The sequence below is a fragment of the Danio rerio genome, chromosome 21 (assembly GCF_052040795.2).
Source record: "Danio rerio strain M-AB ecotype USA chromosome 21, GRCz13ab, whole genome shotgun sequence".
In the NCBI taxonomy this organism is placed as follows: Eukaryota; Metazoa; Chordata; class Actinopteri; order Cypriniformes; family Danionidae; genus Danio; species Danio rerio.
Window position 1 is genome coordinate 11637277 of NC_141041.1, and position 144179 is coordinate 11781455.

The 144179-nt window shown below is 37.1% G+C and overlaps 1 protein-coding gene and 4 long non-coding RNA genes across 16 annotated transcripts in view; 4 read left to right on the forward strand and 1 right to left on the reverse strand.

Annotated features, from left to right (window-relative positions):
* The window catches only part of LOC141379990 (uncharacterized), a 225950-nt gene extending 224611 nt beyond the window's left edge, over window positions 1-1339 (forward strand). Inside the window, exon 4 of one of the 2 annotated variants that reach the window (XR_015520054.1) lies at window positions 285-1339. This is a non-coding gene — a long non-coding RNA (uncharacterized LOC141379990). The remainder of the gene's footprint in view (window positions 1-284) is intronic. The other variant, XR_015520053.1, reaches the window with a different exon arrangement.
* Window positions 1340-16925: 15586 nt separating this feature from the next.
* LOC147838786 (uncharacterized) lies at window positions 16926-77550 on the forward strand. 4 transcript variants are annotated; one of them, XR_015520090.1, is made up of 6 exons: window positions 16971-17114; window positions 17174-17199; window positions 24307-24410; window positions 28883-29066; window positions 55367-55438; window positions 75201-77550. It is a non-coding gene; the product is annotated as an uncharacterized LOC147838786 (long non-coding RNA). The 4 variants fall into 4 exon arrangements; XR_015520092.1 differs by lacking the exon at window positions 24307-24410 and having other exon boundaries at window positions 16945-17114; XR_015520091.1 differs by lacking the exons at window positions 24307-24410; window positions 28883-29066 and having other exon boundaries at window positions 16926-17108; window positions 17181-17255.
* Window positions 32481-110770, reverse strand: LOC141379989 (uncharacterized). Of its 3 annotated transcripts, XR_015520071.1 has the most exons (4): window positions 110540-110770; window positions 106722-106853; window positions 46866-48223; window positions 38190-40452 (listed from the first exon to the last, which is right to left on the reverse strand). It is a non-coding gene; the product is annotated as an uncharacterized LOC141379989 (long non-coding RNA). The 3 variants fall into 3 exon arrangements; XR_015520073.1 differs by lacking the exons at window positions 38190-40452; window positions 46866-48223 and adding an exon at window positions 32481-35483; XR_015520072.1 differs by lacking the exons at window positions 38190-40452; window positions 46866-48223 and adding an exon at window positions 81596-84104.
* On the forward strand, window positions 40695-46428 carry LOC147838787 (uncharacterized). Of its 5 annotated transcripts, none has more exons than XR_015520041.1 (8): window positions 40695-40743; window positions 41221-41418; window positions 42014-42047; window positions 43411-43466; window positions 43560-43705; window positions 43815-43891; window positions 45213-45568; window positions 45906-46428. It is a non-coding gene; the product is annotated as an uncharacterized LOC147838787 (long non-coding RNA). The 5 variants fall into 5 exon arrangements; XR_015520042.1 differs by having other exon boundaries at window positions 41221-41384; XR_015520043.1 differs by having other exon boundaries at window positions 41221-41384; window positions 45919-46428.
* Window positions 110771-120604: 9834 nt separating the features above from the next.
* Window positions 120605-144179, forward strand: part of ccbe1 (collagen and calcium binding EGF domains 1) — a 98221-nt gene continuing 74646 nt past the window's right edge. Inside the window, 2 exon segments of one of the 2 annotated variants that reach the window (NM_001163923.1) lie at window positions 120605-120840; window positions 120972-121052. In NM_001163923.1, the coding sequence (NP_001157395.1) occupies window positions 120734-120840; window positions 120972-121052 (188 nt within the window). In that variant the 5' untranslated portion in view covers window positions 120605-120733. 2 annotated transcript variants of the gene reach the window in all.

Genomic DNA, 144179 nt, shown 5'->3' on the forward strand with positions numbered 1-144179 from the left:
ACAGGAAAATGATCACATCTTCTTGGTCAGTTTTGAGTGAGATGCTAATAGTCTAATCTGATTCAATAAGCTAAGCTAAGCTAAGGTAAAAGTGCTCCAGCCAGACCCGGAAATTGGCTGAATGGATTTAAAGATGGTAAAACTCATCTAGGGGAGCTGTAAAATGAGCTTATTTACCATAAAAGTGGAGTGTTCCTTTAACATCTTTCATCTCACCTTTTAATTTTTCCCGACTTCCTTTCCTCCCATCCTCATTTCCTTTCACCTTTCTCTCTATCTTGCAGGACCCCTGGGGCCAAACCTTGCTGTCTCAGCAGAGAAGGAGGCTGAATATGTGTGAAAATCAGGATGTTCCCTGTCGCGTCTCTCATTAGCACATACTGTGGCCGCTTAGATATAACGTCTTAGACGCACAAGTCTGAGCTCACGAACACAACCGAGAGGATCAGCCTTGATTATACATTTAATGTAAAAATAGCAGAAAGCGCTGAGGGGCAGAACAACCTGGACGTCCTTGTGGAGCAGAATAAATATGGAAATATTAATAGTAACCAACAGCTTCATCATGTGAATCTGCTTTTTTTTTTGTTGTTCGGTTACAAACACAACACAAATTCACCTGAACTATAGGGGGACAAAAACTCATTAGGGTCTTATTTTATTTGCTGTGGTTATTATTTGCTGCTTTCCATCTGCTCTAACTGTGAAATAAGGCTCTGAAGAAAACAATTTCTGCTCAAAACTGATTTTAATATTTTACCATTGTCAGAGCTGGAGGCGCTAATTTAAATTTTAATAGATCTCAGTGGACCTTGAACAACAGTGAAATAAACCAGTTTTGTTCAGAGACAGCTGTGCAAATATGAGTGACTGAGGATAGGATGGATAGGATAGAATGAAATAGATGCACTATAACGGTATGTTTACATAGCATTTTCATATGAAAACAGAAAACTTTTATGCATTTTGGATGTTTTGGATCAAAGGTCTATAGACAGTGTTTCCCAACCCTGTTCATGGAGGCACAACAGTACATTTTTCAACATTGGCTCATTCTGAAAATGTAGCCCTGTGTACATTTCTGGAGAGCGCAAATTATGTAGCCAGAGGTACGTAAGGCTGCATTTCATTTTTCAAACGAAGGCTAAGGTGCCATTCCTTTTCGCGCTTGCCAGCTGACCACTTACCTTCGTATGGACAGCTTTCCCGCTGTAAAAAGTTTTATCCTATTAGCTCACCATGTACATCGGCTGACTTGAGACGCAGAGAGGAGATGACCATGACGATGGGGTTCGAGTCTGGTGAAGAACGATTCCAGAAAGCGGTCAAAAACAGAATCCAAAAAAAAAAAAAACAAGTAAATAACAGGGTGAAAATGTGGTAAAATCTGAAAACGTGGTAAAAATCAGACGAGGGCTTGTCTTTTTCTGGTTTGCTTTTGAAAATTGTTGGTTGGTTGTTGGTTGGTCTCCCTTATCTGACCTATTAATTTCAGCTTTTAAAGTGAGGTGTGTTTGATTAAGAAGAGATTGAAAATGTATATTGCTGGTGTGCCTTCAGGAACAAGGTTGGGAAACATGGATCTAGGCAACATTCTTAAAAAACCCTAGCCCTATTTACGTTTTTGGAGATCGCAAATTATGTAGCCAGAGCTATGTATGGCTGCATTTTATCTTTAAAATGAACGCCTTGAGGTAGTATGATGCCGCTCATTTTTGCGCTAACCAATTGACCACTTACCTGGACATGGGCAGCTTTTCCACTGTTACCAGTTTGTCTGGTAACTCGACACATACGTTGGTGGATTTGTGATGCAGAGTGGAGTTGATAGCAACTATGGGGTTCGAGTCCGGTGAAGAACAGTTACAGAAAGCGGGTAAGTCAAAAACAAAAAATAAATAAATAAATAAACAGTTAATTAACAGGGTGAGAATGTGGTAAAATCTGAAAACTTTGTTTTTTCCAGATTGCTTTTCAAAACTTTGCGGTTGGGTTTGGTGCTATTTAAAATACTATTTGTCGGGTTTAGGGAAGGGGGAGGGCGGGGTCGTTTGGCCAGTCAGTTAGTCAACAGTGGTCTCTGATGAATTTGCATGAGAACAACAGACACGAATGGCACTCTTGAGAAAAATCTGAGATCTGAAAAAGGGTACACAGCAGCTTCTGACGAATTTGCAAAAACTGCAAAAAAAAAAAATGTAGCTCATGGGACATATTTTGCTGTCTTCAGAAATGTATATAGATCTAGGGTTCTATTTTTAATTTATCAAAATAAACAGGTCCCTGGACCACAAAACTAGTTGCGTTGTGGATGTGCATATATTTGTGGATAGAAAAAAACAAAAATACATTGTATAAGTCAAAACTAATGATTTATATTTTATGCCAGAAATCACTAGAGTAAAGATCATCTTCCATGAACACATTTGATAAATTTCTTTCTGTAAATATAACAAAACTTCATTTGGACAACTTTAACAGTGATTTTCTCAGCATTTTGATATTTTAAAACCCTCAGATTCTAGATTTAACAATAATTATCCTATCACAACAAACCATATACCAATGGAAAGCTTTCAGAAGATGTACAGCGGGGAAAATAAGTATTGAACACATTACCATTTTTCTCAGAAAACATATTTTAAAAGGTGCTGTTGACTTGAAATTTCTCTCAGATGTTGGTAACAACCAAAGAAATCCATAGATGAAAACAAATCTAATTAATTTGCAAATCAAGTTATGGTAATAAAATAAAATGATGCAGGGAAAAAGTATTGAACACATGAAGATAGTGAGGTGTGGAAAGGCAGTGAAAGTCCAGACAGCAGCTAAAATTTCTCAGTAGCTCTTCAGCAATCTTCTATCCTTCGTCATTGTAAAATAATATTAGCTGATTCAGTCCAACTTCTTCATTAGCAGGAGAATGAAGATGAAACCAGAGTGGACATTTCAGCAAGAAAATGATTCAAAACACAGCCAAGAAAACTCTCAAATGCTTTCAGAGAAAGAAAATCTGAAATTACCTGACCTGAACCCAATATGAAATACAAATTAAACATCAGATTCGATAGACGAGACCCACAGAACCGTAAAGATTTTTACACTTTGTTGAAGTCACACCTGAGCAACTGATGTGACTTTATTCTCCATAATAAAAAGCGTCTTTAAGCTGCCATCACCAGAAAAGTCTTAAATCATTAAAGTATTAAATCATTTTATTGTTATTACACATCACTTATTTTTCAGAATTTTTTGTTTTATTTTTGTGCTTGTATTGTTTTGGATTTTACCAAAATCTGTTTCAATTCCATGTCAATAGCTCCTGTAGAAATATTTTTCCCAGGAAAAAAACATGATTTGTTCAATACTCATTTTCCCTGCTGTATAAATCTCAATTTCCAATAACTCACTCTCATGACTGGATTTGTGGTCCAGGGACACAAAAAAAAAATGTTTGTAAGAAACCTTGAGACATATTTCAGAAGCTCCTGGGATATTAGCTTGCAGTTTCTATTGAGAAAGAAAAAAAATGAACCAGAGAAAATATTGATTACTGATACTGATGAGTATAATTTATCTCAAGCGTACATTAGTAATTGTTTTTTGCACGGTTCACTTCTCCAAACTGTCTTCAATCAACTCTCAGCTCTTCCAGTGTGCGGTTATAATGCTGAACACTAAACTGATTTTTCAGTATAAACTCTGAACTATTTCTGAGTCGTGGAGATCTCTGAACAGCAGATGAAAAGGAATGGCTGATGGGAAGGGAGACACAGCCGGGCTGGAGGGAGGAGGGGAGAGTGGGGTTATCCAGGTGTGGAGGCCGATCCATCATCTCCACCCACCATTAGCAGCGAGGATGAAAAGAGAGCGATACCAACTGAACCAGAAAAGGACAGTGAGAATGTTTTTTGGTGTCCTATCATGAGCGTTTCCATGCGATACATGGGATATATACTGTGTGGCACTAAATACACCTTTCATAAATGTTACTATATTTATTCTTTCTGTATCATGTAAGAAAATATGAGACAGATGTTTTCTATGTTTGACGTGCCCCTATTATGCTTTTTCTGTTTGGGAATGTAAAAGGTCTGTGAAGTCTGGATGGATTTGCAATGTCCTGGATGAAAAGAAATGGATCTAAACAGCCTGAAATAAGTTGTTAGTGTTTCCCAGTACTAGGTTGCGGCTAACCAGCAGAGTTTCATAAGTTAGGGACAGACATTTTAAGATTTATACACTGTTTATTGGGTAGCCAGCGCAATGTTGCCAGAACCTGACTTATATGATCATACTTCTGTAATGTGGTGGTTTTGGTGAGGATTGAACCTAGGTGTCTTGGACTCAAACCTGGAACTTTTCCTAGCTGAGCTAACACCTCAACAGATAAACCCAAGAGCTAAAGATTATTAAGGAAACTTGAGGCTTTAGGTTCAGAAAAAATAAACAAAAGATCTTTACTTGAAAAATAGATTACAACGTTCAACAAAATAACTGAAGAGAGCTTCCAGAGAACAGGCAAAACAAACAGACACAAGGGTCAAATACACAACAATAAAGGGTCACTTAGCTTCTCAAAAGAATCAGGAGATCACCGGACAATAATTGCTCATGACTGAACACGCTAGCAAGTTACAGACAAAGGCTGCGTCCAAAACCGCCTACTACTCAGTAAATGTAAGACCTACTACTCGGTTGTTAGAAAAGTAAGTTCTATACTGTTTGAATGTGAGCAGTATGAATGGAACCCAGACTTACTACATCGGCCATTTTGTCGTTATCATATGACCTACCCACATTTGTTGTGCCGCTTCACTCCCATTAAATTCTCTCATGGGGCATCATGGGATAGCACAGTGTGCATCGGCACACTCCAGAATCTCATCAGAAGTAGTCGGTCATCCGGGTACTTCTCGCATACTCATTCATTCATTCATTTTCTGCCGCTTTTTCTGGGCTGGGTTGCGGGGGCAGCAGTTTTAGGAGAAAACCCCTGACTTCCCTCTCTCCAGACACTTCTTCCAGCTTCTCCGGGGGATCCAGAGAAGTTGCCATGCCAGCTGAGAGACATAGTCCCTCCAGCGTGTCCTGGGTCTTCCCCGGGGCCTCCTCCCAATGGGACATGTCTGGAACACCTCCCTTGGTAGGCGTCCAGGAGGCATCTGAAACAGATGCCCAAGCCACCTCAGCTGACTTCTCTCGATGTGGAGGAGCAGAGGTTCTACTCCGAGCTACTCCCGGGTGTCAAAGCTCCTCACCCTATCCATAAAAGTGCACCCTGCCACCCTTCGAAGAAAACTCATTTAGGTCGCTTGTATCCGAGATCTTGTCCTTTCGGTCATGAACCAAAGCTCATGACCATAGGTGAGAGTATGAACGTAGATTGACCGGTAAATCAAGAGCTTTGCCTTTAGGCTCAGCTCCTTCTTTACCACAACGGACCAGTACATCTACCACATTACTGCTGCCGCTGCACCAATCCGCCTGTCAATCTCACAATCCATCCTTTCCTCACTCGTGAACAAAACCCCGAGGTACTTAAACCTGGGGTAAGGACTTTTCTCCAACTTGGAGATGGCAAACCACCTTTTCCCAGTGGAGCACCATGGCCTCGCACTTGGAGGTGCTGATTCTCATCCCAGCCGTGCCACACTTGGCAGCAAACCGCCCCATTGTAATACGAGTACAACTACATCAAGGACTGTGACGTCGCCTGGTATGGTGCAGCCGGGGCCCCACCCTGGAGCCAGGCTTGGGGTTGGGGCTCATATGAGAGCCCCTGGTGGCTGGGTTTTTCCCACGGAACCCGGCCGGGCTTAGCCCGAAGGAACGATGTGGGACCATCCTCCTACAGGCCCACCACCTGCAGGTGGAGCTGAAGGGGCCGGTGCATTGTGGAACGGGTGGTGGTCGAAGATTAGGATCATTAGGCACAGAAACTGGCTCTTGGGACATGGAATGTCACCTCACTTCTCGCATACTGATTTTCGAATTCTATGAATTCAGACATACTACTCAGTGCACATACTGTGTTTATCGTACTATATAGTATGAAAATATTCAATTTCGGACACAGCCATACCAACATTAGCTGTTGCTAATCTGGCTTGAGTGGTGGCTCAAAGAAGATGACAGGAAAAAGGCGCTCTATACTGTTCTGGAGGACGCATAGAAATTGGACTGTGTTGTGTGAAGTCAGAGGAGCACCTCCTTCTGGTTAGGAGGAGAAATGCACCTTATTAATTAATATAATGTGTATTTATATAGCGCATTTAGACCCAATCCCAAATTTATTTTTGTACCCCTACCCCCTCCCCTTCCATTTCCCCTTGGCCATTGAAACATTCACTTGGATGATGTGATGGCAGCCACAGGACAACAGCGCCAGTGCACTCACCACAGTTATTGGTGGAAAAGAGAGACAGTGATAGAGTCAATTCAGTGGATGGTGATGGCCATGACCTTATACTTCCAACTTCTATCTTCAACATATTTATTTGCTTACAAACCACCTAGTGAATTGTGTTGTTTCAACTTATTTTATATAAGTAGTTTGAACAAGCAGCAAAAGTCTTTTTTGATATTTCAGATTCACAATAGACATCGTCCTCTAGTGGATTTGACATCTAAAGCATGCGACGAAACCTACCTGGAGCAATGTATATTACATTGTTTCCAGTGATTCTGACCATTTCAAACATTTTTTAGTAGTAATGTGCAAAGTTATGCATCGAGCTACACCAACCTTTATTTCTAAACACAGGCAATGTTAATAGTAATGCATGTCACTGCTTACGCACATGTACACGCACATGCATAGGCAGTGTCTCAATGCTTTGTGCATCGTATGGTAACAGATGAGGTGTGCAGGATTGCAAAATCAGGGTTTTCTTGACCTAGTTTTCTTTCTCCTCCTCCTCTCCTTTGTTCCTCTGCCAAGCTGTCATCTCTAAGCAAAAGGCAGCATGTGTAGCACAGAGGAGCGTTTGCCAAGCGTAATGAGGAGAACAGTTTACCCACGTGCACTTTGGGTGCTGAATCACGAGTGTACACTTGGGGTTTTTCAACGTGAGTGCATACTACTGAGTCAGGTTTGTACAGTGATGTTCATGAACAGCATTTTTCTCAAGGGTTAAAGCAAAGCAAAAGCCTAAATGTGCTTTTGTATTGTTTACACACTCTAAAGGTGCAGTTTTTATTGTTTTCATTTTTTTTTTAATCCTGGATGCTGAATCAGGATTTCAGCTCAGGTCTGCTGAATGCTGTGATGTGATATATTATAGACAATTCATGAACTAGAAGACTAGAATTCTTTGAATTATCAATTAAAAACAAATACAAAATATATGTATTACAAATAAAAAATATTACATTTAATTAATTATTACATACTAAATAAATTTGAATAAATACTGTAGTGGAGGGAGGAATTGTGACAGATAAAGTAAATTGTGAGGCAACTTGCTGCAGAGCTTTTTGAGTTGACTGAACTTAAATTGAGTCAAGTGCATGCAGCACTTGGGTTAAAATTTGAATAAACTCATAAAAGTTCTGCAGCAAGTTGCCTTACAATTTTGAGTGGAGTTAACTTTTTTTTTTACAGTGTGCATAGTATACATGGCTACAGCATTTATTAACTTGTTGTCCTATTAGTTAATAAAATACAATTGTTCACTGTAAGTTTACATTTACTTGAGTTTATGAAATGATAACATTTTAACACTGTTAACATTTTAATCGATAAGCTGAAAAATATGAAAATGAAGTGCTTGAGAGTTATTTTAAATTGTTTGTTTTAACTGGAAACCTTTTTTTTTTTACGTTTTCAGTTATTTTTTTATTAGTTTAAATTCTTGGTTTATATGTTTGCTTGCCCTATTTATTTATTTATTTTAATATGTATGTATTTGTTTTTTATTTTATTAATTTTAACATTTATTTATTTATTTATTTTAATATGTATGTGTTTGTTTTTTTTATTTTAATGTTTTTTATGTTTTTTATTTATTTATTTTAATATGTATTTGTTTTTATTTTAATATTTATATTAGTGTTTATGTATTTGTTTATTTATTTATTTATTTATTTTAACATGTATGTATTTGATATTTATTTATTAATTTTATTAAATTATTTGAATATGCATGTATTTTTATTTAATTATTACGTTTATTTATTTATTTATTTGAATGTGTATGTATTTGTTTTAATTTTAGTATTTATAGTAATGCTTATTTGTTCTTTTTTATTTTTTTTCTTAATATGTATGTATTTGTCATTTATTTATTTGTTTTAATGTTTATTATTTTTATATGTATGTATTTGATTTTTATTTATTTATTTTAATGTTTTTTTATTTTTTATTTTAATATGTATGTATCTGATTTTTATTGTAATATTTATTTTAATGATTATTGTTTATTTATTTGTTTATTTATTTTGATATGTATGTATTTGTTTTTTTTTCATTTTAATATTTGTTTACTTTATTTTTTTCTGTTTTTTATTTAAATTTGTATATATTTGTATTCATTCATTTATTTATTTGTTTATTTATTTAATATCCTATTTTCTCTCCACTTTCTTTTTTTCTACTTCTGTATTTTCTTTTCCTCCTATGTTTATGATTTTCTCTCAGTAATTCATTCATTAATTCAGTCATTTCTTTTATTTTTTTTATAATACATTATAGCTCATTTTACTCAAGCTTCACAAAATACATTTTCCCATGTGACGTTGTAACAAAATTTAATGCTTGTAATGTTTTTTCCAAGCTTCTAACATAAAATTCTTAACATGTTTAAAATAGAATGCATTTGAAAATATTTCAGCCAGAAGTTTTATTTATTTATTTACAATATAAATGCATGTCTCGTATCATACCTAGTAAACATGCGACCAGCTAGCAAAGCACATACATAATTTTTTTTCCACACAGTATCCAAAGAAAACTAGGCTCTTAAAACATAATGATTATTATCTAAAAAGTCTCTCAAGGAGAAACATATGACCACCGTTATATTGATTACTTTGTCCCCAGGCTGTTTTATAACAGCAATCGAGGCAGTCAATTGTGAATATAATCATAGCTGAAGGGCTTTCCTGGAGTCCAGTCCATCTATTGCTGAGCTGAATGCGTAATTCTGTTGGAATTGACTCAAGGAGAGTTTTACATGCTCTCAGATGTCATGACCATGTTTTGGTATAGTTTCTCACATTGGTCGCACTTGAGCTTAAAGTGGAACGCTGAGAATTCACGCCTTATTTTCCCATTCATTCTGTGCTAAATCAAATGTTTTATAATCCTCTGTTTAATTTCCCTCAAGTCTTGTTTAATATTTTCTATCTATTTATGCATTGTTTGTTTGGTTATGTCTAACAAAATGAGATAGTAAATTGTTACATAGACAACATGGCAGCGAAGTAATTAGCATTGTCGCCTCACAGCAAGAAGATCACTGGTTCAAGGCTCAGCTGGGTCAGTTGGCGTTTCTGTGTGGAGTTTGCATGTTCCCCCTGTGTTTGTGTGGGTTTCCTCCAGGTGCCCTGGTTTCCCCCACAAGTCCAAAGACATGAGCTACTGTATATGTGAATTGGGTAAGCTAAATTTTCCGCAATGTATGTGTGTGAATGAGAGTGTATGGGTGTTTCTCAGTACTGGGTTGCAGCTGGAAGGGAATCCGCTGCATGAAACATATGCTGGATAAGTTGGCAGTTCATTTGGCTGTGTCGACCCCTGATTAATACAGAACTAAGCCAAAGGAAAATGAATGAATGAATGAATGTTTCACCTATGAATTTTCTCTATTTATCTAGTCCTTCTTAATTGTATTATTTATTCCTCACCTACATGTTAATTTTCTCTTTTTTTGTTTGCTTGTTTTTCCGACTCATTTTTTCTGATTCTGCATTAGTTTACACAAATGCTTTAGGAAATAATTTTCCTAAAATGTTTTGTGTAATTTGTTCTTATCAGGTTTTGCATTGTTTACAACAGTTGAAGACATATCTATTAGGCCAATTATTAGGCAGTTTTATTCTTTTCAAATATTTTCCCTAGAGCGGAAGTTTGTCTTTAACAAATGTTTGAACATATAGTTTTAAAAACTAATTTCTAATAACCTTTTTTTTTTTTTTGCTGCAATGGCAGTACACACTGTAATGTTGTTCTATTTATTTTGCAATGTATTAATATTCAGCTTAAAGTGTCATTTAAAGACTTGGTTAACTGGGTAAACAATAAGCAGGTAAGGCTAATTAGGCAAGTCATTGGACCACAGTGGTTTCTGTAGCCAATCGGGGAAAAACTATTTATTATGATTACCCATAACAACATTTTAGGCCTTAAATAGTCTTACATTCATCGAAATATTGTGTTGTAAGTTATAAATCATTTTAAACATGTCTTGATTTTTTCTTTGTTAATGTAAACCTAATCCCAATCTGGCCAAAACCTACCAACTGACCAACATTCCAGCTCAATAAAAAGTTTAACAAAAGACTTATTTATTAACTCTGTTTTCCAACATGGTTTGGTTGTCTTCCTTATAATAATGTTTACAAGGTCTCTATGTATTTAGAGTGAGGACACTGACCTGAATAGACTGTTGTGCTTACATCTGTTCATTTTTGTATTATTTTAAATGAAAAGTGTATGTATGTAGAGTTTGCTTGTTTTGATACATCATGTGAAATGTGTTGCTAATAAATAACTAAATTAGAGTTTTTATTTATTTATTTTTTATGATAGGCAAGTAAAAAAAATCATTCGGGCCCATTTTTTGTTTTTTGTTAATCTGAAATTTAATTCATAATAGTCTTTAAAGTTTCTTCAGTTTGACTTAGTGAAACCTGTTTATTTAATTTAATTAAATTTTCATTCATTCATTCATTTTGGCTTAGTCCCTTTATTAATCCGGTGTCACCACAGCGGAATGAACCTCCAACTTATCCAGCAGTTTTTATGCAGCGTATGCCCTTCCAGCCGCAACCCATCACACTCCAATCAGCAACCTTCTTGCTGGGAGGCGAAATTGCTACCCACTGCGCCACCCCGATGCCTGTTTATTTAATTTAATGAAATTTTTTATTTATTTTTATATTTTATTTTATTTTAAATGTATTTTTATATTTTATTTATTTTTGTTTTGTTTTTTTATTTTAGTTTAAGTTTAGTTTACTTTAATCATTTTAATTTTATTTTTAATTGAATTGATTGTTTAATTTAATTTTATATTATATTATTTTTAATTTAATTTTTAATTTAATTTATTTTTATTTTTAATTTAATTTTATTTATTTGTTAAATTTTATTTAATTGTATTTAACTTTTTATTTTATTTTATTTCCAGCCAATCTAAAAAAAATAGGACTTTATCTAGAAGAAAAATGTGATAGAAAATACTGTGAAAAAGTGTCTTTGCTTAGCTAAAATGACTTTAAAAATATTTTTAAAACAACAAAAATTTCTCAGGAGGACAAATAATTTTGTCTACAACTGTTTTTTTTTAATACTCCCCATTCATTTTTTTCTAATTTGTTCCCTTTATCCCCACCTTTTCATCTATTTATATATACATGTCTCTTATTTTTCTGTTGAAATTGGCTCTAGGAGAGTGTTTCTTGCTCTCAGATGTCCAGGTTTTGCTGGTAAAACTTGAGCTTTTGGTGGAAATCTGAGAAAAGATGACACTACATGAGGACTAAAGCTCAAAATGACCACTCGGCTGTTACCTTTATGTCATGCCTTGCTTGCCCATTCACTCAATGCCAAATAAAATATTCATTGAAAGCCTTACTTGCCGGTATAAAGGTGAAAAGATACGAATCTTTAGGTCACAGACATACCGGCTGGACTGAATATTTCAGAGGCCGATGGGAATCAAGTTTTGGGTTGAAACGTATCGCAGAAAATGATCCGTGTGACGACTGTAGTGGCCCAGCAGCCCACGTTCCGTCTGATTGTGATGGATTAACTTATTCTGCACTCGTCTAATCAGATCATGCAGTGTTACTGTCGAATCCAGATGAACCAGTTTATGCTGAAATGTGATAAGAAGCCCTTAAACGGTATTATGTTGGATATAGTGATTCTCTGTGCACTGCTAAACCAGATTATAGCTCATTTTACTCAAGCTTTACAAAGAGTATTATTGCTGATTAGGTCTGCAGTTTGGATTAATATTGATAATAATAATACAGGAGATGCATTTTTCTTTGTAAGAAAATATTTCTATTTCTGTCAAACTCACTGATTCTGGGTGATTGCTATGGTGTTGCTAAAGAGTTCTATTCGTTTGGTATGTCATTGCTAAATGGATCTCAGTGTTCTGGGTGCTTGTTTGCTAGTTGATTGTAATTATTTGCAAATAAGATCATTAATTTCTTTCTTTCTTTTTTTCTTTCTTTCTTTTGTATTTTTATTTATTTATTTATTTATTTGGTTAGTTACTTAGAAAGTTAGTTCGTTTGTTAGAAAGTTGGCTTATTCGTTTGTTAGTTACTTTGTTTGTAAGTTATTTATCTTAAAAGTTATTTAGAAAGTTAGTTTATTAGTTTGTTAGTTACTTTGTAATTTATTTACTTTAAAAGTTTGTTAGTTCATTAGTTCGTTAGTTCGTTAGTTAGTTAGTTAGTTAGTTAGTTAGTTAGTTAGTTAGTTAGTTAGTTAGTTAGTTAGTTAGTTAGTTAGTTGGATGGTTGGTTGGTTGGTTGGTTTATTAGTTTGTTTGTTACTTAGTTTGTTAGTAAATTTGTTAGTTAGTTAGTTTATTTGTTTGTTATTTAGTTTCTTAGTACATTTGTTAGTGAGTGAGTGAGTGAGTGAGTGAGTGAGTGAGTAGGTGGGTGGGTGGGTTGGTTGGTTGGTTAGTTAGTTAGTTGGTTTATTGTTTTTTTATTTAGTTTGTTAGTTAGTTAGTTAGTTAGTTAGTTAGTTAGTTAGTTAGTTAGTTAGTTAGTTAGTTAGTTGGTTAGTTAGTTAGTTAGTTGTTAGTTAGTTTATTAGTATATTTGTTATTTAGTTTGTTAGTACATTTGTTAGTTGAGTGAGTGAGTGAGTGAGTGAGTGAGTTAGTTAGTTAGTTAGTTAGTTAGTTGGAAGGTTAATTAGTTAGTTAGTTAGTTAGTTAGTAAGTTAGTTTGTTAGTAAGTTGCTTATTTAGTTACACACACACAGCTTGAGCATCATTATGAGGTGATTAAATGGACTATACATACACCACACGTGCACACACACAGGGCTGAGTCTTGTTTATATGTGAGCATTATGATGTGTTTCTTCCTTGTTTAGCCTAGCTGTGTTTTAACTCTTTGCTTGATCTGTTTGTTTGACCCATTGCTGCCTGTTCTTTGACCACGACTTTGCATTGCTTTGCATGTACCTGTATGCCCCATTGACCATTGCCTGCCTGACTACTCTTAATAATAAATCCTGCAGTTGGATCCGCAACTCCGTTGTCAGTGTCTCTCACATAACAGTTAGTTAGTTAGTTAGTTAGTTAGTTATTTCTCTAATTTACTTGTTTCCTGGTTTATTTTTCTCCTTGTTAAGTTTTGATAGTTTCTTTTGTTTTTACATTTATTTATTTATTTATTTAATGTACATCTATTTATTATTTTTTTCTCCTGACAAATTTTCCTTTTATTTTTTGAATGTATTATGTATATTGTGTTTATTTTTGTTTCTTATGTATTTATGTTTTTTTGTTAATGTTTTAGTTTTCTCTTATTTTTTTCTTATACTATTCTCTAATTTTCTTATTTTCTCAAGCTTGTTTATTTATTTATTTCCCAGAAAAAAAGGCCAATAGGCAGCACATGCATTTTTTTTAAACTGTTATAATCTAGCAATATTTAATATAATGTTACAAAATGTCACAATATTTTATTTGATATCACATTAAAATTCATTAATTTTCCTTCGACTTAGTCCCTTTATTCATTTGTGCTCGCCACAGCGGAATGAACTGCCAACTTATCCAGTGGATGTTTTACACAGCGGATGTCCTTCCAGCTGCAACCCAGTACTGGAAAATATCCATACACACTCATTTGCCAATTTAGTTTATTCAATTCACCTATAGTGCATGTTTTTGGACTGTAGGGGAAACCGGAGCACCTGGAGGAAACCCACATGAACACAGGGAGAACATGCAAACAGAATCCACACAGAAATGCCAGCTAACCCAGCCGGTACTCGAACCAGTGACCTTCTTGCTGTGAGGTGACAGTGCTAACCACTGAGCCACCATGGCACGCTTAATATAATAATATAATTTATCAGATTTAATATACTTTCACATTAGTAATTAATACTGTAAAAGTCACATTTTCCTGAGTGTGAGGGGAATTTTGAAGTTAAAAGCTTCTGACTACGAATTTGAGCAAAAAACAAATGCAACAAAATACTCTTTTTGAGGATTATGCTATTTTATGTTGCCATGCTAATGTTTCCTTTCTGTCCAGCCTCAAGAATAATTTTACAGTCATGCATGATGTCCATCTTGTCCTGCCATCATTTATTTATTCAATAGCACTGTTTGCTTTTTATCAGATCTGTGTCAAGATATAACACCCGTCTCTTTGGTCATCCGTCCGAGCGTTACAGTATGCCTGAATGGAATGTTTAAACATACCTGTAACGGCCTTCAACGTAACATGAGGTTGTGTGACAGAGTAACAAAATCTCCAGCCTATTATTCATTAATAGTCTGTGTAAAGTTACGCTTCTTAACTCCAGCTAATAGCACAGAAGTGGACGTGCCATGCCCTCTGTACCCGCCACATGTGAAACGGACAGGAGACGTGGCACAGTGCCAGAGGTCATTATCCTGTTCCCTTGTGTCACTTAACGATGTCATCAATGATGTCATCGTGCGGTGGAGAGATACTATAACATTTGCTATAAATGGATGTGAGGATGGATCTGATAACCGTTGGATTTTACACAGGGCAAGCACTTTTGGACCTGCTTCGTCAAAGTGTTTTGTAAATATTAATCAGATTATTTTGGGCCACCAAACACAAGTTTGCTGCTAATTTTGTGTGTGATGTCATAAAATGAGATCATAGATTGGCTGAGCGTTGCTGGATTGACCATATCAGCTGTTTGGACTATTGTTCCACTTAACCAAATACAGTTAGTTAATAATAATAGTAGTAATAATATTAATAATAATAATAATAATAATAATAATAATAATAATAAGTACATAATATAGATAAAAACATACTAGATATTATCTAAAAATTTATAAAATAAAATAATAATTAAATAAAGCAATTAATAATAATAATAATAATAATAATAATAATAATACTTTAATAATAATAAATAAGTAAATAATAATAGTAATAATAATAATAGTAATAAATAAACAAGTAATAATAATACTAATAAAAATAAATAAAAAACTCAAGGAAAACAAACTGCAAAAACAAAAATAATCATTAAATAAATAGATAAATGAATAAAATAAAATAAAAAAATAAATAAATAAAAATACCTTCATTGTTTAACCTTTAGATCTTTATCTAAAAAATGAATAAAATAAAACAATAATTGAATAAAGCAATTAATAATAATAATAATATTAATTAGAAATAAATAATAATAATAGTAATAAATAAACATAAAGAAATAATAATAATAATATTAATATAAATTAATAATATTTCTTTATTCTTTAAACTAGATATTTATCTCAAATAGCAAAGAAATAAAATAAAATAATAAATAAATGAATTAATAATAATAAAAACAAATAACAAATAATAAATAAATAAATAAATAAATAAATAAATAAATAAATAAATAAATAAATAAATAAATAAATAAATAAAAACTACAAAAATAGCCCAGGTGTGTAAACAAAATATATATTTTTCTTCGATGTATTTGTGCCAAATGTTTTGGCACTTCATTGAATTCATGTAAGCAAAGTATTTGTGAAGAATATTCCCAGACTATCCCCACAATATGTTACTTTTTTTAGTACAACTGGATGACTGTAATTGTTCAACCAATAAAAGCTCTTTCACAGCATTATAAATATGTGGAAACGCAAAGACCAAACACATTTAGTCATTTATCACGAATTTGGGAAAACCAAAGAGAAGAGCTGTGATTTGCATTAAACAGGAAGAAGCTATAAGAAAACAACAAAAAAACATTAAGTCTCCAAAACTATAATCCTACATCACCAACAGCACAAACCATTTGAAGGGGTTTTTTATTTAAAAATAAAAAGGCTCTCAAAAACAAACTCAAGCATCTTCGGTTTTTCTTAACAGAGCAAACGTTTAAATAAAAGGTTAACCAATAAAGACAGCCTTTTTAAAAGACTTTTTACCAAGGGTGCCAATAATAGTAAAGTGCACTGTATAACCCGAAATAAAACAACAATGTTTCAGTCCTCTTTTTAGCTTGTTACCGAATAGAACAAACAAGCAACTCCAGAGGGATTCACAGCGCATGTGGATTCAAAATGCCAATTGAAAACTATAACATGCTTTGAAAAATAGAGTTGTTTTCCTACTGGTGCACGAGGGTCAAGATTCAGCTTGTTACCACCGTCTGCTGCTGACAGATGTAGTAACTACACCATCGGGAGCAAAGAGTATCATTCATCATAGTCAGTGATTCAAAAAATATATTTGTATTCTGGCAAAATTATATCTGTTACTTTGATTTTATTAAATATGTTATTATTATAATTATTATTAATACATTTTATGTGCCATTAGAATGGATAAGAATGCTAACAGAGACCTTTCTCAAGGTGCTATTGTCCTCATTGAGTGGTCTCTTTACAGGTAATCATGAATGATGGAAGCAGCCAAGTCTGAACTCTAAATCCAGGTTAAGGCCATTGGGCTAAACCACCTCATTAAACATTAACTGTCCCTGAACCACGGTGCTCAAGATCGGGCTAATCAATCACTCAGGCCCCTGTTTATTCAGGTCCATTTACTGAGAGGTGATGCTGATGAGAGTCCGCTAATAGAAAGGCCAGGAAGAAGTAACCCAGCACTAACGCAAGAAACTTCCTACTGGGAACTGCTGGGAAGATTTTAACTGTAGTCGTGTGAGCCGGCATTTGCTCGTAACGGTTTAGTTAGGTTTCCATTTATTTTGCAGTTATATTTTGCCACTCAGTTTTTTATGAAGTGACCAGAATTTTGGCAGAATTGTTGGTAAGTTGGATGGATTAATGGATGGACAGATGGATGAATAGATGGATGAGCAGAGAGTCAAATGATAGATAGAAGGCGATGGATGGATGGATGGATGGATGGATGGATGGATGGATGGATGGATGGATGGATGGATGGATGGATGGATGGATGGATGGATGGATAGATAGATGGATTGGCAAACAGACAGAGGCACAAGTGGTCAGTTAGTTCACTAGTTGAATAGATGGATGGATGGATGGATGGATGGATGGATGGATGGATGGATGGATGGATGGATGGATGGATGGATAGATAGATGATCGGATGAACAGACAGAGGGACAGTCAGTTAGTTAATTAATTCATTAGTTGGATGAATGGAAGAACAGATGGAATACCAGACGGAGGTATAGTCAGTAAGTTAGATGGATGGATGGATGGATGGATGGATGAACAGACAGAGGGACAGTCAGTTAATAAGTTGCATAAATGATGGATGGATGGATGGATGGATGGATGAACAGACAGACAGACAGACAGACAGTCACTCAGTCAGTTGGTAAGTTGCATAAAGGATGGATGGATGGATGGATGGATGGATGGATGGATGGATGGATGGATGAACGGACGGATGGATGACCAGACAGAGGTATAGTTAGTAAGTCATTTAGTTTACTAGTTGAATAGATGGATGGAGGAACAGAGAGTCGGTCAGTTAGTTTAATGGATGGATGGATGGATGGATGGATGGATGGATGGATGGATGGATGGATGGATGGATGGATGGATGGATGGATGGATGGATGGATGGATAGATGGATGGATGACCAGACAAAGGTATAGTCAGTAAGTTAGTTCATTAGATAGACGGATGGATGGATGAATGGGCAAACAGACAGAGGCACAGTTGGTCAGTTAGTTCACTAGTTGGAATTGATGGACGGATGAACAGAGTCAGTCAGTTAGTTGCATAAATGGATGGATGGATGGATGGATGGATGGATGGATGGATGGACAGATGGATGACCAGACAGTGGTATAGTCAGTAAATTGGTTCTTTAGATGGATTGATGGATGGATAAGCAGACAGAGAGACAGTCAGTTAGTTTGTTAGCTTATTAGTTGGATGGATGGACAAACAGACAGTCAGTCAGTTAGATAGTTAGATGGATGGATGGATGGATGGATGGATGGATGGATGGATGGATGGATGGATGGATGGATGGATATATGAATGGATGGATGGATGGATGGATCAATGGATGGATCAATGGATGGATGGATCAATGGATGGAGGTATGACTAGACAGTCAGTCACTCTGTCAGTCAGTTCACACTTATGAATAGAAAGATGGCCAATTTCACTGTTCAGATGTCCATTGTAGATTCCCATTAACTACGTAAAAGTACTGATTGCTTTTGATTGAAAAGATATGTAAAATGCATGCTTCCTCTCAACGCTGATTGCAAAGAGCTGACTCTTAGCTGCTAATGTTTCAACTATCCCAGATGTCCCATGTTTGCCCAATCAAGTCAGTGAATTTAATCATCGCATCCATTTGTCAGGCCCCAAGTTTGTGTTGAGAATTTGCGTCTGCATGTGAGACATATTCATTACAGTTGCTGCACTTCGGTAATTTCCTAACAGATGCTTAATTCGACTGTTTTAGCATATGCTCGTCATTAATACACGCATTGGGGACCTGGCTATCCAGAATCCCCACACGTGTTGAGTGTGTTACCGAAGGTGTTGATGGGACTGTCACAGGCTAATGAAACCGTCACCAAAATAGCATCACTGTGTATATTTGACCACCACATCTGTGTCAATAATGGCTTTTCAGTCAGAGGGACACTCTCTCAAATGCCAGTCAAGTTTGAAACCGCCTCCCCATTAGTCTTGCTGGTAATTTTACTGCGGCACAGATGTAAGTGGGTTTATGGACTGTCTTTTGATGGAGAAAAGGAAAAATGTCTGTTTTTAAGAGATAAAGAGGCATATCTGGTGGAAAATGTTTTTTTTTTATAGCATCAGTGGGGATTAATGTGGCGCACAGACCCATTAGGACCCATGAAGAGAAATGAGGGGTAGTAAATAGCGATTTTCGTTTTTTTTATGTGTGTCCAGACAAATTTGTAAAGAGGAACCAGTAGCTTTTAGTCGATCTCTCGACAGTTCTCTGATTTTATATTCCTTGGTGTTTTATATTTAAATATAGCCTTAATAAGTACTGCATCTATGTATATGAGTTTGTGATATCAAGCAAGATTTTGGTCTCACACGGTCATTTTAAAGTACAGTTGTCGCCATTAAACCATTAACTAAGACATTTAGCCTAATAAACTGATAATTTTCTGCTTATTAAAGTAGCTGCAGGTTTAGTTTACTGTTGGTATTATGTAGAATTAGGGTTGTAGAATAAGATCATGCAGAATATGTAATTCATAAGTACAACAGCCAGTTAATGATGAAGTTTGATACTCAAACTAAACTATTACCAAGAAATCTAATTGTATGTGAGTGTGCAGTGATTGATATCATATAGGCATTGCATATAGTAGACAGAATAAATCGAGCATTGTTTTATATATATTAATAAAGAATACACATGGGGCAGTATTTGGATTCTAAAGAACATGAGGTCATGAATAGTTTTACACTTACCTGCCACTTTATTAGGTACACCTTATTAGTACTTGGTTGGAGCCACCACCACCAGCTTGAAGTGTTGATACAAGGCAGGTCCATGCTTTCATGATGTTGATGCCAAATTCTGACCCTACCATCCGAATGTCGCAGCAGAAATCAAGACTCATCAGACCAGGCAATGTTTTTTGATCTGCTATTGTCCAATTTTGGTGAGCCTGTGCTAATTGTAGCCTCAGTTTCCTGTTCTTAGCTAACAGAAGTGGCATCTGGTGTGGTTTTCTGCTGCTGTAGCCCATCTACCTCCAGGTTGGACATGTTTTGCATTTAGAGATGCTCTTCTGCATAGCTGGGTTGTAACGAGTGGTTATTTGAGTTACTGTTCCCTTTCTATCAGCTCAAACCAGTCTGGCCATTCTCCTTTGGCATCAACAAAGCATTTGCACCCCCACAGAACTGCCACTCACTGGATATTTTCTCTTTTTTTGACCATTCTCTGCAAACCCTAGAGAGGGCTGTACGTGAAAATCCCAGTAGATCAGCAGTTTCAGAAATACTTCACCTTTAATCACCTTTCTTTCCCATTCTGAAGCTCGATTTGAACTGCAGCAGATCACCTTGACCATGCCTACATGCCTAAATGCATTGATGCTGCCATATGATTGGCTGATTAGAAATTTACAATAACGAGCAGTCGGACAGGTGTACCTAATAAAGTGGCCGGTGAGTGTATATAATAGATCTTTACTTGGTGCATCCACAAGGTATCAAACCGATTATTCCTCAGAATTTCTTTGATGAGCCACAAACCATTTCATTATCTGCACTCAAAAATCAATCTAAATATGCATGTACTGTTGAAGTTTCCATCCCTTGACCTGGCTGCCATGATATTGACCTCATGTTCAGAGTCACTTTCATATCAATGATGATAAAGCTGTTTCATTCTCAAGTGTCAGAAGTTGATTTGAAAGTGCTCCATCACTGATAGACATGAACATATTTCAGTATGACTCAGTCCTTGGGTTAAAAAAAAAACAATACCAATTCCCTTATGTATGATAGCATGTACTGTATATATTGCATTCAAAAATGTTTTGCCCCATACAGAATTAAGGAATTTTAAACAAACAAATTAAGATGAACAATACTAAGTTTTAATTGTTTCAATTCAGCCCATATACATTGTTTGCAACAGCTTACCTTTAAAAAAAATGTAGTAAATCAATAAAAAAATTAGTGTACTTTAGAAAATCTATACTTTCCCTTAAATAAATTTTCTGCGCTGTATTATTACTTTTTTCTGTTTTGTTCCTTTAACCTGCAGTTACTATACTTAATATTTATAATATGTAGTTTATCAGTCCCGTTCTGTCAATTCAAATTGTGCATAGAAAAATAGCATTTAAAACATATTTACAACTTTAAAACATTAGCACTTTATAAATGCAGAACAAATATATTGCATTAAAAGTGTCCAAGAAATGCTAAATTGTTACGTGCAATGACTAACAGACTGTTTAGTCTGCTTATCGGTGATGAGCAGATGAAGAATAGGATGACTGAAATTGTCAAATGGCTTTAAACAATCACTAAAATGCACTACAAAATGTTACATATTTAAATAATGCACAAATTGCACATATTCTTTCATTGCTGCAGTGTTAACATATCGTCACAGTAAGATGTTGGCTCCTTAGGTTAGACAGTATTTACTCTGTATGTGATCTGCTTTCTTAGGGCTTATTATAAATGTATACGACAATGTAATGTCACAATCACCAGCGATCTAATCCTGGGAGATCACTGGTAGACACACAGATAGCATAAAACTACAAACCGTCTTACAGGTGGCACTTAAGACTTGGGCCAGATATTAAATGTAGTATTTGGCCCAGATGTTAAAAATGTATATGCGGGCCTCGTATGTAATCTTGATCCACTTTTAAAATGAATTGAAATCATTTTTGAGTACAGAAAAAATTCTATTAAACAGGTCGCTTTAAGAAAATGCACAGCCATAAAGCGAAATACTTCAAGGGTTTATAAAAAACATTGCAGTCATGACACACCAACATATCTGGTCCAGTTCAGGCCCAGTTATGGGTTATTAACTTGGCTGAGATCTGGCCCAGATATGGTCCATATTTGCTTCTTGTATGGAAGCCAGACTTGTTCCAGACATGTATTGTAATTCACTGCGGCATGTGGGCCAAACAAATGCTGATGGTGTGGACCAGATCTGGGCCAGAGAAATTTTGCTATGGGGGATTAAGAGCAGATCATTTTACTCTTATTTTTTGGCAAGTAATTGTACTTTTGCTTGAGTAGGATTTTCCAGTAGCTACTCTTTCCACCACTGTATTTCCAACATAATTTAGTTAACACTGTATACACACTCTCTTGGAAGTAGGTCAGTTTAGGTCCAGAAACTTTATGCAAACTCTTTTATGTGAATTTATACATACATACAAACTACTACTACTGTTGCATACTTTTTAATGGAAATATGAGATTTGAGATGCAGCCAGACCTGAGGGTGTGTTTTCAAGCCAAAAGTACAGACTGGGAGCTTCCAAGTACAAATGAAATGCCTTTAGTCATGCTTTGCTGTTTGTCGTAACAGTTCTGCATGATTATATGAGAAAGTAAGAGACGTGACAGCCAAGTACGGTAACCCGTGCTCCCTAGAGAATACAAGCCCCAAAGTTAGTGTTGTGCGTTTCACCCTTCAAAGTGCACACACACATCAGTGAGGTACCCAGGGAGCAATTAGGGGTGACGTGGCTTTTTCAAGGGCGCCTCAGTTGTGGGTTATAAACTTCTCCTGCAAGTACTCAAAACGGCATCTTCTGACTCTCTGAAACAGGGTTTCCCAACCCTGTTCCTGGAGGCACATCAACAGTACATATTTTGCATGTCTCCCTTATCTGTTACCCTTACCCATTCATTTCAGATTTTGCAGTCTCTTCTAATGTTTTGATGAGTTGATTCAGGTGATTAAAAAGAGGTTGAAAATATGTATTGTTGGTGTGCCTTTAGAAACAGGGTTGGGAAACAATGATCTAACGTAGGACAACAACTCTTTATCTGCATTTTCCATTTTCCTTTCCATCCGAAAGTATTTGACTTAAGATTAGGCAGTCATCTCTTGCATGCAGACGCAAGACTCTGTCCAACAAGGTGAGGAGGCATACCGGCAATTCATCAGGCTATACCTGTGTTATTGCGAAATTCTGATATCCATCAGTTCAGCCACCAAGAATGAGAGATGGATAGGCATTTTTGCGCCGCGGGCTAAAATGTAATGCTGGGTATTTTTCTTAATACCGCTTCCCCCCGCTGACACTTTCAAGCTGGCCAAGGTGTTATTGTAAACAGCACAGAGTAATGATAAGCATGAATCTATGTCAGCGGCCATCATTACGGCAGACTCTAGAGATTGCACGGTCACGGTTATAGCCGTTTCCTTACACCATACTCTTAAATTATGAGGAAATATAGCAGAGTTTCCTCTTCTTCACACACGCACAGACACCAGCAGCAATTTAAACGGTAGTTCATCAGCATTTAACTTATTAGCACCGTGCAATTATCTGCAGGGAAATGCATTATCTTCTGCGTGGGCTGGAAGAGATGTGATGTGGACCTTGGAGTGCAGCAAAAAAGACACGTGACTACAATTAGCTATGATTATCATCTGCCCTCTGTTTGGGGTGGGGGGGGTGACACCTTGTTTGGATTAAAACTCTAAAGATTCACCTTCAAGACATTCAGAAACCTGCAATTTTCCCAGCTTTGGCACTTGATAATTATAGAGGTCGCTCTAGGGCTCGCTTGTTTGAGTTGATGCAGATGATTCAAGTATTTCCTCTGTACTTTTCTAATTGTAAGACTCTGTTGAAGTCGTCTTAATCCAGTTGAGGTATTATTTGCAGTACTTAATACACTTTATTGTCCCCAATGGGGAATTTAGTCTTGGACCCTAGGCCCACATTTGCACACACTGAACAATATAGACAACACAAATCAACACAAATATTTAATCATCGACACAAATATTACATATTTAAAAGTCTAATTGATTTAGGTAGAAAAAAAGATTTCTTAAAATCTGCACAATACCAACTCATACTCAAAATAAACTATGCGAGAGGTTAGCTCATATTTTAATAGCTTCATCGAGAACTGATTGCTTATAGAAAGATTCTAAGGATCGATATTCCCTTTTTACTTTAATTCTCATGGCTGTCATGACCAGACGTCTAAGTTTGGCTTTAGATTGAACTTTATTGCTTTCATACAACACAGTAAATTCCAACATAGGCTCATTTTGGAAACATAGCCCTATATACATTTCTGGAGATTGCAAATTATGTAGACAGAGGAACATAAGGCTGCATTTTGTCTGTAAAATGAATGCTACAGAACGCTCTTTTTCGCTTACCTCTGCAAGGATGGCTTTTCATCTGTTAACAGTTTGTCTAGTGGCTCACAGTGTACATCAGAGGATTTGAGACACAGAGCGGAGTTGATCATGACGACAGGGTTCAAGCCTGGCGAAGAATGGTTCCAGAAAGCAGGTAAGACAAAAACAAAAGCCAAACAATAAAACAAACAATTAAATAACAGGGTGAGAATATGGTATAAACCTGAAAACATGGTAAAAATCAGGCTGCAGTGAGGCCTTTTCTTTTTTGGATTGCCTTTCAAAACACTATCAGTTGGGTTTAGGGAAGGGGGTGGGTGAGGATTATCAGTCAGTCAGTTGTTCGTTCAGTCAATCAACCAACAGCAACCTCCTGGTAAATCTTGGTAGATTTACACGAAAAGAGCAGACACGAATGGCACAAAATGTAGCTCCTGGGATGTATTTGGAACTCACCAGAAATGTACATAGGAGTATGTAAACAGAATGAGCCTGGATTGGTAAATCGAGCTTTTAATCAGTTTTTAAAAAAAAAAAATCATAACTTTCTGCTGTATCCCAAAATCTCTCAATAAAAAATACAATCGCTGCCGATAAAGCTTTGTGTGTTGTATGTCAAAATAATCTTAAAATTAAACTACCTGTACTCATGCAACCTATTTTGTATGGACTCCCTAGAAGAAGAGATTTTTGTTAATTTCATGGGACCTTAATGAGGTCTAAATAATGCCGTCGGCTAGCTCAATGCAACTCTCATATGGTCGCCCACTGAAGCTAAGCAGGGCTGTGCCTGGTCAGTACCTGGATGGGAGACAACATGGGAAAACTAAGTTGCTGCTGGAAGTGGTGTTAGTGAGGCCAGCAGGCGGGCGCTTAACCTGGGGTCTGTGTGGGTCCTAAGGACCCAGTATATTAATGAGGACTACTCCTCAGTGAGCGCCGTCTTTCAGTTAAGACGTTAAACTGAGGTCCTGACTCTCTGGGGTTGTTAAAAATCCTCCGTCTATCATGGCCTCCTAACCATCCCCATATCATAATTGGCTACATCACTGTCTCCTCTCCACCAATCAGCTGGTGTGTGGTTTGGCTCAATATGGCTGAAAACAAATGCCCACTCGGCACAGATGTGTTAAAAACTTCTTCAGTGATCATGTAACTTTTTAGCCAATTAAGCATGTTGAGGTTTTGTCTTTTTTAAATTTTGTTTCAATTTAGTGAATGGACTATACAGTGGCATTACTTTGAATTCAGGGCCCTTTGCAGGGATGCCTGCATAATAATATAATATAATATATAAAATATTAATATAATTATATGCATAATTTGATCATAATCATAATCTATTTTGTCATGATCACCAGCGATCTAACTCTTATAGATCGCTGGAAAACATTTATTATCACCCGAACTACAACTCCCTTCAGGTACCAAACACACACACACCTGTTCCAGTTCTCCATTGATCTATCTCTCTCTCTCTCTCTCTCTCTCTCTCACACACACACACACACAGCTGGGAGCTGCTCAAGATTACACAGACTATATAAATGGCTCACTGTGACACTCTCATGGCTGAGTCTTGTTTGGTTATACCCTGCAACATTACAAAGTGTTCTTCTTGACTAGTCTTTTCATGTCTGACCATTGTTCTGTTCTTTCATTTGCATTGTCTGCTGCCTGTGTTTGACCATTGACTGTACTCTTTAATAAAGCTGGACGTGGATCCTCAACTCCTTTGTCAGCATCCTTCCATGACAAATTCCAAGGGCTATAATCAGAATGGGACAGTACAATGGGATTTCTAATAAGTGGGAAGCTCATAACTTTACAATTTGTAAAAAATAATAATAATGATAATAAAAATAAATATAATAATAATCATACAATTTTAAAAAGTCTGTAGTTTTAATCATTTGTTTTTATTTCTTATCTTTATTGTATTAAATGTTTATTTTAATATTGTTTGTTTAAAGCATGTTAAATTATGTAAGTATGAAATGTTCTAGATAAATATTCTTGCCATACAACACCTATTGCACAAGAGAATTTAAAACATATAGGTATTGTAAAACCTGTAGCAAATGATGATAGAGTTTCCTTTTTTGTTTGGTGATCTTTCCCTTTAAGAAGCTTGTGTTAGCAAGGTTTGCATTGATCAAGGAACAGTCAACTACAAGGGTCTTAGTCTTGAACTCTGAGCTTGTTTGAGGCTATAAAACATAGTTCTAAAAAACTTCCCTTCTCATTATTGTGCTTCAGCTCTGGCCAACTTTGTAGGACGAATTTAATGATCAGATGTCATGTTTCATTACCGCAGGCTGTGAATGTAATGCACTCTAGCCAGAGGGCAACTTAGTCCATGACAGACTTTGTTTATATCAGACTTGCACCTGGTTCCAAATCACTAGCTAAACATAATTGTCAAACTTTCCTCAGGTAATCTTAATATTTTTATTGACATTTTCCATAGTGTTTCCTTGAAAAGGTCAAATCAGTTGAACAGGCATTTACAGTTGAAGTCAGAATTATTAGCTCTTCTGAACTATTAGCCCACCTATTTTTCCCCAATTTATGTTTAATGAAAATAAGATTTTTGATAAATAAGAATTTTGAAAGATGATTTCTGTTATCTTTGCCAAGATGACATTAAATAATATTTTACTAGATATTAGCATGTAAAGTTTACATACTAGAACCTAAAAAAGAACAAAGAAGCACCCTATATGACTATATTAAGAATGTTCTTGTACTTTTACTTCTGAGTGTGTTGTGTTTTATTTGAAAATAAATGTCAGATTTTGTTCTTACAGTCATAGTGAAAGTAAGATTGTTGTTTTTTTTCTTGGCTTTTATTATGAATATGTACGTTTTAAGGTTATCTGTAGCATTTTATTTGAAAGTTCGGTCCCACTTTATATTGAGTGTCCTTAACTACTATGTACTTACATCAGGAAATAAATACAATGTACTTACTTTGTTCATAAAGTATTTGAAAACACTTGTGGTGCTCTTGAGTTGGGATAGGGGTTGGGTCAGGGACAGGTTTGGTGGTATGGGTAGGTTTATGGGTGGGTTAAGGTATAGGGAATGGTCAGCAGTGTATTTACAAATGTAATTACAGAAGTTAATTACAGATGTAATTACATACAGGTATTAAATCAAGCATAAGTACACAATAAATTCATGTATTTACACAATAAGTACATTGGGACAAACTATTAATTCCTGTGTAAGTACATTTTAGTTAAGACCACAATATAAAGTGGGAGCGTCAGTTCTGTTTCACATGCATGTACAACAGTATGTGCTTATCACAATATCATAACAGTAATAACTAGTTACTATTTTTGAAGCTACCATTGAATTACCTAATACAACCTGTATCTTTTAAGTAACTATGCTGTAACCACATTAAGTACGCATACTTTAAAATAAAATGCAATCAAGTTATCTATAAGCTCGAATTCTCATAAAGACTGTTTATTTGTATTTAGATGATCTATGCATTCAGTACATACAGCCTCTTACTACCAACAGTACGAATAAGCAGATTCTCATTCATTTTTCTGTCTAATCAAGACAACAAAGCTGTGACTGTCAGTACTTACTGTAACGATCAAAATTATCTATATCCTTTTAAGTCTATAGATATTCTGGAGAAAGTCTTAATTGTTTTATTTTGGCTAGGATAAAAGCAGTTTTTAACTTTTTAAACACCATTTCAAGGACAAAACTATTAGCCCCCTTTAACCTATATTTTTGTTCGATAGTCTACAGAACAAACCATCATTATACAATAACTTACCCTAACCTGGCTAGTTAACCTAATTAACCTAGTTAAGCCTTAAAATGTCACTTTAAACTCTATAGAAGTGTCTTGAAAAATATCTAGTAGAATATTATTTACTGTTATCATGGCAAAGATAAAATAAATCAGTTATTAGAAATGAGTTATTTAAACTATTATGTTTAGAAATGTGTTGAAAAAATCTTCTCTCCGTTAAACAGAATTTGCGAAAAGAAATGAACAGGGGGACTAATAATTCAGGGGGGCAAATAATTCTTACTTCAACTGTGTATGTATATGTGTGTGTATATACATATATACATATGAAAAGTGTGTTTAAGCTGCCATCACCAAAAAAAGTCTTTTATTTAAAGCATTCAGGGCTCTATTTTGACGATACATGCGCAAAGTCCAAAGAGCAAACACATTAAGGGCATGTCAGAATCCACTTTTGCTATTTTGATGACGGAAAAATCCATGCCATGTAAACAGTGGACATGTTTACGTTTTTTAAATGAAACGTTACCTTCATCCATTGCCGCCACTATTGCCATCAGCATTCATCCAGGATAGTCAGGCTCTCTGTCATCACATTTAATTATCTCTTCTTCTCATCATCTTGCAGGCCACGCATCACTTCCTCCCCAAAACAATCCGTCCTCACGTGCCTTCTCTCCTCCACCTGTTTCACTCCATCTCCCTCCATCAGCGCTTCTCTTCATACACAATTTCCTCCTGTTTTTATTTCCCTCAGGGTATTTACACCTGACAACAACTTAATTATTGGATTGTGAAGAGTGGCTCATCGGTTGTCTTCTCTTTTTGCTCTTTCACCTCAGGTTGATGGATACACAGCTCCGTCTCCACAGGGGTCAATGGACAAATAGAAGGGTGGCTTTCATCTCAGCAATCCTGTCCGCTGCTAAATGCCTGTCAGAAGCTGTCCCGCACCGTAGGGTTGAGTAAGGTGACCTCCGGAGGTCTTTTTACTACTAGGTAGACCTCAATCAAACTGCTTACAAAGTCCCTCTTGGGACAGAAACCACCTTCGGTTTTCTAACACACACCAAGATCAATGCACTTACTGTTGAGTTGAAGGCAAAGTGATGTCAAATTTAAATTCTTTTTTAAATATTTCCCAAGTGATGATTAGCAGAGCAAAGACATTTCTGCAGTATTTCCTATATAATTTGTTTTTTTTCTGGAGAAAGTTTTCATTTGATTAGTTTGGCTGGAATAAATCAGTTTTAGATTAAAATCCAACAATTATCTATTAAGTTAATCTATAGTTTATTGGTAAACTCAGTAATATTCAATTCAAGTTTATTTGTATAGTGCTTTTTACAATAATTTTTTGTTTAAATGCAGCTTTACAAAAGGTGCACAAGTTACAATTAAATACAAGTTATATAAAGATAGCATTAAACTCCAATTTTATAGTTTATGTCTGTGTATATGTTTAATGAAAAATATTTTTGTATGTGTTGTCCTTGAAGTCCTTTGGTTGCCATCATCCTAGCTTCACATGTCTTGGATCCCATCAATGCGGCAGCACAGTCTCAAGAGGCCTCGGGATGGGCATCCCCAGGGGGAAATAGAAAACAAAGAAAATAATTAGTGTAGCTGCTGATTATAATGTATTTAAATAAGAGATATTACATGTCAATGCGAAAATGAAGCATTATCATGCTGGTCTGAGTGTGTCCAACAGTGTGCTCTCACCATTATGTGATGCATTGCTTTACTAAAAAGATAGGTGTTTAATCTAGTTTTGAACTAAGAGAGGGTGTCTGCCTCGGATATGATCAGAAAGGCTATTTCAGAGTTTAGGAGCTATAAATGAAAAGGTGCGACCTCCTTTAGTAGACTTTGCTATTCTGGGTACTACCAGAAGCCCCCCTTATATTGTAAGCCCCCTTTTTTTTGTTTGGCTACAGAACAATGACTTGTCGAATTAAGCAAACTTAATTAACCAACCTTTATTTTGCACTTTCAGTTCAATACCAATACACATTAAAAAAGTTTCTGTATTTTGTGTTTTCTATTTGTTTAAAGTTGCTGTCGACTTTTTGATGATGAAAATTCAACTCTACAGTTTAAAAAAGTGACTTTTATTGACATTTTAGCAGTTAGAAATAATATAATGTAGAAGAACTAATATAGAGAGAAAAAGTCTGTAAAATAACAGAAAATGTGCTGGCAGTTTATTGTTACTGGAAGTTTTGTGGACCGTAATACCCCCAACCCAGACAAAATGTCACTTCAAAATATTAAAAATGAAAATTTTCTAAGTTAAAAGTTGTGGGAAGAATAATCAAAGTCCCATAATCCAATTCAAATGCATAAATAATTGGGAAATAATAAAAAAATTTAAAACATGAATAAAGGTGACGCAGTGGTGCAGTAGGTAGTGCTGTTGCTTCACAGCAAGAAGGCCACTGGTTCGAGCCTCAGCTTCGTCAGTTGGTGTTTCTGTGTGGAGTTTCCATGTTCTCCCTGTGATCGCGTGGGTTTTCTCTGGGTGCTCCAGTTTCCCCCACAGTCCAAAGACATGCGGTACAGGTGAATTGGATAGACTAAATTGTCTTTAGTGTATGAATGTAATGTGGATGATTGTGTATGGATATTTCCCAGAGATGGGCTGCAGCTGGAAGAGTTTTCGCTGCGTAAAACATATGCTGGATAAGTTGGCGGTTCATTCCGCTGTGGCGACCCCAGAATAATAAAGGGTCTAAGCCCAAAAGAAAATGAATCAATGAAAACTTGAATCAAAAAAATATTGAAAACTGCTAATTTATGGATATTTTTTTACAGTGGGTCTTGCACAATGAGTAGAGAAATATTATGTTCTGTAATGATGGCAAAGACAAAATAAATTAAGGAGAAATAAACTGTTTCAAAACCTTCTCTACATTAAACAGTTCTTGACAAATGTTTAAAAAAAGAATTAAAAACATCACAAAATGGCTAATAATTCAGACTTCAACTGTGCTAACATCGGTACACGTCGTCTTTTTCTCCCAGAATCAGCACATTAGAGCTACATTATTCAGTGAATAAAGCACTGTTTTTTCTGTCCCAGCTCAATAGAGATATAAGTAGACTTCAGTTTTGCTAATGGTACAAAATTATGAGACACTTCACCTTTGGAAAGAACTTTATATATAGAATCTTTTATGACTTTTGGAACATTCTTAAAGTTCTGAAGTTCTTTTTTTAAAGTTCAGGTTCTCCTCAGGCCACCCTCTGACCCATAGTGCAAAACAGCATTTTTTAGCCTCATTACCTGGTGTAGATGGAGCTGCTGGACAACAATGATCAGGGGAGAATCCTGGATTACAGCAGGAACTTAAAGCCTTTCTGCTTCGTAAACTGTTTATCTTAAACTAACTTAAAAGTAAAAGAACAACAACCATGCTTTTGGACAGAAAACTGGAAAAATACTGTATATAACTATAACTATATATATATATATATATATATATATATATATATATATATATATATATATATATATATATATATATATATATATATATATATATATATATATATATATATATATATATTAATGCAGCATAATACTTCCAAATGAATGAAATTAGGATTTAAATTTATTAATTATTAATTAAGAGTAGAGGGGTGGCTCAGTGGTTAGCACTGTTGCCCCACAGCAAGAAGGTCACTGGTTCGAGCCCTGGCGGGGTCAGTCGTAGTGTTTGTGTAGAGTTTGCATGTACTCCTCGTGTTGGTGTGGGTTTCCTCTGGGTGCTCCGGTTTCCCCCACAGTCCAAAGACATGCGCTATAGGTGAATTGAATAAGCTTAATTGGCGGTAGTGCATGAGTGTGAATGTGAGTGTGTATGGGTGTTTTCCAATACTGGGTTGTGGCTAGAAGGGCATTCACCAAGCAAAACATTTGCTTGAGGTTCAGTCCACTGTGATGACCCTTGATAAATAAAGGAACTACGCCAAAAGGAAAATTAATGTATAGATTATTTAGTTAATTATTATTTGCTATTATTACAGACAGAATGTATACTCATGTGGACTTTTAAATTGCACTTTAAGCTGAATGCTAGACATTCTTCAAGATACAAGTATTCTACTTAAAGCTCCATTTAAAGGCTTAACTAGGTTAATTAGGCAAGTTAGGGTAATTACGCACAAATATTGCGCGCGCACACACACACACACACACACACACACACACACACACACACACACACACACACACACACACACACACAGTAAAATAAAATACAATTACTGTGATTGTATTGAATATTTTTTGTTAACTTTTTTTAACTCAATGTAACTCTAAACAAAAAATAATTACTATGCAAAAAGCTTTATATTAGATACAAGAATGTGCTTAGTCAATTCACATTAACAATAAAGTCAATTGTCTTTAAAATATAGTATTTCTTTTTTCTTGTGAAACAAAATGTCTAAAATCCACATTCCTTTGTATTGCTACAATACAAAAACTGACGATCCTCAGCTCATCTTTGCTCCTAAAGAATTAGACCAGGGGTGTCCAAACTACGGCCCGCGGGCCATCTGCGACCCGCAATCAGTTTTGTGGCGGTCCGCGAGGCTTTTTATAAATATTAATAGACTCTGGCCCGCTATACAAAAATTAATGAAATTCAATAAATAAACACCGGGTGTCGCTATGACATGCCTTCAATTAGGCAGCAGTTCCTGTTATGAAGTAAAACAAACCTAACAAACTGTAGGAAACATAATTGATAATCTTGTTTTGGCGAGCCATGGAGCAACCAAGAAAAAGGAAAATCAAGAGTGAGTGCAGGAAATTTCAGTCACGTTGGGGCAAAGAATATTTCTTCACAGAGGTCAGCGGAATATGTGTCTGTTTAATTTGCCAGGAATCAGTTGCAGTAATGAAGGAATATAATATTAAAAGACATTATGAAACAAAGCATCAGGCCTTCAGCTTTTACACTGGTGCCGAACGAGATCAAAAAGTATCTATCAGCTTAACAACAGCAGTTTTTGCATGCTAATAAAGTGCAAGAAAATTCTACGCTGGCTAGTTATGCACAGAAAACCCTTCACTGAAGGAGAATTTATATAGGAGAGTCTGATGAGTGTTGCAACTGTAATTTGCCCAGAGAAGATTCAAGATTTTAAAAACGTAAGTCTTTCTAGAAACACAGTTGAAATAATTAAAATAATTCCATAATACACACACACACACACACACACACACACACACACACACACACACACACATATATATGCGTGTCTGTGTGATGTATGTAAAATTTGGCCCGGGACAACACTTTTTTTTTGCAACTGGCCCTCAGCCCAAAAAGTTTGGACACCCCTGGATTAGACCTTTCTTCAACATAGGTTCATTCTGAAAACGTAGCCCTATGTAGATTTCTGGAGATCATGAATTATATTATGAAGTACGTATGGCTGGATTTCACTGTAAAACAAACGCTACGTGGTGGTATGACACCGCACCTTTTTGCGCTTACCAGGTGAACGCTTACCTTGGTATAAATGCTTTCCAGCTGTTTCCAGTTTGTCCAGCTTTTCTTTTTTTGGATTGCTTTTTAAAACTGTCAGTTGGTTTTACGGAAGTTGGTCGGTGGTTCAATTGAAAACACTATTGGTTGGGTTTAGAGAAGGAGAAGAGTAGGTCAGTTGATTTGTCAGTCAGGCTGTCAGTCAACAGCAACCTCTGATGGATTTGTGTGAGAACAGCAGGCACGAATGGCACTCGCGAGAGAAATAATGAGATCTGAAAAGCATACACAGCGGCCTCTGCTGGATTAGCTAAAATAAAAACTGCAAAAACGCATACCTCCTTGGACGTATTTGGTGCTCTTCAGAAATGTATATAGCAGTACATTTTCAAAATGAGTCTGGGTTTACTTTCTTGGATGCTACTTTTTGTAGTAAATACTAATTACAATCACCTGTTGACATCACCTGTTTCAAATCGCATTATTATTTAACCAATTTATCTGATTACTAGCCCTAAATTGCTCATGTCCCACCTTTTTTAAGTGTGTTGCAAGAAGCAAAATTGAAATACAGGTTTATTTGGAAAAAACAAAAAATAAAAATCATGAGGGATAAATTAAACAATGTTTGTTGTAATGTCTGCAGTATGCAAGTGAAAGTACATTTATAAATCACTACTTTTTCTTTTTTTATTTGCGTTTTCCTTACTGTCCCAACTTTTTCTGATTTGAGGTTGGAGTAAAACACTGATTCAATCTATTTTCAATAACAAAAAACAATAATTTGGCTACCGCTAGAAACCCTCTGAGTACATTCCCGCAGCTCCAGCTACAACAGCAGTCTAGTTTCCTGTATAATTGTATGTAAATTGAGCCGGTTGTTCAGTCCTTCAGTGCTGAATACCCCGATGACATTTGTTCTTGCCCCGCAGAACAACATCTGATTCCAGCTAATGAGCTGGCGTTGTAAACCAGGGAGGCAAACATGTTTGTAAAAGCAGCTGGTGTCACGCCTCGCCAGGTCAGATACCCAGAACATGCAGTGCCATGCTGAACAACTCACACAGACGTGCACAGAGAAATGTGCAGAACACATTATATAATCCTACAGCATCGGACAGAAGCTGAGTTGAGTTGTAGGCTCATGTGGTTGATGTGTGAGTCTGATAGAGATGAAAGCGGGAGATGTTTGTGGAGTCGTGTGTGTGTGTGTGTTCTCGGAAATATCTGTTTGTTTGGTGAACATCCAGAACTCCTCAGAGATGCTCCTAAAAGCCAATTGAGACTTTATTTTAACTTTCCAAGAACATATGCACTCACTTTGTGAATGTTGCAGGACTTTTTAGGTTACACTGTAAAAAATTTCTAGGGTCAACACAATCCAGTTGTGTTGGAGCAACATGAACAAATTAAGCTAACTTATTTGTTTTTACAAGAATTGTGTAGTTTTGTTGCTCATTTTAAATGTAGTTTTAAATGTAGTTAAAACAAAAACAGCAGGCTTTTTGAGTGTAGTTTGATCTAGTTTACCTTCCATTTCCTGTCTTTGTTTAATTATTAGTTATAATAATTCATCAGCTTCACTTGTGTCATAAAATCATGACATGTGGTTTATTAATAAACTAATTTCGAGAGGATCACTTGCTTATGATTGACCACAGCTGGTCCCTCATTAGCTAACACATGATTCACCAATCAGATGATTCCTAAGTCACTATAAATAACCAGAGTTTCTTACCTTAGTTATCTTTGTCTTGAAGAATCCTCCCTTCCACCCCTACCCCTCCTCCCTTTTCCTAGATAGGGTGGCACAGTGGTTGGCATTGTTGTCTATCAGTAAGAAGTCCTTACCAGACCAGTCGATGTTTCTGTGCGGACATGTTTACATGTTCTCCCTCTGCTCATGTGGGTTTCCTCCAGGTTCCCTGGTTTCCTCCCACTGTCCAAAGACTTGACATAAGTGAGCTAACCAAATTAAATTGGCATCATAGACGAGCTTTTATGCCACAGTTAGACTTGACTTTGAGCTTGCAAAATTCTGTCATATGGTGCTGCGAAAATAGGCGATTAAACAAGACGATTAGACATTTAAAAAAGCAAGCGATTGGTCCATTTTCTAAATTTCTGTACAGAGAGGTAATGATTTGATTTTCGATTGGTCTCACGCAGTCATGTGATGCAATTTCGCATCTTAGAGCTCACTGCGAAACTTGTCGCACGAGCTTGCGTTTAAGGTCTGCTGCATTTGCGAGAATTTGAGGCGTGCACTCATGTAAATTATGATGACAATTTTTATGCGTTCACTAGACAGAATCTGATTAGTTCCAAAGCTAACTATCAGGCACTTCTAGAGTTCTAGAATGCGTTCGGGAAAAATATATACAAATAAAATGGACCAGGTTTTTGTTTAAATTAATGACGGTGAATGAAAGTAAAACTGGTGAGCCATTCTGACAAAAAAGTGCCCCTCTGAACTTTTCACTTAGAAAGCACTACTGACTATGTTTACATGGACATCAGTAATCAAGTAACCTGCCATCTAAATATGACAATAATACAATTAGGGTCAAGTGCTTTTTTAAAAGTCACCACGCTATCCATGTTTCCTGCTAGATTTCATGTATTTTTGGGTGTTTCATCTTTAATTTTTCGACTTTAACTGCGTTTGGCAGTTTCACTCGTAAACATCTCTTTCATGCTCCCATGACAAACTGGGCTATTGGACGCGAGTATGGAGTAAAGACTGGTGGAAGAGTGTTGTTTTAATATGATTTAATATCACACGCCGAGCTCCGGTTTCCCCCACAGTCCAAAGAAATGCGGTACAGGTGAAATGGGTAAACTAAAAATTGTCCGTAGTGTATGAGTGTGTGTGTGTATGTGTGGATGTTTCCCAGAGATGGGTTGTGGCTGGAAGGGCATCCGCTGCGTAAAAACTAGCTGGATAAGTTGGCGGTTCATTCCGCTGTAGCAACCCCAGATTAATAAAGGGACTAAGCCGACAAGAAAATGAATGAATGAATCACATGCTGAATTGAAAGAAAAATACTAAAAAATTCCAGCATTTTGCGATGTGTGTGTCTGCGGTCTTTTACTGACGTCTGTGTGTGTGGATCTTGTCACAAAATGTGGCAAAAATTATACAAACTTAGCAGCGTCCTAAAAGATTGAAAACCCCTGATCTAGACCATGGCTGCGTCCGAAACCGCATACTTCCATACCATATAGTACGCTAAAATCAGTATGCGAGCCGAGTAGTATGTCCAAATTCATAGAATTCGAAAATCAGTAGGCGAGAAGTACCCGGATGACTTACTGCTTCCGGCGAGATTATGTAGTGCGCATCCCAGGCACGCTGCGCTATCCCATAATGCCCCGCGAGAGAATTCATGAATGGAAGTGAGGCGACGCAACTGACGCAGGTAGGTCACGTGACCATGACAAAACGGCGCATGTAGTACGTCCGAATTCCATTCATACTTTTCAAATTCATACTGTATAGAACGTACTTTTCCGACGGCCGAGTAGTACGTTTAAATTTAAATGCAGTACCTACTGAGTAGTAGGTGGTTTCGGACGCAGCCTATGAGTGAGAACAACCCATACATTTTGTTTATCAATCGGCAGTTCTAATAGATATATTTATACATTTTTATGTTATTGCATGTGGTATGTCTTATTCCTTTTTTCCACTTGTCAACAATCAGCAATCACTTACTGTAAACCAGGGGTGTCCACACTTGGCCCTGGAGGGCCGGTGTCCTGGAGAGTTTAGCTCCAACCCTAATCAAACACACCTGAGCCAGCTAATCAAACTCTAACTAGGTATACTAGAAGATCTCCAGGCAGGTGTGTTGAAGCAATTTGGAGCTAATGTCAGCAGGACACAGGCCCTCCAGGACCGACTTTGGACACCCCTGACAAACAAATGCACCACTTTTTTAAAAAAACATGTCGTCATTACAGCTCCCCTAGAGTTAAACAGTTGAGTTATATCACTTTTGAATCTATTCAGCCAATCTTCTGGTCTGACAGGAGCACTTTTAGCTTAGCTTAGCAGAGATTATTGAATTAGATTAGACCATTAGCATCTCACTGAAAAATGACTAACGAGTTTCAATAGTTTTCCTATTTCAAGCTTGACTCTTCTCTAGTTACATTGTGTACTAAGACCAACCAAAAATGATAAGTTGCTATTTTCTAGGGTGATATGGCTGAACTATACTCTCATTTCGGCGTAATAGGAACTTTGCTGCCATGTTATGGCTGAAGTAGACACAAGGTAAAAAAAAAAAAGTCGATGGCTTTTAAAACACTTTTTTGTTTTGCTTGTTTACTGTTCACTTTGTTAAATAACTGCTTTTAGATGTTGTTTTTTTATTAGTCAGAAATTACAAGGAGACAGCTTCCCTCAATAGAAAGTCAATGGAGAGGAATTGTTTCCCTCACACTCAACAATTTTTTTTTGCTGCTTGTTCAAACTCCTTATTTAAAATTGGTAATAGGTTTATTGGAGAGGCAACTTAATTGTTTTATGTTCAATCCACTTAAATTTGTAAAATCGATTACGTTAAGATTAACTCATTCAATCTGTGATGAGACAACATGAAGGAATTGTGTAGAACCCTGCATTTTTGGTGGGCGTGGATTTTGAATTATGTGTTACACTCTGTCTATCTGATCCCAAGTGCCATCTCAAAAGTGGATGATTTTCGATTCCTGATTTCAACTAAATCTCCAAGGTCATTCTCCACCCAGAGTCTCGTTATTCCAGTTTCCTCACATATGACTCATCTCAGATCATATGAATCAGCACTCAGCACTGCAGAGGCTCTTCAGAGGTAAACACACGCATCTGTGACCACTTCACACTTCTGTGCTCTCTATAAATGCCTCAACAGGGGGGCAGATTTTTTTCCTTGACATGTCCCTGTCGGATTGCCTGATTGCCTGAAATATCATATCCAGGGATCCTGACTTAACTGGTGGTCAGTTTTCCAGTTTGCATATCCACTAACCTTTTGTTACCCTCTGCAAAGCCCTGGCTATTTGATAATTAATCTCTGATGCTCTTTTTTTTTTTTTTTTTTTTTTTTGGAAATGGCAGCAGTTCTGACAGATGTATATCGCAGCACAAAATGACCTTTGCATTTAGTATTTAAGGACAGTTTTTTACAGCACCCACTACTCTCAGAAGTAGTCACAATAGCTGTCACTGAGACTGTATTATTTTAGAAGGTACACATTTGTACTTAAAAGGCACATATATTAGTGCCTAAAGGATATTTTAACGTTATATATTAGTACATAAACTGCAAAAGTTGTAGATTCTTAGATTTTGTCTTGTTTCTAGTCCAAATATATAAAAAAATTATCAAAAAGCATTTTCAAGACAAGCAGAAATACTGTCTTTTGTTTTAAGAAATAATATGCCAAAATTAACTGAGTTTTCCTTAAAACAAACAAAACAATAGCTGATTTAATTTTCAGATTACTTTGCTTGTTTTAAAGAGCCCCTATTGTGGGTTTTTGAAAATGACCTTCCATGCAGTGTGTAACACAGCTCTAAGTGAAGTGAAAAATCCAGCTATGGCCCTAAACCTGAAAGTGCTGAACGTGTTTGAAACTATTGATTCATCTATAAAAGAGTCGACTCATTGTGATTCAAATGAATCAGATTGGTAACAAGTCTTTAGATGTGCCTGCATGACATCGATACGGAATTCAAGCCCTGCCTATTTGATGCGCGCGCAGACCTGGGAAAATTTAAGCCCCCCCACAAACACTGTAGAAAGAAAAAGAAGATGACAAACACTGTAGCAGGTTCCGGTTAAATCATGTCACGAAGACGCTGTGCTCTAAAGTGTGAGGAAAAGTTAGTGTTATTTTCCCCACCCAAAGATGAGGCTGTGGTTGAAGTTTATTTTTGCAAAATTACCTCAACATTATAGCCCCTGCCTTGTGCTGTGTTCCTGTCATTTTTCTGACGAGTGCTTCAGCAATCTAAATGCTTACAATGGGGATTGAAAAGAAAAACTATTCATGCATGGGACTTTTTCAGAGCTTGACAGGAACTTTATCAGTGCACAGTTCATGTATCAGTTTCTTCATCCATTTCACAAGTGTAAGTAACTTAAGTGCGATTAAAATGGTTGCCTCGTTTTCTGTAGCTTGCAAATTATGTTTTTAATTGTGTTTTGTTACTTGTAACCGATTCACGCAGCTGGTACTGTATCTGGTTATCCCTTTATATTCTCATATTGATGCTTTGTTTACGGATTTAAATGCATTCCTCTGCCGTTTGTCATTTCTATAGCCACCGTCAGCTGTTCCAACACACATGTCAGGTTTCAAAATAGTTGAGCTTTCGCCACAGTGTGGGTTAATACTAATTGTACAATAGACAATGTAAGTGTTTTTTGACCTTGCATGCATGTCAGACTGTTGTTAGAGACCCCCAACACCAAAATATGATAATTTTTAATGCATGATAGGGGCTCTTTAAGGGGCTCCTTAATCTTGACATATTATTTCCTAAAACAAGGCAATGTGTTTTGCTTGTCTAGGAAATGCTTCTTGATTCAAGAATATTTGGATATTTGGAAAAGAGTTTTATGCAGTGTAAAGAATTCATATTGATAATTTAAAGTTTAATACCTAAAAAGTTATAATACCTAAAAAGAACAAAAAAAATTATTTTAAAAGGGAACCACCTAGTGTGTATTACAGGGGGGTTGTGAATAATTGACCTATTAATTAACACTTAAAGGACTTAAAGGACTAACACTGAAGGACATCAAAACAAGATTTTTGAATGGGTCAGCCCAACCTTTAATAGTGAGAAATAGTTTTCTTTGATCTGTATGCTAAACAACAGTGTTAATAATAAAAATAATAGATCATATACACTGTAAATGCGAATAGTATTCCTTACTATCAAAATTCTAGTGTGTTTACTTAATTTTAAGCTAATTGTTGAGTTTACTAGAAATGCATTAGTGTTGCTGACATAGTAAGGTATAAAGTTCCCATAACTAATGTAATTTGAGTAAAATTGCTTATAAGGGCTAAGCCATGCTGTTACGCATGCGTACTGGGTGATTTCCGATCCCCCATCCCGAGTCACAACCAACCGCCACCCAGCACCGCCATTGAAGGACAGGATTTCATATTGAGAAGATGTACTGCTGTAAATCAAGGTAAACTTTTCGTTTTAATTACTACTTTGATTTTATTTGTATAGTATCAGTAATCTGTTTATTTCCTGCACTTTGTGAAATTGTTTGCTGTTTTGTGAACTAATTAATAGCCCATGATGTTGTGACTAAACGTTTTGACCACTGCACGTTATTTGCAATACAGTCTACTTTACTAGATAAGCTATTTTTAGCTGCTTAGTCCTTTTTAATAACTATTAATAATTTGTAAAGTTAGTAGTAATTTGTAAAGTGGGCGTTATGCTCTAAAAGAGCGGGCCGCGCCATTTTAAATGATGCACTGAGAGAGCAGCGCGCGCAATGATCCGTTCAAATAGATGTAAAGTTAAGCTGTAGGTCTACATTTTTAAAAAAGAAAACGAAACCTATTTATCCGCATTACAAATACAGTAACGTTAGTTATCGCTGAACTTTAGTGGCGCTTGTTGTGACGAAAATATGCGTGTTTTTTTTTTTAAGATTTACTTTTATGAGATCACCTGCAGGAAGCAGGTGAGGAGATCAGCTGTGATTCGGTCCGGCGTCAGCGAGCGGCTCATGACCAGACCAGTCGTTTTTTTCTCCATGATCGCCGGGGCAGCAGCAGTTTTAACCCGCCGAGGCTTTTAGAACATTATAAAGCAGTTTCAGCTCAAAATGGACCCGTGAGTGTCGTAGGTAATTTAGGATTTCGATGCGATTACGATTCGTGTCACTGTATGAGGCAGATACATATTTACACATGATGCTAAAGTGTGCTTATGCTAACAATCCCTATGAAACTTAAAGTTAAACTTATGAAAATGCGAGAGATATTTAATTAACTCATTTATTTGTTTTATATGCTATTTGTCTTTTCTTTATGCCGTTTTGAAGGTTTATTCCAGTGTTGCCGTTACGTTATAGAGTGTTTTGTATTGCTGTAATGACAAATAAATCTGACCAGATGCGACTGAATATGTGTGATGGATAACGTTAATGATGAAGTGGTATAACTCGTACAACCAAGCACAGAAACATCCCTTTGTTTGCTCAATATCACACAAAGGCATCAACAAGCCTTTGTTATAAGCAAACTTTCTGTAAAGAAACAGGCTTTGCCAAACCTGTTAGTTTGCATTTTTAAAAAAGGTTTCACTAATTTTTAACAATTTAGGGCAAATAAATTTGAACAATTACAAGGTTGTTTAAAATGTAGCACACCATTAGAGTATTGTGAGTGGCATATTTGGTTTGTAATATCATTATACCCTTTATTTATTTTTTATTTCAGACTACCAGTTTGTGAGCTGATATGCAGTGGAAATGTAAGTTTTGCACTTACACATCAAAGAAAACTTTTTGAACAATACCGCACAAGCCATAGAACATATTCATGAATTGTTCTATTAACGTTACCTTGTCTCCATACTGAGTGTCAGGGTAATTTTAAATCGTTTAATGCATTAAAAGTACATTTAACAAAATTCTCAGCAAAGAACTGCATGATCAAGAATAGTCCGAATATTTTGTCCATTTGAATAATCATCTGAGGACTAGTTAGAAATAGGGTTGTTGTGTTGTGATACCATTAATTTATGTTACAATACTATACCAGCTGAAGTATGGTGATACCAAGTAGTATTGCAATACTGTAATTCATAACTTAAATCCATGAAATAAAGAAAAATGTCAGAAATAATATATTGTATATGTTATTATAGGCCTACTTGAATTTAAATAATTCCCTTATTGTTGAAAAAAGTATTTGCACATCTCCTCACCTAAAATGTATTCATTCCAGCAAAAAAATACATTAAAATAAAAATACATAAAGAAAAGAGCATTTTTCAAACAAACCTAGGCTATATGAAGTGGTCAAAAATTGTTTCCTGTTGCTATTTTGGGTTTTTCATCTATCATACTTTTTTCACACTTATTATCGGATAAGAATCCAAAGTAATTCAAAATTTCACTTTATGAGTCATTCTTTTTAATAGATTGTCTCGGTTGTTGTAGCTATTATATCATATTGACAGGAACAGAAATAAACGAATTCCGATTCAAAATGAACCATCACAAAATATGCAATAGGCTACTATAAAAGGCGCAAATTCTACAGTTTTACAACCTTAGAAGGCTCCATAGACTATTAAAATACAATGATCTATTGTTGCTGAATCGTTTAAGTATTTTAGTGACTTTTTCACATGCAGCATTATGTATTGTAGGCAGACTGTTAATGACAATACTACCGTTTACAAACTACAGTGGCACCGCCAGTATCTTGGAGCCATAGTATCACGATACTACCATAGTACCGGTAAACCGTGCAACCCTAGTCAGAAAGTTCAGTGTCCTTTTAAAGACATCAATTGAGACAAATATTTATTCCACTTTTAATGCGCATAAAAGTAAGGCACACCAGCAACAATGCCATGATTATATTTAATCGGGGGTTGTGTTTATTACTGTTTGGTGACAAGTATAGCTCATGCTTTTGATGACAGGCGCCGGGAGTATTTGGCAGCTTTTATTATTCAAGAACATTTAACTATGTCACGTTAAAGTGTAACATCTGTTGCTAAATGGCATTGCATTGTATCATTGCATGTGTTTCTGATTTCTGTTTTTTGTTTTAGAATTTCGCTTAGCCATGTCAATAACACTTTACGTTTTTGTGCACAACAGTGACATCCAGAAGGAAGTCATAGAGGAAACACCAGCTGATGCAAGTGCTGCAGAAGGTTTGTTTTCTTTTCAAAACTTTGTGTGATTTTGTGAATTTGTGTTTTTGAATGTTATTAATGACTAATAATGTTTTGATTGGATCTTTGCAGAATTCAATCGAATATCAGGAAGAAATGTGAGATCCAAGTTCTACGCTGCATTGGACACACACTGCTCGTTTGATTGAAATAAAAAAAAAAACAGGAGAAAATTGCAGAAGAAAACTAGAAGAAATTTTCAACATGTTAATTCAAAGGTATTTTTGTGACATCATCTTAATCATAATTTGCATTTGATTGCAATAAATTGCATTTGATGTTTTCATTGGGCTATAATGCATGTCTACCTGTCTTTACTTTTTCAAGGTCATCTGGCAGCAGTTCTCCGGGGTCTTTCAGTCCTTTAGAGGGATGAGTCTAAAGAAATTTTCAGGATGTGTTTTGTAAGTAGTATTATTGTTTCTGCTTTCTTAGACTGGAAATGAAGCAGTCATTCCAGTTTACTTCACTTATTAATAAAAATTTTCAATTTTATAAAAATAAAACAAATGCATTTAATGTAAGAATTTGAAAGTAAGAGGGATGTTATATTATGGCCTTTGGAGCAAGAGCATTGCTATGTTGCAAATACAGCAGCTTGTGCCGTCACAGGGTCAGTTAGCTTCATAGGCCAGTGAAGTAATGAATGCATTTCTTTAATTTTTAAACACACTTGTTTTGAAAAGGAGGAAGATTAGCTTGAAAAAAAAATCTTAATAAGTGTAATACCTATGTAATATGTTGAGAGAAATATAATTTCAGTTGAAAGAACCTGCTGGATTAAGATGTAAAATAATAGTATTAAAAGCCACAAAGTCAAAGATGCTCCGTATTATAACCAACCCTGTGAAGTCACCTGCTGTGGGATTGTAGATGGCTTCACCCTTGTTCTAAAAGCCATACTAAAACATCAATTTTCTTATTAAAAAATAGTTATTAATACATTTTTAAAAAGTGTGCTAAATAATGCAAACTTGACTCACTGCTTTAATCTAGCAAAACCCAATGCATTCATGAATCGGTTCCCAATTTATTAAGTTTTCCCTACAAAATATTTATATTGATTATGTAGCACCAATTGGTCTCTCACACATTTGCATTTAATTTCTTGAAAATGTTTTAAAAGTACTTTTACTGCAGTTTGTTTTATTACATTACAGTGTTTCTTTAATTAAAAAAATGTATTGTTCCTTTAGAATAGTATCATGTTCAAGATACTGGAATTTAGTACCAATCTCTGCTGCAATTTTAAGCAGCAAATTTCCTGCTAACATTTTAAGCACTTTTGAGCACATTTTTAAACAGCACTGTTTTGCCATTCTGTTCACATGCTTAACAGAAATGACACTCAACAATGCTCAAATGTTAGCAGGAAATGGATGTTTTTAAAATTACTATATGGATTGGTAATAAATTCCACTATCATGACAAGCCTAGTAGAAGCAGTACAGGCAAATCCATCGTGTTGGTCTACATTGAAGAAGGAGCACCATAGCAAGGCCTTCTTATAAGAAGCATTTGAATGTAAAATGTACTATAAACACAAATATTCATGCTAATAATCAACTAGTTAATAGGGTAATTGGTTCCTACTAAAGTGTTACTAAATTAAGCACAAGGAATTGTATTTTTTTCACCTCTGCTTTTGGTCTCCTGGCCACTACAGGCTTTATTAGTGCCATTTAGAATATCAAACTTTACTTATTTTTCTTTCTCTATTCATAGGATGTAATTGTAGAGTCGGACTTCAGTGCAGAAGATGTTGGCCTGCTGACTGTTGTGTGTGAAGATGTCTAAAGAACCTCATTATGGATGCAATGTGGGCCTTTATACTGGAAGGAAAAGTGGTTATGGACTTTGCCACATGCAGTATGTCTCTTTTTTTGCTTTGATTTACACACTGAATTCGGACTACCCAAAGACTTTGAGCAATGCATTTGAATTTGTTCAACGTGTGTTGCTTTTGCTGGGAGGGAAGCGTAATGTGTTTTATTCGGCGAGTGCCTATATACTGCTGTGCTTTATGTTTAAAGGTTCAGGTATAATGGCATGTTTAATTACAAAGTGTTGCTTTTTAACATGTTGCTGTTTGCAGTGTTACATTCCCACTAACATTGCAAGAACTGATTGGCCATTGTGTTCACATGCTCAGTAGATATGACTGATTGGCTTTGAAGGTCATTATTTTTACCACACTTCACCACTGTTCACCAGGTGCAAAGATACAAAGACACTGGATAACTTCAAAGCACTGTCGATCAGTCGATTCATCACCAGATAGCTTATATGTTAGCTTCTAAACAAATCAGCTATTGACATGGCTTTGAAACACTTCAGTGTCTGTGTAACTTTGTTTGGACTCAGTGAAAAATGGTAAACCTATGACAGTCACAGCCAATCACAGTCATTTCTGTTGAGCATGTGAACACAGTGGCCAATCAATGGTGTTTAAGAACGAGCTCAGTAGCACTCAAATTCTGGTGGAAAATGGATATTTTTAATATTTCAGTATTGATTGATACCAAACTCAATACTTTTGACCACACTAATGTGATATTTTCTGTAGGAAAATCTAAACTACACAGTCTAACAAATAAGCTTTAAAGCTTAATATCTGTTCCTCTGTGAGTGTCTATATGCTGCCATGTTTAAGGTGCTGGTGCAATGGCATGTTTAATTACACTAATTCAAGTATCTTTTTTCCAAGTGTCAAGTATTTAAAGTTTTTTTGATAGATTTTCAAACCTTTTCGAAAACTTGTGTTTTAGGGTTGAACATGTTTATTATATTTGTTGTCTGTATTGCTGTTTACAGTATATTACAGCACTTTACAACAGGTTTTTACAAAACTGTATTGTGTACAAGTGTATTGTGATACTAAAATATCACAAGTGTATTGTGAAATTCTGCTAATTTTGTCAAATAAAATGTTTACATTTAAGACCTGTATAATGTCATTACTTGTAGGTTGAACTACATATTTTATGTTCAGTTTAATTGAAGAAAATGTGGAAACCGATTGCACGTAGTTTCTTTAGTTGACATTACTTAAAATGGTGGATTAAAACAATGTTGAGACTACTAGCATTCAAGATGTTAACTGAACATGGTAGAACAGTATTAGTTAAATAGAGTTATTAAAGTAATCTTACTATAAAACCCTAAGTAAGATTACTAAATAATGACAAGTATGTTAACTAGAATTTTCTATTAAACTTACTTAATTTTTAACAGTTAGTTTACTTTATAAGTTTTAGTTTTCTTACTTCAAGGCAATAATTAAACTTAACTTAAGATTTCCTTGTAAGTTTATATTGCAAAAATAAGGCAATCGGTTTCCAAACTTTTTTTAAGTAAACTGAACATGTTAGAATTTACAGTGTAAGTATACCCTTGACCAGCCCTACAACGGATCATAGCATTATGAATACATAATCACAGCAATTATGCAAGAAAAAAATCATGCAACTGACTGAATCTGGCAGATATAGAGTATCGATATATATTGTAAGTGACCCTTTTCTTGTATAATAGGTCTTTGTATCTACATTAAGCATTTGATGCATAGAGTGTATAGTCTATCCTACAGTATAAGCTGTAGGTAAGAATACACTAAATGTAGATCAAAACACTGAAATCCTAAATGTTTTATTAATACAATGTGTTATTTAAATAACTATTGTTTACTTGGGCAAAGCAGTGGTGCAGTAGGTAGTGCTGTCATCTCACAGCAAGAAGGTCGCTGGTTCGAGCCTCGGCTCAGTTGGCGTTTCTGTGTGGAGTTTGCATGTTCTCCCTGCATTTGCATGGGTTTCTTCCGGGTGCTCCGGTTTCCCCCACAGTCCAAAGACATGCGGTACAGGTGAATTGGGTAGGCTAAATTGTCCGTAGTGTATGAGTGTGTGTGTGAATGTGTGTGTGGATGTTTCCCAGAGATGGGTTGCAGCTGAAAGGGCATCCGCTTCGTAAAAACTTTCTGTATAAGTTGGCGGTTCATTCTGCTGTGGCGACCCCGGATTAATAAAGGGAATAAGCTGACAAGAGAATGAATGAATGAATGAATGAATGAATGAATGAATGAATGAGTGAATGAATGTATTGTTTACTTCTGTAGTTACATTGTGTACTAAGACCAACCAAAAATGAAAAGTTGCTATTTTCTAGGTTGCTGAGTATACTCTCATCTTGGCGTAACAATCAAGGAACTTTGCTGCCCTACCATGGCTGAAGTAGGCACAAAGTAAAAAAAAAATAATAATAATAATAATAATTTGGAGTTGACAGCTTTTAAAACTCAGCATTTTGTTTGTTTACTGTATATTGTACTGTACAGTCATTTAAATAAATACAGTTGATTCACTAAAGCATGTATTACAAAAACATTACAGAAAAATGTCGTCAGTGATCATCGATGTATAATTCACACTCTTATATTGTAGCTTGCTATTTTTTATACTACGTTGCTGTCTATGTCCTCATTTAACGCATTTAAAGGCATATTTTAAAAAAATACAAAGGCATAGCTAGACTCTAATTAGAAGAGCTTTGGGCCTTAACTTTCATCTCAGTCCTAAAAATCTGTGATTATGTGCTCTCCCCTTACGTTTGATGAAAACAGCAGCTGTGTCAGGCTATCTGAGGATACGTCTCCTTGAATGCCTCCCAAATCGGCCATAGAAACTGTAAAGTCAGTGTGAAAGTTTTTGATGTCTTTTCTTCTCAGTTGTGATGTATATCTGAATAAAGAAAAAAACTTCTTAGACCAGAAAAACAGCACGATTCATACGACTTCATTACACTGTAAAAAATGCTGGATTCCACACAATCGATTTAAGACAAATTTAATTAATTAATTTATTATTAATTTCATTTCATTCATTATTTGCATTAAATTACAAAAAGGTGTCATGTTTTTTAGACAAGTTTATATTAATGTTTGAACAACACAATACCAATAAGTTTTCTTTAGAAGAGCTGCAATGTTTGGTGTTTCCCAACCCTGTTCCCAAAGGCACATCAACTGTATTTTCTACCTTTTCCTAATCAAACACATCTAAATGAAAAAGAGATTGTTGGGAAACATTGAAATGATCAAAGAAAATAACAACATTTAATAACAATATTTTTATTAGAAATTTTAATGAAATGTTATCAGACTTTTAAATAATAAAATAAATATCATCATTGTACTCAAACTCAAACAAATACAGTGAATCCATAAACTGACAGGCTTTTAAGGGTTCTGAAAACATTTTATATTGATGTCAAAATAAGCAACAAAAATGCTTTAAATTATAAAATGTTTATTTAAATTTTACATTTTCGGCAATTCAAAATATGTACAGTAATTAATAGCTAAGGAAAATAGGAAAATTCTTGACTATTTGACTGAGTTTCGGCTTTTTTTTTGTGATGACAGCTTAAAGACGACTCTTATATTTAGACTGAAGTCACATGCAGTGCATTGACTTCAACAGAGTGTAAAAATCTAGATGGTTCTGTGGGTTTTGTCTATTTTAAACTGATGGTTATCTTGTATTTTCTATTGGATTTGAGTCATGTGATTGGCTGGGGCTTTATGCAGCTTGATTTTCTTTCTCTGAAAGCATTTGAGAGTTTCATGGCTGTGTTTCGAATCATTGTCTTGCTAAAATGTCCACACTGGTTTCATCTTCATAATCTTGATAATGTGGATGTTGGACTGAGGCAGATAGTTTTAATTTACAATGAGGAAGGACTGAGGGTAGAAATACTAAAAGATTTCAGCTGCTGTCTGGGTTTTCACTGCCTTTCTACAGTTCTCTTTCTTCATGTGTTCAATACTTTTTCCCTGTGTCATTTCACTTTATTACACATAACCTTATTTGTAAACTAATTCGATTTGTTTTCTTTTCATATGGATTTATTTGGTTGTTACCAACATTTGGTAAAAATTTCAAGTCAACAGCACCTTTAGAAACACATTTTCTGAGAAAAATGATGATGTTTTGAATACTTATTTCTCCCATTGTATCTATTAAATAGGTTATTAAATACATTCTTTTTAAATGCTCCAACATACAATAAAATAACAATTCACTCAGGTAAAATCCACTTAATAAAATAGTGTAAAACACAAAAATAAATAGTGCAAATATGCCGGAACAGGTAATGTACAGGTAGTTTAAAAATAAAGTCAACAGACAAGCAAAATTCACAAAAGACTCAATTGCATATTAACTATATTCTTCATTTGTTCTTCTCTGATAATTGTGACTCCCAGCACTGAGAAAATGATACTGACCTTCCCAAAAGCCATGCTTTCAATGGCTATCGTAATGACCCTTCAGTTTAGTAAGCGAACATCACATTACAAATAAAGGGTGTGAATTGCCTCCGTGCATCTAATTTAGATGAAGCCAGTGTTTGCGGTTACTTCTTAAAAGCTTTCTGCAATTAGCCGTTGCTTGTGGAGCTCCAGTGTTAATTAAGGAATGATTACTGTGATCACATTTGCAGAGGTGATTGAGAAGGTTGGTTTAATTGTGGATCTCAGATTTCGGCATATTATTATTGGGATATTAAGTGGAACTGCAGAAAGATTTTAAAGTTTATGTCTTTTTCTTAAAGATAGGTGATTGATTTCAGAAACATTATTTGTTGTGCTGGTTAAGAGCCTTTCCACATTCCAGTAGTAATGATTAAAGTAAATGATCTAAATTTATTTATATTTATTTTTTTATTCTGGGTAAGGCATAAAATTAAAAAAGAAATTCATCCAATTAAATATAGTCAGACCAATAATTCCTAGAATTCGGATAAGTAGCCCAAACTGTCTGTCAGCTCCTGTTCATACAGATTCGCCGATGAGCGTTCACGCAGGCTGTGGTCATGTGGACACAGATGCCAGCAGTAAAAAAAAATGCTGAATCAAAACTTTTTAAAATCCTGAATCAATTTTAGAGTTAGTTTTGCATGCTGGAGGATGACACCATGGCTGAAATGAAGAGTTCAGATGCCAAAAATGAGATAACGACACTGAATGAATGCTTTAGACACGTAGTACATGTTCAACAAATAGATTTGCTTCAAATCATCCAAATCCCAGCGTCAGCGCATTCAGAAATAACAGTTTGTTGGCAAAAGCCGCTAAACGCCACTTGCTTTTGACGGCAAAAGCCGCTATATCTCAAGAACAAATCAAAAGGCGTGAATGGAATCATGTTTTCAATGTAGCAGCGGGCTGATACGCCAGCTTTTATAAGGAGACTGTTTGAGATTTTGATTTTAAAATATGGAGTTTGTTGAACTGGAAGAGGCTGTCTGACTGTCAGTGAATGGCAAAAGAAAATGTCCCTTACCTCAAATCTCTGTGCATTATAAGGAAAAGAAAACACCAAGTCGCAAGTGTAGCATTCATTCATGTTTTTTTTGCAGCGACACTACTTTGAATGAGTCCAATTTACTGTACATTAAACGGTAACTGTGTTTCAAGAAAGACAGAGTTAAGATGCCGTCTTTTGTCCCATGTTGATGCTATGAGGATAAACAATAAACCAAGACCTTAATTATGGTGAGAATGAATGAATAAATGAATGAATGAATGACAGATTCTAAAATTGTCTGAGAGGCATCCCCTTTTTGCCCAGTAGACCCTACCTTGTGTTTTATTAGCTAATTAAGCTTTTTTAAAAAGATATTCATGTATAAATATCTTATACATAAATGTATTATGTATAAAACTATACATTATTTTATGTAACTTCATAATACCTACACGTCTGATAAGCTTTTTGTAATTATGGACAATGCACAGATATTGATGCTTCATAATGTTTTTACACTACATTATTTTAATCTACCAAGCTTAGCTTACAATTTTTGCAATGTTTACATTGCTTTACTTACATTCAATCTAAATCCCAAATATCAGAAATGACAACAGATTGTTAAGATTTAATTAATGTCAGTTTTAATATTATTGATTAATTCACTTACTTGACAGATTTCATTCATTCATTGTCCTTCGGCTTAGTTTCTGGTTTATCAGGGTTTACCACAGTTGAATGAACCGCCACTTACTTGAGGGATTTATATATTTTTAATTTTAGGTTTTTAATGTTTGGTAAAATAATTTTGTATCGCGTCATTAGTGATTTTTCAACTAAATACACTGTCTTGTCTCAATAGGTGGATTTAGAGGTTTTTGCAAAAAATAAAAATAAAAAGCACTGGTGGATTTAGTTGGTTTTAACGCAAAAGAAAATTTACCTTGATGATTGATCTACTCTGCTTTGATTAGTCAGATGATATCTTGCATTTGCTTTGATTGGTTAGATCATGTCTCAGTTTTTTTTTGATGTCAAATAATGGATCTACTCTGCTTTGATTGGTCAGATGATGTTATAGATTAGCTTTGATTGGCTAGATGATGTCTTAGCTTTGTTCTGATTGGTCAAATAATGCCTCTGCTTCATTCTAATTGGGCAAATGATATACACTACTTTGATTGGTCAGAAGATGATTCTACTCTGATTGGTTAGATAATGTCTGAGCTTTGCTCTGATTGGTCAAACTATGTATCTACTCTGCTTTGATTGTTCAGATGATGTTTCAGCTTTGCTCTGATTGGTTAGATCAGGGGTATCCATCTCGGTCCTGGAGGGCCGGTGTCCTGCATAGTTTAGCTCCAACTTCCTCCAACACACCTGCCTGGAAGTCTAGTATACCTAGAAACAGCTTGATTAGCTGGTTCAGGTGTGTTTAATTGGGGTTGGAACTAAAATATGCAGGACACCAGCTCTCCAGGACCGAGTTTGGACACCACTGGGTTAGATGATGTCTTAGCTATGCTCTGATTGTCAAATCATGGATCTACTCTGCTTTGATAGGTTAGATGATGTTTTAGCTTTCTTTGATTGGTTAGATGATGTATTAGCTTTGCTCTAAAGTTGATTATTTTCTGCTTTGTTTAGTCAGATGATGTCTTAAGCTGCGGTCACACTGGGCTTTTCCTCCCATAGTCCTCCATTCATATGCACACGAATGCATGAGACAGGAAAAGCAGGGTCATGCGTCAAGTTTTGCAGGTTTCTGCGATGCAAAGTTCAAGCTTGGTGAACTCTGACCTGTGAAATGGCATCACTAGACTGCGTGAGACCAATCAAGGATCAAAACATGACCTCTCTGGAAAGAAATTTTAAATATGGAGCAACCGCTCGCTTTTTTAAATGTCTAATAAGCTTGTTTAATCCCGTCCCTTTTCGAAGCGCCGCACAACAGAATATTGCATGCTCAAACTCTAATGTGACCGCAGCTTTAGCTTTGGTCTGATTGGTTAGATGATGACTGTACTATGCTCTGATTAATCAGATGGCTCGGTCTGTTTTTTATGCCTATTTATCTGAATTTCATCTTCGAAGCTCATTTTTCATGTGGCAGCAGTAATGATAGGATCGGTTTACCACAATAATTTGAATTCATGGCCACAACTAAAGTGTATTTGTTATCACAGTGCAGAAAACAGCATCTTCTCAACTTGTCAAAAACACGAACTAAACTCATTCAGGCTTCAGCCACAACTGGCCTTGATTGTTTGAAGGTCAAAGTAGACATTGTTCCCGGGCAGCCAAAGAAGACTGGCATTATGCAAATGTATTACAAACCTGTGCAGAAAGTAAGACTTCAATTACTGACTTGTTTTAGGCAGATCAGAACTGGTTCATTCTTTTGAGAGACAATGCCTCCATTTATCATGCGCTTTGATCTTTGAAACTCTGCAGAGCTTTTCCATTCACAAACAGCTACTTCACACTTTACGTACAAAAAATCAAAATCCTTTCCATGATTCTTGAAGGTTTGTGGATTAATGGGTCCCTTTGGCTGCTTGACAGGTCTCCAGAAACATGTGCACAAGCGGAGCTCTGAGCGAGAAACTCTACGGTCCTCAAGGAATCATGTTCGGTTCGCTCGTTCTCTGGCATCTCCTGAAATCAAACTCGACATCCTACACACAAGAAACCCAAGACGTTTCTTTGACCTTCAACCCCAGAACAAATCCATCATGGCTGTCTGCACCTCAGATCCCATATTTCGATAGTCCTTAACATGTTAAAAATTTAAAAAGCCATTTGAGATCGACTTAAAACAACCAACAGATTCAGACAAAATAACCAACAGATTCAGATAAAATAACCAACAGATTTAGAAAAAATAACCAACAGATTCAGACAAAATAACCAACACATTCAGACAAAACAACCAACAGATTGTTATGAAAATAAGCAAAGGCTCTAGAGGAAATAACTAACAGATTCAGAGAATGTAACCAATAGATTCGAAGAAATAAATGAGGGTTGAGAAAAGAAAATCATTGTTTAAAAAGATGCCAGTTGTTAAAATGGCAGAGTAGTTTTTTTGTTTGTTTGTTTGTTTGTTTGTTTGTTTGTTTATTTTTTAAACCCATGCAACTTTTTTCTCTTTTACACACACATATATTTGTAATATATGTTATTAGTTTCTTTATGTTCACCATGGCTGCATTTTTTTGATTGAAAATACAGCAAAACAATAATATTGTGGGATATTATTGAAATGTAAAATAGCCGTTTTACATATGAATATATTATAAGTGTAGATTTTAGTACTGCGATGACAATGTTGAATTTTCAGCCTCATTATTGCGATGCCACACGTTCAAAAATCACTATATTAAGCTGATTTAAAGCTCAGTTGTTAATAAAAGTTTTAATCAATTAATTTCACATCAATTCATTTAAACTTCAAAACAGCTTTTGTCCTGCTTAATACTTGCATGGAAAAGATGAAAATTTTTCAGGACTCTTTAATTGATAGAAAGCATTTTTATGTAAAGTCTTTTGTACCATACCATACATTCATGCATCCTGTACATACAGTTGAAGTCAGAATTATTAGCCCCCCTTTGATTTTTTTTCTCTTTTAAATATTTCCTAAATGATGTTCAACAGAGCAAGGAAATTTTCCAAGTGTGTCTGATAATATTTTCTCATCTGGAAAAAGTCTTATTTGTTTTATTTCGGCTAGAATAAAAGCATTTTTTAACTTTTTATAAATGATTTAAGGTTCAAATTATTAGCCCCTTTTTTTCGATAGTCTACAGAATAAACCATCATTGTACAATAACTTGCCTAATTACCCTAACCTGCCTAGTTAAAAAAAATTAACCCAGATAAGCCTTTAATGTCACTTTAAGCTTTACAGAAGTGTCTTGAAAAATATATGGTAAAATATTATTTACTGTCATCATGGCAAAGATAAAATAAATCAGTAACTAGAAATGACAATAAAACTATTATGTTTTGTCTGACTTCATCTGTGTGTAATGGAGGCCAGCAAGTGAAGTGCTGTGCAGGTAAACCTTACTCTCCCGACCTCTAAAGGCGCTCTAACGACAAACATTAGAGGCCATTGTCTTTAGCTTCCTTGTAAGAGCAAACGACTCTCATACAAGTAATTGCCAGTTTGATCCCAGCTCATTGGGAGTTGGGTGCAGAAGGACCGTTGGGTTACATGTGGGGGCTTGTCCAGGATGGGAGTGAGGTTTAGGGAGGTGAGTGTACAGGAGGCCAGATGCGGCTAAGTGCTATGCAGCTAAACCTCAATCTTCTGACCTCTAAAGGTGCTCTAGCGACATATGCTAAAGGCCTTTGTCTTTAGCCTCCTTGTTAGAGCAACCAACTCCCATACAAAAAATTGCTGGTTCGATCGCAGCTCAGTGCATGTTGGGTGCAGAAGGACCGGTGGGTTACACATAGGGGTTCGTCCGGAATGGAAGGTTTAGGGAGATGAGTGTAAGAGAGTAACCGACTTCCATAGAAGAATCGCCAGTTCGATCCCAGCTCAGCGCATGTTGGGTGCAGAAGGACAGATGGGTTAGACATGGGGGCTCGTCCGGGATGGGAGTCAGTTTTAGGGGGGTGAGTGTAACAGAAGCCAGCTAGCGAATTGCTTTGCAAGTAAACCTTACTTCTCTGACCTCAAAAGGTGTTCTTCCGACAGACGCTAGAGGCCATGGTCTTTAGCGTCCTTGTTAGAGCAACTGACTCCAATTCAAAGAATCGCCGGTTCAATCCCAATTTAAAATAATGTTTTGTTTATTTTTAATAAAATACTAATATATAGTTAAACATGTATATATTCATTCACAAAGCAATGTTTCATCATCAAAAGTGTTAAGAAATCAATCTTGGGTGGAATAACCCTGATTTTCAATCAATCTGTCTTTCTGACCAATTGATATTTTCTGAAAAATGAGGAGAAAAAGCTCTAAATGACAATATTTTTGTTTGCAATTTGAAAGAAATGTTATCATTCTTATGCAGAATAAAATAAATATTAACATTGTACTCTAGCCCATACCTAAAATTCCAGTTAACCCACAAAAACAATATTCATTCAAGTGGTTTCTCGGTTATTTCACATAGCTATAAATTGTATAAATAAAACCCTACTTTTGGCTTGAAAAAATAGGCATATAGACAAGGTCAAGACAATCTGCTGAAGTTCAAACCATGCATATTTAAGTTAAATTTTCAATTTATGTTAAACTGTACATCAACTATATTTTCCTTATGTATTGTAATAATCATCAAACAAACGCAGCAGTGGTCAGCATGAGTGTTAGAAAAGTATTAAAACAACTGTGTAATCAAAATTAATAATCAAATGTTGTGAAATGCTAGTGTACATTTGCTATCATTACACCCAGTATTCATTAAAATATGCTTGAAATAAGTCACAATCAATCAAAGGATTAATAAAATTAAATTTCATCATTATGGTTGAGATGACATTATGCTAGTGTGTGTGTGTGTGTGTGTGTGTGTGTGTGTGTGTGTGTGTGCGTGCGTGCGTGCGTGCGTGCGTGCGTGCGTGCGTGTGTGTGTGTGTGTGTGTGTGTGTGTGTTTGCATGCATTCCCTGTGCACCTTGCCATAACTCACAAGAATAGGTACACGAGACACACAGCAGCAGCTGCTTTCAGCCCCAGAAAATGTGACGCTCAGCCATAAAGGGAATGAGGTGTATCATGATTGATCATTCTTCACAGCGTCACTATTGAAGTGAAAGAGCCATTCGCCCGTGTCAAAGAAACGTCTATCTTTCTCTTTCCCTCTGTCCATCAGCTTTCCAAAAAAACTCTTATGCAACAACAAAAAAAATCACATCACGCTAATAATGCATTTAAGACTCATCTGCACTCAAGGGAACAGCTGGTTGCGATGATCCGCTGAAATGTTTCCCACCACATTTCCCAAGGTCAGCGAAACTATTTTTGCTTCAGTCGTTACGTAATGATTCTCTTTTGATCTGTAATGTTTGCTAATAATATATTTCTTGGCAGTGCAGTCATTAGAGAGGAAGAAAAGCAATGTGGCTTACATCACATGGACATATGCGTTTGCACTGAGGTCCAGCCCTTGAGCTGCAGTGCCATTTAAAACATTGTGGGGTTACAGAATAGAGTATTAGTTCAGTGAGGGCACATGGGTGACCATACAGTGGATAAAGGTGACTCATTTGGCCATTAACAATTCACAGTTACCAAAATAATAACCTTTGGTAAACAATTTCCTGAATTCTCTACTAAACTCTAAAAACTATGCTGATTGTGTTTAAATACAGCGTTTCATTATGCAGTTCTGAGTGTGCCTCACACAGGTGAGTGGGCTTGACAAACCACCTGTAAAAAACACACTCTTTCATCTCTCTGACATTTTAACTGTCACTTGCGCATGTGCACCAGACACTTTATTAAAATCCAGCTGTATTTTAACCAGGGCTTTACATTAACACCCGCCAACCTGCCAAATGCGGGTAGGTTTTAACTGTGGCGGGTTAGACAGCCACCTCCACTAGCCACTTTGGCTGGTTGAAAATAATTTTTAAATTGTAGTTTTTTTAAAAGCAGGGTTCGACTATAAGGATGGCCCAATATTCATGCAAATGCTTAGAATTAAGAAGCAGCATGGCTGACAAATATAATTTTGTTTGTGCGGGCAAAAAAAAGCTGTTTAAATACCGAATTAAAGGATAATAACTCGCGCAAACAGGTGATGTGATGAGCCCGACTTTAAAACACACGCGCGCTCCCATTTTCTTGCATAAAACAACCGTCCCTGGAAACACAACTGGTTTGATCGGTTCTCTTTTAAATAGACTAGACAAAAAGTTCAGTTCATGCACCCACAGTCCTGCTGCTTTTAAAAGCTCCAGACTGGTCTTTTTGTGAGCATCACCAGTTGCTTTCATTTTAACCATTATTTGAACAGCATGTAGGATATTAACTTCCCATTTATGTGTAGTTAACTGGTGTTTTTTTTTTTTTTTTTTTTTAGAAATGTTTGTTAGTATAGTATCCAGCTATTTCTTTCCTGTTTTGACACATCATTCAAAATTTGTGGCTAAGAAATAATTATTTAATTTTTGTAGTCTGGTTAGAGATAAATTTGGTAAATCCTTTGAGCACTGAAAAGTGATGTGAAATAAAAACTAACTGTAATACAACACTATGAAACCATGACCCATGTGCTCATGCTCACTGAGCAAGCTCATAAACAAAATACACAAAAAGTAAAATGAATTAGTAGGAATGTGGACATTCCACAAAATCTAAATCAAGTAGTTTTAGCATGTCAAAGGCATATTTATGCATATAAAATGTATTTTCCCAACAACACAATTGTGGCTAGTGAAAATGGCTAGCGGCTAGTAATGTTGGAAAAATACAAGCCAAATTGGCTGGTGATCAAAAATGTCAAGCCCTTATTTTAACAATCTAGGCGTAAAGTCTAATGTGCAGGGCGCAAATGCATTAAGGGTGTGTCCAAATCCACTTTTATTATTTTAAGGATGGAAAAATACACTTTGCACCCTGGCGCATGGTCTAACAGGGTTGAGCTTATTCTCTTACTTAGTTATTGGTGTGCTTTGAGCATAGCGTGCATTAAACCAATCAGCGTCTCATCTCCCATTCCCTTTAAGAGTTTCAAAGTTTATGGGCTCTATTTTGAGGGTCCATGCGCAGAGCGCAAAACACAGGGCGCAAATGCTTTCAGGGCGTGTAAGAACACGTTTTTGCTAATTTAAGGACGGGAAAACCTGCTTAACGCCATGGCGCATGGTCTAAAAGGGTTGAGTTTATTTTCTTAATGAGTTATAGGTGTGTTTTGAGAATAAACCAATTAGAGTCTCATCTCCCATAGCGCATTCGCTATTTACAGGACGCAAAGTAAGTCTAAGTGGAGAAAATGAGCATTTCACAAGCAAAAAGTTAACAGTTAACATTTTTGTAACAGAAAACTGTTAAACAGAGCATCTACTGCGTGAGAATGAGAGATAATGGAACTACTTTCACATTCGCTCTTGGACAAGGAAACCTTTACGCACAGACATCAATTAGTCTATAAATAAATAATTTTGTTTGTTAAGCGCAAATATTCGTTTCAAAACTATTTCTAAATTCAGTTCTAATTTCCAGCAAACGAATAAATGAATAATAAAAGCAAAATGTGCTCAAAAACCTGAGTTATATCCTAAAACACATGCTGTGCCACATATGGTCTAAAACCTGACAGGTGGGCAAATCTAAGCTTGTTTTTAATAAAACAAATATAAATATGGATATAATAAATAATACTGCTAATAACAATAACATTATACAAAAGCAAATTGTTATGAATGAACTGAAAAAGCCCCCCAAGATGAAGAAGACATAAAAGCAGTGGTTTTTCATATTTAGGCTAGAAAATAATATGTTTTGTAATATTTTAATCCTTTATATTTATATTCTATATCTATTCTTATTATATACTATATATATCCTTAATATTTAAAATTTTTTCATATGTAAAGATATTTGCCTATTGCTCTCTTGTGCGTATTAAGCAGTGTGTAAGCGAGGCGCAACTCTGCGCCGGAGTTTAGACCGGGTTAGTTTTGGTCTAATGAAAAATCTATTATAGTATTATAGCAACGCGCCAGCGGACCGCCTCAGAACGCCTTCCTTTTCAGACCAGAACACCTTTGGGCGCACAAATGAGCGCTAATGCATTTTCTATTTAAACAGCGTAGCGCAACGCCTCAAAACAACTCTTGCGCCAAGCTGAAACTACCAAAAGACTATTGCGCCAGGTGTATGATAGGGCCCTATAAGTTAAAGATTTTTCCCTAGAAGTTTTTCCCTAAGCGGATTTATTCCAGTCACCAAAAAATGACAGAAGAAAGCATACAAAAGCATGAACTCATATTCTACATTATTATTTTATTTTTGTAAGGGGGAAAGTGCTTCACAATAATAAGGGTTGCATTTCTTTTTTGTTCTGTTGATGAACTTACCATCAACAAACATTCACTGCTGTTGCACATCTCAATGTTCAAGTTACGTTTGTTTATTCCGCCGAAACGCCAGTAAAGACATGTATTATTGCGAAACAAAATGAATATTTCATTCCAGCAATTACATGGCAGGGTACATTATTTATATTCTCCTGGATTTTGTATAAGTGTGGTGATGTTTGTATCTGATTTTTGTATAACCCATTAACTTATTTATACACCTAGCTAGGCCTGTGATCTTTATTGGTGCTGCCAAACGAATTACCGCATTTAAAAAAAAGTTTTTAATCATGGATAAATGTTTATAACATGCCGCCATTTCTTCATTTTTTTTTAGCCAGTTTCTTCAACTTTCCCCCCTTTATGAGCAAAACCTTTTGGAAGTTTATAAAAGGTGAAGAATTTATTGAAGCTTGAACTACCCCTGAGACCTTTATTCATCTTGAGAGCATAAATTAAGATATTTTAGATGAAATCTGAGCGCTCTCTAATCTCCCAGACAGCAACGATCCTGAGACGTTCTAAATGACATTGTTCTTCTTTGTCTTTTTTACTGCATCAGGTAGTCAGGTTACGCAATTACTACAAGCTTTACAGCATATTGCAATTAGAGTCAGCAGCACAACACACAAGCACCCTATTACAGAGTGAATGAACACTCTGATCTGTTGCAGAAGACACTGGCGAACAGTCATTTTTTTATTCTTGGAACTTGATAAGATTACTAAAATCCAGAAACAAACAAAAAATGCTTCAGGGGTAATTCATTGATGTGTCTGTGCTCTTTGGATGAGGGATTTGTAAAGATACAAAAAATATCATCAGTGAAAGGCACTTGAAAATTAAGTAAAAAAGCCTTGAAATGCCTTTTATTTTACAATCAGCACTCGTGCACCTACACAATTCTTTAGATTTGATTAGATTTTAATTTAATTTATTTATTTTCAAACAGAAATATCATACATAAAATATCATTAACAAAAAGTACATTTCAACATGGTAGAAAATGGAGTGGTATGAAGCACAAGCTTATTATTTTCCCACCTCATTACCACATACATCATTCGTCTATTACTTCGTCTATAACTTATTTCTGCTTTTACTTATCTCCTCTTTTTACATGAGACATATTTTATTCTTTTGGCATCTTCAACAAATTATATGTTTGATTCCATTTGTACCTTTACATTTTGTAACATAGCCCCCCAAAAATACATAGTACTGCAAACAGAGATTCATTTAAAATTTCATCATACCTTTCTCATTTTAATCCTAAGTCTTTAAGTTAATTTTGAACTGCAAGAGTGTGTCTGAGCCTCGGACATTATCAGGAAGGCTATTCCAGAGTTTAGGAGCCATAAATGAGAAGGCTTGACCTCCTTTACTCGACTTTGCTATTCTTGGTACTACTAGAAGCCCTGAGTTTTGAGATCTTAAAGAGTGGGTTGGATTGTAGTGAGACAGAAAGTTGGTTAGATAAACAGGAGCTAGATTATTTAAAGCTTTATAGGTAAGAAGCAATATTTTAAAACCAATAATAAACTTAAAAGGCAGCCAGTGTAAGGAGGATAAAATTGGGGAGATATGATCATATTTTCTAGACCCTGTAAGAACTCTGGCAGCTGCATTTTGTACTAGACGGTCTCGGAATATACAACACAATCTCACGGCAATTCGTAACTTTTTCATTTAGTGGCTAATTCGTACAAATTCGTACCATCTAATTCGTACATTTTAGTACGATTTACGTATCCCCCAAAGACGGTTGGGTTTAGGGGTGGGGTTAGGTGCCACGCCTCCTTTTTAAAATCGTACATTTTCTTACGACTGAACTCGTACGAATTCATACGAATTAGCCACTAAACTGCCAAAACGTAAAATACTTACGTTTTCTCGTGAGATCAGGCTGGAATATAAGTGACATGAGGGTGAGTAATTAACAACATTTTTTTTTTCTTTAGTGAATTAACCTTTTAAAATGTGATGGGAAAATCTAATAAAGTCGAATTGCTTAGTTCTAGCTTTGTTGATCTAAGAAAACATTCCCTTTTGCTTAAATGCTTATTGTAAGGCTTTTTTTTTATTGTCATACTTAACTGACCGCTACCAGTTTGTGAATCTTAATGGACAGCCTTCACAAATCTGCCCAGTAAAGTATGGGGTGCCTCAAGGATCAGTTTTAGGCCCTTTACTGTTTACAATTTACATGCTACCACTGGGAGACATTATTAGAAGACATGGGATCAGCTTTCACTGCTATGCAGATGATACTCAATTATATATTTCCACTAAACCTGACGAGACGTCTGAACTTTCTAAACTAACTGAGTGTATCAAAGACATCAAAGACTGGATGACCAACAATTTTCTTCTCTTAAACTCAGACAAAACAGAATTATTACTTATTGGGCCTAAATCTTGCACACAGCAGATCTCGCAACTCAATTTACAATTAGAGGGATACAAAGTTAGCTTTAGCTCTACTATAAAAGATTTGGGTGTCATATTTGACAGCAATCTAACTTTTAAAAACCATATATCCCATGTCACAAAAACTGCCTTCTTTCATCTGAGAAATATCGCTAAATTACGAAATATGCTATCCAACTCAGATGCAGAAAAGCTAGTCCATGCTTTTATGACTTCGAGACTGGACTACTGTAATGCTCTATTTGCTGGCTGCCCAGCATCCTCTATTAACAAACTTCAATTAGTACAAAATGCAGCAGCCAGAGTTCTGACCAGGTCTAGAAAATATGATCATATAACCCCAATTTTATCCTCCTTACACTGGCTTCCTGTTAAATTTCGTATTGAATTACTTCTCACCTATAAAGCTCTAAATAATCTAGCTCCTGTTTTCAGGGCTTCTGGTAGTACCTAGAATAGCAAAATCAAGTAAAGGAGGTCGAGCCTTCTCTTTCATGGCTCCTACACTCTGGAATAGCCTTCCTGGTAATGTCCGAGGCTCAGACACACTCTCCCAGTTCAAAACTAGATTAAAGACCTATCTGTTTAGTAAAGCATACACTCAATGCATCACCTAGCGGGTTCCACACAGGCTTCTGCATCTTGCTTATATACACTATGAACAGCAGCTACGCTAATTATTCTCTTTATTCTCTACTTTCACCTGGGGATACTCATCCGAGGTCCTCAGATTAGGCGGAGTCACTGATTGGATCCAAGACCAGCGACGTGATGATCCCAAGGATTCCATATCCGGGACCAGGCCATATCCTGAGCTGCTGCTGCGCTGATGGTCGTGGGGAGTGGAAAACATGTGTCTGATTCCAGCGACGCTCCAGGGACAGACGAGTCTTCATTGAGGCCATCTTCCAGCATAAACCACGGCGAATGAAGTTCTGCACAAGACTTTTGGCCAGCGGAGAAAATAAAATGGTCGTGCCCAACTGAGTCTGGTTCTCTCAAGGTTTTTTTTCTTCACTCCCATCAGTTGAAGTTTTTTTTTTTTCCCTCTCCGCTGTCGCCACTGCCTCGCATGGTTCAGGATTGGTAGAGCTGCGCATCGATGAATTTGCTCTTCAGTGTTTGAACTCTCAGTAATGATTAAATCACACTGAACTGAGCTAAACTGAACTGAACTGAACTTAAACACTAAAACCTGAACCACACTGTTCCAGTTACTATGACCATTTATGTGAAGCTGCTTTGACACAATCTACATTGTAAAAGCGCTATACAAATAAAGCTGAATTGAATTGAATTGAATTTCTGGTGTGGCTAATGAGGCTAGCAGGACAAGCAGAAACAACAAAGCAAAAAAAAATGGACATACAGAGATCTTCCCTCAGGCATGAGGATGAGAAGCTTTAGCAAACAACTCTCCTGGCCTTTCCAGTTTTGAGGGCTGAGGAAACGCATTCAACCACAAGCTCAGGGTTTTGCTTGTAAGTTGATTAGCTTCTGCTTCGATACCAGTGAACACATACTGTAACTGTAGTCAGTATCTGTTGGCATATCTGTTATGTTTTGAAGATAATCTGTTACTGTAAAGTGTGTTTAATGTCCCAGTTTAGGAGAAAAAAAGATCAACAATAAAAAAGGTGAGAAGTTAGGTGGGAAGCTACAGTAAATGAGCTATTTGGCATTTAGGAGATATTCTTCATCCAATTCATAATGTGCCAAGTGCCAAGACTGTCCCTCTTGAGATACTATACCTGAAATTAAGTGATTACTCTAGAGTAAAAAAAAGTGTGTGTGTGTGTGTGTGTGTGTGTGTGTGTGTGTGTGTGTGTGTGTGTGTGTGTGTGTGTGTGTGTGTGCGCGTGTGTGTGTGTGTGTGTGTGTGTGTGTGTGTGCGCGCGTGTGCGTGCGTGCGTGCATGCATGTGTACTTTCTATTCTTTCCTTTGTGAAACCAAATATAAACACAAATATAAAATTTTATGTCAATTTTGACTTTGTGGGGACATTTTTGGTCCCCATCAAGAAAATGGCTTATTAAGCACAGAGAATAAAGTATTTTAAAAATGATTGCTAAAATCTGTATTAAAACTGCCCAATAAAAGTTCTAATGGTTCATCCTAATACGTTTACATGCATATACAGTACAGTACGTACATACAAGCATATACATAGATTTACACAAATATGAGGTTTGTTTGAAATTAATTTATATATTTATCCTGTATTCCATTTTCTCAGTACACATTGTACATCATTTCTACATCCGCACAGAATTTCATTTTGAAATTGAAGAAATAAATAACTTGTTTATATATATATATATATATATATATATATATATATATATATATATATATATATATATATATATATATATATATAATTATATATATATATATATATATATATATATATATATATAATTATATATATATATATATATATATATATATATATATATATATATATATATATATATATATATATATATATATTGTACTGACACGCAGCTGTGGTGATGAATTACATAATTTTACTGTCTTTTCTTTATTAAAAACATGCACTATTTTAAAAATGTTTTAAACGGATAAAATTCATTCTTGAAGTCCAACTGATCACAGAGAGTTGAACAGACCTTTTAATTCCAGTTGCTTTGTGCTGTCTTAAAAAATTAAGTTCTGTCTTGTGGATATGATTATACGTATTACTATAGAGACATGTTAATAGGAGGCTGTCAATCAATCTGGTGGGCGGGGAAAATTTCACTACGTCACATTTCCGTCACATTCTCACATTGGCAATCACACTACTACGTCACATTGTCAACCTCAGAATTGCAGGAATTCAGATCCCATTTTAACGTTAGAAAATTTAAAACAAAGAGGCTTATTGTCTTTATTTCACACCAGTACGACTGTGGACACTATACCTACACACAGTTCTTTCCAAATAGCTTCCAAATGTTGATTTTCATAGGTGCCCTTTAATGGCATAAACTAAAAATATCTTCGATATTGAAACAGAGTACAAGAATTTGCTTTGAAACTCAGATTTTTTTTTCACTTAGAAATTGTCATTGCAAAGAAATGCAAGTAACACATTGAAGTGAACATGACATTTTAAGTTCAATAGTTTTATCTTATAAAATAGACTAGCAAAAAGACTAGTTTATTTGATTTACAAGTTCAAAAATAGTTTTTTTTAACCCATTAACTACCCCACCAAGAAAAAAATGTTTGGATTGCATTTCTTAACTCCTAATGTCACTATAGTTAACACACTCAATGCAGTTTTTTTCCAACACATCTCTTAATTTTCAGAAAAATCAGCCTCGACCAAAGGGTTTATATGGCGGTTTATGGTAAAAGTACCGAACCTAATACATATACTAAGAAAATTTTGAAAATATGAAGAGTAAGACTAATTTATGTCAAAATATATAAAAAAACATTTTTGAATAATAAAATCTTTTTTTTAACTATGCCATAAACAGGAACAGGATGTTTGTTAGATTTATTTATTTAAGTGCAGTTTCAATTTATTTCGCAGTATTTTCTCCTGCAGTGAGTATACAGTCAATCGTCTGTGTTTTTCACTTATCAGATCTGAAACATCATGATGGGGCAGCCGCATGATTTTACCATGGATAAAGCAGCTTTGCGTGTGTGTTTACTGAGGTGAGCGTGAGGGCAGACCCTGGCATGGGCTGGGCTGGTTGGATTACCGTGAGCCCGGTTTCATTGTTACCAAACTGGGATGTGTTTACACGCAACTGAAACACAAGCCACCTCACCTGTCTCTCACATACAACCACAGGGTTTGACTTACTGTCGTCCTGCCGCCACACAAAACAGCGCTCTGCTTCCTGTGCTGAAGTGTGATTAAGAGTTTCTCCAGATCGTCCATTATTTCATTCTTAAACGGGCTGTCAAAAACAAATGTGTTGGGGGGGGAGGGGGGGGGTTCATTCAAAGCATCAATGAGCAAAACCCAATCTACAACATAAAAAGTGGGACATTTTTGTAGTGGATGGAATATAATCAAGAATATGGCTTGTTAATTCTCTTTAATCTTTTTTTCTCCTGAAGTTTTCACTAACCAAATAAAAGTAAATAAAGTATTTTATAATAAATACTAATACCAATAACAAAACTAATTTTGATGGCTGCAAAATACATAAAAAAAGTTGGAATGTTAGCATGGTGTAACATTACAGTAACTTTCCTTTTAATTACAATGTATTAAACATTGTTTAGGAAATTGACAATCTATGAATTGTTTGAGTTTTACAAGCCCAGTTTAACATGACACTAGACTTCATCTGCCCATCTTTCTGTGATCTTTGAACAAACGCTTTACCTCAGATCAACCACGCCCCTGATTTTCTAATTTGATCGCTCGTATCTGCACTGCAATGAAGGCTCGTTAATATAAATAAAGCACTTAAATTTAAAAACACGTAATAATATACGATTTATTAAAAGCTGTGTGGTATAAGCTGTTTTTGTTTTTATAATTTAATAAACACAATATTTGCTGGACTGCAAAATAAATGATCTTTCATATACTGTAACCGGACTAACATGAGCACAAAGAGTATTTCTCTTACGACAGGTTGTTACATTTTTTATTTTTATTAGGGTAACAATAACACTTGTAAAATATGAACAGTAACATATAAACAACACATACATTTTTAGAAAGGTTTTTATTTTTAATTAGCAATCAACAGAACCAAAAATCCAACAATACATTATGGACAGCTATTTGCTGGAAAAATGTTAAAAGATAAATACAGCAAGATTTCTAAATATCAACAGGATTTTTACACATCCCATCTCAGCACTATATGAAATAATCCTTATCAATTTGTACAATAAACAGCAGTATTAATACATCAACTGATGTCTATTAGCTGCTGCAACATCACTTAAATATTGTTTATAATTTATTATTATTTTTATTTTTTTTAGCCTCAGTTTTCATTTGGTTTATTTGATGCCTTAATATCTGGCAAAGAGGAATTTACATTCATTTTAATGTTTATTAGGTGTTTTAAAATAAAAAGCCAATGATATATATATATATATATATATATATATATATATATATATATATATATATATATATATATATATATATATATATATATATATAACATGTACAGATCGATTTGTTACATAAGATTCTAAACATCTAATCTAAAACATTAATATTTTATGACAGCAAATGCAGAAGATTAACTCCATAGATTAATGTCTAGCTAATGTCTAGCTCTGTTTAGGTGGGAGTGTTGGGGGAGGGAAGAGGGAAGTTTTGGATAAAAATGGGAGTTCCCCTTCGGTTGGGGAACTTCAGTGCCATGAATGGGAGGATTCGTATCAGAAGCCGCTTATCTGGAGAGTATTGAACGGGCCAATGAATGAAATTAATTGGCAGCGTAAGCTTGCGCAGGTGTGCGACATCTGCAATCATCTCAGCATATAAGCACACCTGAAGCCAGCAGACGCCATCCTTTTCGCTTCAGATCCTTTCTGAGTGAGTCGATGAGGGTTCCTCTTGCTGATCAGCACTTCAGAGCGAACGAGTGTGTCTCCCGGTCCAGAGTGGGTCTTCGCGGTGGCAGACGGTCGAGCTGGGTTACTCCCTTGCCTGCGGTTCTTTGGGTCCGGTCCTCCAGAGCGGTGCGTATAGTTGCAACTTTCCTAAAAGAGCAACACAGTCGTGCAGCACGTCCTTTTCAGGATGGCGCTCCGACTGTGCGTTTCTGGATGCGGGGGTTTCCTGTCTCCGGATGATGGACACGATCACTGCATTGCATGTTTGGGGGTCCAGCATGTTAATGCGGTGCTCGCGGGCGGTTCATGTCGTCATTGCGATGCCATGACCGTTGCACAGCTAAGATCGCGGCTAACTTTCGCAAGAGAGCGAGCCACCCCAGTTGCCTCCTGTTCTAAAAAAGCAGCGGGCGCTCGGGCAGATCTGAGGGTTTCAGCGGGAGCTAATCCGCCGCCCACGGGCTCGCGGACCTCTCGCTCCTCACGGCGCTCCATCCAAGCTTCGGGTGGTGAGAGTGATCCGTCTAACCAGATGGTAGCTCTCACACTCGCTGACACCGGAGATCAGATGTCCTCCGCGGCATCGGAGGGTGGGCTTTCAGTGTCCGACGAAGATCCGGACCCGCTCGCCCCCTCCGGGCAGGTGAGCGCTGTCAAATCGGATCCTGAAGCGGACATGTTAGCCGTGCTTTCCCGGGCTGCTTCGGCCGTGGGGTTGGAGATGGTTTATCCCCCAGCTCCGCGGCCGGACCGACTAGATGGGTGCTACGTAGAGGACCAGAAGGCGAAGCCTTCGAAGCCTCTCGTCCCCTTCTTCCCGGAAGTGCACAGTAGGCTCACGCAGTCCTGGAGGGCACCTTTCTCTGCCCGTGCTGCGAGTGCCTCCGCCCTCACCGCCCTTGACGGCGGAGCTGCCAGGGGGTATGAGGCGATCCCGTCAGTGGAGCGCGCTATCGCGGTCAATCTTTGTCCGCGCGGCGCCTCTACGTGGCGGGGTTTGCCCCGCCTCCCGTCCAAAGCCTGTAGGTTGTCTGCCTCCCTCGGAGCCAGAGCTTATAAGGCTGCGGGCCAGGCTGCTTCTGCTTTGCACGCGATGGCCACCTACCAGCGCTACCAAGTGCAGGCGCTGGCCGAGCTGCACGAGGGCGGGTCAAACCCAAGCTTATTACATGAGCTGCGCACCGCGACCGACTATGCTCTTCGGACTACTAAGTCCGCCGCGTGTGCGCTGGGGAGGACGATGTCCACACTTGTGGTTCAGGAACGCCACCTCTGGCTAAACCTGGCCGATATGCGCGACGTTGACAAAGTTCGCTTTCTTGACTCGCCCATATCCCAGGCTGGCCTGTTCGGCGACACCGTCGGTGAATTCACCCAGGAATTCAAGGCGGTGAAAGAGCAGTCGGATGCGGTGGGCAATGTCATCTATCGGCGTGGCCGTAAGCCCGCTCCGCCCGCCGAGCCATCCACCTCCGCTGTTCCTCGCCGAGGGCGCCCGCCAACGAGTGCTGCCCCGCCCCCGCCTGCGCCTCCGGCCAAGCGGGCGCGGCGTTCACCTCGAAAGCAGGCAGCCCCTCCTGCCCAGGGCGCCGTTAAGTCCGGTAAACGGACCGCGAAGCGTCCCTGAGACAGGCCATCCGGAGAAGAGGAAACTTGCTCTTTCCCCGCTGGAGGGCGGGGCCCCGATAACAACGGTACTTTTCAGTGCCACCAAAACATCAGTAAAAGAGCACTTTTTCCCTTCCCCGGATGTGACTGCACGAGTTCTGCCAGTCCGGGACGCGCTGCCTTCCGGCTCGCAGACTCTACGTGCTTCGCCAGTGGCTCACGAACGCTGGGGGGACGGTCTCCCTTCCCTCAGCCCTCCAGCCCCCTCTCCGGAGTCAGGGTGCGGAGCCAGAGCGAATCGCTCTCCTCCAGCTTTTCCGCGGGACCCTCGTGCTTCCCGGATCAGCACACCCACTCCGCGCTGCCCCACCGCTGGTACGTCAGCGATTGTAGCGATGACTCCATTAGCGAGGGCTCTGCCTGCCTGGTTAGCGCGGGCCAGCCCCTCGCGGTGGCTCATACGCACAATCAGACTCGGTTACGCGATTCAGTTCGCGAAACGGCCCCCCAAGTTTACGGGCGTGTATTTCTCCAGGGTCAACCCCCTGTCCGCCCCTGTCTTGCGAGAGGAGATTGCTGCCCTCCTGGCGAAGGGTGCAATCGAGCCGGTTCCTCCAGCCGAGATGGAGAGTGGGTTTTACAGCCCATACTTCATCGTACCCAAAAAGAGCGGTGGGTCACGGCCAATCCTAGATCTGCGCGTTTTGAACCGCTGTCTGCACAAGCTGCCGTTCAGAATGCTCACGCAGAGGCGCATTCTCCAATGCGTTCGTCCTCGGGATTGGTTTGCAGCCATAGACCTGAAGGACGCGTATTTCCATGTCTCCATTCTTCCACGCCACCGCCAATTTCTGCGGTTTGCGTTCGAGGGTCGAGCGTGGCAGTACAAGGTCCTCCCCTTCGGGCTCTCTCTGTCTCCGCGGGTCTTCACCAAACTCGCGGAGGGTGCCCTAGCGCCCCTTCGGCTCGCGGGCATTCGCATACTCAGTTATCTCGACGACTGGCTGATTTTAGCCCACTCGCGGGAGCAATTGATTATGCACAGGGACGAGGTGCTTCGGCATCTCCGCCTACTGGGGCTTCAGGTCAACCGAGAAAAGAGCAAACTCGCCCCCGTGCAGAGGATTTCTTTTCTCGGGATGGAGCTGGACTCGATCACCATGGTAGCGCACCTCTCCGAGGAACGCGCTCGCCTGTTGCTGAACTGTCTGAGGGAGCTCGACAGCAAACTAGTGGTCCCACTGAAGTTCTTTCAGAGGCTCCTGGGGCATATGGCATCCGCAGCCGCCGTCACGCCGCTCGGGTTGCTCCATATGAGACCACTTCAGCACTGGCTTCACGATCGGGTCCCCAGACGCGCATGGCACGCGGGCACACACCGGGTCTCGGTTACTGCGCTGTGTCGCCGCGCCCTCAGCCCTTGGAACGACCCCTCGTTCCTACAGGCCGGTGTGCCTCTAGGACAGGCGTCCAGCCATGTTGTTGTTTCAACAGACGCTTCCAACACGGGTTGGGGGGCCGTGTGTCGCGGGCATGCAGCTGCGGGCCTCTGGAAGGGTGCCCAGCTGCATTGGCATATCAATCGCCTAGAGCTGTTGGCAGTGTTCCTCGCTCTCCACCGCTTTTTACCGGTGCTGGAGCGGCAACACGTGCTGGTCAGGACGGACAGTACGGCGGCGGCGGCGTATATCAACCGCATGGGGGGTATGCGCTCTCGCCGCATGTCTCAGCTCGCCCGCCGTCTGCTCCTCTGGAGTCACCCGCGGCTGAAATCGCTGCGCGCCATTCACGTCCCAGGCACGCTCAATCGTGCAGCCGATGCGCTCTCACGACAGCTGTTACGCCCTGGAGAATGGAGACTCCACCCCGAGTCTGTTCAGCTGATATGGGCGCGATTCGGGGAGGCCCAGATCGATCTGTTTGCTTCCCCCGAGAACGCTCACTGCCAGTTGTTTTTTTCCCTGACCGAGGGCTCTCTCGGCACGGATGCACTGGCCCACAGCTGGCCTCGGGGCATGCGCAAGTATGCGTTTCCCCCAGTGAGCCTGCTCGTGCAGTTTCTGTGCAAGGTCAGGGAGGACGAGGAACAGGTTCTGCTAGTTGCGCCCCTTTGGCCCAACCGGACCTGGATATCAGAGCTCTCACTCCTCGCGACGGCCCTCCCCTGGCGGATCCCTTTGAGAGAGGACCTACTCTCTCAGGGACAGGGCACCATCTGGCACCCTCGCCCCGATCTTTGGAACCTCCACGTGTGGTCCCTAGACGCGAGGAAGACTTAGGTAACCTACCGACTGCGGTGGTTAATACCATCACTCAGGCTAGAGCCCCCTCCACGAGGCGCGCCTACGCCCTGAAGTGGAGTCTATTCACTGAATGGTGCGTCTCTCGCAGAGAAGACCCCCGAAATTGCCAGATTAGTGTTGTGCTCTCTTTCCTTCAAGAGAAGTTGGACAGCAGGCTGTCGCCCTCCACTCTCAAGGTTTACGTGGCCGCCATCTCCGCTTATCATAGCGCGGTAGCTGGCGGCTCCGTGGGAAAGCATAACCTGGTCATCCAGTTCCTTAGGGGTGCTAGGCGAATTAATCCATCTCGCCCCCCTCTCATGCCCTCTTGGGATCTCGCCCTCGTTCTCACGAGTCTGCGATCCGATCCCTTTGAGCCACTCGAATCAGTATCTCTAAGATTTCTGTCCCTGAAGACAGCTCTGCTGGTTGCGTTGGCCTCCATCAGGAGGGTCGGGGACCTGGAGGCATTTTCGGTCAGTGACTCGTGCCTGGAATTCGGGCCGGATTACTCTCACGTTATCCTGAGACCCCGCCCCGGTTATGTGCCCAAGGTTCCTACCACCCCCTTTAGAGATCAGGTAGTGAACCTGCAAGCGCTGCCCCCGGAGGAGGCAGACCCAGCCCTTTCTTTACTTTGTCCAGTTCGCGCTCTGCGCATTTATGTGGACCGTACTCAGAATTTTAGATCATCTGAGCAGCTCTTTGTCTGTTATGGCGGTCGGCAGCAGGGAAGTGCCGTATCGAAACAAAGATTATCCCACTGGATTGTGGATGCCATTTCACTCGCTTATTCGAGTCGAGGTCAGCCGTGTCCCCCGGGAGTACGTGCACACTCCACTCGGAGCGTTGCATCCTCTTGGGCGCGTGCACGCGGCGCCTCTCTAACAGACATCTGTAGAGCTGCGGGCTGGGCGACACCCAACACATTTGCAAGGTTTTACAATCTGCGAGTGGAGCCGGTTTCCTCAAGGGTATTAGGTAACCCTTTGGTGATTGAGGAGACAACTCGGTAGGGTGTTGAAACACGCTTGCTGCGCCATTCTCCCTAACACGGAGGTACGTGCGCCTTTTTTATCTGTCAGTAAAGTTCCCCGTCAGGTGAGCCCTGCAGATTCCTCCGTGGCCCCCAGCACTGACTCAGCGGAGGAGTCACTTGCTGGCCCACTACGTTGTAGGTCTGCCCGCTGGTCAGCCCGCGTTTTGGGTATAGGTGCCTGCTATGCGTGATCCCCACTAGGCGATCCCATATGCTTATTCCGCCACGGTTAAGTCCCCCCCCTGGGCGGACCCGTGTCTTCCCTCTCCGCTAACCACTCTTTGCTATGCGTACTCCCCCTTTTTAGGGCTAGTCCATAGGTAAATTCTGCCATCTATCCCCCCCTTGGGTAACGGATGGCCTCCGCAGCGTCCTCCCTATCGGGATTGCACGCTTCCCAACGTACTGTCGTATTTCCTAGAATTATCTAGATGCTCACGACTTCCCAAAAAATATATCTAAATCCGTAAAACTTCTGTTGAAGTAGGATAAATTAGGGCCAGGGACACGTTGGAGGACCGCGCCCCCCATGATGTGGGTGCGTCACGCTTGCTTGACTATCTCCTCATCGGGGGTGTTGGTAAGGTGCAGTCATTATGGCGCTTTCCATATTCTCCCATTCATGGCACTGAAGTTCCCCAACCGAAGGGGAACGTTCGAGGTTACAGAAGTAACCCTTCGTTCCCCGAGGAGGGGAACGGAAGTGCCATATTCCGTCGCCATAATGACTGTCCCTTAGCTGTTTGAAAGTCTCTTCAGCTTAAAAGGATGGCGTCTGCTGGCTTCAGGTGTGCTTATATGCTGAGATAATTGCAGATGTCGCACACCTGCGCAAGCTTACGCTGCCAATTAATTTCATTCATTGGCCCGTTCAATACTCTCCAGATAAGCGGCTTCTGATCCGAATCCTCCCATTCATGGCACTTCCGTTCCCCTCCTCGGGGAACGAAGGGTTACTTCTGTAACCTCGAACGTTTCCGTTTGGGCATGCACTTATTTTCATAGACGCAAAACAAACACACAGACGCAGGGGAGAAAGACATTGACTGTTTACATGAACATCAATAATCAAACTATTTGGCTAACCATTAATTTGTCGACTTTAACTGCAGTTTGGCACTTTCACTTACATTCAGGAACATTTAACGCTTACAATTCTTCTTCTTCCACTTGTTTTGGCAACACAATGTGGTGTCACTTTGGCGTCTGAACACTGTAATGAGTAAAACAGTTTTCGAAGCTATCATGCATATTAATGAAGTTGCATCACATACTGTACACAATAGAGCGCGCTGAAGTCTTTCCTCATGAATTAATGCTGCACGCTCAGAGACGTCACGATGTACTCCAAGGTACAAACATCCAGTCTACACGCTGGAATACACGCAATCTTATTGCAGTGACGCAGCTTCAAAAATTCGTTTCAAACCGGAAGAACGAATTTGCTCAAAGTAACGTAAAAACAACAACTTTTCACTTTTTTGTGACATACAGTATATGTGTCCTAATAGTCTTTTTAGCAGTGTGGGACACCTATATGACTGTCAACAGCTCGAAAAAAGTGTTTTGGTGTTTTGTGACCCTTTAAGTTCAAAAAACATTACAGGAGATCGATCAAGACATAAGCTAACATTAGTTTCGTCTTCTTAGTTATTATTTCAGACCCATAGAGAATTACTGCTAGATAACGATCACCTGTATTTTTCCCTTCATGGCTAAGGTTTTCGTGTATCAGCAAACTAAGATCCATTAGATCCAATATGTCAGAAAGTATACATGTAGTTTACAGCCGAGCAACTCATTTTATCATGGTAAAATAACACAGACATCTAGAATTGACACTTTAATCTTCTCTCAAAGCTCAGGCGGTCTGTTTAGTGAAACTGTCAATCACAACTGTCAATCCTGATGACACGCCCCGTTTTATAGCATTAAATTACTGGCTAAAACATACTGTTTACAAAAATGAACATCTAAACCTATATCAGCTTGATAAACATTGTCTTAATTGACCAAAACCATCTTTCAGGACATTTTATTTCAAGTGTAATTACTTTTTTTGATTTGGACTCAAGTCTTATTCATTAACACGGAGGAGGTGAGCTTTATGGCTTGTACTGCAGCCAGCCCCCAGGGGGGCGATCTAACAACCAGGAGCATAACTCAAAAGCAGGCGTGTGGCACACTTGGTCTTTACTGGTCGTCTAGCTTATACAGCCTTACCAGGTTGTAATAGTGCTAATAAATGTAGCAGCACTCTGTAATCCACCATTGTTGTTGTAAGCCATTGTTACTTGCAGAGTTCTTCATTCTACTGGTTACATGGTACAGTCACAGCATCATTTAAAAAAAGTAATGGTTTTACCTATACATATGGCTATGCCCTGGGTAGCTTGTGGATATGTTCCTTCTCTATAAACATTACCAAAAATTTTGTTTCAGGACACTGCCTACAGGTGAGTGCCCATCTCCCATGCTGATATTGATGATATAAATCCTGTTCAGAGCTGGAGTCAGATTGGGGAGATTTAATTGGTGCCATGACCCGGATTAAAGTGAGGTTTAGGGAGATGTGTGTAATAGAAACCTCACTCCCCTGATCTCAAGAAGTGCTATAGTGACAGACGCCTCCTCACATGCTGAAATCACTGGTTCACACTTTTTTCATGCATTTAAAATCGTTTAACATACGGCAATCTGTTAAATATCCCTTATTTAATAAATATGCTTGTTAAAAAATCGAACACATAAAAATAAAGCCTCCTGTTGAGAGAGAAATTGGGGCATCGGGGGTACGGCAGACTAGCTGGCAAAGTTGGTTTTGTTGAATGTGCAGATTTGCAAACGGCATGAAGCCTTCTATATGATTGATGATGTAGTTATCTAGGCTCTGGTGGATACATCACGGGGCCGCTGAATTATGGCCTCACAGCTTATGACGACAAAATCGTGTAAGAAACGTATATGGGCCAGAGGAAACAAATGAGCCGACTGTGTGAAGACTTAATACAACACCGTATGTGCTGTAGGACAGCACTGGGAGAATTTTGTAGCTCTTTTAAGTGCTCTATGGCACCTCTTTTTCTGCTTTTTTTAATAACCAACCCTTGTAAGCTGTAGTCTGTTGAAGCTACTTACTTATACTGTAGATGATAACTGTGTCAATTTCAAAGCCTTGCACTTTGAAGCCTGATTTCAAATGTTTGTGTTTTCCTGCACCAACATGGCATTGATATGTAAATGAACAAAAACAATTAGAAAGTTGTTTATTTTGGCTGAAAATTGTGTCATGTAAACAACATTATTATATCACAAATGAGGAGCCTCCAATGTAAAAAATGCTAACTTCCACACAATTAAGTTCAATCCACTTAAATTTGTTAAAACAATTACGTTAACTCAATTGATTAAAAAAAAAAACTCAAGAATAGAGTTGATTAAGCTCCTTTTACCTTTGTGCACAGTTATAATTTATACCCTATTGTTATGTTTGGAATGAAAACATCAGCTGAATTAAACTGCTGTAAAATGCATCAGATAAATATTTTTATAAATTTTTTTTTGCATAAATCTGTTAATCAACCCAAGTCCTGATCAAAACTACTAAATGTTTTTAAAAATTACATGCTTTAAACCGTTTACTTGCCAAGTTCACAAATGATGTCACTGACTTGGTGAAAAAAACGAATGACGTATTTTCAATATAAAAAGTAATTGTGGACTGGATTTTTGTTTTACCTTTTATCACAGTCTTGGACATGTGAACGATTAGTAACAGCATTGGCTTTGATGCATTGTTAGATTTAAATTTTTTCTCCCTACTTTACTGTTGGTGGCTGTATTTGGACTTCCATTATAACCACAAGTGATGGTGCATAAATACACAGTCTTTGTTTTTGTTTACTCCATGTAGTTCTGAGAGCTGAGATGCATATTTTGATTTTCTCAGACACATCAAGGTGAGTGTGCAAAGGTCACTCTCATACTCTCACACACTCAGAGACACAGACTTTAATTTGCTGTTATACTCCATATAAAATCCAGAAACCAAGCTTGTTTTTTGCCCAGGCTCAAAGGTTAATGGTGCCAACTGATGATCAGCTGTAAATATTACAACTTTGGCCTGTTCCAAACAGGGAAAACCACCGACAATCAAAAATACATGATTATATGGTTTCATGGTTTTATAATTACAAAAATGTGGTAATAATGGAAGTCAATGGCGCAAAAACAGCCACCAACAATTAATTAGGGAGACTTTTTATATTGAAATATGAAATAAGTCATTTTGTGATTTTTAATTTTTTTTTTATTTTTGGCATTTTGTTGGTAATTAAAGAGTTAAAATCTTGTAATTATCTAAGCAATTTAGTAGTTTTGATCAGGACTGAGGTTGAATTTTTTTATTTTAATTATTTATTATTGTGGTCGTTTTGTTGAATTTAAGATACATTGCAACTAAGTCTCATTAGATTATAAGTAAACAGTTAGGTTGGGGTTAAGGTTAGTGTAAGTTGACATTAACTTGCAAAGTTTCTTATATCTCTGTTAAATCTCTGTTGAGGAAGCAGTATTAACAGATATTAAGCAGACAGTCTACTACTCAAACAGACCATCAAAATAAAGTGTTTATAAAGTGAAAATATTTATCCGATGCTTTTTTTACAGCAGTTTATTTCAGTGGACATTTTCATCCCTAACATAACAAACGGGTAAAAACTTGGCCAGATTTTTTGATAAAAAATTCAAAGCATTTTCTCAAAATATGTGTCAAAATAAGATTTGTTTCGTTACAAAAAAGAAAAAAAAGAAGAAGAATCTTTCCGTTAGCTGAAACACAGAAAAAGTGGCCAAATTAAGACTCAAAATCACCCCAGAGTAGATGAAAACACCCCCAACAGCACCATAGAGTTAAAATAAGTAGTTATGGATTTATTTTCTTTTTCTTCAAATAAATCAGTAATTTCTAATATTTTTTTCTTATAGATTAAGATTTTTTTTATTACAGTCACAAAGCAATGCATTTTTTAAAAATAATTTTCTGTATATATTTTTATATACTTATTTATGTCTTTTAATTAATTAATGCTCTTTTGTTTACTTTTCTGATTTTGTTACCAGGCCCATCACACTTTTTTTTTTTCAAATATTTCTCCTATGCAACAAGATTCTTTAATAATAAATAAAGAGTAATTTCATTCATAATTATCAAACTTATTTTCAAATGACTGGAATTTTCTGTTAACCATGGCTTCATAAAAACAAAAAAAACAAAAAAAACAAAAAGTGGACGATGTTTGACTTTAGGGACAGCACAGTGGCTCAGTGGTTACCACTGTCGCCTCACAGCAAGAAGGTCACTGATTTGAGTCCCAGCTAGACCAATTGGCATTTCTGCGTGGAGTTTTATGTTCTCTCTGTGTTCATGTGGGTTTTATCCGGGTACTCCGGTTTCCCCCACAGTCTAAAGACATGTGTTCTAGGTGAATTGAATAAACTAAATTGGCCATAGTGCAGGAGTGCATGTGTGAATGTGGGAGAGTATGGGTGTTTTCCAGTACTGGGTTGCGGCTGGAGGGGCATCTGCTGTGTAAAACATATGTCAGAATAAAATGGTGGTTTATTCTGCTGTGCTGTGACCTCTGAAAAATCAGACTAAGCTGAATGAAAATGAATAAATAAATGATTTAATGTTTGACTTTAGAAAATGTTTAAAAAGTACTAATTTGTTCCACAGTGCATTTAACACCATCTTTATAAATTTACTTTTGCCATATTCCAATTATAAAGGCATTGTGATGCTGGAAATATGAATGATGACTCATTATTTTCTCAGAGCTTCAGATTTGACGTTCCTTTGACCTTGACGAAGATAAACTGCAGCCTAGCAATAAATTCCAGCTTTGTGAATCTTACAGCACAGTCGTCATAAAAAAGAAAAAAAAAGGTTATATTCTGAAGTATTATCCATCACTGCTTTCAAAACACAACCACAGATTTACAAATCCACAAATCTGAACTCTCTCTTACTGTACAGTATGTTTCGGTCTGAGAAGATTTGGCGTCTGTTTTTAGAGAGGCACAGGACAATTTAAGGCTTAAGATGGACATTTACAGAAACTGCAGTTCTCTGTTTGTTTCTCTCTTTTTGACTATGTACATGGATATCAGTTGAATTATTTGGCTTAATCTGAATAAGACAATAATATGATGTAAAGGTGTTTACATGAGTTGCTTTATGAATGTACATTTCATGATCCCTTTTACATGTTGTAGCACATAGATCTGATAACTGCAGTTTGGCACTTTCCCTTTCATTCAGGAACATTTCATGCATGCCCCTGTGACAAATGAGTAACTAGATGTGAGTAATAGTTTAAATAAGGTGTTTACATGTCTGTACTGCACTTCAATTATGCCACTAAAACAGGCATAGCCTACTTTACACGTCTTCATTCGATTTTTGTTTAGTTCGATTATGACTTTAATCAGATTAAGGTAATCAAAAATCACTGTTTACATGGTAGACTCTTAATCAGAGTAATTAAAATCTGACTATTGGTGTCCATGTAAACACTAGATGACTCCTTTTGTATCTACTCTTTCTTCCACGTGATTACTAAGCAACAGATAGTCAATGTCCACAATCCCTCTAATGACCCCTGACAATATCACAAAGAGCACAATGTCGTCCTCTTAGATCCTTACAGAGACAAAAGCACACACACATGTTTGTTTTTCAATCGGTACTTCCATTAAGTTCAATTGTTTTTATAAGGACTTATTTTGATATGTGATTTTCTCTGTGGTAAACCTTAAAACACACCACTAATGGAATGTTTTCAAAATAGTGATTTAACAAATCTCTTAAGATAATGAATCTTTCTGATTCTGTTCCATGAACTTGTAAATCCCTTATGTTTATGTAACATTCACCAAGCAAAAAAGTGTACAACAGTCCTGTTTTTGTTCATCACACTAAATTTACTCATGCTAATGATGAAATACAAACTAATCATGACATATTTCTACAAATAAATAACCAGATATTTGATATAACCAGCCACTTTTGGCTTCAAAGGTGGCAAGCAGTCATTCAAAATCTTAATAGCCAATGAGAATAGGCCGCAGTTAATCCCGTCCCCATGAGAAGTTTTTGTCTAAATTTCGCGTTACATTCCTAATTTATGATTTGTAAAAACAAATCGGTCACACTTTATTTTGATGGTCCGTTTGTTGAATTTAAGTTACATGTCAACTAATTCTCATTAGATTATAAATAGACTGCTAGATTGGGGTTATAGGGTTAGTGAAAGTTGACAAGTACCAGCAAAATGTCAGTTAAATGTCTGTTAAGCAGCAGGATCAACAGATATTAAGCAGACAGTCTACTAATACTCAAATGGAACATCAAAATAAAGTGTTCCCAACAAATCTTTGAAATCTGTTTAAAAAAAAATTGGTTTATTTTAATGAGGAATATTTAATATTTTCTATTAAAGTTAGATTTATTTTTTCTTTATAATTTCTTAAATTACATTTGTTAATTTTTTATACCCAGGTTCATTCAGATTACGTATCCCTATATACATTTTTGGGAAGAGCAAAATACGTGCCAAGGACCTACGTTTTTTTGCAGTTTTTGTTTTCGTAAATCCATCAGAGGTTGCTGTGTACGCTTTTTGAGATCTCAGATTTCTCTCGCAAGTGCCATTCGCATGTGCTCTTCTCACAAGTCCACCAGAGTCCACCAATCGACTGGAACACCCTCCTCCTTTCTCAAATCCAACCAATAGTCTTTTCAAAAGTACCGATTGGTCAGCGCCCACCCACTTCCCTAAACCCAACAGTGTTTTCAAAAGCAATTCAGAGAAAAGAAGTCCCTCGTAGCAGCTTAATTTGTCCCATTTAATTAATTTTAAATACGAAATACAGCCATACGTACTTCTGGTTACATAATTCGCGATCTCCAGAAATGTATAAAGGTCTACGTTTTCAGAATGAGCTTATGTTTTTTTTTTTTTTACTTTCCTTTAATCTGATGCTTGCCAAAAGAGTAAGAAAAACATGGAATACAAATAACAGACTTCACCTTTAAACTAATTGAATAATTTATCAGAGTAACAGTTCTTGAAGTGAGTGCTTTGTTTTAAATACCAGAGGTCGCTGTATTTATTGGAAGGCATTTTCTGGTATTTCTCTCATTATTTCTGTCTCTGCGTTGCAGTCAGTCAGAGAGGGCTTTAATATGTTTTCCTCAGCACTCTCCGAAATGCCTCTTATGATTTAATGATCGCGCTCAGTCAGCAGAATCATCACATTCGTTCATCCTGATACTTTCCAGACTCGTTTTATTGTTCATATGTTCTCAATTAAAAACATCTTCATGGATATATCATAAAAAGAACCTGAACCAGCAACCTTATTGTTGTGAGGCGACACTGAGCCACTGTGTAACCCAAGTCCACTTATTATGCGCTCTAAAAAATCCTGGCTTGTCATAACCCAATGGTGGCTCAAATACAGTATGGACAAACCCAATGTTTGATTAATGTTTTCAATTAAACTTAAGTTAGAATTTTAATCCACTGTTTGTTTTGTCCATATTTGGCCTAACACTGGGTTAAAACAAACCAGGATTTTTAGAGTGTAATCAACATATTATAGAGTTATTGATAAGGTTGCTAAACTTTAAATGCAGGAATTACTGCCTGCTCATTTGAGAGGAGATTTGGTTTTAGTCGACTATAAAGTAATGTTGCAGTGAATAAAAAACTTGCTTAGCCTGGTTTCATTGTTATTGTTTCTGTAACATAACGGTGCTGAACAACAGAGATGAGGATCCAATTGCAGTGTCTTTATTCAACAGCGAATAGTAATGCAGGCTAGGGTCAATCCAATCCAAAATAGTAATCAAAACCAGGCAAGGGATCGGTTCAGGCAGCTAACATCAACAATCAACAAACAAAGCAAAGAATCAAACCACGGCAAGGCAAGGAGAAACGATAGTGATGCTACAAGTAGAACAAGACTCAGCAATGTCAGTGTGTGTGCTGTATAAATAGTCCATGTAATGGGTCCTTGAGCAGCTTCAGCTGTGCGTGTTTGCAATCAGTTAGGATCAGGAACCGGTGTGTGTGCGGTACATGCTGGGAGTTGTAGTTCATTTGATGGCAGATTTGTAGTTCTTCAGTGATCCACAGTACCTATATTGCTGGTGACTGTAACAATTATATTATTTACAGCATTTTTTTGTATGTTTTGGCTGATGCTAAAACATATAATTTGAATGTACTGTTTTCATTCTTATGCAACATTCTTATGGATTTAGACTGTAAAATAGTACAGCCAAAAAATAACCTAAAAAATTAATGAATATAATGTTATAAACATATCCTTATAGATGCACTTTTATAGTTCTAGCTACATCATTCTGCTCCTTTAACCCTTACAGACTCTCGATAATCACACTCCTACACCTCCAATCATTTCTTATATACATTTATACAACAGTTCTGTCTGGTTCTTGAATTTAATTGGCTGATAACCGTGTGATATTCTGCTAGTAACAGCACATACCACCTCTTCACCCTTGTGTATTACTCCGGCCTCTTACAGCAACAAGCAGAGGACACTACAGTTTGACAAATATTGCTGATGTTGGACAACATAATGTACTTTTAAGGCTTTTTTAGTCAAGAATGTAGTTGTTTAAATTGCAACTATGCCGTTTATTTCAAAGGATAGTGCCTATTTTAAAATATTTATCATTTCTGAGAGACAGAGCCTTAGCCTGTCATTAAGCTTACCAAAGACGGTTGACGTTGTCCATCCACAAGATGGCAACAGGACCGCATAATAAGCCCTTACAGGAGAGGAAAAAGTCTTAAAGCCAGATATAGCCATCTGTTTCTGAGTCTTCTGTTTTCGCTACTGCAGACTAGTTCAGTAAATAGAAAGAGAAAAGAAATTTGCGTTGCTTTGGCTTTTTCAGGGTTAATTATTGTAATTCCCTGATTGTAACAGAGAAATACTGGGAAATCTTTGTAGACATGTCATGCCGTTAAGTCTTATTATCTTTAAATGTGAGCACAATCACCTGTTTTGACATCACTTTAGACATTATGCTAGAGAATCATTCACATACTAGCTCTAAAGAGACGTTGGTAAAGTAGCAACAGTTTCTGCTGTTCTGACATCAGCAGCATATGTGAATAAACGGTGCAAGAAAGCAGTTCCTCTTACAAAAGGATTTTGAGACTCTCCGTGTTTGATTTTCTTTTATTATATACTGTACACAACTATGTCTTCGAACTGTTGTATGAATGCAATATTACACTCGTAGCAGTGCGATGTGGATGTATATCGTCATTGTTGGGACACAAAAGCACTCGGCCTGTGGACTTGTGCCAAGGCACGCTCCCCACCACTGATATACAGCCATATCACACTGTTACTCATGTGAAATTGCTCATATATATATACACAATATAAAGAAAAATATGATTCTCAGTTTAGTGCATAAATGCTAAAAGTAGTCCCAAAAGTAGTCTACATAATGATTTGTTGCAGTCAAATTATAAGCATTAAATGAGAATTAATTATTTTTATGGTTCTGTTGTCATTTACATCATGGCTCAAAAAATGCATTTTGTGTCCTATGAAATAAGTAATTATTAAATCTTTACAGAAACGTTTTCCACTTTAACACTGTGTTATTACATAACATGATGTTTTTGATTTGCCCTAAAATATATAAGCTATATACATTACGTAAAATAAATATGATTAAAAACATAATATCTTTGATTTGACAACTGAAAATAATATCATCAAGTTAAAGCCATGATCTCAATATTCATAAAAGGGATTCAATTTTTTTACGTCTGTAAAGTTGCTTATACCTAAATAATATATCTTTCAAATGCCATCGGTATGATCACATTGTATAAAAATATTTAGATAACTAATCTTTGTCTCGCTCGCAGTATGTTCATAAGTGTGCATTTATGACCTTCTGCAGTCTGTAAATAACCCTGCCTGGCCTCTAACATTAATATGTTTTTTGGGTTTTATAATCCCTGTGTCCCGTCCGCACCATTATTGAAGCAGATGGGAATCACCAGATGTTGGTGATTACTAAGAATGCAAAATGATTCCGGATAAAGCGGAGAGCGGGTAGTATAAAGCAGACACGGTGCCCTTCGTGTACGGTTGTCATTTAATCACAGATGATTATATGGAGAAATCAAAACGCTGTTCAGCAGATGTTGTGTAAAGCTGGACAGAGTGATGTGTTTCCTGCTTGACTTTTTTTTCCTGATTTGATCCACCAACGGTCAATACCTGGAAGAAAGCGACCGAAAGGCGGAAATAAGACAGGAGGGGAGAGTGGCAGATGGACAGAGCATAAATTATGTATGTGTTTATGTCTGAATAAAGCACCTTCAGACTTGGATCAAAGATCTTTTCCATGACTAAAAACCGAGGATGAAAGCCTCTTTTGCAGTGATATCAGACCACAGGAGTTTTCTGGGTAAAGTGGCTGGTGTTTTGTCTAAAATCCTTCAGATCTGAGTAGAAAGGTTATGAGGTTTATCCTAAGAGCTTAAAACCGTTGTTGAGCCCTTAATGTAAGAATTTCCCACTGCATTATAATGTTTGTATTAGGATTTCCAACCACCTGTTTAAATCCATGAGATTACGTAATTTCCTTTAAAAACAATGCATGAAACGAATTAGTGAAATATTACTCAATATTATGTCTATGAAAGTAATAGTTGTGATTTGCCATGACAGGAATACATTATTTTTAAAAAGTATTACATTTTAATTATATGTAACAATATAATAAAACAATATAAATATATATAGTGTAATAATATTAAAATCAAGACTTTTAATGCTTCAACATTTATTTTTTAATATTTACTTTTAGAAAAAGCCTGTAGTTTATGAAAAATTATTATAATCATAAGACCTATTTTGTTAATCACAGAATTTGTGCTAAATATTTAAATACAAAATGTAAAATATATTTTTTGTAAGTATTTGTTATTTTTAAAAGGGCATACAAATAATACAGGCACTCACAAAGCTTATTCTCAAAAAGACTGATGTTGATTATGCAAAAATGAAATAAATATAATGTAAAAAAAAATGTAAGTAAACAATTTTAAAAGCATGTTGTTCATTCCATTTTATTTTTTATTATTATTTTATTAATTTTCCTTCAGTTTAGATATTAATTCATCAGAGGTCGGCAAAGTGGGATGAACCGCCAACTTCAAGTATGTTTTGCACAGTGGATGCCCTTCCAGCTGCTACCCAGTACTAGGAAACATCCATACACACTCATACACTATGGCCAAAGAGATAAAAAGACTGATGTTGACTATTTATATTTTTGTAAAAATAAAATAAATATAAAAATGTAAACAAAGAAAAAAAATGTAAGTAAGCTATTTTAAAAGTATGTAGTTCAATCATTTCTTTCCTTTTATTAAATAGTTACTACATCAGCCATATTGACGAAGGCTACAAATTACATTTTTCTAATTCTTTGATCATTTATTTGTCACATGATTTAAAAATACTTTTCAAATAAAAGCTTTTTTTAAATATATATATATTTTTACACTTTTCTTCATGACATACACATCACATTAAATATGACATTTGCTGCTACTTATTTAAAATGCAACCCAGGCTCATTATTGATCCGTACCGCTGTATACATTTCTAGACAACATGAAAAATACATTTTAAAAATATCTATTTTTGCAGTTTTTGTTTTGTAAATCCACCAGATGGCTGTCAGCCTACTGACTGACTGACTGACTGACTGACTGACTAACCAACCGATACCCCCACCCACCCCCTTCCCTAAACCCAACCGACAGTGTTTTCAAATGTAATTCAGAAAAAGAAAAGCCCTCACAGCCTCCTGGTTTTTATCACATATTTAGACCATACCATGTTCTCACTCACTTATTTACTTCTTTATTTTATTTTTTGCTTTTTTGTTTTTGTTTTACCTGCTTTCTGGAACCGTTCATCATTGGACTTGAACCCCATTGTTGGGGTCAACTCCTCACTGCACCTCAAGTCCGCCGACATACACGGCGAGCTACTTTGCAAACTGGTAACTAAGGTTGGCACAATACTGGAATTCGATACCAATCGGTACAAAAAATTTTAAAATGTCCATTTCCCATGAACATTTAAGTGCTGTGGAGCACATTCTTAAACATTGCTGATTTGCCATTGTTTTCACGTGCTCAACAGAAAAGACTGGGATCGGCCGTGAAGGTCATCAGTTCACCAAACTCACCACTTTTTACTGAGTGTAACCACAGATACAGAGACACTGGAGCATTTTAAAGCCGTGATTCATCAGTGGATTGCTTGTCTGTCAGCTTATAGACAAACCAGCTGATAGACGTGACTTTAAAACACTCCAGTGTCCCTGTATCTGTGGTTACACTCAGTAAACAGTGGTGAGTTTGGTGAACTGATGACCTTCACGGCCAATCAGTCTTTACTGTTGACCATGTGAACACAATGGCAAATCATCACTGTTTTAGAATGTGCTTTACAGGGCTTAAATTAGGGGTCACCAATCTCGGTCCTGGAGGGCCAGTGTCCCTGCAGGGTTTAGCTCCAACTTGCCTCAATACACCTGCCTGGATGTTTCAAGTATACATAGCAAGACCTTGATTAGCTTGTTCAGGTGTGTTTGATTAGGGTTGGAGTTCAAATCTGCAGGACACCGGCCCTCCAGGAACAAGTTTGATGACCACTGACTTAAATGTTTGCGCAAAATTGATGTTTTAAAATTTCACTACCGATTGGTATTGAATTCCAGTATTGTGACAATCCTACTGTTAACAGCGAAAAAGCCATCCACATGAAGATAAGCGGTCAACTTGTAGCGCGGAAAAGAAACACAACCTGCCGGTGGTGTCATTTCGCCCCTTAGCGTACATTTTAAAGATGAACTGCAACCACATGTAGGTCTGGCTACATAATTCATGCTCTCCAGAAATGTATACGGGGTACATTTTCACAATGAGCTGAAACAACACAACACAATTCCTGACATTTTTTAGGGGGACAACTTAATTTTTTTATGTTCAATCTGCATAAATTTGTAAATACAAATAAATTAACTTAATTCCTTCATGTTGTCCTAACACAAATCTCTTCATGTAACTCAATATTTTTGACTGTACATTTATTCATAAGAAATGAGTGACACATCTGCCATCACTGCAAAAACAGCTGTACTGGGATAAATGGTTTGCTCAACATGAAGCCATACTTTTCAACTCATGCATAACCACATTCAGGATTTGATTGACATTCCATGTACCGTAAACCACTCTAACAGGTAGTATTTGAATGATACGAATCCTATGATATTATTATAGATGTGCATCTATAACATAAGAGACACAACTACACACACTTTCAGAAGTGTATATGTTGTCTGGTGGTTCAAGCGGGATTGTCACATCGATGTGAAAGAGATGCATGATTAAATGTCCCCTACAGCCACAACATCCGCCTCTAAACACTAGAAGACATCAGGCTGTTTAGACAGATGATTTTCTCAAACTCATACACATCACACACGGAATTAAACACTCAGAACATAATCATGTATCACTATCAATGAAAAGAAAGTTTTAAAGAGCCCATATTATACATGAAATAGGGTCATATCCTGGTTGTAAGGGTCTCCAACAACAGTCTAATATGCATGCAAGGTCAAAAAACACTTTCATGGTCTTATAATCTGCATTTATTTTTACCTAATTATCCCAGCGACTCCTGTATGAATCGTCCAGTGATTCATTTGTTCCCAAACCCCTCCTTAGCGCGGAGCTAATCTGCGCTGATTGGACAGATGACAGTCTGTCGCGATTGGTCGACTGCCTTCAGTCAGAGAGGGAAATGGCCAATAGCTAATCAGCAATTTAAAAAGTAATCACAGTTCATACACGCTCGATAGTGTAGACGTGGATTTTAGCTGCCACACTATGGCGAGTGGATAGTGCCACGGATAACCGAACGAAGGAGACAGTTGTGTACTCGCCATACCACACACACACAAAAACACACACACACCTCCGGATGACAACGCTCCCGCTTCCGCCCGCACCCGCCAGGTTTTAGCCTGAGAAACCGCTCCGTTTTCTGCCCGCCGCGTCCGGTCCCGCTAGAGCGGAGAACACAACCAAAAATCACCCAGTATACAGTCCAGACAGCCAAGCTGTCTGTATAAATACACACACACAGCACAAAGCTCGTTCGTTCGTTCTCTCTCTCTCTCTCTCTCTCTCTCTCTCTCTCTCTCTCTCTCTCTCTCTCTCTCTCTCTCTCTCTCTCTCTCTCTCTCTCTCTCTCTCTCTCTCTCTCATACGCGCGCGTGCGCACTAACACACACACAAGCACCACGCAGACTCTCTCTTTCTAATTCGCATAGCAATATCCGTGATATTGCTAGACTGCCCGCTCCCGTCCCAAATTAAACCCGTTACCGACCGCTCCCGCGATTTATTCGGAAATTTATTCCCGCGGCTGTCCCCGCGCCAGATTTCTGCGGCGCGGGAATAAATTTCCGAATAAATCGCGGGAGCAGAACTCTAGCACGGAGCTCCATAAACAAACAGCACGCGTCGCGTTTTTAACGTGACTTTGCACGCGATAAGATAAAATATCCAGTTAACCTGATACAGTACACGCGGTTACAAGTAACAAATCACAACTAAATACATTTGCAAGCTAGAGTCAACGAGGCAACAACTTTAACCGCACGTACTTACACTTGAGAAATGGAAGAAACCCATCCTGACGTCCATCAGTTACTCTTTACTGATCCTTCCTTTAACAAACTCAGATGAAGTATTCTTTGTAGCATGTAGCTTCCAGAAGTTTCCAACTGCTTGGTTATAATGCTGAGGTTTCATCTTTGGGTAGAGACTCAATATATCCATCTGCAGTGTGACTTCAATCGACCGGTATGTTTGTGTGCGTGTGTTTGTGGGTGTGCGTGTGTTTGTGGGTTTCTGCGTCAGAGGGCGGGGCCTCAGGTTTGAAATCTCCCGGGTTTGCGCGTGCACGTGAATAACTTGGTTTCGTTCATACGTCATGGCGAAACACCTAATGAGTCGGTATCAAGGCGACTCGTTTGAAGCACTACGAGTCGACTCTTTTATAGATGAATCAACCGTTTTAAACACTGTATTCTTACAGATTTAAGCCTTAGCTGGATACTTCACTTCACTTAGAGCTGTGTTACACACTACATGGAGGGGAATTTTCAAAAACCCATAATATGGGCTCTTTAAATATTGCTACCCAGGTGATTGGTAAACAGGTATTAGATTAGTAACAAGGATGTGACTGGACAAAATCCTATATATTATGTATGTTCACTATATAGAAATATTGCTACCACGTTACTTGAAGGGGTAAGTCTGTTATGAAATCTTTATAATAATGATGATAGACTATAGACAGAGATAGATAGATAGATAGATAGATAGATAGATAGATAGATAGATAGATAGATAGATAGATAGATAGATAGATAGATAGATAGATAGATAGATGGATGGATGGATGGATGGATGGATGGATGGATGGATGGATGGATGGATGGATGGATGGATGGATGGATGGATGGATGGACGGATGGACGGATGGACGGACGGACGGATGGATAAGCGGATAAATGGATGGATAAGCGGATGGATGGATACGCAGTTGGATAGATAGATAGATAGATAGATAGATAGATAGATAGATAGATAGATAGATAGATAGATAGATAGATAGATAGATGGATGGATGGATGGATGGATGGATGGATGGATGGATGGATGGATGGATGGATGGATGGATGGATGGATGGATGGATAAGCGGATGGATGGATATGCAGATGGATGGAAGGATAGATAGATAGATAGATGGATGGATGGATGGATGGACAGACGGACGGACGGACGGACAAACAAACAAACAAACAAATAAACAAATAAATAAAAGAGTGTATATATAAACACAGAACACTATGTCTACATAGTACCCACTTCTCTGGTTCCCACACTTGCCCTTGTCGGTCAAAACTTCTTGACCTGGTCCGATTAAAGTCTAGAGTGACTGTCTAACTGATGTGGGTGGAGATCAGGTGACCTGTCTCTCTCTCACACACACACCGTCATGTAGCAGACACCTGCAGGACTGTGTGAGTCTTGAACTCCAGGGGCCGATGAAAAATTCAGAATGGTGTGAGCAGTCACTTATTCCAGTGCAATGGGGCCTGTGAGAGACACATCAGAGAAAATACGCCCAGGACATGCTACTCCAGCTTACGAAACCAACACCACACACATTTTCCAAATGACTGCATCCAAACAGCGCATGTGTGGCTCAAGACTATTTGACATATTTAATGATCTTAAAAGAGCTTTTAGCATTTGTTGATACAATTCTCTGAGTGATGTAGTAAAATATCTAATATATATTAGATTTTATATATTTTTTTATAATATATAGGTTTTTAATATATTTGACATAAATATAATTAGCCGTTTTCCTATGTTATATGCACCTATGTGCACATATAATATAGAAACGGAATGACCAATTTTATGTCACATATATTAAAAACCTATATTAAAACCTATATTAAAACATATATATGTTTATATAGGTTCTTTTCGTGTGGAGAAGTATATTCCCAGGAAATATTTTTTGTTTTTAAAAGATGTCTAATAGATGTCTAAACATAGTCGTCTTGGCTAAAACAAGGCTAAATTTGGGCTGTCAGTGAAAATCTAATAGACATCTAAGAATAGGCCAAAACTAGACTATAGTTATCAATGGTCAATGGATAATGTAAGCAAGGCAATGGTCAAACACGGAAAGACTAGACACAAGAAACGCTTCGTGATGGTACAGGGTTTAGCCAACAAGACTCAGCAATGTGTGTCAATGTGAACAGTCTATATACTGTAGTCCCTGTAATCAGTCCTAGATCAGCTCCCAGCTGTGTGTAATCAACAGTGATTCCGGAACAGGTGTGTGTGTGAAGTGCATGACGGGATATGTAGTTCATAAAGTAACAAAATTGTAGTCCAGGTGAAGGTGCATCGCTGGTGATCGAGACATTTACAGACTTATTTCTCTATATTTTATTTTATCTAAATTATATTATTTTAAACTACTATATATCTTATTCATTCTACTACTTATCTTATACTACTACTACTGTCAATAAAAGTCAAATTTTCAACATTAAAAGTCAACAAAGCAAAGATTAAGATCCCATAAGGCAATTCACAATCGTTAATAAATGGAAAAAAACTTGTAAATCACAATATTTGGAAACTGTTAATTTACAAACAAAGTTTTACAGTGCGCAACAACAATTTAATATATTTCAGCGTTTTTATTAGAACTAATAATCACACATTTCAGGAGGTTTTCATCTATGAAGAGCAGTTTTACATGCAACAACTTCTCAGATGTCTCAACGGCATGTTTAATTCAGCTCATAATCTTTCAGCACAGCATAATATATGTTTCATGAAATCTCCACATAGCGGCACATCTTGTGAACATATGTCCTGCTGAGAAGGCAAACACCGTGACCTCCAGTGCTGTGAAGAAAAGCATGGATAACTAAGAAGATCTCAAGAGGTTGTTAAAACCGAAACCTCAGGCCATCGACGCACCGAAGAGGAACATGAAGGGGATTGTGGGAAATCAAGTGTATACGTTCCTTTGCCTGTCAGGTAAGTTGTTTTACTCTTATATCAGGAGACTAGCCGAAACGCAGCTGTTCACAGGAAGCATTTGTGCTGAGAATGTACTAGACGTGGATGTTTTTCTGTCGCTCTAGTTTGGTCAGGATGTGCCTACAAGGTGTTTCATTTTCTCTCCGGGAGCTGTTAGATTTCCGGAGGACAAAACACTGGAGAGCTGGCTTTCAATTCGATGTTGTGTAAGGTAGAAATGTTCAGTCTGAGAGACAGACGGCTGTCAAGAGGGTAGTAGCAACATTTAACCCAACGAGAGTGGGAGAGACTGTGTTGAAGCAGATGCCAAAGTTTATATATATATAAATATATAAGAAATGCAGTTGCAGGTTTTAGAGCTGGAAACAAACTCACAACTTGCAAGTTAAAAGTATTTTGTTTTTAAATGCAGCCTGTCAATGTTTAAAAGCAAATATGAGAAAGAGGGAATTACGTATTGAAGCTTTACTGTAAAAAAAAAAAATGCATGGTTCAACACAATCGATTTGTGTTGGGGCAACATGAAGGAATTAAGTTAACTTATTTGTTTTGACAAATGTGAGTTTATTGAGGATTAAACAATTAAGTTCTCACTCCAAAAACCTCAAGATTTTTCATGAGCTCACACTTAGCTGATGATCATAAAGCGTGTTTGACATGCTGTCCCAGGAGAGAGCCGTGAGCTTATAAGATCCTCAAACCTCCTGTTTGGAGGGTGAGAGGGAAGTTTGAGTTCAGGTAGAGCTCGAGAACTCTATACTATACTACATCACCCTTGTTTATTTAAGGCTAATGACAGATTAAGTATGCTGTAGAGAGATATCCTGCTGACTAAGGGCTCATCTATGGTGCCCATTTGGTTTGGTCAATTCACTTATGTCGCAAGTCTTTGGAATGGGGGAGAAAACCAGCGGAAACCCATGCGAGCACGGAGAGAACATGTAAACTCTCCACAAAAACCTTGACTGGCCCACCACTGAGCCGCCGTGCCATGTAATCTATAAAAAGGAAGGAGTATGAGTGGAAGGGGGAATTCTTCAAGACGAAGATAACTGAGAGATTTAGGGGTAAGTTAGGAACCACCAGACTGGTGAATCATGTGCTAGCTAATGCGGGACCAGTCAAGGTGATCATCTAGAACTCAGTTTATGAATAAACTTCCTGTGTTGTTTCAGCTCATTTTAAATAAGTAGTTTGAACAAATAGCAAGAGTGTTAAATGTAAAACTCAGAACTCGTTAACTTGTGACTGCATGAGAAGTAATGTGTAAAATGTGAAATTTAAACACCCACAACTGTAATTTTATATCTTTTATATTTCATAATTCTGACTTTTTTACCTTCATAATATCTACAGATGTAATATAATGTGATTAAAATGTTGTAAATCTGAGAGAGAGAGAGAGAGAGATGATGAACTACAAGATAAAATAAGTCTGAATCATGAAGAGGTTAAATGGTGAAGGAGTCTAAAATTTTCTTCAAAATTGACCATTTTTCTCAGGCTCCTGTGTAAGTTCAGCAATTTCACTTAAAATAACTGAACGTAAACTTAGAAAAAATGCAAAGCAAATTTTGGAAATAAAATTTAAGATGGCCCTTAAAGGTTTATACACAGTGTATAAACTCTTTATACACTGTAAAAAAAACTGAGTTCCACATAATTCCTGGATGTTGCTCCAACACAAATCGATTAAAGTTAACTTAATTGTTTTTATAAATATGAGTGGATCGAACATAAAACAATTAAGTTGTCCCACAAAAAACTCAAGAATTGTATTGATTCAGCTCATTTTAAATAAGTAGTTTAAACAAGTGGCACACAAAATTTTGAATGTATGTTAGATTTATTAATAAACACAAGATATAAGATATATAATTTCATATTTCTAAAAGGGAAAAGTCCAAATTTGTAGATGTAAATATATAATATTATAAATTATATCAATCACTTTTTCTGCTTGTTCAAACAAGCAGGGGGAAGCAACTTAATTCTTTTATGTTTAATATACTTCAATTTGTAAAACATTATTAAGTTAAATTTATCGATTTGTGTTGGGAAAACATGAAGGAATTAAGTTAACTTATTCGTTTTTACAAATTTAATTGGATTGAACATAAAACAATTAAGTTGTCCCTCCAAAAACCCTTAAGATTTGTGTTGTTTCAGCTCATTTAAAATAAGTAGTTTCAACAAACCGCGAAAATAATTTTGGAGTGTTGAATATGAAAATAAAAATAAAAGAAAAACCCTGGAGTTATATAAGCTCAATAACTTGCGACTGCATAAAAAGTAATGTGTAAATTGTGAAATTTAAGCCCGCAACTGTGACTTTATATCTTGCATTTGACAATTCAGATTTTTTAAAACTTAATAATATCTGTTGATGTGATAAAATCTTGAAAATCTGAGAGAGAAAAAAATATAAATTGTAAGATAAAATATGTCTGAATTGTAAGCTTTATACTATATGAAGAGCAGTCTGAAATGTTCTTTTAAACTGACCATTTTTCTCAGGCCCCCGTGTAAGTTCAGTAACCACTTTTATTGCAAAGCATAGATTCTTTTCATTCCTTTAAACTGAAATAACTGAACATACACATAGGAGGCTGAGAAAAAAATGCTCATTTTTAAAGAACATTTCAGACTCCATTTAAAGATTTTTGCATCTGAACTCCCTACAGTGTCCACACAATGGACCCTTTTCACAAGCCTGTTATTACCCGTTTAACGGTCATCAGCATCTTAAATCCTTGAAAGTTTTTAAATTTTAAAATTTAAAAAACATATGAACAATTATATGTATTTCTGTATGTATTATATGATCTTTGCTTCAAATTACAAAAAAATAATTACCATTTGTGCGAGGTGTTTCTAATGCAGCGTCTATAGGACAGGACAGTAAATTTGATGTTATTCTCTTTTCTGACTGCCGTCATCATTCAATTTTTTTTTCCTTTTTATAAACTTCTTTTTAACATCATTGTGGAGTTTTTCTTTTATTATTTGAGCAAATAAGATAAAAGAAATTATAAAAATAAATTGTATTCTCCCATTCACTTCGCTCAAAGTTTTCCCAAATATGACTATTTCCGCTACTGAGAAACCCGAATATGTGAAAAGAGTCTATTCCTTCATGTTGTCCCAACTTTAAGTTAGCATAATCTGTGTTTTTTTATACATATAAATGGATCAAACATAAAACAATTAAGTTGTCCCAACAAATAAACTCAAGAATTGTATTGATTCAGCTCATTTTATACAAGTAATTTGAACAAGTAGCAAAATAATATTGTGAGTTTATGTTTCATTCATTTTCTTTTCAGCTTAGTCCATTTATTAATCTGGGAACCACAGCAGAATGAACCGCCAACTTATCCAGCATACGTTTTACGCAGCGGATGCCCTTCCAGCTGCAACTCATCACTGGGAAGCATCCACACACACTCATTCACACACATACACTACAGACAATTTAGCTTCCCCTATTCACCTATACCACATGTTTTTTTGGACTTGTGGGGGAAACTGGAGCACTCGGAGAAAACCTACACAAACATGGGGAGAACATGCAAACTCCACAGAGAAATGCCAATTGACCCAGCAGGGGCTTGAACCAGCGACCTTCTTGCTGTGAGATAAATGTGCTACCCACTGCGCCACCGTGCTGCCCCGAGTTTGTTTCTTTATTATATATTTTTACTAAACTCAAGATATAATTTGGCTTTCAAATACATATGAACATATTTGCATTTATAAATCTCTCTCATGTGCTGCTTTAATATTTCCTTAAATGTCACATCTGAAAATAACAGAGCCTCTGATTGGCCCTGCAGTAAAGTTTCTGTCCACCCTCTCAGCCTGGAGCTGACATTTTCATCATCTCAGGGATGAGCACATGCACGAAGGGAGACGTCTTGCGGTATAGAGACTGCCTGTGTTTTCTGCATCTGCTTAATTAACTGCAGTAAAACAGTGTACACAACAAGCCCGAAGCCTGGTGAATCAGTGACACTAAGCTGAGATTGATTCCTCCAGGACTGTTGCAACACCACACTGTCAGCTAATGTCATTGGGTTCACTACATTCAATTATTTGGCTGTGGTCATACTGTGGATTTTTAGCATTTTAGTATTGTTAGGAGATTTTATTTTGCAGTTTTAAATAATTTTGTTAACAATTGTAAGTATTAAGTTAAATATTTAATTTTAAAAAAGTCACTGTATTGTGCTTCCACACAATCATAAATAAAGTAGAAGTCAAACTTATTAGCCCCCCTTTGAATTTTTAATTTAGAAATTTTTCCTAAATGATGTTTAACAGAGCAAGGAAATTTTCACAGTATGTCTGATAATATTTTTTCTTATGGAAAAAGTTTTATTTGTTTTATTTCGGCTAGAATAAAAGCAGTTCTTAATTTTTTATAAACCATTTTAAGGTCAAAATTATTAGCCCCTTTAAGCTATTTTTTTTTTCGATAGTCTAAAGAACAAACCATCATTATACAATAACTTGCCTAATTACCCTAATCTGCCTAGTTAACCTAATTAACCTAGTTAAGCCTTTAAATGTCACTTTAAACTAAATAGAAGTGTCTTGTAAAATATTTAATCAAATATTATTTACTGTCATCATGGCAAAGATAAAATAAATCACTTATTAGAGATGAGTTATTACAGCTATTATGTTTAGAAATGTGTTGAAAAAATCTTCTCTGTTAAACAGAAATTGGGGAAAAAATAAACAGGGAGCTATTAATTCAAGGGGGCTAATAATTCTGACTTCAACTGTATATTCCCATTCGATGTTAACAATGCTATTGTTGTCTATTGGAAGGGACACATCCATAGAGCCACTATTTAAGTACAGGGTAGTACTTCTTTGAAAAGTATATGGGACCAAGGTGCAGTGGAGGACAGCCATACTGAGCCATAGATGTATACACACATATAAACAAATATAATCAGTAGTTTTCCTGGTGGTAAATATGCAGTTTTTTTTAATTACGAAAATTATCATTTTACATCACTTTTCATTGAAGGATAAGTGACCACAAGGGCATTCCTGACAAAAGGATGTAAAATGTTGGCTCATCATTGGAATTTGGTCACTTTCCAACACAAACTAAAATCAACCAAATATCAACGTCATTTGATGTGATAACTGGTGATCAAAATAATGTTGTCCTTAGACACTGGCTACACTGAATTGTAGACACCTGGCGTCACGACCTAAATCTAACCTAATATTAACGTCTTATGATGTACCTGCTGGGCTATAACTAAATGCACTACCGGATGTTACGTTTACACATCCACAAGTTCATCAGCTTTTTATAGCGTAATACTCACTACTCTTGAGTACTTTTGAAAGGGCTACTTTTTACTCATACTTTGAGTAATATTTACAACAGATTTTTTTTACTCACCTTGCACTACATTTTTGGAAAGTAATGGTTCTTTTACTTAAGTATGATTTTTCAGTACTCTTTCCACCACTGAAACACACCCCCTCTTCCTATTTCACTTCTCATTCTTATGGAGGGAGTGATTCGCTTGTGAAATCTCTGTTATGATCGACTCATTCACTTAGCTGACAATATTAAAAGTTTCTAGCACTGCAACATCTTGTTGTCATATTTAATTTTACATTGTTTGCTTATTTTAACTAGCATAAGCCTAGTATTGAGTGCGAGTTGGTGCTACTTTACCTTATGATCAGTGCACCAAGTGACTATTATCATCAATAACCTTATGCCGAGATCAGACTGCATGATTTTCGAAGTAGTCGTGTCACAGATGTTTTCACACTGCAAGACTATCTGGGCTAGCGTTTCGTCGCTGCTTTGTTTACACTGCAAGATGGATCGGCGGCAGGGACATTCACATTGTATGACTTTACTATAGGAAGAATCGCCGACAACTTCGTCCAAACTACGTCTCACAGCCAAAAACACGTAGTATATCTTTTGTTATTAACTACATAATGAGAAAGAAGCCTTTAATGGGATTGAACATGTACATGTTTGCTCACCTGGGTTTAAAGGGAATTAGCCATTTCTCCTCAACGTTGATAATAAACTAATTTCTTTCTGTATGAAACATCAAACAGACACAGTTGCTCCTGAGTCCTGTTAAACCTCCACTAGTTTTTCCTCCATTTCGTGGGTCCAAATAAACCGAAAATGAGCGCTTTTAACTTCTCCCCCAGCCTCCCGCTAGCCTGCAGCAGGTATACACACACGCACACACAAGTGAAAGCTGCTCTCTCATTGGTTGTAGGTGATCGCTGATGTTATTTTCAGTCAAAATTCAATTCACACGGCATGATTTGAATCGCCAACAGCTCCAGATATTTAGCATGCCAAATATCTCACAGGCATCGGTGACTCATCGGCGATTCTCTCAGATCGCGTCTTTGATAGTTCATACTGTGTGATTGTCACTCACGTGCACGAGCAGCGATTTGCCTGTGATTTCAGGCATTTATCGGCGATTTCTCAAAACCTGTCGGCGAGCCAAATCGGGGCTAAAATCACGCAGTCTGAACTAGGCATTACTTGTTTAGCATAAAAGTTCATAACATACAAAATCGTAAAAAAAAAAAAAATCTTACCTATGAAATGTTCTGCCTTTATGCTTTGTTTTCTTTGTTTACTTGGTAATACACTCATACACAGCCCTAAAGTCCAGCATCTTCAGATTGACTATAGTGTGGTTAAATGACATTTGTCCTGGGAGAGCTGTACAAATATGGCGGTGACATTGACTCATGCTCAGGGTCCGTATGCGATTTCTAGTATATACATTGTAACAAGCGATTATTTGCCACGTCGCCCTGGTCGCTAATTGCACCCAGCTGGACCATCATCAAGTCAGGATCGATCACAGCTGGAGCGCATCAACCCGAGAGACATATAAGCCCAACCTACGCCAGGAGAAGATGAGCTTCATTCCTTCTATGACTCCCTGTGCTAATGCTTGTCTCTCTGTCTCTCCTTAGTGGACTCCAGCTCGTGACGATCCTGCACCCGACTACTCACCGTCCTTCACCTACTTCCCGGAGCACCAGAGCACCTCACCCTAAAGAAGAGCACCATTTACAGCACATTCACTTTGTAAATAAAGCACCCTCCGGGGACTTGTCTGTAAACTCATCCTGTTGTGCCGCTGTTTTCCCTCTGCCTCGCTACAACTGGTGGAGAATGCGCGCTTTTTCAGAGGGAAAAAAATTCAGCACTTACCAGTAAGAAGAAGTAACCACTGAATTTTCTCTGTTTTTCTTCTGTTTACAGACAGGCATCCGCTCTCTCTCTCACTCACGCTCTCTTACTCGGCTGTCATCCCCTCCTGAGTCATGTCGATCGAAGAGGTAGTACGCCATCTAGCGGAAGACAACAAGTGATAACTGAACAACTCACCGCCAGACAAGACCGTATGGAACAACAGCTCCGCCAAGCGGCCGGTTCCAGCCAGTTCTCTGAGGTGAGCGCCCATAGATTTATCACAAAACTCAGCGACCTGGATGATATTGATGCTTACCTGCACACCTTTGAGGTAATTGCGGAAAGAGAGAGATGGCCGAAGGAAAGTTGGGCGAGGATGCTAGCGCCATTCCTGACTGGAGAAGCTCAAAGAGCTTATTTCGCATTAGAGACACCGAAAAATGACGACTATAAAGCATTAAAAAAGGAGATACTCGCCAGAATGGGACTCTCCAATATAAGCGCAGCACAACAATTTTCTCAGTGGTCCTATGATGACAAACAGCCGGTTCGGATCCAAGCAGCCAACTTATCCAGATTGGGAAGATTATGGTTACTGGGAGGAGATCCAACCGCAGTCCAGGTCGCTGAGAAAGTAGTCATTGAAAAGATGATGAGGGCGCTACCCAGACGGCTCCGCACACTTACCAGCATGAGGAACCCCGACTCGCTGGCCGCTTTGGTGGAGGCGGTGGAGCTGGCGGAAGCTCACGTGGCCCGGGAGACTGGGGAGAGAGCGGCTCTGCCACCCCGGAGGGTAAATGCACCATGGCGACCGGTGGAGGGCACAACAAGACCAGGCAGCAGACCGGCGGTCCCCAGCCCAGTCGACGAGCCGATGCCCACAGAGCCAACATCTCACTCGACCCCGGCCTGGATGGCAGGGTGCGTGGTACATCGCAACGTCCCTCCCGAAGCTCCCACCCGTAAAGTATGCATAGACGGGAAAACACAGACGGCCACATTGGATACAGGAAGTGCAATAACCCTGATTCATCCAAAAACATTAAAATATCATCAGGAAGGAAAAAGCCGAATCCCGATTACATGCGTACACGGGGATACCCGCCACGTACCCTCCCAAAAAGTCACCATAGCGACGAAGTCGGGAAGCTGGCGCATCGAAGTAGGAGTGGTTCCAGATCTTCCAGTACCCCTTCTTCTGGGTAGAGACTGGCCGGGGTTCGATGATCTCCTCACCCATCATCAGGCTCGATCGGCTCGGGCAAAGAAGAACAGCAAGGGACGGGCTCAACGGGACCGCCAAACAGCGCTGATGGCCACCGAGAGCGACAGAGGGGGTGAGTCATCATCGGCTAACCTGTACTATGATCTTTTCCAACAGATTACCGCAGGTGGCGATTTCGGGAGAGCACAGCGTGAAGATGAAACGTTGAAGCACTGCTGGCCACAAGTCCGGATCATAGACGGTAACGAACGGTTTCCCAGCCCTCACCCCCTCCCACATTTTGTTGTGCAAAATGGTCTGCTGTACTGTGTCGCAGAGAGGCGGGGGGAAACGAAGACGCTATTGGTCGTCCCGAGGACCAAAAGGGAGACTGTTCTGGAACTGGCACATACTCACCCGATGGCAGGACACCTAGGAGCAGCCAACACGATCAAAAGGATCAGAGATCGTTTCCACTGGCCCGGGTTGGATGGAGAAGTAAAGAGGTATTGTCAGGCATGCGACATCTGCCAAAGAACGTCTCCCCAACGACCACCCCCCAGCCCTCTGATACCATTACCCATCATTGAGGTGCCCTTCAACCGCATTGGCATGGACTTGATAGGGCCTTTGCCGAAGTCGGCCCGGGGACATGAACACATCCTTGTCATCCTCGACTACGCCACCAGATATCCAGAAGCGATACCTCTGAGAAAAGCCACGTCATCGGCAATCGCTAAAGAGCTGTTTTTATTGTGCAGCCGAGTAGGAATACCAGCAGAGATACTGACCGACCAGGGCACCCCATTCATGTCCCGGTTGATGGCAGACCTCTGCCGCCTCCTAAAGGTAAAGCAAATAAAAACCTCTGTTTATCATCCGCAGACTGATGGCTTGGTGGAGCGCTTTAACAAGACGCTGAAGCAGATGCTCCGCAGGGTGGTGGCAGAGGATGGGCGCGACTGGGACCTCATGATCCCGTACGTGCTTTTCGGGATCAGAGAAGTTCCCCAAGGATCTACAGGTTTTACACCTTTTGAATTGCTGTTCGGCCGTCAACCACGAGGGCTATTGAACGTGGCTCGTCAAGCTTGGGAGCAAGAGCCAGCCCCACAACGGTCAGTGATTGAGCACGTACGGGACATGAGAGGACGTATAGAGAAAGTCATGCCCATTGTCAAGCAACATCTGACCGAAGCCCAGCGCGCCCAACAGCGATTATATAACCGGCCCGCCCAACCCAGAGAGTTCCAGCCAGGGGACAAAGTAATGATCCTGATACCTACCACCACCTCGAAGTTCTTGGCCTCTTGGAAGGGGCCATATACAGTGGTAGAAAGGGTAGGGCCGGTAAACTATCGAGTCCGTCAGCCGGGACGAAGAAGAGAAGAACAACTTTACCACATCAATTTGATGAAGAAATGGGTTGCAGCTCCAGGTCATCTAGTTGCCTTCTCAGAAGAAACTTCTCCCGTTGTCCATATAGGTGAGCAACTCTCACCGAATCAGAAGGCGGAGCTGCAAGCCTTGGTCGGTCAGTTCAGGGATGTGTTCTCAGAGAAACCGGGCCGAACCACCATCATCCAGCACGACATCATCACCCCACCTGGCACCATCGTCCGGCAGAGGCCTTATCGAGTACCAGAAGCTCGCCGGCTGGCTATCAACGATGAGATCCAAAAGATGAGGAAATTGGGAATCATCGAACCATCTCGTAGCCCGTGGTCCAGCCCCATAGTGATGGTCCCCAAACCCGACGGCACCCTCCGCTTCTGCAATGACTTCAGGAAGCTGAACGAAATTTCCAAATTCGACGGGTACCCCATGCCTCGGGTGGACGAGCTGCTGGATCGGCTGGGTGGAGCCCGATTCATATCCACGATCGACCTCACCAAAGGCTACTGGCAACTACCACTAAGTGAAAGCGCCAAGGAGAAAACCGCCTTCTCCACTCCCGGTGGGCACTGGCAATACCGGGTTCTTCCCTTCGGGCTCCACGGGGCTCCAGCAACATTCCAGCGTATGATGGACATCCTGCTGAGACCCCACCAGCCGTATGCAGCAGCATACCTTGACGACCTAATCGTCCACTCCGAGTCATGGGAAGAACATCTATCCCGGTTGCGGAGGGTGCTCCTTGATCTTCGTAGGGCTGGGCTCACAGCTAATCCCAAGAAATGCCACCTGGGTCAAGCAGAAGCCAAATACCTCGGTTTCCACATCGGTAGAGGTCTCATACAGCCACAACAGAACAAGATCAGAGCACTACAAGAAACTCCACAACCCACCACAAAGACCCAGGTACGTGCATTTCTGGGGTTAGCGGGCTACTATAGATGTTTCATTCCCAATTTCTCATCCATAGCCAGCCCTTTGACAGACCTGACCAGAAAGGGGCAGCCAGAGAGGATACAATGGAGCAGAGAAGCAGATGGCGCGTTTCAAGCCCTGAAGACTGCACTAACATCCTCACCGGTACTGCACGCACCTGACTTTGGCTGCCCCTTCATTCTTCAGACAGACGCTTCCGACTCGGGCCTGGGCGCGGTCCTCTCCCAGGTCCACGGCGATGAAGAACACCCCATCATGTACGTGAGTCGGAAGCTTACCCCTGCAGAGACCCGGTACGCCACGGTAGAGAAAGAGGCCCTGGCGATCAAGTGGGCAATCCTGGAGCTTAGGTATTACTTACTTGGCAGAAGATTCACCCTGGTGACCGACCACGCTCCACTACAATGGATGTCAACAGCGAAAAATAACAACGCTCGAGTCACCAGATGGTTCCTGTCGCTCCAGGATTACAACTTCACTGTTCAATATCGAGCCGGGGCCTCCCACGGAAACGCCGACGGGCTCTCAAGGCTATGGTCAGGATGGGCAGGTCTGTCAAAACATTCTACCCCCCCTCTAAATACTCTACCTTTCCTCCGCAGAACACCCAGGACCAGGACGACGCTAAGGGGGGGGGAATGTAACGAGCGATTATTTGCCACGTCGCTCTGGTCGCTAATTGCACCCAGCTGGACCATCATCAAGTCAGGATCGATCACAGCTGGAGCGCATCAACCCGAGAGACATATAAGCCCAACCTACGCCAGGAGAAGATGAGCTTCATTCCTTCTATGACTCCCTGTGCTAATGCTTGTCTCTCTGTCTCTCCTTAGCGGACTCCAGCTCGTGACGATCCTGCACCCGACTACTCACCGTCCTTCACCTACTTCCCGGAGCACCAGAGCACCTCACCCTAAAGAAGAGCACCATTTACAGCACATTCACTTTGTAAATAAAGCACCCTCCGGGGACTTGTCTGTAAACTCATCCTGTTGTGCCGCTGTTTTCCCTCTGCCTCGCTACAACATGTATGCCACACAATTAGTTCATGTTGTCCCAACATTGAGTGATTGCTTTGTAGTTGCTAAGACGTGTGATATATGGTGTTCTGTGTGGTTGCTAGAGCGTTATGTAGATGCATTGGTATTATAAGTGGTTTAATGTAGTTGCTACAGTAAAGTGTTATGCAGTTAATATAGTGTTATGAGTAGGGTATGGTGTTCATGTTTGCTATAGGCATTGCTAAGCACTTAAGAAGGTTATCTGTTTGGTTGAAGGTGGTTGCCTGAGAGTTGCTATAGATATAAAGGATTCTAAGGGTGGTTACTAGAGCATTGCTATGTGGTTGTAAAGATATGTCGAGTGGATGGCTGCTATGCAGTTGCTAAGGTATTATGAGTCATTTAGGGAGGTAACAAGGACATTGTTATGTGTTTATGAAGGTATTTTGCATGAGTTAAGGTAGTTGATAGGGTGTTGGGTGGTTTGGGTGTTCAGGGTGGGTACTATACTGTAGTATCCTAACAATAACATAATTAATGTACTGTAACAATAACTCAAGCATTGATTTAAATGGATCATCCAGCACTGATATATTTACAGAATGTTTTATACTTGCTTTGCAATTGGGAGAGAACAGAATGTATACAGTTTAATAAAAATTGGTCAAAAGGCATTTTGGTGTAATTATAAATGTAGACACGTCCAGATATGCAGTACTGCGTATTGATTGGGGTCAGATGAAAAGGTCACTACTGTCTATTATAATGTAGATTAGTAATTCAGATGTGTTCACAGGCTCTATAAGGATATTTAATGATCTCTTATGCCGTGATTGAATCAATCGGATTTACATTGGCTGAATGTGGGTGATTATTCTGAACATTTCTGGCCTGCTAGTGATAATGCTCTTGTCTTGGCTTCACAGAAGGCTTGAGCTTGGGATTTTAACGTTTTCCCTCATTAACTCTTTGGTTAATCTTTGTCTGACAGCTGTTTATTTTAATAACTCATGGTCAGTTGAGTAATGCTATTGTCCTATTTTTTTTCTTTTTGGCTACATAAAAATAGTTTAGTTGTGAAAGCAATTATTGAGTACATTTGCATTCATAACATGAGTATGCTTCATAAGCTGTCAATGCATAAGATCATGTAAAGGCTTTTTTTGTTGTTTCTTTATTGGAGTAAGGTCAGTTTGATTTGCCCCTTGGAATTTTCCAATATTCAAAGTATTATAAAATATTGCATGATTCTTATTTGGTTTTTAATTACTTATTAAACATGGAAACTGAAATGACAATTGAAATACTTGGAGTTTGATTTGAAAATGATTTTGTTTTAAAGGCACCATGAAAGATATTGGTTTAGTAAGTCATGTAAATAAATTGCATTGCTGGGATTTGGTTTGCATGTAAACTGGGACAACAGGTTATTTTAAGAAGCAGATTTTTGTGAGTTTTTATAATATTGGTGCATGCAGAATAAAAAAAATTTATTTTGCTATTTTATTTTATTTAAGAGTGAGTAAATTGGTTGTAAACCCATTGGAACTTGGAACTGTTGAGTTGACTTATTACTGTATAATTATGCAAATATTTTATTTGCTTAAGAATTTTGAGGCAATGGGTTTACTAACTTTTTTTAAGTCAAATATTCACCATAAAAGCATCAATCTTTGCTCAATTTTTAAAGAACCCCTATTATGGGTTTTTGAAAATGACCTTTCATGCAGTGTGTAACACAGCTCTAAGTGAAGTGAAATATCAAAAACTATTGATTTATCTATAAAAGAGTCAACTCAAAGTTGTTCAAATGAACCGTCGGGGTAATAAATCTATAGCCGTGTCGATGTGATATCGATACAGAACTGAACCCCCATCTATTTGTTGCGCGCCGGGAAAATTGAAACCCATCATAACACTATCAAGAAAAAGAAGAAAACAAACACTGTTGCAGATCCCAGTTGAATCATGTTGCGAAGACGCTGTGCTCCGAAGTGTGAGGGAAAGTTAGTGTTATTTTCCCTACCCAGAGATTAGACTGTGAAGAGTCAATGATTGCAATTTTTGCAAAAATACTCAGCATTATAGCCCCTGCCTTGTGCCGTGTTCCCGTCATTTTTCTGACAAGTGCTTCAGCAATCTACATGCTTACAATGGGGGATTCATTGGCCGATTGTTAAAGAAAGGATTATTGTTGCATAATACTTTGTCAGAGCTTGACAGTACACAGTTCATGGATCAGTTTCATCCTCCATTTCACAAGTGTAAGTAACTTAAGTACGATTAAAATGGTTACCTCCTTGTTTTCTCTAGCTTGCAAATTATGCATTTTATTGTGTTTTGTTACTTGTAATCGCTTCACACGGCTTGTACTGTATCTGGTAAACCTTTTATATTCTCATATCACATCTAAAGCCACGCTGAAAATGTGGTGCGTGCCACTTTAAGTATCTAAATGCATTTGTGAGCTTGCGATCCTCTGCCGTTTGTCATTGCTATGGCCACCGTCAGCTGTTCCTACACATGTGCGACAGTCAAGTTTCAAAACAGTTTAGCTTTTGCCACTGTGTGGATTAATACTAAATGTGTTTCACTGTTTTTTACTTATGGTTAAGAATAAAGCAATATGCTGGTGTTTAAATGCATTGCTTCAATGCACTCCTGCATTGGGCTCATACATATTCTCTGCACTCTGACTACTTCAAAATTGTTGATAGGATGCAGTGTGCATTTCTCTCTGTCTCTCGCTGAACCCAATCGACCAATCACAACAGACCGGGTCATCGGACCAATCAGCGCAGATTAGCATCACGCTAAGGAGGGGTTTGGGAACAAATGAATCGCTGAACAAATCATATGGGAGTTATTATATAAATGAGGTTAAAATAATTGCATATTATAAGACAATGCACATGTTTTTTTTACCTTCCATACATATCAGCCTATTGTTGGAGACCCCCAAAACCAAAATATTATATGGGGCTCTTTAAAATAAAGTCCATTAGCAACTAAGTATAAAAGTCTACATTCTAAAAGCAACTAATTCATTTATTTTTAAAGTCAAATATCACATTAAAAGCATTGAGTTTACTCTATTTTTAGATAAAGTCAACTAATTGCTTTTTACAGTGTGTTTAAACCTGCTCAATGTTCAGAGAACACGTCTATTTATTTGCAGAAGCCACATTTGCCATTTAATGAAATGAATTAGTTTTCAAATACCACTACCACTTTCATAGCTTTAGACAGCTCAAATTACTATTTGCATAATCTTTGTCTTGTTTTCTTCGCTAGACAGTGACAAAAGCCAGAGGACAGCAGGTCTGGAGCTCAGATGGAGACATAGAGTCTGGAGTTACACAAGAACTGTACAAGAGGTGTCATCTTACCTGCATATACTCTCATCACTCCGTCATGCTTTTTTACCCACATCATGCTGCAGTTATGGCATTTATCAGCAGGGACTCACTGAAGCTATAGACAGCCAGACCTTCACCACAAGGGATTTATGCTGCAGAGACCTGTAGGTTATGAAGGAACTAATTAGTTTTTTGGCAATGAAGTACTATCGCCCACTGCATACTAACCGTGTCCCAACTATTATGTTTTAAAGCACTATTACTGTATGTTTACAACTCTAAAACTCACACTCATACACAACACTGGGTTTAAATGCGTCATGTTGACTATCCTTAGACACTGGCAATGATTTTTATACTGTGCGATTGGTGAACTATTTACAGACACTAGCTTGTTTGTTTAGTTTAGTTGGTTGGTTGGTAGGTTGGTTTGGTTAGTTTGATGGTTGATTGTTTTGGATGGATGGATGGATGGATGGTTGGTTGGTTGGTTTGATTAGTTGGTTGTTTGTGTCGGTTAGTAAGTTGGTTGGTTGGTTGGTTGGTTGGTTGGTTGGTTGGTTGCTTGGTTGGTTGGTTGGATTGATGGATCCATGGATGCATGATGGATGGATGTTGGTTGCTTGGTTTAAATAGCTGGTTGGTTGTTTCGGTTGCTAAGCTTGTTGGTTGGTTGGTTGGTTGGTTGGTTGGTTGGTTGGTTGGTTGGTTGGTTGGTTGGTTGGTTGGTTGGTTGGATTGATGGTTGGTTGGTTGGTTGGTTGGTTGGTTGGTTGGATGGATGGATGGATGGATGGATGGATGGATGGATGGATGGATGGATGGATGGATGGATGTCTGGCTGGATGGATGGATGTCTGGCTGGCTGGTTTGTTGTGTTGGTTGGTTGGTTGAGTTGGTTTGGTTGATTGATTGAGCTACCATCAACTGCCTAGCAACACGCAAGATCACTTTAGCTATACTTTATAAAAAACACCATCATGTCACGGTAACATGTCTTCCACAAAAAAATAAAAATAAACTATTTGGAAATTTCTCAGATAATGACAAAATCAATGTTTGGTGTGAACAAGCATATATTTGTGGGTCAAGGCGGCATTTCCCATGTGAATTAAAGAAAAAAAAAAAACTGCACAGCACCAGCCCAGCGTCTATTAGGATGATCAGGTAAACTGAGGGTTTTGTTTACACCCCATGGGACTGGTGTTTGTCTAGTAGAGACACTGCAGGACAGTCTTGTATTTTAGCAGACAGGTGCCGGTCTCACAGTGATGGATGCTGATGTTATGACAGCCTCCATTTGCTACGACTGCAGTGTGCAGAGCTTAGGCTCGGAGAGAGAAAAAGAGAACAGAAGAGAAACTGGCATCTGTACAGACAGACACCATAAACAGATTATGCAGCTCTCGCTTGCTGTTTATCCCAGAATTCCTTGCAAACGTCCTTTTTCAGATGCAGTGCTTTCCAAGGCTGTATATCTGAAACCCAAGGCTGCCCAGAAAGTCAATGACGGAAAGCCATGTGGGGGTTCTGTTTGAACATTTTAAGACTGACTTCCAAGATAATATTGTCACATCTTATAATTTGAAACTTTCAAGCTTTCAATATATATCCAAATAAGTTTTTTTGTTTGAAAGTGCTGTATTTTGAGCAAAAATACAGTAAAATCAATGACGTTATTACAATTAAAATTTGTTTTCTTGTTAAAATAAATGTTAAAATAAAGTTTAAGTAAATTATAAATTTCCCACTTAAAAATTGAATGTTTGATCATTGTATTAATTGTTTCTATTATAATATATATATATTCTATATTATATCTATTATAATATATATAATACATATATATATATATATATATATATATATATATATATATATATATATATATATATATATATATATATATATATATATATATATATATGTGTGTGTGTATTATATATCTAATTGTAAAGATTAGTATTCATTTTGAAATATTTTAACTGTTTTATAAACCTTAAAATATACTGTAATTTAAGAATTTGTAGACATTTCTAAATATATATATATATTTTTTAGAACAAGAAATATTTTAACCTTAGTAGAGGTGAAAAAAGTTGAAAATGAAAACAAGAAAATAAAATGACAGATAATGGAAAAAGAAATCGAGGGGTGGGAAAATGGAACAGAAGGATGAATTGAGAGAGACATTAGTTTGGCCAAGTGTTTGTCCAGGAGTCAGCATGAAGTCCCTCAGCGGTTGATGTGCCAGGCGTTGTGTAATCACCTTATGCCCAGTACTGAGAATCTTTCCCGCCTATGGGTCCAATGCACAGACAAGGTAATACGTGACCGAAAACGTTGCTGTCACTATATGGAGGAAAATAGAAAAGGAAGGAATCAAATGTGATGCACATGAATCTTCTAATTAGATTTATACTGTATTGCAGTTACAGTATTAGATTAGAGAAAATATTAATTAGTTCAGTAGAAGATTGCATGCATTTCTTGGAGCTGTGGCATATAGTTAATGTAAATGTTCTGACAGATTGAGTGGTCGGGCTCATTACACCAATGTGAATTTGTATCCAGCTTGTGGCATTTACAGATCGCATTTTCCCCTTTCGCTCTCCAATTTTTCCAGTCTTCTTCCCGCTAAACCAAAATTGTCATTGGAGCAAGTTTGTTCACTTGGCAGCCATCTTGGCGGAAACCTTTGGCAGCTACTTACCGGTCACGCAAACAATAGTTTTATCTGCTCGAATGAGGAAAGACCAGAATCGCCAAAAATGTTTGTCATGCTGTCCAAGGCAACTAATGCCAATATAAACAAAGGTTTAAGAGCAGTGATACTTAGAGCATCATACTTTCAAGGTTTGTCTTTTTAAAAAAAAAAAATCATGGTTTTACCACATATACCACATTTGTTGTTATTGTAGTTAAGCCTTGTTAACCACAACTCAACCATTGATTTACAACACTAAGAAAAGTTTAACCAGGAAATTAAAACAGGGTTTGGGAAAGTAAAATATTAAACCTCAGTTTATAAACTCCCAGATTTAATTGTTAACCCTTGGTAAATTGAGCGTGGTCCCTGCTGAAAACAGAAACAATCATAGAAGTGTAATTTCTACTTCGGATATAATTTAAAAACACTTTGCATACTTTTAACCACTAAAAAATTTACATTTGAATATTGTTCATATTAATAGTGAAAAATAGTTAAGTTCTTTTTTTTACAGCAAAGGTATAATAACAATGTTTTTTTGTTTTTTTAGCAGAGTATTATTTGTTTAACCACAGTTTTACCTACGATGCTAAACAATGGTTATTGTAGCAAAACCATGTTTAATTTGTGGTTAACATGAGTCGTCTATTACCATGGTTTGTTGGTTTTATTTGTTGTAAATCCAAGGCTAATTGTCTACTACTCATAAACCATGCAACGAATTTTCATAAGGAACCAATAGAAGGCAACAAATTACCAGCAGAGATCCACAGGGACCATTAGGTCTACAGTTTCCAATAAAACCAATACAATTCCCATTATTAGGCCAGTTGTCAATAAAACCAATTTAATTCCCATTTTAACCATTAAAACATTACATATAAATCTAGATGTGGTTTTTAGTAGGTTTCGGAAATGAGAAGCAAATTAACACATTTTCCATTTTCCCTTGTACTAGAATGACTAAAAATTGTATATCATTGATTGCCCCTTCAAATAATCTCTTAAAAATTTGGTACAATAAAAACTAATATTGCTTCATTTGCCCAGAGACCACAAAAATCCCAAGCTTGAGACATTTGCAACTGCATATCCTTCTTTAGGTTATTCATAACTTCCACACAGAGTGACTTTTTACCTCAGGAAAACACACTCTGCCTCTCTTCTCTAAGACTGGTTGTGTGAAGGATGTTTGCACCTGGAGACATAACGACTCTCCTTTCTCGATCTATTTATCTGTCTTCCCTTTTTTTCCTCCCCTCTGCTGAGCCATCAAAAACTGCAGAAACTTAAATGGCACAGCAGGTTCCCTCCCTAGTCGTGACGCACCCCGGTATTTATAACACCGGTCATCCATTTTGTTTACGATGACGGAGCTGCGGCGCCATGCTGGAGTTAAGGAGTCATCTAGCGGTCAACAGCGGTATTACAACTGCAGTTTTGGCGCTTTTTTCTCCTATAGTGTGGGGATCTGCAGGTTTTTCCACTTGGTCAGGATGTCTTCTGCTGTTATTTCGACACTATCAACAACAATATGAGGTATTTGTTATATTATATTAGACTTCACTAGTTCCTCATATTAAAGTGATAGTTCATTATTACCTCAACAACCTTTTATTCTCCCTTGTGTGGTTTTAAATCTTTATTTCATTCTGTTGAAAAGAAGGAAGATATTTAAAATAATGTGGCTGCTGTACTATCGACTTCCATAGAAATACAAATATTTTGAACTTGTCAAGATGTATAGCCTACCAGCTAGCATTTTCTAAATATCTTATTTTATATTAAGCAGAACAAAGAAATTGAAATAACTTTTGAACAAGTGGAGTGTGTCAGTAAATGATATGATTTGAAATCATTTTGATGAAAAGTAAATGATCAACTTTCTGAATTTTGATCACTTTAAGGTTGCTGATACACTATACAAAATTATTTATGAAGCTTATAAACTTACACTGAAAAAAATAAACATCACTGGAGTTTACGAAACATCTATTTAATTTAGCCTTACTGAATGAATTAACTTTTTTAAAATAAGTATAGGCTTAAACAAATCAAAACAATTCATCAGTTGTGGGTTGCAGCTGGAAATCCTCTGTGTAAAACATTATGCTGGATATGTTGGCGGTTCATTCTGCTGCGGCAACCCCTGAAGAATAAAGGGACTAAGCCAAAGGAAAATAAATGAAAGAATGAAAAAAATGAATAAATAAAGCCTTCTAACCCCAAAACGTTGAAGTGTATAGTATAAAAAACTGCTTTAAAAAATATTTATTTACAAAAGTAAATAATAGAATAAAACAATGGATGAAACATTAATTTCATTCTGCTTTACATGTAAGATGCAACTTAATAAGGAAAAAAATCTTTAAAAGTTTTCTAAAGTATGGGGTACTTTCCTCTATCATTTAAAAAACATTTTTTAAGAATATTAACATATTTGTGATACTTCACTGCAAAAAAAAAAAATATATATATATATATATATATATATATATATATATATATATATATATATATATATATATATATATATATATATATATATATATATATATTCACTTGGTGTTTTCATTTTGTTTCTAGTGCAAATAAAAATTCTTAAATCAAGAAAGATTTTTTGATAAATAAAGAGTATAGTCTTGTTTTTAGAAATAATATGTCAAAATAAGTCAGTTTTTGCCTTAAAATAAGCAAAATAATTTGCCAAAGGGGTAAGCAAAATATTCTTATTTCAAAGCAAAAACAAAATAGTTTTGACTCAATATTCACCTTATTTGTATATTATTTTGCTTGTTTCAAGAAAAACTCACTTAATTTTGACGTTATTTCTAAAAACCAAGACAGTATTTTACTTCTTTAAAAAACACTGCTTGATTTAAGATTTTCTGAGACAAAAACTTTGATTTATGTTCTTATTACATCTCTCCACTTTTTGTTCTGTTTTACCTTTCTCTTTTGTATTTTATATTTTAATTAATAATGTCATTTGTAATTGTAGCTTGGTCATTCCCGCATTTTATTTTGCCATGTTTGTTGTTGTTTATATTGTTTTGATATGGTGCACTATATAGAAAAATCATTTTGGTGTCTGTGTTAAATTAAATGTCGAATTGATCGGTCTGTAAAGCGGCAATAACAAAACTTATCACATGATGAAGTGCACATGTGTGTATGTGTGACAGGATGTGCGTTTTAATCCATGATGACACGTGAAGACTGGAGAGTGAGCGTTAATCTCAATTCACAGATGTAGTGTCTGGCAGGTCATGTGAGGTAGAAAATCTGACAGACTGCAAGATTTTCTCTCTGTGTGTGTGTGTGTGTGTGTGTGTGTGTGTGTGTGTGTGTGTGTGTGTGTGTGTGTGTGTGTGTGTGTGTGTGTGTGTGTGTGTGTGTGTGTGTGAGTGTGCGTGTGTGTGTTTCAGGACATGATGTGCTAAATATAAATCTCAGGCTATAGGTCTCGTCCTGGCAAGCAGATTGTGTTGTTGATGCAAAGTGGTGGTAAATCCCATAGCTTCATTTGACATTTTCTGAGAGATTCATAATCCAGAGCTGTATTCTTAATGTGTCAACTAACAGCCGGAGAGAGAGAGAGAGACAGAGAGAGAGAGAGAGAGAGAGAGGAGAGAAAATAACAGGGTGGCGCCCTCGTGTGACCTTGATTATGGACCATTGATTTGCGTGAGCCAGAGGTCAACATGGTAAATTCTTCCTGTTCTCACGCAAGGAAAATACACAGATGCAAATGTCATTATCACAAGGATTTGCACCTTTGTGTTAAAACACAGGGAAATGTTTACTTTGTGTGAGAAATGTTTTAAATGGTGTATATCATAAATCCAATATTTAAAAAATAGATATTTTAATTTTATATGTATTTTTCATATGTATTATATTTATATTATTTACTAATTTTGCAGATTTATTTGACCCCTAAAAAACGTTTTTAGCCCAAACACTCATTTTATGTGAGCTTTGTAGAAGAAATTTAATTTTACTAGACATTTAAAATTTTTATTTTATTTTATTTATATTATATTATTTTATTTTCAGCTTAGTCCCTGTATTACAGTTTTTCTTGTTTGCCTTGATGCAGCCGTCAACTGAAACTCCACATTTTCGAAACAGTTAACACACAGGCCTGAACGGCGGCCTCATGGTCAAAATGAAACATTATGCTTGCAAAATGCACATACCGTGTCAAAACATTTAAAATATGCAACAAAAGCTAATTTTACCTTCAAACTACACAACTTGCAAACAAGTATATGAGCACTTTTAATTAATCATTAGACAATGGACAACAAAAAACAAAACACAGAACTCAGTGTGAATTCTATTTGGGCTGTCAAATTTGCCTTTTTGTAAAGAATTGGATCCAGAATAAAAAAATGCTTTGATTAAACTTATATTGAATTCATGACATTTTTCAAACTGTGGCTGAAAACTGAAATAACGTTTAAAAAAAAAAAAATATATATATATATATATTTTTTTTTTTTTTTTTAAGCAGAAAAAAGAAAAAAGTAATAAAATACTGTAAACATTAGAGAAAACACATGTAAACCAATATACAGTCAAATCTATTAGGAGTATAGGACATAGCCATTATTGACCTCCTCCATCCATGCTGGCACAGAACAACACAGACCTTCCACCATTTTTAATGTTTGCAGACTGATTGCTAAGTGAAGATTTGTGTGAAGGAGTGTCAAACCGGTGCTTCAGTGAATTCATACTGATCTTGGTGGTTTCTAATGGTTAGGAATAGACAGTTTCTGTTTGGTTACCATAGCTAAAACAATGAAGTTTGGACTGCTTGAATGATATCTGTGTTAACTGTTTTGAAAAATGGTGGGGAAAATGTGTCAACCTAATGAGAAAGGGTTTATACATTTGCAAGACCGGTCACCTGCTCTGCTGGGATAGTGATAATGAAAATGAAGAGGAACCTAGTTTAGTTGACCAGGTCAAAGCAAACAAGAAAAACTGTAATCAGGGGTGGCCACAGTGGATTGAACCACCAACTTATGCAGCATATGTTTTACGTAGAGAATGCCTTTCTAGCAGCAACCCACTTGGCTGGTTATTTCAAACATTTTGTTTATTTATTTATTTTTTTTATTTTTAGCCCCACAAAAGTTTAGCAGTGTTCAGTATTTAATACATAAAGTATAAAATTTTGTGTGAGCTTTTTATAAAAAAAATATAAATTTTACCAGACATTTTCAAATGTTTTTTACTTGGCTGGTTATTTCACAACATTTTATTTTCATTCGTAAATTTTCTTGTCGGCTTAGTCCCTTTATTAATCCGGGGTCGCCACAGCGGAATGAACCGCCAACTTATCCAGCTCATTTTTACACATCGGAAGCCCTTCCAGCCGCAACCCATCTCTGGGAAACATTCACACACACACTCATACACTACAAACAATTTAGTCTACCCAATTCACTTGTATCACATGTCTTTGGATTGTAGGGGAAACTGGAGCACCTGGAGGAAACCCACGCAAACGCAGGGAGAACATGCAAACTCTAAACGGAAACGCCAACTGACCCAGCCGAGGCTTGAACCAGCGACCCAGCGACCTTCTTGCTGTGAGGCGACAGCACTACCTACTGCGCCACTGCGTCGCCAACATTTTATTTTATTTTATTTTATTTTATTTTATTTTATTTTATTTTATTTTATTTTATTTTATTTTAGCCCCACATAAAAGTTTCACAGTGGTCCAATTTTGTGTGAGCTTTTTTGAAGAAGCCTATTTTTTACCAGACATTTTAAAATGTTTTTTCACTTGGCTGGTTATTTCACAACATTTTTTTTAAATATATATTTATTCTATATTATTTTATTTTATTTTATTATTATTGTTATTTGTTGTTGTTGTTCAGTTTTGTTCAGTGTAGTTTAGTTGAGTTTCTTTCTTCATTTTCGTAGAGCTTCTTAAATTTTATTTTACATTTTCAAATGATTTTCAGTTGGCTGGGCAGCTGAAACTTAATACAATTAAATTTATAAATTTTATTTTATTCATTCATTCTTTTATTTTATTTTATTTTATTTTAGCCTTACAAAAGTTTTGCAATGCTCATAATTCAATTCAAAAAGTAAAAAATTTATTTAAAAAAATAAAAGTACAAATGATTTTAAGTTGGCTGGGCAATGGGTATTTTATTTTATTTTATCCCCACAACATTTTTGCAGTGTTTGTGATAAAACGTATTTTGTATATTTTTTATTATTTTTTATCATCCTTATTTTAATCAGGTCTAAATTTAATTCCTATAATTTTTAGATTAACATGACAAAAATGGTTTAAAGGATGGCAAACTAAAGATTTAAATCCACCATTATTTATTATTTCAAGGCTGCAGAAAAGTTTAGTTTTTTTTTTTTTTTTGCTCTGAATAAAAAAGTACAAATGAAGCTGAATTGCAAATGTATTATGATGATGCTTTTCACCTTTGACCCATGCACCATTACCATTAAAATAACTGTTGGGGTTTTAATGACTGCGGATGTTTTGCTGCTTTTACACTGCACAAGTTGACCCATTTCCAACATCTTAATTAAAAACTAAAAGCATACAAGCATTGCAAGCATACTCAGTCTCATTATCACACATTATATCTTTTCATATTTGTCTGCAGTTGTTTTATGTAAATGAGACAATCCCTTACAAAGCACAAAAAAGCTGCATCACAAATTGAGTTGCACTAGATGAAATGCGTAGTAAAACAATAAAACAACATAAATTTCTCCCTGTTGTTGGAGTAGGAGTATTCAGCCCGAGCAGGTGTTTTCTGTCTGAAAACAATTCATTCATTCTGTTTACTTGTTCTGTTTTGGTGTTTGAAAAGCAAATTATGCAACAAAATATTGAATAAAAGACGCTGGAAAGAAACGGTGGTGCAGTTGATTTAAAATGTAAAATTAATGTTGTGGAATATTAATAATTGTGATGTAAAATGGATTAGTTTAGAGATATTTAATTGACATGCATCTATTATTTATGTGTGTAAAGAGAAAAAAACATTATTGAAATTTTTAGCTTTTGAAAAGTACCTTTTAATTTAATTTAATATAATTGTGTTTAAGTTAATGCAAATTAAGTTAAATTTAATTTTAAAATATTTAAAAATATTTATACAAAATAATACTAAATTATTTATGAAGCGTAAATTCACAGGCACACATTAACATGCGTTAATTTCATTTATTTTAATGCAAATCAAAATTTGTTTTATTACTATTTTATTATTATTTTTAATATTTATTTTAAATCATACTAAACTATTTATGAAGTATAAATTCACAAGCACACGTTGACATGCATTGTTTAATTTAATTTAATTTTATTTAAATCAGTGCAAACTTTAAATTAAGTTGCATTTAATTTTATTAATATTTTTATTATTTTTTTAAATATTTATATAAAATGATACTAAACTATTTGTGAAGTGTAAATTCACAAGCACACATTGACATGCATTAATTTCATTTCATGCAACTCAATGGAAACTTTAAATTAAATTACATTTAATTTAATTTAAAACTAAATTTACAGGCACATGTTGGTTCGTTACTTTTATTATATATTTTTTTAATTGCAAAATTATTTACTGAATACAAAATTATTTATGAGTTGTAAATTCACAGACGCATATTTACATGCATTAATTTAATTTAATTAATTGCAAATTAAGTTAATTTTGGAAATTAAAGTACAATAAATTATAAACGTTTCATTTTTTATTTAATTTAATTTAATTTTATTCAAACTAAATAATTCTTGATGTGTAAATATGCAAAAATAATTAACCCAAATATTTCATATATATTTATTTATTTAAATTTTATTTTATTTTTTATTTTTGTTTTATTTGATGCAACTGATGTTTAAATTAAATTGAATTTAATAAAATTAAAAACCATTTATACAAAACAATTTATGAAGTGTTTAATCACAGGCAAAAATTTAACTAAAAAAATATTGTTTACACAAAATAAAGAAAAACATTTTTTTATTTTACTTTGAGGAACAGCATATTTGTTGTATGAAAATCCCCTCATTTGTGGGTCTTTATGAAAAAAAAAACAGTACATAGAGAGCAAGAAGCAAGAAATCAACATTTAATACATATGTTAAAGTCTCCATAAAGTCTAGACACAGGACCAGATGACATCAACCTTGTATCTTAAAACTGTTGCTTGGATTGCAGTGAGAGTGTTGAAAGAAAAATACAAGAGACTGTATACTGCCCTACCAAAAAAAAAAAAAAAAAACAAGTCATGAAGCCAAGAATCATCATGCAAACAGCTCTATGGAAACACGTCTTTTGGAATTGGAGTTTCCAAGCACTTAAAGTTGAACCCGTCAGATGTGTTTAGAGTTGTTTAGTCATGAGAGACGAGGCTTGGTTCATCTTCATTTCTTGTTTTTTATTTTTTTATTTTAGGTGATTGTGGATGAAGCTCATTTTTTGCTAGGTTTCCTAAACACACAAACAAGAAACAGCTGTTGCTTTGTTAGCCACTAGAGGGCAAAAATATCAAAAAGACTCTCTGCAGTTCATTAGAGGCCACACTGTCAAAATAATATCGGTAAATTAGCAGTTCTCCGTGTTTTGTGAGTCATGTCACCCCCCCCCCCCCCCCCCCTTGAAAAGTTTGAAAAAGTGAAAAGTGAATTGTGATAAATTGTCTTGCTTGGTGGTGTAGGTTATGCTGCAATAACCTTGTAGTAAACTGCCAGTACATTTTCTGCTACGGACTTATTTATCTATATTATTTATAATATGTTCATTATCTTATTTCAAACTACAATAAAAGTCACTTTGTTAAACTTAAGAGTTTAATTTTCAACATCAAAAGTTGACAGAGCAGATATTAATGGCCCATAATGCAATTCACAACTGTAAATAAATCACAAAACATGGATAGTGTTAATTAACAGATATTTATACATTGCGGAAATGAAACAGAGTTTGTACAAAGAAGTAATACCACCAGCATAAAATATAATAATAAACCTAATTACTTTAGTGACAACTATCTGGCCTTGTGGGCTTTCAGAGGTCAAAGGTCAAGGATTGAAGACTTGGTGCAAACAATCCCAATTATGAAGGGTTCAGATTGCCCTAACCTCAGTAGGCTATCAGTGATGGGGTGTTTAGCTTTGTTAGCACCACAGAATCAATTCCTGCATTTTTATTGATTCAGCATGCAGTTTCATTCATTGCATGACTGTTTTTGTGCATTTGTCATTATTCATTCATTCATTAGGAGTCGCCACAGCGGAATGAACCGCCAACTTATACAGCATATGTTTTACACAGTGGATACTGTTCCCAGTACTGGGAAAACACCCATACACTCTCACATGCACACACATACAGTACACTACAGTCAATTTAGTTTATTCAGTTCACCTATACCACATGTCTTTTGGACACGGGGAGAACACAGAAATGCCAACTGACTCAGCCGGGACTCGAACCAGCGACCTTCTTGCTGTGAGGAGACTGTGCTAACTACTGAGCCACAGTGTCACCATGCATTTGTAATTACAATGGTGTAAATGTACCTTATCATGACGTAAACAGACACACAGTATGCTGCATCTTCATCAGCTTCTCTTTTAAGTACTTTTTAAAATGACTCTGTTGTTATTATAGATGTTTGTGTATTAAAATGTGATTTTATTACCTATTTAAGAACAACCTCACTTTGGAGTGTTTTTATATTATATTTTAAAATGACTTTTTGATCCTATTACACAACTTTCTGCCATATAACTGTCAATATCAAAGTAATATAATATCACAAAGTAAGACCCTTATTATTTCTGTACTTATAAACAACAGGAGCTTTTATAATAACATATCCAGCACTTACAGTATGCTATATATAAATATATAGTTGTAAATTCAAAGGCTGGACCATTACACATCATGTCACTCATATTTTGGCATTTTATCTTTTAAGCTATATCTTTTTTTATGTGATAATAAGCATTTAAATTTAATATTATTTCTATTAATCTACAAATCATTTTTGTACATTCAGTGTTATGTGGACAATAAGAATAAACAATGAGATGACAACTTTATTGATTATCCATTTAATAAATATTTGAATGATTTTTATTTTGATTATAGTCACATAATTTAAAAGGACACAATTATAAATGGTCTATATTTTCAAAAAGCATGTGCTTGTTAACATATATTCAGAAAATATTTGTTTCCCTATTAATGATGTCAAAATATGCATCAAATAATGTTCCACCCTCATTAAGTATAACAGATATATGTCTGTATTAACTTAAATGAACAAATTGTAATACTTTATATATGCTTCAATATATGCGACACGGTGTATCATTCATATTTTCCAGCATCACAATGTCTTTATAATTGGAAAATGGCAAAAGTACATTTATAAAGATGGTCTTAAATGCACTTAAAAGTACTTTTTAAAGTCAAATATCTTCTGCTATGGTTATAAAGCCATGGTTATTACAAACATAATAAGAGAAAATTCTAGTCCTTTTAATTTGATTTTTATTACAGTTGGCATTTCTGTGTGGAGTTTGCATGTTCTGCCTTATTTGTTGGTGTGGGTTTTCTCCGGGTGCTCTGGTTTCCCCCACAGTCCAAACACGTGCGCTATAGAGGAATTGAATAAATTTAATTGGCCGTAATGTATGTGTGTGAATGTGAAAGTGTATGGGTGTGCCTCGGTACTGGGTTACAGCTGGAAGGGCATCTGCTGTGTAAAACATATGTTGGAAAAGTTGGCGGTTCAGTCCGCTGTGGCGACCCTTGATGAATAAAGGGACTAAGCCAAAGAAAAATGAATGAATGATCAAATATATAATGTGATATTTTATATTTGATCAAATTACTTTTGTATTAAATAAGCCTGGAAATATTTTTGACACACAAACACACACACAAATTCTCCAAACATCTGAAAGGAGGTTTAAACATCTCAAAACAACCATATGAAAAGTTAATACCACAATGACATCTTTCCACAAGTCTAACATATTACATATTATTTTAAACTTCTGCATGCCTTTTTTCAGCGATGCCCTTATGTTACCTGAGGCAGTTGTTTAAATATTACTTTCAGTTTTTCTGAACCTATGGAAGCCGATCAAGTGTGTCGGTGGGAGGGGCCGTGTGGAATCTGCGCGTGGGGCTTCGCAGGAGGTAACCAATCAATACTCTCCCAATTCCTCCGAAACAAGCGCTGAACTTCAAGACTGGATTTAAAGGGACAAATATCTTTTAATCATCTCAGAGTGTCTGAAATGATCTACCCGGGCAGAGGAGCATCTCTCAGTGTGGCCGTGGCGCTCGTACTGTTCTCATCGGGAGCTCCGTGGACTTTCCGAGAGGAGAAGGAGGATGTAGACAGGTAAAGTGCTGTGCTGTCTGTCTGTCAGCTCGCTGTTTACACGAACTCAGCGGATGGAAAGTTTGTTTCCTGTGAGTGAGCACAATTGTTTATGCGCAAAGAAAACAGCTGACGGCTTCTTTGTCTTGCAGAGAAGTGTGTTCAGAAAGCAAAATCGCAACGACGAAGTACCCGTGCGTAAAGTCCACTGGAGAGGTGACCACATGCTACAGGTAAACGCGCTGTTTACTTATCCATCTAAAAACGTTATGTGTTTGTGTATTGTCTGTAGGCTACTCGATATTTTGTAATATTAAGGTAAAGTTGGTTTTGTATTCGCACATTTGTTCATTTTTGAACAGTGACACCTTGACACTGTCTCTATATTGCTTACCAGGTTACTTTAAATATTCGGTCTAACATGCAGGTATGACCAAAACAACGTTAGCACTATTTAATTGTCTGTAAACAATGTACTTTGATAGTCATTTGCTGCTAATGTGATTTCACCATGTAGAATTAGCAAAGATGCTTTTCTGAAATTATATTAAGGATAAAGTCCTAATGTGCCAATATAAAACACACTTTACCTCAAGTTTTTTAGTTACTGGAGTGATCAGGGGCAGAATTTGATATTAAAACTGGCCATGTGGGATAAATAAAGTGTCATGGTTGTTTATTTTACTTGTTTATTCAATGAATCCTGTTTTGTCTGGAAATTTGTATTCGCATGCTGCCAAGAAATTGGCTTTCGTTGTTTTATGATTAAGTCTGAAATGGAATCGCTGGCTCCTTTTCTGATGGCACTCAGTTTTATGCTGTTCTACATCACTAATAATACACAGACTCCAGCTGTGATTTATGCTTTTCTTATGTGGCGATGAGGAAACCATATTGAGTTTATATTTAGAAAATGAGACCCATATTGTGTCCTTTTAAATCGAAAATGACTCCAAAATTTGTTCAAGGAGCCTGTTAGTTACTCTTTCTTTATATATAATTATTAGCCTATATAGAGCATCGAATGCCTGTTCTTTTCTGTTCCTTATCACAAAGTGACCAGGGTTTCTCTGTGATAGTGTCTTGTGTGGAGCATGTTAAATAATCCTGTTTTCATTCCTGTGACCGTTTAGAGTTAGAGAAAGAAAGCTAGGAGATATTATTCTTTGAAGGTTGGGGATTATGATGCTGGAACTTTAAGCCGGCTCCACATGCAAAGCAGTCCCAAAATGATCAGCCTTACTGTGGTAACTTAAGCTAGGTTTGAAAGCTGGTTTTGTTGTTCCAGTCTGCTACTTTGCCAAGTGATGGTTAGCTTGTTATTGAGGTTTATTGTGCTGCTGCAACCCCAGAGCTTAAAGGTATACTATAGCTTATTGCTCCCTGAGTTTTGAAATCTATATGTCTGACTATAATGAATATACTTACCATCAATGATTGTGGTTGCTGAGCATAGAAAAAACATCAAACAATTATCATATACCTAATCTAACCTATATAAATTTGCCCTCTCAATAAGCAACATGTACAACTTTTACTTTGGTACTGTTTTACTTGGGTACTGTAAAGTCCTGCCTTTTTTTCACGTGTAGATTTATTTATTTTTTAGTAAAAAAGCTAGCTAGTCATAGTAATGGAAAGAATGGTAAGTCCCTTGCAAAAGTATTGTGGTCTGAAAAACGTTTTTGCTTTAAAACATTTGTGCCTTTTTGCAAAATTTTTTCCATACCCCCAAGAAACTTGGCATTTGCTTACAAAACAGACAGACTGGCTCAGTGGTTAGCACTGTCGTGTCACAGCAAGAAGGTCACTGGTTCAAGTACCGGCTGGGCCGGTTGGCGTTTCTGTGTGGAGTTTGCACAAGCCCAAAAAGACCCCCAAAGATTTCCCCACAAGTCCAAAGATTTGTGCTATAATTGAATTGAATAAACTAAATTGACCATAATGTATGAGTGTGTGTGTGTGAGAGTGTACATAAAACATATGCTGTGCAAGTTGCCGGTTCATTCCGCTGTGGCAACCCCTGATAAATAAGGCAAAAAGCCAAAAAGAAAATGAATGAATGAACACAAAATATTTGTATGCTCTCAAATATCTTTTGCATTCCTCTGAGAGATTTAGCGTTCGCTTAATGCTTTTGTAATAACAATTATATTGTGGGTAATACAAAATATCTCAGAGAGAAGATGCTTTTTCATCCGACATAATATTCCAAGATGGGCTGTGTTCTTTAAATGGTTATCTGCTAGAGAATTCATGCTAAAGCCATTGAAGATAAAATATTTAAATATTTCCCCCCTTGCATTATAACCTTTTAACTCTCACACATTCTTCTGTGCGTTTAAATCAGAGATGCCAAATGTAGGGCCCGTGGGCCAAAGTTGGCCCATTGAAACCTTTGATTTAGAATAGGATAAACTTTATTTGTTCCAGAGAGGAAATTTGTTTTGGGCAAAACTGTGCTACAACGTTGCTCTAAGCAAACAATAAAATAAATAAAACAAACAAAGCAGTTAAGAACAAACAATTAAGAACATACACTGTTTACAAAATAAGACAATATATAAATATGAAATCTATAGAACACAGTCAGGTGCTAATGTACTACAGGTGCATTGTTCTTGGTAGAGTTCAACAGTTTTGGCCCCAATCCCATGTGAGAGGAGAAGTGAGTATGATGGAGAGGGTTGGGACGGGCGCCTTTAACACAGAGATCGTCATTTCTAATTTGACATAGCCTTTTTTTGTTTGTTTTATTGCTGAGCTACAAAAAAGCTAACTGAAATTAAATGTTTCAATAAAATGTGGTCAATGAAACAGATTTTTTTTTAATATGTAAATATCGATGGATAGAGGACTATGCATAAGACATCAGCAAGCAAATCAAGGCAAAATTAGTGTAATTCTGTTATAAGTGAGATTGTTTTGTTTTTATTGTAATAAGTTCATTATTAAACGTAAAAAAAGCAATGTAAAGCAATGGTTTCTAGTCATTTCTAAATGTTATTGAATAAACTAGGAAATTACCCATGGCAACAATGTTTACCTTTGGCCCACTAGCCTTAATTAAGATTTGTTTTTGGCCCTTCATAAGAATAAGTTTGGGCACCCCTGGTATAAAATCCACCTGCATGCTGGAAGTAGCAACTAGAAGCACTAGCCAAAATTGTTGTTAACTTGTCCCTGTGCGTTCTTTGCACATGTTGATGCAACAGTACAGGTGACCTGTGGAGTCCCTGAGTCTGTCAAGCACCGATGGAGAGTATTTGCAGTGGAGAACAGAAGCCCACCTGATTTCACCACGTAGGACATGTTTCGGGATTAACATCATGTTGATCCTGGAACAACATTCCAATCAGCAAATCAAAATTAAGGAAAATTAAATTAAGTTTAGATTTACAATTAGGTTTATGCACTTCTGCAGTTTTACAGTTATGGTTGGAAGTAGGGAATGGGTATGAATAACAATTTTGAACAAAAATTATGTTCCAGGATCAATGTAGATGGTTATCCAGGATCGCATCGAACTTGGCAAAATCATCACATGCGGTTTGTCATTAGCTCATATGCAGATCACTAAAATGACTCAATCGCTATTTTGAAATGAGCTCATAGTAAATGAACAGGTGCAGTTAGTATAAGCCACCACACCTCTTTTCACTTGTGGCTTGGGGGCTCTCAAACGCATGATGCGATCAGGAAATATTTATGTGTGTCATTGTTCAGTCGATGCTTCTGATCTGATTTGATCTCCTGCGCATCTGTTCTTGTGTTCGAAACAAGCCTGCGAGCCAGGGTTTGTCACTTGAATAGATCATAAGGTCAAGCAGAGGAGAACGTTCATGCATTTGCAGTTTGGTTGCGATCCATTCTGGAAATTGAGAGCTGCGAAAATTGCTCAGGAATGTGATAAGTGATTCTTCCATCAGTGAGTGATCTATTTTTCTTTTTTCGAGAACTTGTAGGATTTTTCATTGAAACTAAAATAAGCAAAGTCATTTTGGTGATGTGTTGAACCAGTATGCATGTGTTCGATGATAATGATGCGTTTAAATAATTGCTGTAAATTTGAAAAATATTGATTTCCAGTACTTAGTTGGTGCTGGATGGGCATCAGCTGCATAAACGTATGCCGGAATAGTAGGCAGTTCATTCCGCTGTGGTAAACCCTGATAAATAAGGGACTAAGCTGAAGGAAAATGAATGAATATTGATTGAAGGTATATGCAAGTTATGAATTGAGTGGAACATTATTTTCTTTTAAAGCATAAACAATCAGTGTGTTAAATTAACATGAAATTGACAGCTCTGACCTAAAAGCATTTAAATCGCTAATATGAGAGCTAAAGAGTAATTACGTGAAGATTTATTGGCTCATATGGTTTACAGAAGAGAGCAGTGCATTCTGAAAGACTGCTGTGCAGTTGTTGATACAGTGCCATAGAATGTATTACTCTTTGTTTTCAATGAACTGCGGCATACAAAGTGAGTTAGTACTACAGTTTTGGATTAATAGATGTATTGTTTCTCAGGCCTGGGCTCAGGGACAGCACTGTGAAGCCAGATCAAAATGGATCTGAACTGGCCTTTCCAGAATATATTGGAGGTGATTTTAGGGAACTTGGGTCTTGGTTGCTCGTCCAAATATTTCCAGTGGTTTCTAAGCTCTGAAGTTGAAACATTCCAGGGCAAAAGGCAAAGGGAACCAAACAGACGAAGGACATATCATATTAACGCTTCAAGTTTTTTTTTTCCTCTAGGACAGACACCCAGCCATGAACTTAAACATCAAGTTCATCTGACCACAAGCACTTGTTCATCGCCAGCAGAAAGCGTTTTTAATTATCAGCCGAACCTTTAAACAAACTGGGAAACCGCTAGAGTCCAGACGCACGTCTTTCTCGACCCTTAAGTTCATCTTAAAATGTCCAGTGGCCTCTAGGGAGTTTATTTCTAAATATGTCCATTAAAAGAAACAAGATCATATTGAGATTTTCAACCCAGACATTTCTAAAAGCTCTCTTGAACAACTGCAGATGTGTCTGGCGAATGCACTGTAAACTCAAACTAAGTCAGTCTGCTTCACAAGGGTGCTGGTTACCTACTCCTGACATTGTTCAAGTGCTTTAAGTTTTGGGATTTAAAGCTGAAAGATGAAGATTTTTCCAGAACACCAGTTTACTATTTTCCCTTCCATGCATTGTTAGGACAAACAGTTAGCTGTGCCCCATATTCATGGTTTGACCAAACAATTTAACTACAATTCAGTTAAATTAAGTGTAACTTTGTTTCTAGTTTAACGTAAATGAATAAAAAGCCATAAAACAATTTCTGATTGTGAGACATGGCAAATCATAAGGAACAAGTAAAAACTTTAGGAATACTTAATTATACTGTGACATTATTGTTCTTAATACATTGTGATAAAAATATTCTTACTAAAATGTGACCCTCTCATTCTGTTTGCCCTGCTCTAAGCAAGGTTTGTACCAACATGTAAACAAGGATGTTGTAGACTTCTCTTGAGGCCAGGTTTAATCACTTAATTAGCTTCTGGTCTCCTTGACACACACCCCTAAACCTCTACTCCATTGAGTAAAAGCAACACCATAACCCTCAAAAGCAAAATTCAAACCCGTGTTTCCAACATGGGTGCAGGAAAAGTTTACAAGGACTCTAAAAGATCCAACCCTTTAACTTCAATTACTAGTGAGCCTCAAGGCCAGAAGTGTAAGGTTTATTCTTTTACTTGGTGTTAAACTCACCTTATAAACCAGTGGTCCCTAGACTTTTTAAATTGAACAAATTAAAAAGCACTGCAATGTTTGGGTGTTCTGTGTTTTTCTGATATAATTAGTCAACCAAAATGTGTTTATTCCATGCAAAATATGAATCTGATTGGTCAGTTCTTGTCAAGTGATCCGTGGTGTGTTCGCGGCATTCAGAAGATGTTTTCAACTAGTTGCGCCTGGAAGGTGCAAGTGCATTGCTCTGCTCCAAATAAGCACGCACAAGCCTCCATCAGAAATAACGAACTCGTGCTCTTAAAAAGACGCGAGATGTGAATGGCTGCCGTCATTTGCGATCTCCAGCAGTTGATCTTCTTGCACAGACATGCTGGATTCATGTCATTTGTTGACAAATAGTTTGCGGATCCATTCCTTGGCAGTTTGTGGGTCCTTCACTGGGCCTTTTCCCCTTCATAAAGACACTTTCAAAAGGCATCTGTTTCTTACTCCTTTTGCTTGCTTGTGCATTAAATTTTGGTGCTCAAATGATCTAGATGTAATCGAGAAAATATCATCATTTTTCAAAATAAAAGTCTTTTCAAAATTAAAAGATAGTTTAGAATTAGATCATAAATAAAATGGAAATAATTAATAATTTTTTGTGCAGCCCACTACCAGTTGATCCATGGCCTGGTAGCGGTCGATGGCCCATGGGGACCACTGTTGTAAACCTCACTCCTATCCAGGTCACGGCACCATTTTAAACCCTTCAGTTTTGCACAGCCTTGAGAACAGGTGAGGTTTATTCACACTCTTCCTATTAGCTAACTAATGTTGTAATCACACCACAAAACCATCTGACTACTCCTCCGATTCTACTCCAACACTCTGGATTTGCTGAGATTTGAACTGCCATCTCCAACATTGCAGGCAATCTCTCTAGAATTTTGTGAGTGCAGTTGTTCTTTAAAAAAAAAAAAAAAAGTTTGACATGATTTTTATGTATTTTCACAGCAAAAAAATACAAGAATTGGAGGTAATAATGCTATCAATGTTGAAAAAAGCAGTCATAAAATCAGTAATTTTTGATCACAAATATTAAAAAATGTCCCTCCAACATCCATCCAGGTCATAAAATTTCTGCAATAATATGGAATTTTAACAGGTTTATTCCAGAAATTAAAAGCCAAGAAATTTTGTTTTTTATTTTGTTGTCCAAAGCATAGAATATTGTTGATTTTTGTTTGTTGCTTTTGAATTTTACTTCATTTTGTAAAATGTAAATTATTTGTAGGTTTTTTTTTTTTTTTTTTTTTTTGTACATGTATATAACAGTGTTTCACACCTGTTGTTATGGTAGGGTTGTTTTTCAGCTCCATTTTATTACTTTCCCGCTCATCAACTTAATTTATATGCAGGCACAAGACTCTACCTAGTGTTAACTAAGACTTGCATGCCAGAAAAATATAAGGTCTAAGAGCTTTGGTTTCAGATTAACCATTAAAAAATAAAAACTGAAAAGCTAAATGTAATTTCTTATTGACATGTGAAATGATAATCAAGCTAAAATTATTTTAAATTATGCAAAGCACAATCATGACATGTTTTTACATTTATTAAATATGTCAGTTAAAGTCAGGGAACTTAATATTTGGCTTAAAGTAGAAACCCGGTGGGTGGGACTGTCTGAAAGTGATATTAAAAATCGCAGCTTCTTGCATTAATTTAATGTACATCTTCAGGATAAGTGAAGTTTATTCACAGAGTACCTACTACCTATGTCTTGACCACATTCACCACCCTAAACAATATGTTACCTCTCCTGGTTCTGCTTTCCCAGCCTAAATGGGATTTGCAGGGATTTTAACTGGTGGCTCCAGCATGGGAGGGACTGCTCGGAGTATCCTCAAGGGTCAGTCACTAGCATGCCTTTTTTTTGACCAGAGGATTAAGGTTAACTCGCACAGCTCTTACTAGCTGCCCTCAGTTACACTCACCCCCATAAACTTCTCTCCCATCCGGGTCATGGCACCAATGTAACCCCTTCAGTTCTACTCAGCCCTGAGGATTTGAAATGCCATCATTCTTTTAGTTTTATTTTTCATTAAAAAATCAGTTCAATTTATATTTATTTTTATAATTCAATTCAAGTTTATTTATGTAGTGCTTTTTTACAATAATTATTGTTTTAAAGCTGCATTACAAAAGGTGCACATTATTTCATTACAATCAAATTTCTGAGAAGTTAAGGTTATTAGTTCCTATATAATTTAATTAGTTACTAATAACTTAATAATTTAAATGTATATAATGTAGTTTGTGTCAGAGCAGCTTAAGGAAAGTAAAAAGGAGTTTAGGTCTTATCTTTATTTTTCCAACATATTGTGTCCTCTTGAGCACACATTGGAATATACATAAATAGCAACACCATTTATACATCTGTAAGTTCACAAACATGTTTAAACTGTATTTAGAGCTGGGTGGTGTAAGGTTATTATAGTTAATAAAAGTGAAAACTAACATTTAAAATAATTTAAAATAATCACAGTACTCATTAGGATTAGTTTTTGAACTTCCTGAAATGGTTTGAGTTGCCTTTACTTTTTGGGTTTTACAGTGTACTGAAACTAATAAACTAAAACAAAGCCATTTCAAAATATAAAAACGACAAAATCTACCTCTAAAAACTAATTAAAATGAACTAAACTTAAACAAAACCTCAAAACGAAATAAACTCAACTTAATGAAAAATCTAAAACTATTATAACCTTGGAGTGGTGAAGAGAAAAGTGCAGTGCAGATGAAAAAAAGGTATTTTGTTGCGTACACCAACTCGACTGACAGTTTTTGTTAGAGTAAATGATTTGCTCTCATACAAGGTTGTTTGCGGTTGTTATTGTGATTGGATTTTAAAATCCATCATATTTAATTGATTTAGACTTTGCCAATGTTCATGTTTCATCAGGAACAGTTTATCTAAACTATGAACATAAACTCTATCTTCTTGATTCACACTTATGAAATACACCAACACAACCTAAAGACGTCAGAGACATTAACTGCGAAAATGTCTAAGTATGATTTGTGTCCTACAAGCATTTTATGAAGGCTTTGTCCTCCCCTTTAATATTCAAAAGACACAAGCTGGAAGTAATTGATGCGAATCACTCGGAGCATCTGCCCTATGGGATTTCAGTAGATTTAATTTTATGACTTAGACAGAAATATTACGCAATTTCACCGTGATTAATGCCCTTCTTGGTTAAGTTGACCAGATGGTTCATATCAGTGAAAGTCTTCATCAATCAGCTCAAAGTGGCTCATCAGGCTCGAAAACACTGTCAAACAAACCGTTTTGTCCACCAGCTCGTGAAATCCTGGGGAATCGGATATTAGCGTTGTTGACCCATGAAACGAAAAGGGCGATTTAACAGGAAATCCTTTGCATTGTTCTCCGTTGTGTCTTTTACGATGTCTACGGGGGATTAATGGCGACAGATCAAACGTGCCAGTCCTTTGTTTGTGGATTTGTTTTTGTGACTATCATACAAATTCTTTCTTGTTTGCTCATCCAGAACTCTGGTTATAGTCTCTCAGTGGTGTTTTTTTTATAATAGCCACAATGATTTCATGCAAGGATTCCTCTTCCATCTTGACGTGTATCCTTTTAAAGCACCAATGAGTCATGAATTGTGTGGATGCTTAAATCAAATGGACCACTGACCACCAAGTCAACACCACTCAAGCTGATTTATAGGCTTTTCAGCTGGTATTTATGACAGGGATGACCCTCGTTCTCCTCTCCAAAAACCTAAAAGTTAATGAATGTCCGCCGAAGAACATTTTCAGCATACTTGCAGCCAAAAAGCGTTAGATCGAGTGACTGATTCGAGTTGGGATGCAGCCAGAGTTTATTTGGGATCAGTTGAGCCAAGCTAGTCAAAGCATGGAGAAAACCGAATGCATTACCCAACAACCTCTGGAATTTACACAAGTCCCTGATGGCTTCTGTGATAATTCAGACCAAAATAGTGGCAGTGGAAAAAAAAGGCATTTGTTTTCTAGCCCTTTCCTTTAATAATTTTTTTGTCTTAACGCTGTTTCTTTCAACAGGTCTAGTTGGTGATACAGTGTGTTGGCGTGTGTACACAGCTGTAAGCTATGAATTCTGATGTGAACTTTCTTCAAAATATCCGTAATAAAGAAATTATCCAAGGTGAAAATCGTAACACCACATTAACATCTTTTAAAAAACTGCATCAGCTACAGACAGTTTTGCTCATGCACAATTGTGAATATAATAAAAATGTCACAATATTGATCTTTTAAAGAAACGAGCTGTGTTTTTATAAAAAATTCTGAGCTATTAGCCTTCCTGATTTATTAGCCCCCCTCTATATTTTCCCTCCAATTTCTGTTTGACGCAAACAAGTTTTTTTTTTCAACCCATTTCTAAACGTAAATGTTTTATTAACAAATTTCTGATAATGATTTCTTTCATATTTGCCATAATGACAGTACACTACCTGATAAAAGTCGTCCATCCCAGTTGTTAGACCAACAAATAATAACTTGTCTTCTAGTCGATCATTTAAAAAAGTGGCAGAAGGTCGATTTTCCTGATGAATCATCTGTTGAACTGCATCCCAAACATCACAAATACTGCTGAAGATCTATTGGAACCCACATGGACCCAAGATTCTCAAAGAAATCAGTCAAGTTTGGTGAAGGAAAAGTCATGGTTTGGGGTTACATTCAGTTAGGAGCGTACAAGAGATCTGCAGAGTGAATGGCAACATCAACAACCTGAGGTATTAAGATATTTGTGCTGCCCATTACATTACAAACCAGAGGGCAAATTCCTCAGCAGGATAGCGCTCCTTCTCATAATTTAGCCTCCACATCCCTGTTCCTGAAAGCAAAGAAGGTCAAAATACTCAAAGATTGGCCAGCCCAGTCACAAGACATGAACCTAATCGAGCATGTATGGGGTAAGAAGGAGGAGGCATTGAAGATAATTAGATAATAAGAGTCTTGATGAACTCTCGGAGTCCTGAAAAGAACATTTTCTTTGCCATTCCTGATGACTTTATTATTAAGTTATTTGAGTCATTGCAGAGATTTATGGATGCAGTCCTCCAAGCTCATGGGAGTCATACACTATATTTTTTTTCCACTGCACCATGACTTTATATTCTATACTGTAAATTTTTTCTGTTAAGTCACAAGACTTTTGTCTAAGCAAAGTCAGACCTTACTGTCCTGAATAAATAATCAAAAGTACAAGGTATGTTTCGATTTTATTTTAGTAAAATAAATGTAAACTAGAGGCCTTTCATATAAACCACCTCTGATACCAAATGATCAACTAGAAGTCAAGTTATTATTTGTTGTTCCTAAAACTTGGATAGGCGACAAGACTTTTGTCAGGTAGTGTATATAATAGACATTTTTCAAGATACTAGTATTCAGCTTAAGGTGTAATTTAAAGACTTAACTAGGTTAATTATGTTAATTAGGCAAGTCATTGTATAACGGTTTGTTTTATAGCCCATTTAAAAAAAAAAAAAATGCTTAAGGGGCTAATAATATTGACCTTAAATGTTTTTTTTTTTTTTTTTTTTTAAACTGCTTTTTTTCTAGCTAAAATAAAGCAAATCTGACTTTCTCCAGAAGACAAAATATAGGAAATAATGTAAACAATTTATTTGCTCGGTTAAACATTATTTGTGAAATATTTAAAAAAAGAAAACAAAATATCACAGGAGGGCTAATAATTCTGACGTTATTACCTTAATATGAAACTAAATGATATAACCAAATTATAAGTCATTGCTAGGCCCACACGGAATCTGCGTGCGCAGAATTACGCAGATTTTTCGCAGATTTCTGCAGATGTTTATTTACTTGAGTAAATGTGTAAATCTGAATTTATTCAGTTTTTATTCAGTAATTTATTACTTTTTGTTTAATATATTGAGGTTTTAGTTATGATACTCTGCTGGACACTCCCAAAATAATTCTGCAGAAATCCGCAGATTTTTTCCAAAATTCTCAGCAGAAATAGCAAAAAACGTCCGCAGATTCCGTCTGGCCCTGGCCATTGCTATTTTTTTAAAAGCATGTTTGTACTTGCTACTATAGACTTGCAAATCTATGCTTGCAATATATATCAGAAATGTACCTAAATGATCAAATCGCACCCATGATATTGGGATGTGACATTGGGTGAGGTGTCAGTTTACAAACGATGGCCATCCCTCTTAGCCTTGAGGTTAATTTCACAGTGTTACATAGTTTTGTTATTAATCACTGCTCTTGTAGCAGTAATTAGAAGCAATGGTGGTCTGTTTTGTTTCACTTGTCAAAATGATACAGACTCCTGGTTAGGCCGGTAATGGTTGGCTCTTGCAATTAGAAGGTCAAAGGGCAACAACCTAAATAATTAGGGCCTGCTGGGGTGAATCCAGTAAACTATGTTGTGGTTTAACCAGCTCCATTAACTCACTACTCACTTTGTAAGTAAATGATGTTAAGGATAACATGTAAGAAAAACACTTACTATACCATACCTGAAACTGCGATAATGGTTAGATTTTAATTTATTTTTCTAATGGCTTAGAATGACGTCTAAAGGTTATTCAAATAAAGGAGGGACTAAACTGAAGGAGAATGAGCAATAATAATATTGTACTTATACAAAATATTCAGTGGTGTAAAGTAACTAATTACAAATACTCAAATTACTGTAACTGAGTAGTTTTTCTCAGGAATTGTAATTTAGTAAGTAGCTTTAAAAATGTGTACTTTTACTTTCCCTTGAGTACATTTTTAGTGCAGTTATCAGTACTTTTACTCCACTACTTTTATTCAACCTGCAGTAACTACTTTGTTTTTTCTTGTCTATGGCAATTTGTAAAGTCAGTCCTTTGATTCCTGTCCAATCAAATCACATATAGAAGGTAAATCGCCTCATAATGAACTATATTAATTAAAAGAAATTTTAAAAGAAATATATTAATGCAATTCAAATATATAGTATATGAATTCATGTTTACCTTAAACTTATTATAAATATATAATTATATTGTTCAATTATAATGATTAAAATATATATATATTTCTTGTCAAATAATTTTGTGGATGAAAAGTATCGGGTCAGGCACCGTTTTGGCACCGGTACCGTTTTAAAAGTATTGAATTAGCACTGGTATTGAAATAACCCCAAACGATACCCAATCCAATCTCAAAACATGTGCACTTTATAATTGCAGCAAACTGTTTGGAAGCATTAAAAGTGTACAAGGTGTCCAAAATCTTTACATGCATTGACCCAGAGACTCTTAAGATGCATGTCACTGATGAGAAGACAACAGATGTTTACTGTATTATGATTGAAATGGCCTTAAACATCCAGCAGGCACAAGATGTCAACATGATGTCAGAATGAAGTTGTACCCCAGTGTCATGGGGATTTTGCTTTTTTTTTTTACTATGAAAATCATGGAAGTGTCAGCATGTGATGCCAAAATGACATTGGATGTTTGCTCAACATTGGATTTTGGTCACTTTCAAACACAACCTAAAGTCAACCAAATATCAACGTCATTTGATGTTGTTATTGAACAAATAACGTTGTCTTTAGATGCTGGCTACACAATCTAACCTAATGTTGATGTCTTTTGATGTTGTGTGCCTGCTGGGCAATAACTTGATGTGCTACAGAATGTTACGTTTACACACACATGCACAAATTACATGTAAACACATCAGCTTTTAAAAGCGTAATACTCGCTACTCTTGAGTACTTTTGAAATGGCTACTTTTTTTTCATTCTTTGAGTAATATTTACAACAGATACTTTTACTCTACTTACACTACATTTTTAGGCAAGTAATCGTACTTTTGCTTAAGTATGATTTTTTTCAGTACTCTTTCCACCACTGATAATATTGTGTTTAATATGATCCTTCAGACGTTTTTCTTATATTCTGATTTGGTGATCAAGAAACTTCTTTTATAATCAATGCTGAAAATGAATGGAGGCAGCTGTGGCCTAATGGTTAGAGAGTTGGACTTGTGATCGGATGACGCAACATAGGCTCATTTTGAAAACGTAGCCCTATATATATTTCTGGAGATCACAAATTATATAACCAGAGCTACGTATGGCTGCCTTTCATCTCTAAAATTAACGCTACAGGGTGGCATGATGCCATTCCTTTTCCACTTACCAGCTGACCACTTGTCTGCATGGGGATGGCTTGTCTGTTGTTACCAGTTTGTCCGGTACCTCGACACGTATGTCAGCAGACTTGAGATGCAGAGCGGAGTTACCGTGATGATGGGGTTCGAGTCTGGTGAAGAACGGTTCCAGAAAGCGGGTAAGACAAAAACAGAAGCCAAAAAAAATAGACAAGTAAATAACAGGGTGAGAACGTGGTAAAGTCTGAGAATGTGGTAAAAAATCAGTTGTTTTTCAAAATACTGCATTTAGGGAAGGGGGTGGGAAGGTCAATCGATGCTTTTTAAAATACTTTTAGTTGGGTTTAGGTAAGGGGGTGGGTGGAGAGGTTGGTCGGTCAGTCAGTCAGTCGACAGTGGCCTCTGGTGGATTTATGTGAGAACAGCGGATGCCAATGGCACTCGCTAGAGAAATTTGAGATCTGAAAAAGCGTACACAGCATCCTCCAGTGCATTTGCAAAAACAAAAACTGCAAAAAAAAAAAAAAAAACGTAGCTCCTGGGATGTATTTTTTGCTCTCTCCAGAAATGTTATATAGTGGTACGTAATTTGAATGAGCCTGGGTTGGGATGATGGGTGTGTGTGTATTCACTGCTGTGTGTGTCCACTTATATTGGTTAAATGCAGAGCACAAATTCAGAGTACTGGTTACCCTACTTTGCCAAGTCATGACTTTCCTATCTTAAAATAAATAAATAAATAATTTATCTCATAGAATTTTTGTGGATACTGTTGTACATTTTAAATGAAATTTTTTGGTCTATAAATTAAATAATTTTCACATTTTGCGCCATGTTGTTCAAATAATACATCCATTCGTGCCACTTTGTGGACTCTTCCGGTCTAGCGCTTTGTTGGCACGTTGCTATTTTGAGGAGCTAAAATGGACTAAGCCATTGACCAGTGGTAAGCTGCTCTAAAGTCCATTGCGAAGTGCGTTAGTTGTGACTGTTTGCATTTGTATAATGTTATTATGGGCTACACTTTGGCGCAGTGGGTCGCACGATAGCCTTACAGTAAGGAGGTCGCTGGTTCGAGCCTTGGCTGGGTCAGTTGACGTTTCTGTGAAGAGTTTGCATGTTCTCCCCGTGTTCGCATGGGTTTCCTCCAGGTGCTCTGATTTCCCCCACAAGTCCAAAGACATGCGCCATAGGGGAATTGGGTAGGCTAAATTGTCCGTAGTGTATGAGTGTGTTTGAATGTTTCCCAGTGATGGGTTGCAGTTGGAAGGGCATCCGCTGCGTAAAAAAAAATATGCTGAATAAGTTGACGGTTCATTCCGCTGTGGTTATTACCACAGTGGATATATTTTTCTTATTATTGTTATTAGCAGTATTATTTATTTTACACATATTTTTATTTGTTTTAATAAAAACAAGCTTCGATTTGTCCACCTGTTGGGTTTTGGACTATATGGGGAATAGGACGTGTGTTTGGAAATAACTCCAACATTTTTTTTAACACACTTCTTTATTATTGTTCATTTATTTGTTTGCTGGAAATTAAAACTGAATTTAGAAATAGTTTTAAAACAAATCTTTGCGATTAACAAATGAAATTAAATATGTAGGCCAATGGGGTTTCCACCGTTTCCTTATACACCAAATTAAAGGAGTAAATTAAAGAGTAGAAGTAAAGTAACGAGAAAGTAAAGAGGCCGAATGGAGGAGGCTCATTCTTTATCCTCGTGCTGCAGATAATCTGTTTAACAGTTTTCTCGCTAGTAAAGAGTTCTGTTTTTTACACTAACAAAGTTCGCCATCTAAATAGCAAATGTGCCATGGCACGACGCAACTGACTCTTAAAGGCAATGGGAGACTAGACTCTAATTGGTTTAATGCACATTATGCTCAAAACACATCCATAACTCAAACGAATAAGCACAACCCTGTTAGACTATGCGCCACGGCACAGAGCATATTTTTCCATGCTTAAAATAGCACTAAGTGGATTCGGACAGACCCTTACTGCTTTTGCACCATGCACTTTAGACTTTGCGCCTAGATCTTTAAAATAGAGCCCATAATTAGAGGGAGTTAACTAACATGCATTATTATAGGTAAATAATGTATTCATACATTAAAAAATGGCAAAAATAGAATTTAACATCACTAAACTGGCACCTACTGTTCACACATCACTAATTTTAATTTTAATTAAATTTAATGAATCTAGTAGATGTAGCTATTTAAGGTAAAAGATTCAAGTTACCAGCTTTTTGCCTTGTAGTTGACACAAATGAATGTACAATCTCATATATTCTCAGTACATGTGTCCCATTTCACTTGTATTCTTTTTGACTGGAAATCATGCAATTTTAGAAATAATAGCGCTATTGAGGAACCCATTTACGCTGTTTCCAAGTTCTCCTTTCAGCTTGTTCCATTAATTGAAATGTCCTTGGTGTAGGATGACGTTCTTTGATATATCTGCATATACATATAAAACTGGTGAATCTCAACACTCACACACATCGCCAGTTGGCACAACCTTCCCTGCTCAAGTTCTGCCAGTCGTCTGGGATAAATAGCTCAATGCCTCAGCTCATTGAGAAACCTCATGGCTAAAGCGAATATAGCGTGCCTCCTCCATCCTGGCATTGGAGAGGTCCGGGAAAACTTGTAGTTTAAGGCCCCCTTTTTTTTCCCCAGAAGTTGACAGAAAAAAGCAGACATGTTTTCAACACAATCTGAGAGCACAGTTGAGCAACAGGGAGTCTGTAGCACTGTTTGGGATCTCTTGGCAGGCGTGCGGGGGAGAGGACGTGTTGTTTTTTGTTGTGTTGCATTCCTTAGTGATGTATGAATTGCGTTGGATCTCTGGTCTTGCTCTCATTCACGCTTGCTGCTTACGCATCATTTGTGTCCTGCTGTACATGCTGTAGTGATTTCTAAATTTACTTTGACTCATATTTTATATTGAATATATTATATTCATATTGCAGACAATACAACAAACATTATTTAATGTGTGCCTCATGATTTTTATATATTTATTTTAAAATAAACACTCCAATGTTGTCTCTTGCAACACATTTTTAAAAAAAAAAGTTGGAACAGTAAAGCATTTACCTCTTTGTGATATTGTAATTCCTTTTTACAACGCTTAGAAGACATTTAAAGACTAAAGACACCAAGAGATTAAGTGTTTCAGGTCTAATTTTTTCCCATTCTTTAGGTGTGCTACAGTACGAGGTCTATATTGTCACAGTTTGCACTTCAAAATGTGCCACACATTCTCTATTGGAAACAGGTTGAGACTGCAGGCAGGCCAGTCAAATACCTGTATCCTCTTCCTCCACAGCCAGGACTTTGTACTGTGTGCATCATGTGATTTTGCATTGTCTTGTTGAAGTATGCGTGGGAGTCTCTTGAAAAGAAGGCGGCATTTTGTACCTCCAAAATCTCATTTATAGAAAGGATTGACAAATTTATGTGTAATCTCTTTTAAGCATCTTTAAGTCCTTGCAGAACTTTGCGTTTTTGTTTGTGTGTGTTATCATGAGTGGCGTTTTGCTGGAATTTGACTTACCAGCTGCATGGAGTGGCCATGTTTTCTACCACACACAGCTGTGCACTTTACCTCCCTTTTGCTTTTCTGCGGTTCGCTGTCTGTTCCAGTGAAATCACCAAATGTGTTCCAACTGTAGATATGCATCTACAGCTGCAATTTAGGCTTATTAAAATTGTTGTATTTGGATGGACTAGAAATCTGAACGTCTGTCATTGTCGTATCTTTCATCCAATTTCATTTCTCATCTGTGCATTTATCAACCGCGGTACACAATTGGAAGGAAATATGGAGAAATGTGTATATATTCATTGTGCAAATTGCTGACTTAAAGGCGCCTATTATGCACCTTTTTACTCTGAAGTCCCTAGAGTGTGTGCGTGTGTGTGTGTGTGTGCGTGTGTGTGTGTGTGAAGTTTTAGCAAGAACTCTTTGAAAGTGCACCTCTTAGGCTTTGATCCAATTTGTGCCATTTTGGTGACTGTCGCTTTAAATTAAAATGAGATTGTGCTCTTTTCAAAAGAGGGTGGACCTACATGTGCCTAGGCATGGGCCGGTGTATAATTTTGACGATATATAACCATGCATTAGAACATAATGGTTTCACAGTATTGTGATTAGTGCCCTAAAATATATTCTTTTTAAAACAAAAACGTTTCCCCCTTTGAATACAATATATTAAAATATATCGAAAATGGTTATCATCCCATGCCTGCATATGTCTATGCATCAGCGCAGCAGCAGACTCAAAACAGGACTAATGTTATCTCTGTGAAAAAATGAAAATGTTTAGCCGCTGACTATATTTGCAGCAGATGAAAACTCAAATGGCGGACGACAGCTTTTTACTCAGTTTTAACTGTTTGGGAAAAAATGCTCCATAATAAATCTGAATTTCAGTTCTGAAGGCACTTCCTTAACACAGTGACACTGGCTCTGGGAACCCTTTTTTAAATGGTTAATCTTGTCAAGATAACAGCTTAAAAGTTTAACCTTTTTAATATTTGCTTGATCATCATTTTGGCTCAGCCCAATGGCCTAGAACCTTATGCAGTGTTTAAAAAAAAAAGAAAAAAAGAAAGAAATATAAACTGTTGTAATCTAATTGTTGTAAATTGTGTTTTCTTGTTTATTTTCTTATCTATAATTCAATGTATAATTGTATGTATGTACTGAAGGTGCAGCTGATGTGCAGCAAGGGGTTTGCTTCTTTAATAAACGATGACCATTCACGTTCATTGAAAAGTAAGAATCCACATGAAACAGTCCCTTAAAAGTGACGTTGCATCTTTAATTTGCGCTCAGGTGCGATTTGCACTTGCACTACAAGCATAGCGTGCCAAAGCCCAACCGAACCGTGCTCTGACACACCTCTTTCAGCAGAGCCAGGGCTGGTTAACTGAACCGCTCCTGGGCCCGATTCGGAGTACTCACACTTGTGAAATGAACTGGGAAAGGTGCCCGAGGTCAAAGACCGCATTTACGCGTTTTGAAAAGTTTTCACCTCATATAGCTTAAATAAACCTAAATTACACTTTCAGTTTTGATCGTACAGATAAGATCAATACATCAATAAAATCTGTTAGGTGTCCACTTTTCAATGTGTACACTCACAATGACAACAAACGTGTGTGCTTTTGCAAAACAAGGATAATAAACAGTGTAGCAAATCTGTCTTTTCTATCTACGTGAACTGTTTAAAAAAACGCTTCAGTAAAATGAGCTGAAACTAAGAAAACAAAACACAGATATGAAACGCATATCTATAGAAGGCTTGAAGTGTCTACTTTTAAATTCAGTGAGTGCATGTTGAAAACAAATATTGTTTCATAAAGTAATCAGTATGAGACCAACGCTACGTCTAGTTTCTCAGTCTAAGCCCATTAGAGTTAATGCTACCTTGCCTACGAGGCTTTGTTATTACAATCGCCTGCACGAGACGCGCATTACATGTAGACAGTGTTAGGAAAAACTCATCATTAAAATGAACTGAAAGGAAAATTGTTTTAACCCAGTATTTTCAATGGAGTTTTCGGGGTCACCTGCTGCTAATGACGGCGTCTGTGTTTTAAACAGTTTCTTCTCTATTTACGTTTTATCAACCAAATGAATGCTTAAGCCTATTTAGACCCAATTCTACCCCTTAGCCCTTCCCCTTAGCCCTACTCCTCATTTTGCTCGTGCCCGTGAAGGGGTAGTGGTGTTCCAATTCTCTTTAGCTTGAAGGCAAAGGGCTAATTGTAAGAGGTATACACCCTTTCAAACAAAGATTTTTTTAGGACCACACTCGAAACCAAGTGATAAGAATAATTTCCCAGAATACACCAGCCACAGCTGCACCCGTAAGTAAGGAGATCCACAAATTAGTATTTTATTTGTCATTATTATGAATTTTTACAGCAAACAAACACATTTATAGATTCATAATGGCGTTCGTGTTTTATTGTCATGCTTTAAAAAAAAAAAAGCTAAAATTAAAACTGCTAAATTTCGCAATATATTCGCAGTCTATAATCCCAATAATAACGTCTGTACAGCAGTCCCACAGTATTCTGGCACTCGATAACACTGGAATGAAAGTCTAGTGGCTGTCAATGGGCTTTTTACAGTGTCTGATATAATGTTATTGTTGTCTTTGGTGTGTTTACATAATGAATATGGCCACTGTGTAATTGCAATCTTGCAATCTTATTCAGAGCTCGAAATTAACTTTTTTACTTGGTAGCACCGGTGCTCCCAACTTCAAATATTTAGGAGCACCAGAAAAAATTTAGGAGCATCCACCAAAAATGATTGAGCACCGCTGCAAATTGCTTTTTAAGGGATTTATTGTATTTTAAAACAACATTAATAGGACTGACAAAAACCAGAAAAAACTATCTAACTAATGCTGCGAAGACATTGATATTTGTGTGCAATAATTCCACAATGAATGTCTAATAATTATAGAATATTAATGATGATGAAAATGACAATAATAGTAAAAATGAATTATATTTCTCATTATGATACTGCCTTGAATGTGCATGAATGTAGGTTATCTGCTATAAAAAGTCTATTACTTTATGAAAAATAATTGTATAGTTTGCATCAAACAAAAATGAAGCATTGCAGTAAGAAATATTTATTTTGTACTGCTGTTTTTATATGCATGTCAATTTAATAAATAATATTTCTGCTACAAAACAAACAAAAGATTATAATAAATCATTCAATTCAATGATGAAAGCTGCAAAGCAGTCATCAGTAAATAAATAAAAAAATAAAAATAATATACACCTCAAAAAAGAATAGACAAAAGAAAGAAAGTAAAGTCTCACTTCTATCACTTTAAAAGATTTGGTTTCAGTTTGTGTCAATTTAAAGGTTCAGTCTGAGATGATCTTCATTTTTCTGTGTTAGTGGAAAAGCTGGCGAGTCAGCCGACCCAATTTATGAGCAGGCAGCGCAAGATTCTTGCGATGACCACCGGCGGAATACCGCTGTTTGTTATGAGACGCAGTTTCAGTGTAAACTTAGTAAAGGCGAGCTTCTTTGGCGATGATATGTACAGTATTAGATTTGACTTTTAGCGGACATTTGCGCTGAACACGCAGTGAATGCAACGCATGGAGATTCGGGCGCCTTCTCCATGAAGCGCGTACTCGATTGATCTCAGCTGGTGGATCATTATTCACCACGTGACGTGTCATGATCGCTCTCATCTGCACCTCAACTTTAGGTGGGGTTTGCAAACCTGTGTGCTTTAAGTTTTTACTCTTCAGCCGTTTGCATTTCCCGTGGTCATAAAAGCTCCTTCCCTGTCATCTGACAGCGGAATACCTTGAGTGATTGACAGCTAATATGAACCAATATAGCGGCAGGGAAGGGCGATTCAGCACGTTTTTACAAAAAATCAAAACAGGTCGCACTACAACCATTATCAGCAGTCGCACTAATGCGCCCAAATATATTATGAGGTCGCATAGATTAATTTTCGGGCGCATATGCGACCAAAATGGTCGCAATTTCGAGCCCTGTTATTGCACCATTAGGTCGTTATGATGACGTAATGTATGCCTTCAGTGATTTCCTGAAGATAAATACCAAAACATAGCACAACTGGAATAACTCCAGCAGTCATGATCGTCTGATCCCATATGAAGCAAGAGATTGCGAGGACATAAGATGACATGTGCAGGTGATGTAGTGCTGTCCCAATTCTTAGGGGTACATTTTGAAGCCCTTCCCCTTAATCCTCAGTTGTAAGGGCCAAGTGGAAGAGGTAGGGGTACAAAATAGAATTGGGATTGGGTGTTTACTTACTGTATTTGAATTACATTACATAGCTGTAAAAGGAACCTTATCAAATTGAAAATAGCCGCATAAACCTTTCACAGAAGTTCATCATTGGCTGAAAAACACTAACTGTGCATCTAGCCCATTGAATTGGCTCCATTTAGTTTTTTTTTACTGTGTCAATTTTTAAGGCCAAAAATTAAGACAGGAACTTATTGTACTCATCCAGATATACATATCCACTTATTGAACCCTTTGATTTAAACTTTGAAAATTTAAAGGCAGCTTACTAGGTAATCTGTTTCCTATTGCTTTTTTTAATGAAGAATGCAAACATTAAAGCTTCCAGATGTTTGAGATTATATGTGCGTTAGCCATTTATAATTTCAGATCTGGCAAGTGTTTTGATCCACCCGTAAGCAATTACAATGGGTGTAGATTGATATCTGCCATTATTCGATGTTTCTTATTGCTCTCATGTCAATTTGAAAGCAACACAGAGCGAAGGCTGTTTACTAAAACACTTTTTTCTTCATCACCCGAGCTCCTCGACATTCGACTTAAGCTGTCGGTTAATGACGGCCAATCAAAAGACAAGGACATTGTTTATACAATTCCAGTGTTTTCTGCTATGATAAAAATCATTGCATTAGCAGCAGATTGTGAAACCGTATGATGCTGTGAACCCACTTCCCTCACACTTTTAAAGGCTGTAATGTTTTTAAGCACCTTTTATCTGAGCTGTAAATAAACGGAAAAATGTCCTCGTCGTTTCTTTTGGACGATCTTCAGTAATTCTTCTCCACTGTTTAGAGAAACCAGAAAAATTATATAGTCTTTCTCTCCCCAGAGCTATTCATCTGGCCCATTTTTATTGAGTTAGCCATGTTAACAAAGCACGTTCTGAAGGATAGGAAGACATAATTCGCTTTTATCTATTGAATTTATCGACCGATTTCATTTTAATTAAAATCAACATTTCTGCACAGCACATTCTTTGCCATGTTATACAGCTCATTTCGGATGATGTCAAGCGGTAGTTATTTCAATCCGAGGCATTGATTGATGTTCTCTGAATTTAATTACTCATGTTTTCCACCTAGAAAGAGCCAGAGGGCAGAGCCAGTGATTCGATTAGAGAGTTTGGAGGCATATAACATTTGACGGGTCGCTTCAAACACACCCAAAATAAATGGGTTTAATATTCAACGTATATAGCAGTCTTAAATCTCCACCGGCGGATCGCGCTGGCGTTCTTCCTATAAGCTCATGATATGTAATGAAGTACGCTGGTATTGGAGTTTTAACAGCAGGATGTCTTGTGATATTCCAAAACATTGGCAAACGAGTGCTATAAATGTCAAATATATCTGTAAAGGCTCATATATCATCTCTAACACGCTTGGTAGGAATTCATCTCATTCTCCGAGGCAGTCATAAACGAAAACTGTAGGCGGTCTTTATTTTATTTGCGGTATTATGGAGTTGCATGAATTTTGTTTTTTTTTGTTTTTAAATTATTGATTATCTTAATTATAATTCTTTGTATTTGTGGTTTTTTATGCCAAAGGAAAACCTGTTCTACTTTAGGTGCATTC